The sequence below is a fragment of the Vipera berus genome (assembly GCF_964194415.1).
Source record: "Vipera berus genome assembly, chromosome: 6".
In the NCBI taxonomy this organism is placed as follows: Eukaryota; Metazoa; Chordata; class Lepidosauria; order Squamata; family Viperidae; genus Vipera; species Vipera berus.
Window position 1 is genome coordinate 62,735,893 of NC_138208.1, and position 131,259 is coordinate 62,867,151.

Sequence of the window (131,259 nt, forward strand, 5' to 3'; positions counted from 1 at the left end):
CAACGCTCTGGACTCTAGATGTGTTGGGCTTGAAATAGTCTTTTTAATGTGGCCAGAGGGGGACTGATTACCTATACAGGGAGTAATCGTATTAGCTTCATTTAATGACTGTGCTACTAATTAAGTATAACTCAAATCAAATTTCATTCAGCTAATTTTTTTGGAATGTACCCTTCTTTCAGCCAAAGACTGAGTATGGTCCGTAGTCCAAAAGAGTTTGCAAACATTCAGAGCCAACCAGGCCATGTGACAGGTTTATTTTTTGGATAATATTGTACAATTAATATTGTGAACATATACAAACTGCTTTATCTAACTGAATAGTTTGCATTTCTCTGAAGAAGGTTATATGAAATGTCTACATCCAGACCTTATAATATAGCTACATTGGTGCAGACTCACTGACCCCAGATTTACATCTTAATGATTTAAATTTCAAAATACATTAATAACCCAAATAGATGCATGCATATACTTATAACAGATACAGACGGAAAAACAAACAAATTGGATGCCTGTCATTTACAATACCTGTCATTTACAATTCTCAACTAAAATTCTTCAAAGATACCAACAATGAGCTATAAGTCATCAGGAAAATGGATGTTTCTCTCTCAGACGGTTTGGCTGATAGTTATGTACCTTTTGGCTGGATAAGGTGCATCAAGAGTACCAGATTGTGGAGAGCTGGCAGCAGCATGGTTGCAAAAGCAACTGTAATGAGTTGCTCAAACAGTTCAGTTTAATCTAAAACATTGTTCTGTACCAGCCTGCTACCGGCCCTGCAGAAAAGGCAGGGACAACCCCTCCACAAACGGCAAGAGGCTGGAACTACGCCTGCCAAATTTATAGCTACAAAAACAAACAAGACACGAACCAAGAAACCGGAGCTTTAAGAAGCATGAACCATCCGAGCGGTTGCCTTCAGCAAACCAGCCCTCCCAGACATTCCCCTTATATAGAGTTCAGGGCGTGGCTTCTCTCTGCCTCCTTCCAAGAAGCCCCATTGCCTTCCTCTGTTTACTCCTAATTGACTGCCTCCTGCGTCGGGCGTCCTTGAACAGGGCCAGCTGTGGGTCATCTTCATCCACACTGTCAGGCTCACACAGCTGGGTCTCCGTGGTGACCAGGTGGGAGGGGCCTGGCTGAGGGCTATCATCAGCAAGATCTTCAACCCCCTCAGCAAGGTCTTCAACACCCCCCTCCTCCTCTGAGTCGTCTGACCCAACTGCCGAACCCACAGGCTGACCCTGAATCACAACAAACATAATACTCTGAGCTCCAGGGACTGAAAGGCGTAAGACACACTGCATTAATAAATCATCAGGCTTTCTGTTTTCTTAAATTAAACAAATCCCCAGCATTTTCACATTTCTTCACAGTTTATATGCATCAGCCATACTATTCCTGATTTTCTCTGTATTCAGCAACAGACAACCCTGCTGATGTTCTTGTTCTTTTTTAATATGAAAAGTCTAAAAACCTTGCTAGTTAAGCTCACAGGGGCCAGTATCAAGCTCTTCTGAACTCCAGAAGTGAAAATTTAGACCTGTGATGCCCTATGCAAGATACCAAGAACCAGATGTTAAGTGTACACTTTCTGAATATACCGTATGGTTTTGTTTTGTTTTTTTAAAAAAGCAAGCATAACTCTTAAACTGAACAATGTCAATTGCTCTTCAAAACTGAAAGAGTCTCAATAAACTAACTTTACAGTGTTTGTTTGTGAGTGAGCTTTCTACTAATTAGCTCTGCAATGTAATCCTTTTCAAAGTAGCGTTCTGTATCCATTTTGCTATCCCTTTCAAAGCCTAGATTTAGAGAGCATATGCCAGAATGGGTGTTGAGAGCTGTATTTCCTCTGGGATAATCCCTTGGCAGCAACTTGGCAAACTGGGATGAAAGAAACAAAAAATAAATGGGGATGTCCATTTTCTCTATGGCGCACGATACTTTGTTTTTCTTTATTCTGATATTTTCTTCATTCTCTCCCTGGCAGTAGACCATACGCACGGGACTCATAGCTATTAATCCAATCTTTGAAAACTAAGGAGATGGGGCCTGAAATTAAGCAAGAGGCTATAGATTACCATCCTTGGTGTAAGTGGCTGATGCAATGACTTCCAATAGGCTGACAGACTTGCCAAGATCTTAATAAAGAATGAATATGAAAAATATATCAGCAGAAAGATTACAAAACAAACACGCTTGGATCAAAGGCATTTGACACCTCCCAAATACTTTGCGGTACTGCTCTTGTTATTTCATTTCATTTTCTCTCCTCTCCCAAACAGAACAGTTAAGTATGCAAAAATACATTTCACAGAAAACCAATGTTTTCAGCAATATTTATACAATTCAGGTCTACCAGATCTGGGTTGCAAAAATCTGGACAGCCCTGTTTGTTGCTACTAGAACTCATTAGGATTTTTGTAACCATATGCAAAAGACGTGTGAATAATTAGATGTATACATTTAATTCCTGGAAACTGCAAATCTCTGGAAGAGTCATTGTTTCTTAGCACTGGGAAGCAGAACTCACCCCTTTTTAATAATGCCTTTTAAATGTTTTAGAGTCCTTTTGCGTAGCTCCAAGGTATGAAAACCCTGCTGACTTCTGAGTAAGCATCATATACATTTGTCTGCAGCACAGGATGCAGGAGTGAGATTCATTCTATGCATTCTTCCTTCTCTAAAAGAAAACTATTGTTGTGTATGCTTCATGTTTAAGTTACCTAGAAGACTGCCATTAATAATTATGGGTTCTCTAAATATAAGTCTACTTATTTTGTTCAAAATCCTTTAAACAATATGTTTCCTTATAAAATTGTAGATTTTGGGTTTTCATCTATGTTTACATGTCAGTGATAGCATGCACAGGCATGGATGTGTGTGTGTGTGTGTGTGTGTGTGTGTATTTCTTTTGCCTTGCATCTCCAACCTAGGAGCATTAAGCAGGGCTCACGTCGCTACTGCGATCCATTGTGTAGTTGAATTTCTTTTTGCTGACAAAGAGTTAAGAGTTAAATGGGAGACTAGAATAGCTCGAAATAGCTATTCTACTCTCCCATTTAACTCTTTCTTTGTCAGCAAAAAGAAATTCATACATATTCATACACATACACAAACACACACACACACCATGGCATAAGGGTCTTTTTGGGGGAGAAGGATAGGTAGAAATCTAGGTCCCTTTGATTCTGCCAATACAGTGACATCCTGATCTTAGTCTATAGATATCTCCTCTGTTCACCAATCTTAGTAGACTTCAGCTGCCACTGTGTGACCACTGAAGGGCTAAGCACCACTTAACACTGTCAAACATTGCTTCAAATAAATATTACATCAGAACTTTTGGAGGAAATCATAGGTCCAGGCTACTTGAAGGACTGTCTCATCTCACTGGGTTGGCCCGTCTAACTCATGCCAGCAGAGGAGGCATGCTGTGGGCTCTGTCAGCCTGATGACTCTGACTAGCAGGGTCCAGGAGAAGGGCCTTCTCTACTGTTGCACCATCCCTCTGGAGCATTTTGCCCCTGGATTTTGGGTAGGCCCCAACCCTCCTGAACTTTCATAAGGGCCTAAAGACCTGGCTCTGCCAGTTAGCTTGGGGCTCCGTTCGAGGAGCATCACAGTGAAGGTGATTAATCGATTAACAACAGATCCCACCTCCCTACCTCCCACCCTGCCTCTACCCTCCCCATCTGTAATTGGACATAGCCTTTGCAGGTATTAATTTATTTTGCATATGTAAAATATTTTATGATTGTAAGCCACTCAGATTACTTTGGTGGTAAGATAGGCAACCAATAAATTGTATTTATTTATAAATAAATGATAGATAGATAGATAGATAGATAGATAGATAGATAGATAGATAGATAAGATACAGCAACTATGCAATGTGGCTCAGAGGACTAAGCTTTTGTTTTACAGAAGGTAAATATTTCAATGAATAAAGAAGAAAAATTTAGATGCAGTGAATCTTGAAAACTGCAGAATTTGTATAGCTATCATATGGAGTAACTGGATTAATGACATATTTAGTTCCAGTTCTGTTTTTCCAGTCAAATATCTTTTCCAGACAAACTTCTTCTGCAGCTCTGGGCCCAGCCAAAATGTCTGGCAAAAACGGATGACCTTTTCCAAGGACAATAGCTGCCATTGAAATTGATTGGGAATGCCAAATGTGACTGTCAAGACAAAGGCATTGATCTTGGTCTTGGACATGACAAAACCATGAGGCTCTGCTTTGCTTCAATACAGCTGGAAAGGGAGAGATGCTGTGGAAGAAAAAAAAAAGGAAAGGAAGTTTTTCCTTTCATTGAACCCAATTTCTGCTTCCTTATGCCAATGGGTTTGGGGTCAAACTGATGTCACCGATCTTCATTATGCTATTTTCTCTTCTCCTCTAGCAAATTTGGTTCCAGTGGAAGAAATGAAATTTATCTACATCATAATTGGCGGGGTGGCGGGTAAGTGGACTTGACTTCCTTCTGACTCTCCCGAGACTAGAATTGCTCGGCTATAGTGGGACTATCTTTCATGCTGGAGAAGAACTCAACCTCTGTTGAGGCAGTAAAAATAAGTGGACATGAACCCAGTAAGAGAAATCTGAAGGTTGGAATTTATTCTCTGGCATTTTGTCAGCACATAATCATGACTGAAGGTATTATTACAAAATGATGTATAACAAAGCAACACTTCCATAGTACATCTATTTATTTAATAAAATTATAGCCTATATTTTTAACACTGTCAAAGTGGCCATTCTATTTAAAAAATGTAAGAATACTCAATTAAAATGGGTACAATGGAAAATTAACTATGTCAACACAGGACAACACCATCCAGCAGTACTGGGGTAAGCAAAGGCCTGAGTCGACAGATACATTTAAAAGCTGACATTTCAGTGAAAGCAGAATTTCTTACTTTGCTGAGAACTTCCCTAAAATGGCAAGATAGTATACTTTTGTGAAAATTCTAGAGCTGCCTTCTTCAATTAATCCTTTATAAAGTCTGGAAATGATACGTTCTTGTATGATAGCTACGATTTTAGAAGAGGCATTCCATCTTTCTTATGGGAAATATACGCTTCTTCTAAGATTGCACTATTATGATGTATCATGTTTTCTCCTTATTTTAAAACAAATATTTCTAGTTTTAGCTATATGCAAATATATACATAGTTAATGAATTAACGTAACATTTTTATGCCGGTTAGAATCCTACAAACTTTCCTTTAACCTACATAATTTTATATTTTATCTCTCAATGATGTGTTATGGTTGCTTTCAACAACAATCCATGGTTGAAATTTAATTACTGTATTTTAGCTAGAACAGAGGAGCAAAGTAGAAAACACATTTAATGCCTTTTGTTATGGATTTTATTTTTTGGAAATGGCAAGGGGAAGAGGAATGACAGGGGGGATTTGGAAATTAAAAGTAAGGCAAATGAGGAAAATTCATTGACAGTAGAAAACATGCTACGTGAGACTACCCTCAACCCTTTCTCTTATCTCCTGGCATACTCCTCTGTAAATTGAACAGAAATGTAGTAAGTGTTGCTTCTCCAACTTGAGAAAAGTAGTATCAAACAGATGTGAAGAGGTGTACAAAAGTGTGACAATTATTGAAGCACATAAGTAATGCTAAGGAATGAGAGTTGTTTGGTGCTATGGTTAATGGCAGCAGGCTAGAAGCTGGAAGTTTTAGTCTTAGTCTTAAAGTCTTAGTCTTATATTGCAGGCAAAGAGGTTTCTCCTCCGAGGATAGAAATGTTTCTTCAGAAGCAGACTGGCCACCATGCAGCATACCAATGAACCATGAATTGTAACTATGAGCTGCAAGCATTGGAATGCAGAGAATGCCTTTTACATGTAATAATGTGATTCTTATTGCATATTAACAAAGACAGGGAAGTGACTGGACTTTATTGCCCTCACCAGCATACTGTACACACTCTGCCCCCAAGGGGATGCATAATTTCCTCTTCCCTTTTTATCAGGGAGTGACTGCAAGAAGGTTGCTTAGGCCTGGGAGAGCCTAAGCTATTTTTGCTATTGTCATCCTACCGCTATAGACTATATAGTTCCTAATGGAATTCAAGAAGTCTAACAGTCATTAATTGTCCTCTATACGGGAATTGTTTTCTCGTGAAATGCCCAGGTGGATATTGGTTGAATAGATTTTATTGAACAGAATGCTATGGTTCATGTTATGTGGCAATGGAACTGGGTCTTAACAGCAGTTATGCAGGACAGTCTTTGAAGTAAAAAATTGCTAATTATCTCCTGTGAATAGATGGCAAGGAGGCGGAGGCGGAGGCGGAGGCGGAGGCAGAGGCAGAGGCAGAGGCAGAGGCAGAGGCAGAGGCAGAGGCAGAGGCAGAGGCAGAAGAAGAAGAAGAAGAAGAAGAAGAAGAAGAAGAAGAAGAAGAAGAAGAAGAAGAAGAAGAAGAAGAAGAAGAAGAAGAAGAAGAAGAAGAAGAAGAAGAAGAAGAAAGTTGGAACTATAGACACTACGTAAAACTGCTTCAGGAAGTTATATGAGTTTGATTCAGTTTGATAATACATAATTTACTGCATAACTATTGTACAACAAAAAAGTGAATTTCACTGAAATCCTCATATGGGAAGTGCTGTGTTTTCAAATTAATTCACTAATGAGCAGACCAAGAGATGTACAAATGTGAATATCCTATCTTATTCTAGAATCACATCTCCATGAATCTGCAGCCTCTCAGGCTTCAATTAAATCCTAAGAGAAGATCAGAAAACATTCTTCCCTTAGAACAGGAATAGGACATGCATTTGTTCTGAGAGCGCAAAAATTCATTTATTTGCATGACTTTATTCTCCAGCCTTGCTTCTCTTGTTCCAAGTGGCATTCTTGGGTTGGCTGAGGAATTTTGCTCAGAGGCTTTTTTTAATTTTATTTTAAATCAGGATAACTGAGCAGCCCCCTTCATGGATTACTGCCTTGTCGTGGCGAAGGGGCTTGCGTAATTCAATGAAGCTATGAGCTATGCCGTGCAGGGCCACCCAAGACGGACAGGTCATAGCTGAGAGTTCTGACAAAACGTGATCCACTGGAGAAGGAAATGGCAACCCACTCCAGTATCTTTGCCATGAAAACCGTATGGACAGTACCAAAAGGCAAAACGATATGATGCTGGAAGATGAGCCCCTCAGGTCGGAAGGCGTCCAATATGCTACTGGGGAAGAGCAGAGGGCTAGTACTAGTAGCGCCAGAAAGAATGAAGCGACTGGGCCAAAGCCGAAAGGACGCTCAGCTGTGGATGTGTCTGGTGGTGAAAGGAAAGTCCGATGCTGTAAAGGTTTTTTCTCCATAGGAACCTGGAATGTAAGATCCATGAATCAAGGAAAGCTGGACGTGGTCAAACAAGAGATGACAAGACTGAACATCGACATCTTAGGTATCAGCGAACTAAAATGGACAGGAATGGGTGAATTTAATTCAGATGACCACCAGGTATACTACTGCGGGCAAGAATCCCTCAGAAGAAATGGAGTAGCCTTCATAGTCAATAAAAGAGTAGGAAAATCAATACTGGGATACAATCCTCAAAATGACAGAATGATCTCAGTTCGAATCCAAGGCAAACCATTCAATATCACAGTAGTCCAAGTCTATGCCCCAACCACCAGTGCTGAAGAGGATGAAATTGACCGGTTCTATGAAGCCCTACAGCACCTTATAGAACTAACACCAAAAAATGATGTCCTTATCATCATGGGGGATTGGAATGCTAAAGTAGGAAGCCAAAAGATAACCGGAATAACAGGCAAGTTTGCCCTTGGAGTACAAAATGAAGCAGGACACAGGCTGATAGAATTTTGTCAAGAGAATACGATGGTCATAGCAAACACTCTTTTCCAACAACCCAAGAGACGGCTCTACACATGGACATCACCAGACGGTCATCACAGAAATCAGATTGACTATATGCTCTGCAGCCAAAGATGGAGAAGCTCTATACAGTCAGTAAAAACAAGACCAGGAGCTGACTGTGGCTCAGACCATGAGCTTCTCCTTGCAAAGTTTAAGCTTAAACTGAAGAAAGTAGGGAAAAGCACTAGGCCACTCAGGTATGAATTAAATCATATCCCTGTTGAATATACAGTAGAGGTGACAAATAGATTTAAGGAATTAGATCTGATAGACAGAGTGCCTGAAGAACTATGGACAGAGGTTCGCGACATTGTACAACAGGTAGCAACCAAAACCATCCCAAAGAAAAAGAAATGCAAGAAAGCAAAATGGCTGTCTGAGGAAGCTTTGCAAATAGCTAAGGAAAGGAGGGAAGCGAAAGGCAAGGGAGAAAAACATAGATATGCCCAATTGAATGCAGAATTCCAGAGAATAGCTAGAAGAGATAAGAATGCCTTCTTAAATGAACAGTGCAAAGAAATAGAAGAAAACAATAGAATAGGGAGGACCAGAGATCTTTTCAAGAAAATTGGAGAGATGAAGGGAACGTTTAATGCAAAAATGGGCATGATAAAGGACCAAAATGGCAGGGACCTAACAGAGGCAGAAGAGATTAAGAAGAGGTGGCAAAATTACACAGAAGAACTATACAAGAATGAGCTTAATGTCCCTGATAATCACAATGAGGTGGTCACTGACCTCGAGCCAGACATCCTAGAATGTGAAGTGAAGTGGGCCTTAGAAAAGCTGAGCAACAACAAAGCTAGTGGAGGTGACAGTATTCCAGCTGAGCTATTCAAAATCTTAAAAGACAGTGCAGTAAAAGTGCTACACTCAATTTGCCAGCAAATTTGGAAAACTCAACAGTGGCCACAGGATTGGAAAAGATCAGTTTACATTCCAATTCCAAAGAAAGGCAGTGCCAAAGAATGTTCAAACTATCGCACCATTGCACTCATTTCTCATGCTAGTAAAGTCATGCTTAAAATCCTACAAGCTAGACTTCAGCAGTATGTGGATCGAGAACTACCAGAAGTACAGGCAGGATTTCGAAGAGGCAGAGGAACTAGAGATCAAATTGCCAACATACGCTGGATCATGGAGAAAGCTAGGGAGTTCCAGAAAAACATCTACTTCTGCTTCATTGACTATGCTAAAGCCTTTGATTGTGTGGATCATAACAAACTGTGGCAAGTTCTTAAAGAGATGGGAGTACCAGACCATCTTATTTGTCTCTTGAGAAACCTATATGCAGGCCAAGAAGCAACAGTGAGAACTGGACACGGAACCACTGATTGGTTCAAAATTGGGAAAGGAGTCCGGCAAGGCTGTATACTGTCGCCCTGCCTATTTAACTTATATGCAGAGCACATCATGAGAAAGGCAGGGCTAGATGAATCAAAAGTTGGAATTAAGATTGCCGGAAGAAATATCAACAACCTAAGATACGCAGATGATACCACTCTAATGGCAGAAAGTGAAGAAGAACTAAAGAGCCTCTTGTTGCGGGTGAAGAAGGAGAGTGCAAAACTTGGGTTGAAACTTAACATTAAGAAAACCAAGATCATGGCATCTGGCCCTCTCAATTCCTGGCAAATAGATGGGGAAGAAATGGAGGTAGTGACAGATTTTATTTTCCTGGGCTCCAAGATCACTGCAGATGGGGACTGTAGCCAAGAAATTAAAAGATGCTTGCTCCTGGGGAGGAAAGCCATGACAAATCTAGACAGCACACTAAAAAGCAGAGACATCACCCTGTCAACAAAAGTGCGTATAGTCAAGGCTATGGTCTTCCCAGTTGCAATGTATGGCAGTGAAAGTTGGACCATAAGAAAGGCTGAGCACCAAAGAATTGAGGCCTTTGAACTATGGTGCTGGAGAAGACTCCTGCGAGTCCCTTGGACTGCAAGGCGATCAAACCGGTCAGTCCTAGAGGAGATCAATCCTGACTGCTCTTTAGAAGGCCAGATCCTGAAGCTAAAACTCAAATACTTTGGCCACCTAATGAGAAGGAAGGACTCACTGGAGAAAAGCCTAATGCTGGGAAAGATCGAGGGCAATAGAAGAAGGGGACGACAGAGAATGAGGTGGCTGGATGGAGTCACTGAAGCAGTAGGCGTGAGCTTAAATGGACTCCAGAAGATGGTAGAGGACAGAAAGGCCTGGAGGAATGTTGTCCATAGGGTCGCGATGGGTCGGACACGACTTCGCAGCTAACAACAACAACAACTGAGCAGCAGGTGCCAGACTCCGAGAGGGGTATTGGGACTGTTTCCACCCAAGGACCTCTTTTTTCCCACTTGTTTCACTGGCATTGCTCACCAGCTAGGTGGTGTGACAAAGGATTTCTTATGATGAAGCCCAAGCAAGAAAGGAGGCAAAAGGGCACAAATGTATTTGTAAGGAAGGCTGGAGAAGGTGACAAGCACAGGGACTTAGTTGGTTTAGTTGTTGTGTTTGGCTACCACTATGTTTTCTTGTGATAAGAGTGACCTATTCAGACTCCTTCTATAGTTGTGGCAGGAGCCAATATTTTGCGTCTAAACTGACCTTCAATTGTGACTTGGAGACATCAACTGATGAAAAATAAAGTTATATTTTTTAATGTGGCAGGAGTAGAAAATTGTGGAACACGCTGAGGGTAAATCATCCCAACTTTATTTTTCCTGAATAGTAAATTAAATGTTAAATTTAATTGTTGATCTTACCTCACCCACAGTTTTTTCCTGGCCCCATCTATTTTGTTTAGCACATTGCCCACCATGGCACTCAATGTCAAGTGTGGTCCCCAGCTGAGAAAAATAGCACATCCATGACTCAGAGTCTGTCTCTCTGGGGAGAATGCCAGGTGAATGGAAGATGCTATTTCAGTTCCTTGCTCTACTTGCATACCTAGAGAAGACAGGGAAGTTGCAATATTAAGAGCAATAGCAAGGCAGAGCAAAGGTGTGGATCTGATCAAATGTCTGGCCAAGTTTAGGAAAGAATAAAATCATCAGCAATTAGAGGAAGCTATAAACTTAGCCAGTGTCCTGGATTTCAGTAACACTGCCATTGTCTAACATGATTACGAATCAGCATTCACATGGAGCTACTGCACTTAAAAGGGCTGACTTGAGATGAACTATCAAATGTCCCTCCATTCTGACTCAAAAACATGATACGGGGAAATACAAAAATTTGTTTTTCTGGGGAGTGGGTGGGCACTTTCACAAGAATCTAGAACAGGGTTTCAACAATACAGATTAATCCATACAACTGATGTTTTATATACCTCCCATTTTTTGTATCTTGCTTAATGTATTTTGTGGATCTTTTCAGCTACAAGAGAATACTCATTCAGGATATTGATTCAGAAAATCAGTTTAGCCATTCATGCTACAGAAACTACAGAGAAAGTTGTCAAAAGTTCTCACAGGGCAGTCTTGTTAGTGGGTGTGACCATGCATGGGGTAGCATTAATGTAGTTTGGTATGATGCATATGTTCATAATATAAAAGATGTTGGAAGATCAGCACAAGGCGGCGGCAATACTGTCCAATTACAGCAGTGTTAGCCTACTGCACATTCTGCCTGCAAATTTAATTTAATTTGCTCTCTGGAATGATGCCCCCCCGAGATTTGGATGACTCCCACTCTGATGGTGTTCTGGAAAGTTCTGAAGTCCTGTCAGTTCTCCCAGCCACTGAGGTAATAGTGGATGGAAGCTTTTCTTGGACATATTTGGCATTTTCTGCATTTTGATGTTGGTTGTTTAGATTTCCATCTTGTTTATTTTGTTGCATTTTTCTGTACGTTAAGGCAGGGCTTTTCAACCAGTGGTACAGGTACCACCTGTGGTACATTGGCACCTGGCAGGTGGTACGTGACCATCCTAGAAAAGTGGTAGCTGGGGAGGGGAATGAGCTGAACCGGTGGCAGCACCGCACAAGCCTGAGCGAGAGACGGCTGGAGCTGCAGGGCTGTCAGGGCTGAGCGGAAGCAGCAGGATCAGTGCCAGGCTCCAGCTGGAGCTCAGTGCTGATCCTGGCACTTCTGAGCCCAGAAGAAGCTCCAATCAGCTGGAATGTTGCAGCATCTCCAGGTCTTGTGATTTACATTCAGATGCTTGGCAACTGATTCATATTTATGACGGTCACAGTGTCCCAGGGTCATGTGAAGTGACCAAAACCTGCTGCAACCACCCAGCAGAGGCGGGGGGAATAAAAACCAAACACCCCCTACCCCACCCCTGCTGCCAATCCTCAACAGAAATGCTCACAACAATGAAAACCTCGGACAGGAGGAAGAGCGCCACCGGGCGGGCAGGCATATGTCTTGCTTGGCTGTGGCTTGGGGGGCACTTTTTTCAGTGCCATTGTAACTTTGAACAGTCACTAAGCGAATTGTTGTAAGTCGAGGACTACCTGTACTTTCTCACTTTTTTCCTTTTTTTTTTTTTGGTCATCAAGTTTTGGACACCTTATTAGGCAAATGGTGGTACTCGGATGTTACCATATCCTAAAAGTGGTACAATGGGTGAAAAAGGTTGAAAAGCCCTGCCTTAAGGTAATCAAAGTGGCTTTTAACTCTTTCTTTTTTTAGTGTGAAGTGCCCAAGTTAATTTGGAGTCAGCTAGTCAGTCATCCAATCAAATAAATAAATATAAAAATGTGAATTCAGAAAGCTGAGATACTCTGTTGGAGCTGTTTGTGATAATAGATTTAAGCACCCATCATACCATAAATAAATGCCAGGTGTTCCAGGAAATAAAGTTATTCCACTGATAGATAAGGTGTTAGAGGTCATTTTGGCACTTGTCCCTGCTAATGAATGATGCGAAGGGAAATTGACTCAAAGGAGCTGATTAAAATGTATATATAATTTTCCTCCAGGATCTTGAGAACAGCTACTCATTTATTGTTTGCAATTTTAAAAATAAAGGCTTCTTAACCTGGAGTTTGGCAAGGGCAGCCCAGCATCTTGCAAAAGGCAGGGAAATATGACTCAAAAATAATTAATTCAAATGCATCTTACTAGCTGTGTTTTTTCTTTGTTCTGACTGCTGAACAAGTGAACATGGCGTTTACACAAAACATTTGACTGACAAGCAACAAACAACATGCAAAAGGAGGCAGAGAAAGGTGGCTTCTGTTTTGTAGACACACAAGGAGAATGCAAATTCTACAATCAATATAAATGATGAAAATGTCTTCAGTTTACTTATTTAACTTTAAACTGGGCTGTTTAGTGTGCAGCTGCAATGAGTTTGCAGCTTTTCTTTTTTGGCATATTTGCAGAATAATTCATGTCTTTGAATAAAAACAATGCTTGAATTTGTAGCTTTATGGATGTGGCAGCCTTTGTATGACAGCCTTTGTGTGGCAGCCTTTGTATGTAAGGAAGGTGAAGCCTCACTTCTTATTGCTTAAAGGTAAAGGTAAAGGTTCCCCCGCACATGCGTGCTAGTCGTTTCCAACTCTAGGGGCCGGTGCTCATCTCCGTTTCAAAGCCGAAGAGCCAGCGTTTGTCCGAGGACGTCTCCGTGGTCATGTGGCCGGCATGACTAGACGCCAAAGGCGCATGGAACGCTGTTACCTTCCCACCGTAGTGGTCCCTATTTTTGTACTTGCATTTTTACGTGCTTTCGAACTGCTAGGTTGGCAGAAGTCTTATTGCTTACCCCTTAGGAAAACATGCATCACATGAACTCCTTTCTTTCTAAATTACATTGGAATAAAGGTTCAGTCATTGTCCACAAATCTCAAATCAGCAGACACCTAATTGACTTGGATCTTATCTTGGGAGGGAAACAAGTCTGTTTATTGGTGCTCTAAGGGCATCTTCCAGGTGCATCAAATCTCCTCCAGGACTCCATCCAAATTTGAAAGAATTTCTAAGCGGTGCTTTTCATTCTTCACCACTGATCCCTCATTATATCATTATTCTCCATCATAGCTTGCCTGGTCCTCTGTCTGGGATAGAATTAGAAACTGTGATTCATGGATCATTGGTTGCATAGCCCACAGGTGGATTGTCTTTCATCTCTTACCTGAAGCTTCCCCATAACTTAAAGGAAATTATATTTCTCCCCTTTTCTGCTCCTCAGTTTTGTTATTTATTTTCCATCTGTGATTCAGATTGTAGCTGCTGTTTCTTCTTCCCCCGCTTCTTGGATAGTACAGATCTGGTGCTTCCCCCACCTCCATGCTTCTGCTGAATTGGATAGTCAACTACCATGGGAAATAGAAGCCACATTCCAAAGGAATGTCCCCTCCCTTTTCCATTCTTGGCAAAAAAAGAGGAAAATGTTAAACTTTTACAAGTAAAAAAAAAGACTCTGAGAATGCATAGCATGTTTCACCTGTTCCTTGCATGAACACAGAATGAGGAATGAGGAGAGAGGCAAAATAGGTTGGTCGTGGCTACAGTTTCCAAAACAAGGGGGTTTGTTTAAGTGGTAATCAGTCTTTTGTATTTATTTAACAGAACTCACTCACTCCTCTTTACAAAGTCCTTAATTAAAAGTTCTGAAAAATTCCAAATGTTAGAATCTGTAAAAGAAAGCACATTACATATTAGCATTTGGAGCTGAGTGGATGATGCATATGTAAAATACTGCGACTTGTTTGATTTCTTTAACCTGTGGTTTTGTTTTCTTGTAAGTAAAGAGTCAGTGTAATTAGAAGCTTGTTTTCCCCAGTGAGAAGTAGACTATTAAGAAAAGAGTGGAGAGCAACTGGGGTGTCAAGGACCACGTTTTGCATTAATGAAGAGTAGGGGCTATCACACATAAGGGTAAGAGTTAAACTGGGAAAACAATTATGTAAGAATGCGTGTGGAAAGGGAGTATTGTTTCTTATTTGTGTTAGGGCCATACATCACAGTTTTTATCTGTTCCTACGTATGGCAAAAAAACAGAATAGCAATTCAGGTGACTCAAAAGCCTAATGCAGTCAGTTATTTTAATAAATGGTTGCCTTACAGGGTCATCCTCAATTTGTGACCACAATTGGGATCAGAATTTACAACAAAGCAAACTTCTTTGAGTTATGCCCAATTTTACAACCATTTTTTTGCCATGGTTGTTATGCAAATCAATGCAGTTATTAAATGAATCATGCAGTCATTAAGCAAACTTGGCTTTCCCCACTTGATTTTGTGTATCAGAAAATGGCTGGGAAGATTGCCAATTGTGATCACATGACCCTGGGATGCTGCAACTGAGGTAAATACATGTGAGTTGTCAAGCGCCTGAATTTTGATCACATGACCATGGGGATGTTACAATGATATCATGAGGAAAGCATCCCCCCTTCAATTACATTAAAGCAGCCTTATCTTCTGGAAAACGTGAAGCTACTGTTTCAAAGATTTCCTCTATTTATTTGCACATATAGGCACTTTGGTTCATTAGTGGTCCCAGAGGTATTGTCTATGCATGCATACATGTATGCTTCAAGAAGGAGTGCTTCACTCACATGCTTTCCAAAGCATCCCTTTTAAAGTAATACCCTTCAGCCATACAATTTCTCTCTCCATTTTTGCTCAAGAGAAAAACTGTCATGATAAAGAACAAGGGGGAGGCCTACAGACTAAATAAACTCTCTAGAGACTGGCTTCCCCACCTCCCGTCAAAGTCTTCTCCTCTGTTACTGCAAAATATTTGTGGAATATTTGTCAACAAAGTATAGATTTAACACTTCTATAAGCAATAATGCTTTGAAACACTTACATTTACTTTGCAGGGATGGCTTGGGTGATTATTATAGATGTATAAAGAATCACCTTTCAGTGATCTGTAAATGAATACCGTAAGCAATATGGATAAAATTGTAAAAAGCTCTACTGTGTTCTAGCAGTTGATTTGCATACTGATACCTTAATTCCAGCATTCTCATGCATTATTATTTTTGATTCATAGAAAGTGATTTGAACCACAGATGCATGCATGCTCAAAGGTACGTACAATGCTCTGAATAATTCACTGAGTTGAAAATATAATTACAGCCCTCAAGAACACAGTTATCTGTATATATGCGCAAGTCTACATCCCATTGCATACACAGAACCTATGAGATTTAGGTATGTACACACACACATACAGTATATATATATATATATATATATATATATATATATATATATATATATATATATATATATATATATATATATATATATATATATATATATATATATATATATATATATATATATATATATATATATATATATATATATATATATATATATATATATATATATAAGATATATATAGATAGAGATATAGAGATATCACTAAAGTCCCTCTCTTCTATTAAACCAGCATTCTCTCAACCATCTCTATTAAATTTACACAGACGCAGCAGCCTCTGTGGCAAGAGAAGAGACAAGGAGGCCAGCCTGATATCAGAAGCATTGCAGCATCACTACATGCAAGCTCTGCCCTTTTTCTACCTGCACTGCAATGATGCATGCATACCCCAAAAGAGTGAATCTTGTATTCTTATGCCATAATGCTGTTTTCTTTATTCTGAAGAGAGCAGCAACTACTGTAAATTCAATAACCACCTTTAAACCTTAGCAAAACTCGCTTCAGCCCTGAAATGCAGTATCTAACAATCTTGGATCAATCCTATACCAATTCTGTACACATGCAGCCTTGCATATGGGAAATATTGTAATGAGAATTTTCTTCAGAAACCAGCAAGGAAAGGCGATGATAGGGAACAGACACAGCTTCATTACAGAGAGGGTAATTAGAAAGGTATCATTTGAGCTTCCTGTTGGATATTTGTAGGCAGGCCCACTGCCCTTTTAAGTAATTATCCTCAGTTTTACAAAAGGGGTATGATTTAAATGAATGCCAGCCTCTTTGGGAAACTGAATTCCCAATGAAGTAGAAGTCCCAATGAAGTCCTGAGAAATGACAAAAACTGAATTCCTTCTATTTGGATTTTTCAGCATATGATGAATTTTTCAGACTCTTTGGGACTATGTTCTATTATTCCAAACTAGATGTTTATCACCGATTAGTAGAATATCTACTAATCTCTCTACAGAGATGTCTTGGGGCACTCTCAGCCTATTGCCAAATAAATAAGAAATTATACTCATATATTGAGTTTTCACTTTTTCAAAATAACAATTTGTTGAACAAATGACAGCACATGCTGAGCATCAACTCAATGGCTGAATTCATGTACACTACCTCAAAACTAAACAAAATGAGCCTTGGTGGAGCAGTGGGCTAATGCCTCCTTAAGTAACACCAGCTGCCTGCAATTAGTGCAGGTTCGCATCCCACCAGGCTCAAGGTTGACTCAGCCTTCCATCCTTCCGAGGTAGGTAAAATGAGGACCCAGATTGTTGGGGGCAATTAAGCTGACTTTGTAATAATGCCGCTTGGGGGTGTGTGAAAGCCCTAATAAGCAGGCATATACATAGAATGAAGGCTACTGCTAAGCTTGTAAGCCGCCCTGAGTCTTCAGAGAAGGGTGGGATATAAATGGAATTTTAAAAAAAATGTAATCCAGATACAGGGACTTAGTTTTGCCTGTATGTAGTGGCCTTAGAGATTAGAACTATGGGTGAAATTATTATCCCTGTTCAAATTTGTATGACTGATTTGTAAATGTTAACTTGAGTATAATAACCAGAAGGAAAAAAAAAGCAAACGTGGCTTGACAGAATGGAGCAGAGATCCAGCATGGAACTTAAAGGCCACTTACAGTGGCAGGACTATGTAGGTGGTCCAGAATTAAACGTGGGTGCAAAGGAAGAGGGGTGAAAGGCTCCCTGTTTGAGAGCGAGCTTGCCTTTCATGCAGTACTTGTGCCTGGTGACATTTATTTCCACTCCAATTCTGGCTTAAAAGCAAGGACAAAACTTTGGAAATCCCCTATGTCTCTAAGGTGGAGAGGAGGTGGTCTTGGTGATCTCACTCCCTTTGTGTTAGTTTGAGTGTGTAAGATTAGTGACAGTGTAGCCATCAGCAAGGGGGGAGATGGACGCCCGACAGGCAGGAAACCAAGAATACATCAGAGGTTCTATATTTAGGGCTTTTTACTCAGCTGTGGACAATATTCTGTAACTTTGCATTGTTTGGGAGAGGGCAGAGGGCAGGAGAGCTATTGAAAGTCTTTGTTTGCAGAGATGCCACTTTGTCTGGGCCCAGGGAGCCAGGGAGGGAGAGGTAAGACATGCTAGCCCACTCCAATGGGATGGATGTGCGTTGGGGGCATTTTGGTTGAGTAGATGATCTGGTTGGAAGTGTTGAATGTGTTGGGCTATTGTTCTTCTCAAAATGGTTAAAAAGGACTTGGGTGGAGCAGAAGGTAGAAAAGTTGTCTCTTTACCAGTTTACATTTTAGCTGCAATATCAGAAGAACAAATTGGATCCTATTTCTTCAGCTACAAAAATAGTGTCAGACTGTACAAAGACTCACCAAAGAAGAAATGTAAAGTGATAATTAGATTACTTGGAAGATACAAAGGATCAACAGAATGTACACAAACATATAGGGATAGATGGAATCCTCACTAGATTTATAGACAAAATTCACTATTGTTACTCTTAGCAGAGAAGTATTTCATTTGTATAATTGAGGATGATGTGAAAATAACTTTGGAATGATGAACTTACTGAAAGAGCACTATATCTCCAAAAGGCTACTTTGCTTCTCACAAGGAAGATTAAGGACTGAACGTATGGTAGACAGGATTTCTGACAACCACCATGTAGAAAAAGCAGAATTATCTCTATTAGTCATACAGGGGAAAAAAATCCAAGATCCTAATTAAGGCAATACCATTATTAAGTCAAGCTGAGATAGATTTATGAAAGAGGTTGCAAATCTTCAAGTTTCTAAAAGTGTTTCAAAAAATAAGGTGGATTTTTGAAGTCAAGAAAGAAAAGAAAATGCAAAAACTAGAAACGTGACAATTGTGTTTTCCCTATTTGCAGGGGTTGCAAACTTATACGGGCTGGGAAATTTTGTAGTACAAGATCTCTGGAAGACAGTGCATGCAGAGGGAAAACATCAGAAAAGGACAAAAATATAACCACCATATATATACTGTATATATTATATATAGTAGTTAGGTTCACCTAGCCATCTGAGATAAAGTATTTTGGTATATGATGAAGATGCAGTTTGTAAACCAGGAATTGTGACTTAGTCTCTTCTACAAATTCTTTAATCCAATACATTATCATTAGACAAGTTATGGCTTAGTTTATAAAATAATCAAAAGGTTCAGATCTTTAATCAGTACATATAAAAAAAACAATTCAGGGAAGGGAAAAAGGAGGAGACCCCCACACATCAGGTTACCTGTTATAGGAATTGCATTCAATTCACAGAGGGCACCACATTAGGAAGGTTACATTAATAATATGAAGTTCTCCAGGTACGTATGGCTTTGAGATGGTAAAATATGCCCTGCAAGTTTGCAAACGTATTTTCATGTTAGTTATTAAAATAGTTGCATATTTTTAAGAGGTACAGTAATTGTGATCCAGAGTGCAGCAGTTTTGTGTGTGAATATAAAAGGATGTTCTTACTTGATGTACTACTTCAGTCCTCTGAAACATACAACGAAACAGTATAAAACAGTATTTTCCAAATTTGCATGTTGGCAGGAGAATTCTAGGAATCCACCCATCTTAAAGTTGCCAAGTTTGAAAACAAAGACATAAAACCTCCATGGATTGGAGGTGAGGCATATCATCTTCTACATTTCCAAGACAAAGTATGCAGGGGCAGTTAAGTCCCCATCCTCAACCACCAGTGGTTTAAATATAAAGGACCCTGTAAGAAAGCTAAATGAAGCCCCCCATCCATGGTTTCCTCCAAGACAATACAAAATTTGTAGGAAAGCGGAATATAGAAATATAGATGGATTTTAGGGGTTTCCAACCTAGTTGCTTTTATCTGGAACTTTAACAATTTATTTCCCTTTGGTTTTCTTTAGGCTTGAGGTGCCACAAACTTCTTCAGGTAGGAGGGAAAGTGAGGGGGGTATGTGTGTAATGCTTGGGGGGGGGATGCAACAGCTTTTGATTTTCACATCTCTTTATTTTACCTCATGAGTCATACCATCATGTTCTCAGGAGCTGAGTAACTGCCGGATCTATTTTTACTCTTATACAGCAGGCTTCCTTTCTTCAGCTGCTGCCACAGAAGAATACAAATACGAAGAACTGGGGTTAGAAGGAGTAGGACTGGAGAGTGATGCAGACTGGAAAAAGGGAAGTTAAATGCTCTTCCCCCGCCCACCCCAAATCAGGAAGATTAATATGCTAAGATCCCAAAGGAGCAGCATATGATGTACATCAGAAATTAACATACACACAAATAACAAATGATTGTTGTATTCGGATTAATAGGGAAAGGAGAGCAGGTGGGCGATATTCTTTTCCAGTGTTATTTGGCTCTTTGGAAAAATAAAGAAGGAAAATTGGGTATTTTTTTCATTCCATCAAAACAGGAAAGAACTAGCAGTGACAGAAAATTGTTTGAGCAAATGCTCTTCATGGCTGAAGAGTTCCATTCCATCCTGAAGCTCAAAAGAGAAAAATGAAAGTAGAATCATGCGTAACTTTCTAGGGGGAAAGTTGTTAGTTCTTTGTGGATGAAAGCAGGGAGACATGAGAGCAGAAGACACATTTGAGGAAAGCTATCTTCCTCTCCTCTCCTCTCCTCTCCTCTCCTCCCTTGATATCAGTGGCGTAGCGTGGGTTGTCAGCACCCGGGGCAAGGCAAGTAATTTGCGCCCCCTAACCCGTGGATTTTAGCACTCGAGTCTCTTCCACTAGATTAGTTAAAGAAACCCTTCTTCTTGCTGCTGCCTGGGCTGGTCTGGTGTGGTTCTCTCCCGCGCTCAGCGCTGCGCTGGGCGGCCGCTGCACTGTCCCTCCCCCAGATAGTCCCTCGCTCTCTCTCCGCACCACACCGCACGCCTGGCACCCCCCCCCTCCACAGTGGGCAGCGACCCGGCGGCTCGGATTGGATTCGCACAGCCAGCACTGCAGTGAGAGAGAGAGAGTGAGCCAGGCAGGGGCAGAAAGCTGCGAGTGCGAGCGCGCCCCCCAGATGTTGTGCCCGGTGCGGCCGGCCCCCCCTGCACCCCCCATGCTACGCCACTGCTTGATATGCATTGTGTTTTCCTTCTATATCTACAAAACTATATGCAATCTCATCCTTCAGTAACTTTGGAAAGGAGGGATGGTGGTGGAGAGATGTGACCACTAGGTGATGGAACAGCCACTATATCCTCTACATTCTCAAGAGGAGAAAACTTAAGAATTCCAAAAGTATAGCTGATATAAAATGGCAAATATATTCCACTGGCCCTCAGAACACCTCCAAAATGTACCTAAGAAAAGATGTGCTACCCACATACAGTAGTTACGTAAGGGACATCCGTCTTTCTCATGGATAAAACTTCATCCCCAAATTCTGGTAAGGTTCACAGCAGTACGGTTCACCACTTAGCCTACATTAACTAATTTCACCTTGGAAACTTGCCATTTTTCCATAGGGGCAGTGGAAAATGTTGGATTGGTGTTCCTCTGTTTACCTCTCAGTTCCTAACTAATATGCCTGCTCCTTGTTTTCCATCATTCTCTCCAGTTCCAAACTTTGAAATTGTTCCTCATACTTCAATTCTCTTCTCCTCTCTCTCCACTTCCATTTTAAAATATTGTTCCCCTTCTGGAATTCCAAATCCATTCTGAGAAATTTGAACTGGTTTTCCAATTGCTTTAGTTCACATGGATCACTGGTGGGCTTGAGACAGTTTTGGTCTCTGACCCTGGTGATGTTTTCTGTCACACTGCCCCAAATGCCACAATCACAATGTCACCTGGAAAGATTTTGGATCCCAAAGCCTTCCTTCATTTTTCCAGGTTCAGGATAAGAACAGATTACTCATCGCCAAGATACTTTAATGTCTTAATCCAATATGTCAATATTCCACACCTCTTTAAAACTAAAATGCAGTTTTCTAAGCAGGAGCTCATCCCCCCCCCCCGGGTCTCTATAACTCTTCAGCTCCAGCTATAGGTTGTGCTAAATGAAGATTATGAAAGTTATAGTCCATGGTAACTGGAAGATACCAGGTTGGAATAGGTTGCTCAGGAGTATTGATGTGATCAGTATCTTAATTACCATCACATATCTTATCTAGAAGCACTGGGAGGGGGGAGATTATTAGTTGTAGCAATCAGAACAACCACAGTATTGGATTTAAAAAGCACAGTTTTCATTTATGTGGACTTCAATTGCAGGAGACTTTATCATCTGCTTTCACTATGACTATGATACTCTAGAAGAGGTTTTACAACCTGATGTGTCAGCATGGATACCTGCAGTGGGGGAACAAGTAAGAGCCAACTGACAACATGTACGTTGTGTCAGAAATTGTGCCTTCACATATTTGCATGCAGATTCACAAGTATGAAAGGGCAGAGCTTATATTGTGATATCCTGACACACATTTCATCATCTTGGCATCACTGTGGCTGGCTACAAACGCCTGTGTCTCAAAAACACATGTGATGTCAGATTCTCTAGCTTAAACTTGGCAGAAGCTATCCAAATTGTTGTCATATCAGACAACATAAGAATTTATATTGTATATAGGATGAAATAAGCTTAATCTTTAAGTTATATCACTCTCTGTCAACATAAAGTGGAGCCCTTCTTATACCTGTTCATTTCCCTGCCTGTTCCACAGATTAATAGACATTCTATCTTGAGTTTCTCAGTCTTAGAGGTTAGTGACTGATGGCTGTTGACATAGTAATAGCAATAGCACTTAAATACTACTCCACAGTGCTTTACAGCACTCTCTGAGCAATTTACAAATGTCAGCATTTTGTAAAATCTGTGTCCTCATTTTACTGACCTCAGAACGATGGAAGGCTGAGTCAACCTTGAACCGGTCAGAATCGTACTCCTGGTTGTGGACAGAGTTAGCCTGCAACACTGTATTCTAACCACTGTGCCACCAGTTCCAGCAAATAATCAACTTATCTGTCCTAAGAAACTCTGTGTCTTAATATAACTTCTACAAATGGTCTTCGGAGAAGGGCGGGATATAAATGGAATTAAAAAAAAAAAAAGCTGTGTAGTTTTACGTGCAGTTCTTAAGAGCTCCCCAGATTGGCATTAAATTCTATTTTCATATGAGGTAAGAAGAAATAAAGTATATAGAAGTAATCAAAATTATAAACTTGTTTTACAATCAAATTATATCAACATTATTTTTTAAAATTTTTTATTTACTTATTGTTATTTTTAAATTTATTTTTCTCCTGACTCTGTCCATATCTTGTCTTTGGCCTAACCTCCTGGCCATGTGAGGACTTTAGGCCAAAAGACGTTGACACATTTGCTCTAAAATTTCACTCCCCCAAAATCTAGAACAGACATGTCAAACACAAGGCCCGGGGCCCAGATCTGGCCCGTGAAGTGGTTTCATGTGGCCCACAAAGCCATCCTGGAAACAGTGAGGGAACAGCCCCCACTGCCTTGGCCCTGGCCCAGAGACCCTCCTTCTGCCAGAGACCCTCAGATCTGTCCCACTCCTGCCCAGGCCCCCATAGGCACCCTTGATGCAAACGATGTAGAGTTGGCCATGCCCACCCAGTAGGCCATACGCGCTCCAGCCACGCCCACCCAGTAGGCCATGCCCACCCAGGCCACACCCACCCGGCCCCCTGAGGGCAACCGCAATGCTGATGTGGCCCTCAATGAAATTGAGTTTGACACCCCTGATCTAGAACCTGCCAGATTTGAGAAGTGTGCTTTGGAGAAGCTACAATATAGTCTTCAAGAACAACTGATTTTTAGCATCTATCTTCCTACAGGTAAAAATGATGTATTTTATTCTCATGTTCAATAAATATCCTTTTTTATATTCTGTACACATTTACCAAATAATACATAAATAAATAAATAGTCACGGAAAGCTTAAGCTCTTTGAATTGTATTTACCTCAAGACCCATCCAGAACTATAGGTCTTTTTCTAAACATCCTCTTCCTCACTGTCTGAATTGCTAAGATTTAGCTTGTCTTTAAAGCTATGATTCTAAAAATTCTGCCACACATCATCCATGTGTAAATAAATAACCTTTTCCCCTATATTAGATCTCACGTAATTTAGCCGGATATGGAAAAGACAGTACGCCAAAGACTTAAAAAACAAAACTTGGGATTTTCATACCACAAATATCACTCTTCCTACTATATTGACCCTAGACTTTGCACATTCTCACTTTGATGTACTTAAAAGGGATTATGAAGTTCACACCATGAAAAAATAAAGTTCTTCATCTGATTTTGGTGGCAAACACTTATGAAGATTAGAGAAAAGTGTCTGGATGCTTAACAAAGTGCTCCTATAAAGTTGTATTTAGAAGTACCGTAATTTAGTTCGACTATGTTCTGAGGGTCACAGAAATGCAATATAAGGAAACACTTTAAAAAAGGGGTTTTGTTTTGTTTTTAGAATTAGGTTTTGGGGAATTCTGGAAGTTGCAGTGCTAGCATTGCTGGTCAGAAGATGCCCGCAATGTAGGAAAAGAACATGAAAATACATTAATAATTCAGGCTAAGCAAGGTCAAGGAAACTTTTTTTTTTCCTGTGAAGGGCTATGTTCTCTGCGGTACTGTGAAATGTCCAATATTTGTGGGCTATAAACCAGCTGCTCTTTCTTTCTGGAGGAGGTGGGTGGGAGGGAATCCCTCCCACTGTAACCTCTAGGGGATATTCCAAGGCTTGGAAAGCTCTTCATCTCTTCATCCTAAATGCAAAGTACATAAAATTTAACCGCTGCTGCTGGAGCAAAGTGGTGAGAAATTAAAATGCCCCAAGGTTCTCTTCTACAACCCACAACAAAACTGCATGGAACTAAAGGTGCCAATTGTATCATTTACATACTTTAAATAGCAATCATTGTGATGGCCAGCTGGAGCTTTATCACTGTACTGAAATGCAAATTGAAGGCAACAGAATTTTCTCAAGGTCGCAAAGCTAGAAATGTTTCCCAAACATAGTAAGATTACAACTTTTAGCATTCCCAACAAGCATTGTTAATGGGAAATTCTGGGAGTGAAGCTACTTTGCAGCTGAAAAGTGGTAGTGGTGGGGAAACTGAGCTCAGCTCAGCTCATTTTGGTTTATTTATCAAACTATAATTAAGCAAGCCATGAATGTGTTCATTACCAACCTCTATTACTGCAGTTTTCTCCTTCTGAGCTCCGTTCCACAATCAGAGATTCTATGAAGCAGTTACGCACCCGGTTATGACATGTACAATCATGTAAATCTCTGAATCCTGGGCAACTCTAGATCTTATGTGAAGTCACAATAGAGCCTACTAAAGAATGAATGGCTCAGATAAATAGCATTTAGAAAAACCTTAATAGACCAACAAAATGTTCTGAGGTTTTACATAGATAACAGGACAACCCCAAAGCCCTAACAAAATGGGCAACTGATGTTGACAACTGAACTCTTGCCACAGCTGCAGGTCCTTTGTTGAATTGGCTTTGTTTTCTGCCATACTAGTTTCTGCCTTGTAAAGAATGTCTAAATCCCAAGATATAAATTGACATTAGAGCATATTCTATAATCTAACAAGAGTCAATGTGTTGATGGAGAAGGAGAATGGAGATTTGTGCCACTTAGTATGTCTGAGCTGTCCAGATTGGATAAATACGAATTGGTTTATTGAGCTATTATGAATCTACTCAATCCTTATAGTTCTATTTAAGGCACAACTGAAGAGGAACATATAAACTAAATACTGCCCCCCTCCTCAAATAAGCACTGTGTAATCCATTTGCTTCCAAGTTGCACTATGCTGTTTCACCCTTGACCCTTTTCTGCAAATCGTTGGAAACATCCATAGTACAGGATCATAATCCTGAAAGCCATTGATTAATAGATGGATTCTTAGGGCTACTGTCAAAATCATTCTGCCTTCTCTATGTTGCTCTTATACAGTTTGTCTTTATCACACAATAAGTAAAACTCTTTCAGTGATTCTTCTGGCTGCCATAGTACTACATCTCTAAACTGATCATCCTCAGGATGGCTCACTGCTAATGGATGGCCATTTTACCATCCAATGGAAGGAGATGTAGGTAGCTACATCATTTCACAGGAGAGAGAAGGCAGAACTACTAGAATGTGCTTGCTTGCACTCAGATCCAGACATATTGATAAGAAAACATTTAGGATGACATCTGCTGAAAAAGGAATGACAGGGTAAAAATGGTTCCATTTAAAGAGCAACAAAGTGGTTGGCAGTAATGCTGCCTGGTTTCTGCATCTAATCAATCTTTTACAGCAGAGACTTCGTGCCTCGTTCCAATACTGAGAAGCCATATAATATAAAATTTATGTGCATATGTCTGGTCTTAAAAATACCAGGGGGGGGGGGCTGCTCTGAAATCACTTGCCTTGAAACATCATGAAACTGCCAGAAAAATAATAAGCAGCACCTTGGATTTCACATGCAGAATGTTTAGAGCTCAACAATGCAGCTTATATTTTGTATATGGAATCCCCCACCCTGGACACACTGAGTTTAAAGAGTCTGAACAGATGCACTTAGAAAGAGTTCTGCATGAGCAGCAGCTGTTGCAGCAGACAATACTAAGTTAGATCAAGTAATGCCTCGAGTTTGCAAAAAGACACAGAATTTATTTATTCAATGTATTTACTTGCAGAGTAACAAATTATAAAGTATATATATTATATAACTAGACATAGAGAAAAGGATCTTAGCAATCTACCAGATGAAATTGATGCACAGATATGACCAGCATTACGTTTTAAGAGTGGAGTCTACAATAGCTTATGAACAAGTTTGCATATAGTGGTTTAATTTGTGGTTTAAGTAAACCACCATTGGCTCATTTCCCATAACATAACAAATCACTCTGGTTTGCAAATGGATAGCTACTGGCTGGATTTTCATAATATAGTATCATAAGCCAAAATAAACCCATATTAGGGCTTAACATGTGTAAACTGAATTAATCCTCTTGAGCAGGGATTTGGAATGTGAGAAAAGAAATAACATCAAATGTAGTTTCCATACCCTGATGAGCTATGCTTTTATTTTAATAGAAAATGTTGACTCTTGTTTTATTTTCATTTAACAATTAATTACCCCAACTTCCCTCAGTAAATGTCTTCTGTTCAATTTTCCAAAGCTTGGATGTTTATTACATTCTGGAAATTATTACTATAACAACAAATTGCCTTCCAGCACTGAAGGCAATGACACATGCCAACTTCGGTGGATTATTTTATTAATATCATGTATATCTTTTTGGCTTTCCTTTAGCTTCTTCTGCAGGTAGATCAAAGATATTCAAGCTCTTCCTTTTTAGATTCACTGAAGTAGCAGAGCTGAAAGAACATATATTAATCGCCAAGTACCTATGCTTCAACAGTGAATATTAGGAGCCAAAACTACAACACAGCAATGCTAGCCTGAGAACTATCCTCTCCCTTTGCCCTGAAGGAACAGAATCTCCCAGGTCCTCCCTTTGGAAAGCAGAGGTGTTTCTCCATTCGCACTGTGTTTGTTAGCTAAAGATTTTGAAAAATTCTACTGAGACTAAATTCTTTTTTCCCCCTCTTTGATTCCTAGCCAAGAGAGGAGTTCCTGGCAGCCCTGTCTCCTCCCCCTCTCCTCTCCCTCCCCCTCATCTCCTTTAAAAGAAGGAACTGTAATACTAGCACCTTATTTTCTTGCAGACTAAAATTGAGACCCAAACTTGCTCTCTCCTTGGTGCTGTGTCTGCTTCCACCAGAGAGCGCGGACCTTTTGCTTCCTTGCTGCAACTGAGTGCAAGGATCAGCGAGAACAACTGCAGCAATTCTAGGAGGTTTTGCAAGACTTTATTTCCACACACACACACACACACACACACACACACACACACACATATTTGCTGCAGCAGGAACCATTTGCTCACCTGTCTGCAAACATAACAACTGAAGCCTCAACAACTCTTCCTCAATCAAGGCTACCACTGCTCTTTGGAAAACGGCTGGGGAGTGGGGGGGGAGCTTATCCAAATGATTTCGAGCAAAGGGCTGGTTTAAGAAGTCAAATCAGAAAAAATGAGGCACTTGAAGATCTTCATTCTCCCTGCAGGGTTTTCAGTGGTTGAAGTTGAATGCTTTGAAGAAACAGTCTAAATAATTTTGCTTTTGCCAGCAGACTTTTTTTATCTTTAAGAGGACCTGATTTCACCTGAACTGCCAAATCTAGGGAAACAGACCTTACACTGCACTACTAGGGGCACACAGATGGAACAGACCGACTTTGGATGGCTAAGATTTTGATGGGGACATGACTAAATTTTTATTTTTACAAATACCTTTTTCTTTTCTACAGAGAAGGCAGATTAGTAATCAAGTCTCTCCACTCTGGAGCTGTTAATTTTTTCAGCTAAGAATATATATTATTTTTTGGAGAAAGTTTACTGGGACTGAAATGAGGCAGTGAAGAACTCTACACTTGATATACAGCCAATTACAGTAAGGGCAGATTCTCACTCTCAGTCTGCCTGAACTGGGGAAATCTTAATTCTTTGGGTTTGTTGTGTTTTTTTTTTTAAAAAGACTCTCCTTCAATGTGTCTTGAACTTTTGGGGATTGGAGTCGGCATGAATTTTGGACTGCTTTTCGTGTCTCTCTGTTACCTGCCACTCATCAGCAGTGAGGTAAGTTCTTGCCTTTTTAAAAAAATAGAAACAAACTAATCATAACATAAAACTAATCATAAAAGTATATGCAAAGGTAGGAAACACTTCAAGTAGGTGATTACCACCAGCAAGGGGTAAGTGCAAAAGGGTTTCCACAGGACATACCCACTTTTTCTTTATATAGAGTGCAGAAATTAATTTTGATCCATTAAATCAAACTGACATCTTGGTCACTTTTTTTGAAAAAAAAATCCTGAAAGAATTATTCTCTGGGGGGAAGTTACTGATTCCAATATTAAGAAAGACAATACAATCTTATGCATGTTTACTTGGAATTCCCAAGAAATTAAATGTGATTTGCTCCCCAGAAAGTGGTAATACAATTGGACTTTAATCATAATAATTGTCAAACAGCTGCTCCTGGAGGTGCCTTGTTTATGATTGGTGGTACTGTCCAGTCTCGGTAAATACAGTCCATGTGGCCTTTTCATTTTCTCCTAACATGGGAAAAATGCTCCTACGCCTGCTTGTCAGAACTAGAAACCTTTTTTTTTGCAAGCTAAGATTTTAAGTTAAGCTATCAATATCATATTACATGAGAACATAATGTTGATGCTGTGATACCCATTTGTCCATCGTGACTGATACACTTGTAATCTGTGATTTTTATTTCTCAAATACTGAAGGAAAAAAAAGTTGTATTGGCATTCTCATTTCCAGTATATTCCAGCCAAGCTGCTAGGTAACGCTTATGGTCTGTTACGCTTTTGAAAGGTAAGGAGCATCTTGTACAAAGCAGCATATACCATATGATCTTGTAAGATCCCCAACATAGGGCATTGATTGAATTGGACAATGCTACTTGGGGAGTCAGCCCAGGTACCTGGGAGAGGAAGAGTCTCTGCTAGTTAATATGGGGGGGGGAGAGAGAGCCTGGCATATTTCTTATGCTGCCCAAGGGAGCTGGTCTGAATGAAACGATTTCTCTCTCACCCACTTCTACAGTGGGAGGGTCAAACTAAAAGGAGAAGCCAGAATATTGGCTGGCAGCTGAATTCCAACAGGGGAATACTTAGCTGGGGTTGTAGTCTTCCAGCTGTTCCAAGTTGGAGCTGCCACGGGAGAGATCCTGTATCAGTTCCAAAGAAATGCCCAAGAGGAAAGACAGGGAATGTGAAGATTGGCTAGGGAGGAGTTCTTAAAGGGCCAGAGCGGCTGGATTTCCCTTTGATCTCGAGAAAACAGTCCCTGCAATTTCCACATGCATTACTTTTGGCCCTGTTCAGCTCTGATTCATTGGTACTTGAGTAAATCAAATTGTTTTATGTGGGGGTTGGAGATTTTTTTGGTACTCTTCGGATTTCTTCTTGAAGAAAAAGGGTACAGCCAACTAACTGCCTTGAACCAAACACACCAATTTAAGAGGCATGCTCCAGTTTCTTAATGCCTAGTAGGTGTGCTGCCTTCACCACTCTAAAGATGGCAAGAAGATTACCATTACCCTGTGAAGGGTAATAGAATCTAGGCACACATGTATGGGCAGAGTAATAACCAAAAGGGGGTCGTGAGCACACAGGCAAGAGAGGCGCAGCAGATTTGGAAATGTCTAGTTTTAGGGAGAGACTGCACAAGAGGATTGTTTAAAGAATGGAAACTGCCTCCATTTTCAGAGAAAGAGGCAATCTTGCAATACCATTTACAGAGAGTAACAGAGGCTCCAATAAACCTGTATAAGGTCACACCCCTTTTTCGCCAAATAAAGCAGGTGGAGGGAAGCCAACAAAAAAGCTTCGCGTTTGACCTTAATTTGTACCTATCACTAAGACTGGCCCAGAAATTGATGAAATGCTGTATAAGCGAACCCATGCAGGGTGGAATTCTCCTCCGGGGGTCGCTGCGGCTTGCCTTCCCCCCCCCCTTCCTAGAGCGACAGAGGCTTCCCTTACCAGACGATTTGTTTTATAGACTTAAAAAAAAATAATCGGTATGCAGTTTCCTGAGCAAGAGAGTATCTGGGAGGCTGCCAAACCTCAGGTTACTTGTGTGCCCACAAACCTGTGCAAAGAATTCTTCTTTTGTTCTCCGGGAGAAGAGAGCGGAGGGGCGGAGGGGGTGCGTCACGCACTCCTCGACGGGCTGCTCTGAATCCCGCTGGAGGTGGTCGTAGCAACGAAAACCACCGGACCCGCCCGGGGTTTATCCAGCCGGAGGGGAAGAAAGGAGGACGGCGCACCTCGGGTCCTCCTCTCGCTGCTCGAGGGCGGTGCCAGGCCCCGATTCGCTTCTTCTCCTGGGCTAAACCGAAACACCCTGGGTGGGGGGGGGAGAGCGTGGGGGAAAGGCAGGGGAAAGATTTCCTCAGAGCTGGCAGCCCTCTCGGCCTCCAGTGGCAAAAAGCCTGGGTCGGTAGCACCTCTCCGATGCTGTTGTCCTTGCCGCAGTCCTCCTGATCGCCTGAGAAGTTCCCTGCTAATTATTGGTAATAAATGTTTGCTGCGGTGGTTCTTGAGGTTTTAAGTATCCAGCAAAACAGTAGTAGCGGCTGCGCCTCTCTTGGCAGGGAGTGGCAAGTTGAATGGTGACCTATTAAAAAATGTAAACTACAGTAGTGCGTTGCTAGCAGTAGGTAAAGGCCAATTAGTGAAGGGGCTTGAGGCCCCAGTAAAAATTCCTAGACCCTTTCTGTGCGGTAAATGACCTTCCCGCCCTGTCTCAACATTGGTGGAGTCTGTGTCATCAAGCTGGTGTGGAGACTCGTGGAACATATATAGATAGACCTTCTCTAAGGCATCTCTCTCTTACCTGGCCTTCCAGGTTTTCCAAGGTTACATCAACTGCCACTGAACATCCACCTTTATTATTAGCAAAAATAAAATTGGTTTGTGTGCAGGATTGGTAAGAAAAAGGATAGCATATTGATAAGTTCTCTTGGCAGACTTATAATACGCTTCAGAACTATCAGTACATAGGTTTAGTGTTGTGTCTCTTCTAAATACATGCATTCTAGGTTGCAATGCAATGATATAGCATCTGCCTGTGTAGCCACCATAAATTTTATTAGGAGTTGTGCTGTTTTTTTTAAAAAAAAATACAGGTTGTGACCTTTTTAAAATTCCATGTGGAATCCTTCCTAGAGATAGAAGATAATTGATTTGTGAATAGATGTGTTGTAATTTACCTTGTTTTCTCTTTTGGAAAACTGGTGTCTTCTCAAATGAAGTTGCCATAGTTAAGAGTAGTTACCACTCTCTTTAAAGGAGTGAATAAGGTGCAAATCCACATACATTTATAAAAAGTACATAAGAGTTATATTTTAATTGTATGTACTCTGAAAAATCAAAACTACATTTGGTATTTGAACAGTATAAAAGGGCCTCTGTTTGCTGATAAATTATCTCAGCTCTTGGGACAGGTAAGTATTCTGCTGCTATTACTGTTCCAGTAGGAAAATTAACTTTCCAGATAAAGCTGTTTGTTTTTAATAATGCTAAAATACAACCAACAGAGCCAATATGATAGTTAAGGTGCCAGCTATGGAAAAAGTATGGAAATTTTGGATTAATCATATCCCACCCTACCTCACACAGTAGTTGTTTGGATAAAATAAAATCTCCTTATAAGCCACCTTGATCTCTTGAAGACAGAGCTGGATATCACTCTAACATATACATGTGAGTTGCTTAAGGCTAAATCAGCCATCTATTTTGTCTATAGTTAGGCGAATGATATTTCAGCAAACACCTGCATTCAGATACCATGTGCATCTTGCTTTTAAGTATCCCAGAATATGCAAGAGACAAGTAAAGGCAGATTCCCTGACCTTAGGAACATACAATTGTCATTAAAAAAAGTTTCCAAAAAAAGCTTTGCCTATTTCAAGAAATAAAATGGTGGGGGATCTTGAGCAGTGGAGGAAAGAAAGAGAAAAAAAAACCCTGTACAATAGGGCAGCTGCTCACCTAAATCAGACCTGGACATTTTATGGCACCTGGGCCACATCCAGTCCTTTGACAATCTCTGTCCAGCCTGCGTGAGCTAAATCCAAAATTAGAAATCAAATGTATGCCAAGCACTCAATACAACTGCATTGCTTTTTTTTAAGGCAGCTGCTATTTTTTCCCCAATTTACATATGTGCATATGTGAGTGCCTACACACTTTCATAGCCATATTGGTTCAGCCCTCCACAACAGTTCCGGTTTCACATGTGACCTTTTGGGAAAATTAATTGCCCACCCTTAAACTAAACCTAACCTAACCTAACCTAACCTAACCTAACCTAAACTAAACTAAACTAAACTAAACTAAACTAAACTAAACTAAACTAAACTAAACTAAACTAAACTAAGGAACAGCTTTTCAAGCAGGTACACATCATCTTTAGGGGGAAACGTATGTTTACACACATGAATCAGTGATGCAAAGTCTACAAGTCTATTGCAATGCTTTTCAGAATAAGGATAGAGTTCTTACTATTTACATTTGTTCTGAGGTTGGTATAGACATGAGATCGATTTGGTCACTCCCTGTTTGGTCCTGATTGAAACACTCCTTTTGAGCTGGCTTTTCTTGACTTGTGACTACACCTTTGCAAATCTGTGGGGTAGATCTACCAGCTCCTTGAACTTGTGGCTCACTAAGGAGGAGATGGATCTTGCTTGAGGTTTCTTGGATTAGATGGGGCAGCAAGTGGGTAGGCTGGGTTCCCACCCACCCCCTTCATTTTTGAGGATTTCTGGCTTCTCCTAATTAAAAATGGGCTAAGCCTATCCAAAGGCTTGATATGTCAATTGATATATTTCTTTGACTTCTAGATAGAACTTGCCAACAAATTATGGCATTGTCCAAGAGTTTGTACTGTTATTCTTTTATACACAAAAGCCGGTTCGGCGCAATGGTTAGAATGCAGTATTGCAAGGTAACTCTGTCCACAGCCAGGAGTTTGATCCTGATTGGCTCAAGGTTGACTCAGCCTTTTATCCTCCCAAGCCCGGTAAAATGAGATCCTAGATTGTTGGGGACAACATGCTGATTCTGTAAACTGCTTAGAGAGTGCTGTAAAGCACTATGAAGTGGTATATAAGTCTAAATGCTATAGTGCTAGTGCTATATACAGTGTGTACGTTACTCATATGTAGGAGTATGCAAAAATATACAGTCAAATTAGGGGCCACAAAAAATAATAAAAGGTTTGTGGGATATATGGTCCCAGGCTGCAAGTTGCATAGCCCTCTTCTTTTAAAAATCTTCCTGGGTGCTCTTGTCCTGGGTCTTGAAAATCCTAACTGCATTTCAGCTGTTTATATTTGTACTACATTTAACAGTCTAAAGCAGGCATGTCAAACTCGCGACGTCACGTGGCGTGTGACATATCGCCACTTTTTCCCCATTGCCAGCAATGGGGAGGGTGCGGTTTCGTCGTGATGCATCCGGCCCGCGGGTCGGCAGTTTGACATGCCTGGTCTAAAAGGCTATGAAGACATAGTAAAATAGAGTGGGAACAAGTGGATCGTGGATATAGGATTTTCCTTCCTTAAAAATTCTATAGAATTACGTCAGTTCTTCCTTTTAGACAAATCCTTTATGGCCGCTAGAAAGTGGTCATTTTCATTGTTACACAAGCCATAAAGGGTATGTGGTTAAAGATTTGGGCTTACTGGTTTGTACATATGTGATCAACTATATTTCCTTCCTTTGTTTTTGTAGTCTAAGTCTCAAAAACATGCTTCTCCATAGCATTTGGCTAATCGTACATATCAGCCTTAAGCTTGTACCTTCAGATGCTTGCTCATGAGCTTTTGATTTGTGTGCAGGGTAGGGTTGCAGGAATTCTAGCCCTTGGCAGTATATGTTATCCCAGTGCATGATATCACTTTGCTCCAAATGTCACCTGCCCACTAGGCTATCCCTACTTTCATTCAGTATGCCAGGGAAGGCCATCTAGAGTTCTGTGTTCACTGCAATGAAGGTCTTTCCATTGCCATTTGTTATTTTAACTGCACATAGTTCTCACAGGAATAGGTCTGTGATAAAACTGTCCTATGTCAAAATGCATAGATGAGAATTAAGAAATGTTTCTGTCTGAATGTTTTATTTTGCCAGAGTCTGAATTTAATTTGGTAGTGTCTGAATGTTTTTATTTTGGTAATTTATAGAACAAGGCTTGTTTATTGCTCCAGTCATACTAAATTTTACAGTTTTTGCATTTTGAATGAAATTTCAGACTGTGTGTGTGCTTATATGTATACTTATCAAACATTTTGGATTCCAGTCTTAAATATGAACAAGAGCAGAGATTGTGTCAAAGTGTGAGAGAAATGCTTTAAAGTAGGCTAACAGACAATTTATATGTCTATTTGGGTGTCTGTGTTGAATGTTCCTTGTGGCCACCACATTAGTGTGCCTGCTCACTCATCCTTGAGTCAGCAAAAAACTATTTCATCATAATTTGCATGGCTGTGACAGACAGATTACTGCCTCTATCGTAAAACTGTCCTTTGATGCTGCCCTTACAGTATTAATGTGGAATAAGCTATTCTCCAAAGCACCTGAAGACAGGACAAGAAGCCACGGATGGCAACTAACCAAAGAGAGAAGCAACCTAGAACTAAGGAAAAAAATACCTGACAGTTAGAACAATTAATCAGTGGAACAACCTGCCTCCAGAAGTTGTGAATGCTCCAACACTGGAAGTGTTTAAGAAGAGATTGGGCAACCATTTGTCTGAAATGGTATAGGGTTTCCTGCCTGAGCAGGGGGTTGGACTAGAAGGCCTCCAAGGTCTCTTCCAATTCAGTCATTCTGTTCTTTTCTGTTCTGAAGATGAGGGCAGCAATCAATGGATTTCTCTGCCTGTGTTTCTCCTTTGATACAACATCAATTGTCAGCAAGAAATAAACCAATAACGTCCAGTCACTGTCCTGATAATGTGATTGGCCACACTTGGGTAACTGGGACTTAGTGTCTGAGACAGAAACTTTAACCATTTTTCAAGCTGTCCAAACTAGCAGGTCATTGGTGATGTCCTGGTGACTTGTCACTTGGATGTCTATGGAGATTCTCAGTCATGCAGGACATGGTTGTCTGAAAGGTGCTTTTTCAAAAGGCAACTGGACTATGTTTTCCTGTTTGTTGAAGAAGACGAGAAGCGAAACATCTTCCTCAAGGAAGAAACAATCCAGTTGCCTTTTGAAAAAGCACCTTTGTCACTTGGATGATTTTTGAACACAAGTATATGACCTGGAGGACTCTTAGTGGTGGATTTTTAATGGTGGAGTAGAGAAGGAGGGTTGTGCCCTCCTCTGCTCTATTAACCTGTCAGTGGCTATTTGGACACTTTAGGGGAGGGTTGCGTTGATCTCCTTCCTGTTTGATCCTATGCCACTCTGGAAAGGGGTAGAATTGTCCTCAATTCCACCCCAGCCCTAATTGGTAAGTACTTATGAGGAGTGCTGGAAGTGAAGGGTTACAGCTGGCTGCACCTGGAATTAGCTTCTGGGGTACAAAATGGTGTCCCCCATCAAAATAGCAGTAAAAAATAAGGCTGTACTAGCCACTTGTTGGCAAAAGCAGGGGAAAGCACTTATTACTGATAGAACCATCACCACATTTGGCAGAACCTGGACTCTTTTGTGGTTTAAATGGGCTAGGTTGCTACATCTTTTTAAAGACAAAGCTAATGTTATTTCAAAAGATGAATAACTGTATTCAGAAATAAGTCTAGCACTTTTCTAGGGAAGTACATAATTGGCATATATAAGGAGCCCATTGTAATTCCATTAGATGGATAGATGCATCTGCCTGATGTTTGGTAACCTAAGTAAAATGGCCATGGAGGGCAGTGCCCAGTGATTGGAAAAGAGTGGGCCTGCAGCATCCTAAAGCAGATAGCAGATTGCAAAACAAATTAATGTTGCACTTGGAATGTGATGAGCCCTCATGAATGACATTCTTACCAGGTTTCATATATATATATATGCATCCAGCTTTTGGGAAAGACCCTCCATTTTGCTTTTATTTGGAATGTGCCATTCCTTGAAAGATGCAGGCTGGAACTGTTTTCTTGATAATCTTAGAAGGGGAGTAAAAATTAGAAGGCTGAATTTCCATAACCTAGCTTAACCACGTATTTCTGTATTCACATGACACGTGAAACATAATGTAATCACATGAGCTAGATTCATACAATAAAAGATGATTGCCTAGTTTGTGGTTTGGTATATTGGTTCAGCATATAAAGCCATAGAAGAATTTGATTTAAATATTCTTATTTTATAAAATAGCATTTCAAATGGTGTTTGATTTCATACTCATGGAAGCCAACTTGAAAAACACAAAGGCTTGTCCACCAACATGTGAGAGTGGAAATACTTTAAATTTCAGGGGTTACCATTTCTTGGTTATGGCAACAGAAGAGTTAAAGACATACTTTGAGCCATGGAAACTGGGGCTTTTGGGGTTAAGACAGGTAAGTATCTCTTGTCAGGTTCTGCTGGGACTTGTTGATGTTACTCTGTGCTGAGGAATGTCATGGTATTTTCCCACTACCACCTCAAGCACAATTTTCAGAGTGAAGAACATCTGTGTCTAGGTATATGCATGCTTATATCTATTTGGTATATTATTGCTTTCTTTTTCTCTTTATTCAGGTGCATAATACCCATTGCACCCTGATCTAGCACAAAGCCATAACTTTTAATTATTGTAAGAAACACTAGTCTACATACGTTTAGTGGGGACCTGATAGATAAGCTAGTGGACTGCATATATTGAAGCCTGGATAATATTTCATGCTTCATTTTTGTGTTCTGTCCCTTCTTACAGCCCCCATCTTTCTTCAGTCTATTTTTTATTTTCCTTTGAAGAAAGGAAATGTGTTGGCTTAACAAGAATCCACCCTTTTTCAAAATATTACAAAGTGTTTGAATAGCACAAGAGAATGAGTGAATGTCAAAGTGGATTTCAAGGTTGGGTTTGGACTATTCAGCATTAAAGATGAGCTGTTTTGTTGGGAAAAAAAGAAATTATTATAGGGCAGCCTTTAATACCTTATAGGGACGCGGTGGCTCAGTGGGTTAGGACACTGAGCTTGTCGATCAAAAGGTCGGCAGTTTGATGGGTCGAATACTGAGTGCTGCGTAGCAAAGAGCGCCTGTTACTCATCCCAGCTTCTGCCAACCTAGCAGTTCGAAAGTACGTAAAAATGCAAGTAGAAAAATAGGGACCACTACGGTGGGAAGGTAACAGCGTTCTGTGCGCCTTTGGCGTCTAGTCACGCCGGCCACATGACCACGGAGACGTCCTCGGACAAGCGCTGGCTTTGAAATGGAGATGAGCACCGGCCCCTAGAGTCGGAAACGACTAGCACGCATGTGCGGGGGAACCTTTACCTTTTACCTTAATACCTTGGTATTATCAAAATATGTGGAAATTCATCTGCTTTAATTTTCAATCAGTTTTGCTCTGCTTCTGTTTCTATCTCTTTTTCCCTTTACTTTAATAATGAGATAATAAAATAATTGATTTTGGGAGGCAGAAAAGGGGCTGGAGTGGAAGAACTTACAAACTTAAAGTTCTTTTCTTCCTTGTTATCTTTCATGCCCTGATTTGGCATTACGGATATTCAGAATCAGCATCCAAATAAAACAGTTTAAAATACAGTTGTGTTCTCTTCAAAACCAGTCCTAACAATATCAAAAAACCAACCTTTGAGGAAGCATCTTTAAAAATATCTCCAACCTATTTGAGTTTCATATGTTTCCTTGGAGTCATGTAGAAATGGAATATATTTCCATTGGCAAGTTTAGAATAACTATAATGAATAGCTGAACTTTTAGTAATCTAGAAGAATCTTGTAACACTATTGCTTATGCTTTTGATTAGTGGGAGTACCCAGTGCTTTATAATGTTCCACCTTTCACATAAATCCTGTGCAAAGGCAATTCCTAGCCTTTCCCATACTATTGCCTTTATTTCACACCTGCAGAGTGCTTTTTCTCTCCTGTTTACATAGCAGATATTCTGGATTTTCCGGGATATCTGATATACAAAGACTGATAGAGAATGAAAATACAGGGTTGGCCCCACTACAAGAAAGAAGGAAGTAGTTACTTTAAGCAGCTGAATTGGAGTTGTTATGAAACAATAACAAGTTATTGTTGTTATATTTGTTACTAGTGGGAGGAGAGGAAATGTGGTTGTAGGGCTTTTTATTTTCACCTTGACTATTAGATTCCACATGCAGCCTGTCTCAAGGCTAAAACTTTTGATCACGTTATTGCATCTTAGAGTTGATTTAAATAAACCAGGAAGCAAACTTTCATTTAGCTAGGCAAATATCTGCCTATGAAAAAAAAATAGCCTAAGCTAAAATTGCAATAACTGTGGAAGGAGAGAACTTGATTAATTTGAAAAGAATTATGTATCATTCCTAGAACGGTGACATCAAAAAGAATGATTATAATATAAAGGGAATCAAATTGTACAGACTATTTGCAACTAAGGAGGGAAGGCAAGTCAAACGTGAGGTTCTGTTGATTTGATTTTCAACAGATCTACCTTATTCTCCATTTCTGTCATTTATATCTTTAGGAACTTAATTGTTGTGCAGCATTTGTATCATAATTTTGCATACAATACAAAGTACAGAGAATGTTTTCTCTGCGGGGAAAATGTAGACGCATTACTGCTTTACACAGAAGCTGTTCATAAATATGAGCCTGTTTCTGTTATCATTAGATCAGAAATAGTCTCTGATGATGGTTGGTTCTACCATATCAAAGCATTCTGCTTCAGTGGCACCCTTATCAAGGGAGGTGGTACAGCACTCTTGCACTGCCAGCTCCTCCATCAGCTGTAGCAGCCAAAAGATGGAAAAATAAAGTGATATGTATGTGAAAAAAGAGAAATGGAGACATATAACCCTGTACAAATTACTCAAAAGTGAATACCGTATATACTTGAGTATAAGCCGACTCGAGTATAAGCCGAGACCCCCAATTTCACCCCCAAAAACTGGAAAAAGTTGTTGACTCGAGTATAAGCCGATCCGCCGTTCTGCAAGCCTCCGCCACCGGCGGAGGCTGGATCCGCGCTCTGCAAGCCTCTGCTGCCAGCAGAGGCTCGATCCGCCATTTTGCAAGCCTGAATACACAGGAATACCCTGTGTGGCCGCGGCTCTCGGGGAAGCCCTGGCTGTCCGCTTCCTCGCTCCACGCTGCCATTCGGGGCCCGCGCGTTCCCCGGGCAAATCGCGGCGCCCAGCAGGCGAGGAAACACGCCCGCTCCAGTCGCCCCCCTTTCCCTCAGGAGACGCGAAGCAAGTGACCGCCCGGAGCTTACCGAGGACTTGCTTCGGTGCTTCCAGGATCGCGCGCACCTCTCCCAAGCCGCCGCCGTCCGGAGACCTGCCGAAGTTTGGGGAGGTTTGGGGAGGTGCGCGTGCACCTCCCCAAACCTCCCCAAACGTCGGCAGGTCTCCGGACCTCCGTGCCCTGCCTGCCTGCTTCTTTCCGCTGCGGAAAGAAGCAGACCTCCGTGCCCTGCCTGCCTGCTTCTTTCCGCTGCGGAAAGAAGCAGACCTCCGCGCCCTGCTTGCCTGCTTCTTTCCGCTGCGGAAAGAAGCAGACCTCCGCGCCCTGCCTGCCTGCTTCTTTCCGCTGCGGAAAGAAGCAGACCTCCGCGCCCTGCCTGCCTGCTTCTTTCCGCTGCGGAAAGAAGCAGACCTCCGCGCCCTGCCTGCCTGCTTCTTTCCGCTGCGGAAAGAAGCAGACCTCCGCGCCCTGCCTGCCTGCTTCTTTCCGCTGCGGAAAGAAGCAGACCTCCGCGCCCTGCCTGCCTGCTTCTTTCCGCTGCGGAAAGAAGCAGACCTCCGCGCCCTGCCTGCCTGCTTCTTTCCGCTGCGGAAAGAAGCAGACCTCCGCGCCCTGCCAGCCTGCTTCTTTCCGCTGCGGAAAGAAGCAGACCTCCGCGCCCTGCCTGCCTGCTTCTTTCCGCAGCGGAAAGAAGCAGGCAGGCAGGGCACGGAGGTCCGGAGACCTGCCGACGTTTGGGGAGGTTTGGGGAGGTGCGCGCAAACCTCCCCAAACTTCGGCAGGTCTGCGGACGGCGGTGGCTTGGGAGAGGTGCGCGCGATCCCGGAAGCACCAAAGCCTCGGCCGCGCACAAGTCCTCGGTAAGTTTTTTTGTTGACTGGAGTATAAGCCGAAGTGGAATTTTTCAGCCCAAAAAGTGGGCTGAAAAATTCGGCTTATACTCAAGTATATATGGTAATCCACTTATTTGGATTTCTTTTGGATAGCTGTGTAGACCTACTTGACTTTAGTTAACAAATCATATTATAATTTAATGTATAAACTAGGCCTTTATGTGTCCCATATGCCTTTTGTAGGCTTCACTCAAGCTGGACTACAGTAAGACTGTTGTCAATAAATGAGAATTTACCCTTTTAATTCCCTTGCAATTCCAGTGAAATATCTCTGTATCCAGTGCTTTTTTTGTAAAAGAAAAAGGTGCCGGAACTCACACATGTCATACAACCCGCCTTGCATACCCTACAAGGTTCCATCCAAAAAAAGGTGCTGGAACTCCGTTCTGAGCGTTCTGTGACAAAAAAAGCCCTGCCTGTATCATACAATCATGCTTTTAGCATAGAACAAGTGTAATAGTTATGGAAAAGTGGTTGATATTTATCCAGATCTTTATGGGAGAGAGGGGGGGGAGATCACATTAATGAGTTAAATGTATGTGAATGGGGGGGGGGGAAGTCAGCCTGTGGGATACACATATTGCCCTAATAGGTATGCTTTAAAGATAAAAACCTGTATGCTTGTGATAAGGTGGCATTTCCAGACAGAATTTCATTGACTGGATTTGTACAATGCCCTAAGCAAAAGGAAGTAAGTCATATTTTGGCTTACTTTATTTGTGAATCCAAAATAGATATAAGTGGAGAAAGCAAATAATAACTTGGCTCAATCTCTCCCCTCCTCCCCACTTAAGAATGGCAAAGTTGCTGACTCGTTGAAAAATGTGACACTGAAATTGATTTCTACCTGACAGCTTGTCCTTGCTGCCTGCTGAAATGGAAGGAATATTATTTACCTTGAGTCAAGCACGAACACTAAGCAATTTACTGGAGATGGCATTGACTTTTATAATAGTAAAGTCCATCAGCCATTTTTGGTGTACACACATGCTCTTGAATGTGTGTGGTTGCTAGCTTGTGGGCATGTCAGTAGATCCTCTTCACGGGAACACCGCAAGAAAGTTTTGAAGGAAAGGCAAAGAAATAAAAGAAGTTACCAAGCCCTCTGGGTTAGGCATTCTTACCCCTGCAGTGATGCAAGGCCAGCTCCAAGGCACTCAGTAACTAACCAGACAAGACCCCTTTTCAAACAACAGTTAAAAGGAGATTATTGACCTACTCTGTATACGCAACCTTACCTTCATAGCACCTGAGCAAAAAATATCTTTTACTACTCTGACTGGTTCATGGATCAACCTCCTCATTTCCATTATACCTTTCTTCCCATGGTAATTTGCAGATCATATGTTTCCTTATTAGGTTTGAGTACCTCCTTGCCTGGAGCTTATGTATATCATCTCCTGCACACAGACCCTTTTCTGAAGTGGATTATGTCCCTTCCCAGAAGCACTTTAAAGTGGACCAGTTTCCTGCTAAGTACAGAGAACCATAAAAAGGTATACAAGTTAATCTCCATAGTTGAACACTATCTAATGTACTGTTTACTGAAAAGAATATCTGTATTCAGTGGTACATACATGCGTGCAGAGGACTTCAACCCTCAGATCTGCTCCAAAAAGTGAATAAAGAGACATTGTACTCCAGGGCTGCACACCCTTCTCTGAGGCAGAGGATAAAGAACTTTACAAGCTGGGTGTGTTGTCATGCTTTGGTCCAACTGATAACATCTCTGACAAGAAAAAGTTGGCACCTAAACATACCTCTCTGAACAGGGAGTGGAGCTTTTTCCTATAATCTATTCTTCAGAAGGCTGCCCTCTAACAATCTGTTTGTTTGTAGTTGAGCATTGGTCTATAAATGCTTGTCAAGTTCCCTTTTTCTGATTATTACAATGCATTTTGTCACCTGACTTCTAGCATTTTGCACTCAACACTTGCCCGGCAATTGTGAGTATCTTGACTTTAATGTTCTGTCTTCTCTATTAAGTATCAGGATGGTTTGGTATCTTTTATGTGGCCACACAATTTACTTGCAGGTTTCAGAACTATTCCGTTTATTTCAAGTGGCAAAAACAATTATTATAGTGACATTCACCAGTAACAGCATAATCCCAAGCCTTAATTGATAACACTTCCCTTTTCAAAACAGTACTGTATGTTTCAGATCTCTGCAAACTTTTTAAAATTTGTTTCTATTGATGCTTAAGTTGCTTGGCTTATTCTTATTCTTTCCCTATGTTAATTATCATTCTTACATCCCAGGGAATTTTACAATAGGGAAAAATAATGTTGCCAAGAGGGAAAGGTTATGTATGGATACCAATATAGGTGGCCTGGCACAGCTACCTTCATGGCCTCTGCCAAGCATCTTAGTCCACTTTTATCACTTGTCATATCTCCTTTGCCCAACACAACCACCATGTTGCCTGGTTTATCCTGCCATCCTTTCCATGGACTAATTTTTTCCTCCCCCAGGCTTCACTATCTGGCTGGTCTGGCTACTGATATTCTCTAAGCTTCTTCCGCATGGCATTCAGCAGCTCTTGGTCCCAAATAGGCCAGGCTCCTCCTCCTATAGCTGCCCATTGGTGACTGCCACCATGTGCTTTGAAGAGAAGTATATGCCTGCCTGCCAGCCAGCGTTTTTTTTTAAACAAAATTACAATCAAACAATCAAAATTAAGTTGACCTAGACAACAGGATTTAACAGACTGAGGACAATAGCTTATTTTCTAGTAAAATTGTGCATTATGATTGACTGTACAGTCAGTTTGTAAATAGACAAGTCATCCCTGGCATCCATTTTGTGAGAGCGTGCATTAGGACAGCGCAGGGCTTTGCATCTGAAGGGAAAATGGTATTTCAGATTGGGGGTGGGGACAATTCCTTCAAACAGCTGGGTCTTTTCCTGGGAGCCTATCTCTAGCATAATCCTGGGGAAAAGACATTTAGTTTAAGGAGTTGTCAACAGGTGCAACTTGTGCACCCATGTACACTCTGAAATAGTTTTTCTCCTTCAAATCCAAAGCATTGCTAGCCCTAATACATACCATATGTTCTTAAAATTCCAGATGTGTCTGTTTCTAAAGCCCTAACATGATATTTGCTGGGTGGCTTTGGTCCAGTCATACTGTTTCCAGCTTACTTTAGGGGTTTGTTGTAGGTATAAAATAGAGACACCTGTCTATGCCAGAGAAAAAGGCAGGATAAAAATGCAATAATATTGATGAGGGTTTTTTTTTTTAAAAGGAGATGCCCATAGAAGCTGCTTTAAGCTATTACAGAAAAGAGAAGATATATATCTAAATTACCCCTAATTTGATTGACCATTTAGTTATATTTTGTGCTTCATCCATTGAACTCAAGATAGCATTCATCACTGGTAGATGAATCTGTGGTTCTGTAGATATTAATAAACTATGACTCTGAAAATCCTTTTACCCAAGGCTTCTTCAACAATTCGAAAGCAACTCTCAATTATTCTTCTCCCACAATAATGACATATTTGAGAATTGAGCCAGCTGGGTTGCATTTGAAGCTACAGTAAAACTAATCCTTTGAAATCCTGCAGCTCTGCGAAACTGCTCGTATTTATTTGTCATGCTGACTGTAATTCAATAATATATGGAGGATCACTCCAGCCATGTCATACATGCTTTTATCCCCCCATTTCATCCCATTTTATCCTCCTAATAAAGTAAGAGGCTGGTATGTTAGTAACTGGTTCAAAATTACTCAGGAAACTTCATATCCAAGTAAAGATTAGAACTAGATATGCCTAGTCCTATTTTATATTTAAAATAAAAAAAGTTCCTGTTTCTGAATAATCTAGTAACAATCTTGCTGAAAAGACCAAAAGATGCCTAATCTTGTTGAAGAGAGGGAAATGCCTCCTGAATAATTTAGCAGTCCCAAACACACTCTTGTTTCATCTCCAAATCAAGGCCAAAACAATGCAATCTATAATTCCGGCATGTAAAGTATATCCAGAAACAAATATTTTACATACATATGCTCAAAAGCTAGTATTGTTGGAAGGCTGTGAACAACTTATACATGCAAAACTAGAACTGTTGATCCAGTTTGTTATTTTGGGATTAATACCTTAAATTTGGGTATCTGGAATGAAGGAAACATGATGAATTGATGACATTCTGTACATTTCCACACCTAAGGTTGTAATTCTGATGATAATCTATCCAAATGTTGAGGAAATGGGAAAGATTCATAAAGATAATACTCAAATGTAGGCAATGTCCTTTTTGCATGGAGCCTATTTTGCCCTACAAAGTACTTTAGTTTAACCCACATGCTACATCCTGAATTGTAGCAGCAAAATCTTTAGCATTCACATCCCAGTACAGCACTTAAAACATTGTTTTTTCAGTTAAGGAAAACAATAGGGAATACAGTGATCATAAATAAACATTTATGCAGAATTTTTTTCCTTATTGTTTTCTGCAGTTAGTCTTTAACGACAGTTAATACATCAGGGTTGGGCCTCTAATTGTGAGGACTGTATCATAAAAATAGATCTCCCGCAATTTATTGTAAAAACAAAGGTTAAAGCTAATGCAGTGCATTCTTAAAAGAAAAAAAAAGCATTGGTGACTTATTCATTAGGAAAGATGCCATAGTTTAGTAGTGGAGCACATGCTTTGCATGCAAAAAGTCCCAGGCTCAGTTCCTGGAAAGATTCTTGTCTGAAAATTTAAATACTGTTGGGTTATTAATGATCTGATTCAGCCCAAGAGACGTTCCTATGGATACTGGGTTTTATGCTATTGACCATGATTGCAAAATAAGAGGAGGCTCTCCGGAGCAAAATCGAATGCAGAGCTGGTCAGCTGTTCCAGAGGATGCATTTCTATTTCCAAAGTTATTTTTGGGCTGAGGGCTACAAGGAGCTTTTTTTTTTTTTTTTAGTGATGTGAAGGTATCACTCAAGAGCACAGAATTAACATTTTAACACAAAAGCAGATACATGAAATCTTCTGGAAATGTAACAGATTTATGTTACAGCATACCAACTGTTTTTTACAGACCAAAAAATAAAGGTAAAGGTAAAGGTTCCCCCGCACATGCGTGCTAGTCGTCTCCGACTCTAGGGGCCGGTGCTCATCTCCGTTTCAAAGCCGAAGAGCCAGCGCTTGTCCGAGGACGTCTCCGTGGTCATGTGGCCGGCATGACTAGATGCCAAAGGCACACGGAACGCTGTTACCTTCCCACCGTAGTGGTCCCTATTTTTCTACTTGCATTTTTACGTGCTTTCGAACTGCTAGGTTGGCAGAAGCTGGGACGAGTAACAGGCGCTCACTCTGTTACGCGGCACTCGGGATTCGACCCGCCAAACTGCCGACCTTCTGATCGACAAGCTCAGCGTCCTAACCCACTGAGCCACCGCGTCCCTTTTTGACCAAAAAATAGCACCATTCAAACATCACCATTTGTCATTGTATTTTGGCAGTGTGATTATGAAGCTCTGTAGCCTGCAAAAATCGGAGCGAGGTTAGCAAGTTGATTTCTCCTTCCACCCATAACCTGTTAGAGCTTCATAGTATTGACCAGAAGCATTATCTTCTTTTAAGTGGCTTCCATAGATTTCAATTTTGAGGTGAGCAGAACTTCTTAGCAAGTCAAGCCCAATATGTTATACATACAAGTCTTTAAAGTAGGCATCTGAACTGCTTCCATTTGATCCTAGCTTCTCATGTCTCACAGCTATATTTCTTTTTCAAATCACTATCAGAAAAAGATGATGATGATGATGATTTTTGAAAGAAGACTAGGTTACTTTTTTAAAAAACAAAATTGTATTTGATATCACATACTAGGGATTTCTACTCCCCTCTTTATCAAGGTGAGGATTAATTTCGTGCATCCAAAACACCATCTAGAATAGTTTGGGCTGTATAAAGTATTAGGATGTTAACAACTGAAGAAAACAAAATTATGCTGTGTGTCAATTTTTACAACATTTCACGTTCTAAAAGTGTACAGTTGTCCTATGATGCAAAACTGCAAAGCTCTTCAGGTTGTTGTTGCATTACAGTTTAATTTTTGGCCACACATAAATATAGCACCTCTCTGCTGCTTATTAAGGGACCTGGTCTTTTTGCAAAATCAACTCATTAAAGTAATTACCTTTACACTGATTTTTAGAGCAGCTGCATCTTTTCTTAGCCTCACACAGAAGCCTAAAAGAAGGCATGTATTATCAATTCTGAATCAAAGAGAGATGCTGTGCTTGCACTTGTTCAAGAGTTGTAGCATGCTCAGCCATACCATCTGCAGTACTGAAAATGGAATTAACTAGTGAAAATTTTGCATGTATTGCATGAACAAAGCTGTATGAATAAAATGTTGTTGTAGCTAATACCCTAGAAGTACGGTAATGGGAGGGAAGGGTATGCATTTGACAATAGTCTAACAAATGCAGAACAGGTTTTGTAACTGCTAACTGTGGTAAATAAAAAAGAACATTGAAATACTAACCCTTTCCCATGTTCCATATTTTCCTTTCAAATAATTTATCCCAGTAGTCCCCACATGAATGTGCATTTAATTTGGAAGAACCTCTTGGGGATAGCAGAACTACCAACTATTATTTAGAATGAAAAAACCCCTCAAACAATAAACAAAACCTGGAACTTTGTTCTTATATATGACAATAGCAGCAAGGCTTCTCTATGTCCAGAAATGGAAGGACTAATTTCATTCAAGATTAGATAGTGAAATTAATGGAGTTGGATGAGATGGCAAAATTGACTGGTTGGATTAAAGCTTTATCTAGATTAGTTTCTATTTGGAAACCACTCTTGGAATTTTTTGTTAGTTTGTTTGAAACTGAAAGAAAGGAAAATTTAACTGAGTTTTGATTGTTAGGCTTGTTTATAATGATAGAACTGCTATTTTTCATGGTTTATTACAGTTTAAAGGGTCATTGATTTTTAGGTTTTTATCTGTATCAAACAAAGTCAAAAAAGCCCTAGCTTTTTTCACCTTTTTGCCCACATTCCCCAATTTTACTTTTTCACTCCTCCTCCCACTTTATTTCTAATTCTTTTTTCTTTGCTTTTTTGTATTTTGCACTTGAAATTTAATAAGATTTTGGTAAAAACATTAGTGAAGAAATTTTCTGGGAGAAAATGTAGCACCCCAGCAGTTTATCCTGTACTCTCAGTTGCTCTGTCTTAAAACTGCTTTTCTTTTAAACAAATCACACTGAGTTTCCCATATGTAATTCACTTCTTAATTAAAGGAGTATCCAGCTTTGTTGACATTACAGTCCAGTGTTTGATAAAATGTATATGATAGCATTTTAGATAGAAGCAACATAGTTTAATGTAATAGGTACCGCTTTTGTTTGGGCTTTTCCTTCCAAATGCAAAAAAAGACTCTTAATTTTAATAGTGCATGATCTCAATATAATGGCTCAACAGTTTAATGCAAACATCAAGTTGCACTGTGGATTGAGAACCATTTATTGGCTTTAATATCAGAGATGTAATAAGGTGGCAGTATTAAGCAGGGGAGTAAACTCCAATAAATGCTGGTTGTTGTTGTTAGCTGCGAAGTCGTGTCCGACCCATCGCGACCCTACGTTCCTCCAGGCCTTCCTGTCATCTACCATCTTCTGGAGTCCATTTAAGCTCACACCTACTGCTTCAGTGACTCCATCCAGCTAGCCACCTCATTCTCTGTCGTCCCCTTCTTCTCTTGCCCTCAAACCTTTCCCAGCATTAGGCTCTTCTCCAGTGAGTCCTTCCTTCTCATTAGGTGGCCAAAGTATTTGAGTTTTAGCTTCAGGATCTGGCCTTCTAAAGAGCAGTCAGGGTTGATCTCTAGGACTGACCGGTTTGATCACCTTGCAGTCCAAGGGACTCGCAGGAGTCTTCTCCAGCACCATAGTTCAAAGGCCTCAATTCTTTGGTGCTCGGCCTTTCTTATGGTCCAACTTTCACTGCCATACATTGCAACTGGGAAGACCATATGCTGGTAGACCTATATAAATATGCATAAGATAATAACCATTTCCAGATAGAGGGTATTTGGAACTGTACCAAGACCATCTGATTAATGGAATATTCAGAATCCTTGGATGTATGACTGTAAAGGTCTCCAAAGTTATACTTCTTTTTCATAAAGAGAAAATGTGAAAGATTATTTCATGGATGGTGAACACACTGACATTCCTGACGTTTGCACTTTAAAATACACTTGTGTACATTTCTCCTTATTATTTTCTCTTTTTCTGCTAATCTAGCCTTTCTTAATCAGATATTTTTCAAGGTGCAATGAAACTGAAGTTTTCTGCTTTTGGAATCTTGTAACTGCAATTCTAACATATTTGGAGAGTACCAAGTTGGAAAAGGGTATATAAGAATTTATTCTGTGAGAAATGTATAAAATTGGTACAGAACTAACATAGGAGAGCTCTTTAACATAACTTTTTTTCTTTTTGGTTTGGCAGGGAGACCCCATTCCTGAAGAAATATATGAATTGCTGCGTGACAGCTCAGTGCATTCCATCAAAGACCTCCAGCAGGTGCTGCAGATAGAATCCGTAGGTAAATTTCCACACCAAATGTTCCTGTTTAATAAATCTCAACAGATATAACGGCAAAGCTGCATTTGTATACCACCTGAGAAATGCCATTGTGAATTATGTGTTTTCTAGATTCAGATTACACAAAGTAAAACCATAGGTTATATCTGAGTTGAAAAGCTCCTCTCCCAAGATAGTATGTGGCAGTTTACCCATAGAATAATTCTATAGCCTATTTTGGTGTTTGGCTTGAACTAGGTGTCTAACATGTCATTTGTAATGTAACAGGGGCAGAAATATTACATGCAAATAGGCTTTAATGTAATGTTTATTATTTTTAAACCAGTCTGTAATGATTCCTGATGTTTGAAGAAAAAAAAATAGACCGTGATGTTATAATCTTCTGTGCTTGAAATCAGATATCAGTTATCCATTATTCATTTCCCTGGCTTTTGATTTTTGGTCTATATAAAAGGAAAAATGAATGAAATCAGGTAATGAGAGGAGAGTTAATGTTTTGTTTTACTGTGGTGACTGGACCAGGCTGCAGAGAGAGTTGGGGATACCTGTCTCAGGACTGAGGTCACAGACCAGATTGAATAGGCTTTGGCACGTGCAGGAATGTGAGCACGCGTCATGGCCACTGGGTTGGCCCTGGAATGTATTTATAAACATTTTCTTCACAGATTCCATTCTGATCCAACCTCTCCTCCTGCCTGTCCCCTCCCCACCCCCTGCCTTCTCTCTTGTGTTTGTCTATTGGTAGCTTTGTAATCTTTGCCGAGACACTATCTACGGGGGAACAGAATTTCCTGTCTTTGTTTCCGATGCCAGTTGAACCACTGGCACGTTCTCAAAAGCATTCCCGCTCCCTTTCAAAATGCCTGTAAGGGGAGGAGGGAAAAAAAAGAGGGAGGGCACCAGCTGTGTTCTGCTATTGTTCCTCTTAAAGTTGCTTGGCTTCTCCACCCGCCTGTCCAGGACTACACAAGGCATACAATGGTGTGCCTTCCAAAATTAGCAGCACTGGCTTTTTCATAGCTGGGCCTGTTGCCCTGGTCAGCAGTAGCTTTGCTGCCCTATCTGGAAAGACTCTTGGGGGAAGGGCGAGGTTAACTGGAGACCTCTGTTTTTCAATAGAAGATTTGTTTCAAGTCAACAGCATTGCTATTTTTTCCCTTGTCTGTTTAACCTTTGCACAAATACAGCCCCCGCCCTGCCCTGATAAAATTCCAGAAAATGGGGGATGGATGGAAGAAGATGGGAAGATCCAATTAAGTTCAATGGTATGAATAAGCGATAAAGCTTTGATGTCATGGTTCATCTTTCTCTTTCTCTTGGGAGTTGGGAGATTTTAGGGACAATGAATCTGGGAATAATAGACTTTTAGAATATTGTAGAATCAAAATTTATATAGCTGGGCACTGAATCTCCAATATATCTTTGAGTCTTGATTTCTGCAGAACCTGATGTAGAAAACCTGAGGCTTTACTGTATTTCCTTTAGCCTTAAACACAGAGCTCAGTCTGTAGAAACTTTGCCTTCATTCTCTTTTTTTCGTATAGGCTTTCCATTCCTTGTTTCTTATGTTCAGAATTATTTCCCAGAAATAAAACCTGCCCTGCTTTACTTTAAGTAGCCTGCAACTGTGTAGGAACTGTCTTCAAATACTGCCATTGACTTTGGAATCTGGAGGGGTTTGTTGACTCCAAGGAAGCTCTGGCTGATGTGATGAGAATTGCTTTGTTCAGCATTTCCTATGGGAAAATGTTAGAGAATGTTTATAAAGAAAGCTGGCAGACTTATCTTTTACCCATCCCCCCAGAAGACCCAATTGGCTAAAACTGAATACATCCTCAGTAGGAGGGACAGAACTATTATACTTATCTACATCTTCACTTTGGAAAGATAAAATTACAAAGCCTGAAATCTTGAAGTATCTCTATTAGTTTGACAAAGTACAGACCTGAATAGATGAATAAATAGCCAGATTTGTTCAAAGGCATCTGAAATCAGTCATTTATTTTACCATTTGGGTATTATTCATATTTACAATTTTGGGTTTTTTTAAGAAACAACCTAAAATATGCCCAGGGCATATAACACTTTGTTACAGGCAAATATTAGTAATCTAAAGAATAAATGTTATTATTAAAATGATTTATTGGGTATAAAACAAATAGAAGATATACTGTAATGTAAGCTGAGGATATCTGAAAATATACACAGAATGTGGAGAAATATATTGTAAAATTTATATCAGGTTAATTTGCTGTGCTATTTATTACCAAATTCCACTGAAATGATCTTGTGATGTTAAGTACCACATTATCCGAACTTGAAATAAATTGTCAAATAGTTTCCACTGCAGCTATTAAGGGGTATGATAAGAACTGCAGATTTTTGAGATCATTGCCACAATTTCAGATTGCTAGAATTTGGTTTCTACTACAGAATGATAGTCTCATCTTGTAGCTGAAAAATGAAAATCTAAAACATACGTTCTTATTTTTCTCCTTGCTTAGAAATACATTTTAAGTCATGATGAAAAAAATAATTTCATTTTTAAGGTGGGAAGAATCCTTATCTTTGCATCACTGCATTTTCCCTGCAGTCTTCAGGTATATCATTGCTTATCACTTATGATTCCTTCTTACAGGGGAAAATACCTGCACAATTTCATCTCCTAATTTCAAAATACTTATGCAGAATAATTATATATTTTATTTTATATAATACATCTTGAGCAGAATTAAGAAAGTTGGTAGGGCTACAGGTTATAGAATTTTATTGAGTTTATTATTCTAGTATCACATTGCCTGTAATTCTTGGCCTTCTGAATATGGATAATTATAGTATTTTGCTAAACTGGAACCAGTCATTTCTCTCTTTATGATTTTGTGAACCTTCGGGTATTTGCTGTAGTGATGCAACTTATATATTAATTTACTTAATTACTTTGTTTTTATTTTCTCTTTTTGCAGATGAAGATACCTCTAGTTCATACATGAATTTTACCCAAATGCATGCTGGTGGAAATCTTGTTCCTTTGTCCCGTGGAAGACGAAGTTTAGGTAGGCTGTAGACTGGCTACTGTATTTCAACAAGTAAAGTACAGGATTATGTTTAGTCCAGAAATACTTGAGTTTTTGCAGATATAAACCAGCACTATCTTCTACCAAACCAAATAAAGTCTTCTTTACAGTTTCAATCTTTGGAATCTGCTTTGTTGCCAGTTCAGAGATGAGAATATTGGTTAATTACATGCATTTAAAAGAGATTCTGCAAATGGAAGATCATAATCCTTTAACTGAATCAATTAATTAAAATAGTTTGTTTTTAAGAGAGCAGAATAATATGTTTGCTTATAATGGGGGGATATGTAAGATAATTGCTAAATAACTAAGATATATATTTGTTGACATATTTTCATCTCTTGCCCAATAGAAAACTTACAAAGACTCCTAACAACTTCAAAATACATAGCAGAAATGCTCCCAAACACTTCTGAATAAAATGAGACACAGTAAAACATGCAATAAGGAAAACAGTCATGAGTTTCAAGGTTGATTTCACTGGGAAATTTTCTTTTGGATTTTTCTAGCTGGAGCAGAACCTATTGAACCAGCAGTAATTGCTGAGTGCAAGACACGGTCTGAAGTCTTTGAAATCTCCCGGAGCATGGTGGATTCAACAAATGCCAATTTTCTTGTGTGGCCACCCTGTGTGGAAGTGCAACGGTGCACAGGCTGTTGCAATACCCGAGCAATGCAATGTCGTCCCACGCAGGTTCGGGTGCGACATATCCAGGTATACAGATATCTCTGCTCTTCTCCCCCAGGTTTTCAATCCTCTTTGAAAAATTACATTAAAGTTGATAGAGTGCAATAAACATATCTGATATCTTTTGAAAACAAGGTTAGTATCTAGGCTCCTGAACCCTGCCTAAATTATCTCCTGGTGCTGGAATAAATTTGGCTTTAATGGTTATGAATGTTCCTTGAGTAAGTTACAGGCAGTCCTCGACTTACAACCAGAATTGGTGTTGGCATCTCAGTTGTTGACCTAACCCTAGACCTATATATCTTTATTGTACAGTTATCTTTATAAACAGTGTCTTGAATTGCTTAATTTGCATCTACACTATTTCTAGTTTTGATATATTTGCTTTATCAAATGGGGAACCATGTTGTTCTGCTTTGATTGTATCTGATTTTAGAGCAGATTATTTTATTTTGTTTGTAGCAGATGCATTACTATTTCAGGAGTTACTGCTTTGAGATGGTGAGATGGCTGAGTAGCTCTAATAATTCCAAGAACAGTACTGGCAGGAGCATGAATTCTGATAGAGTTACTTTTGTTGTAAGGTCAAAAGAGGAAGGGAAATCTAAATGCAATCCCCTAACAAGGTTGAGGGCCACGGAACTCTGCAGATATGAGGGAAACAAATTCATTCAGCAAAAGGATCTTTAAAAACATCCCTAGAACACAATGGCAAATCATGTAGTGTGAAAAAATAGACAAATTTTATATGTTTGTAGAATGTTAACTGAACATGGGGAAATGAATGGACAATTTGTAAGATTTGCAGTGCTGATAGAGAAGTAAACGGTAGCACAGGTACCTCGACTTATGACCATATGTTTAAAGATGGCCCAGAATTACAATAGCATTGGAAAGGGTCTTTATGGACCATAAAGCACTTTAGGCCATTTCTAAACATTGCACCCCACCTCTACAGTCACGTGACCATGATTTGAGTGTTTGGCAATCTGTTCACACTTATGTCTGATTGCCTAGTACCCTGTAGTCATGTGATCACTATTTGCAATCTTCTCTGCTGGCCTCCCCAGAAAATCAATGGGGAAGTAGGCAGGGACAGTTGCAAGCTAAATGTCTTTGGAGATTCTCAGACATCCAGGTCATGATTGTCCCAAAGGTGCTTTTTCAAAAAGCAACTGGACTTTGTTTTTCCTTGAAGATGTTTCACTTCTCATCCAAGAAGCTTCTTCAGTTCTGACTGAATGGTGGAAGATGGAAAGATTTATATACCTTGCAGTCATCTAGTCATTAGCACTTTTTTGGGAGTCATTGAGGCCACTTGTTTGTTTATCTGTTAAGGGATGCTGAACTCCTTTGGCTGGGTATGAAAACATGTTCCATTCTTCCATCCCACACCAGGAATTCCCTTCTCTGTGCAAATGTGGATTTTGGCAGGGAGGATTTTCATTTCCTGACTGGAGTCCCAGAGTCTCCCTCTCTCCTCCCTCAGGCACCCCATGCACCTTACCTGGGACTCTGTCTGCTTAATGACCCATGAGATTGCTTAATGACTGCAAGCAGGAGCATGCTTCCTCCAACTTTGTTATATGGAGATGAGAATATTGATTATATCTGGAGGAGTGATTGAATACCCACTGAATACAAAAGTGAGTGGCCACTACAAGCAAAATATATTGAAGTGATTTAGTAAAGAAATAAAACGCTAATTCATGTATACAAGATACGAAAGACGACTCAAAGCACTGAGAGGAAGGGGAAGACCAAGAAAGTCATGTTTGGATGGATTTGATGAGACCTTCAAAAGAATTAAGATAAAATTTAAAGAACAAAAAGACAGCATGATGCAATGTATAGTCAAAATTATGCAGAAAGTAGGTTAATATTGTTGTGCAAAGATAACTCTTTGTTCACTTGCCAACACCTGTTTAAAACAATAGAACTGAAACAGCACACCTGGGCAGCAACAGAAATATATCACTGCAATCAAATTGGCTACGTATAGGAAACAGAAGATGGGAAAGTACAATCCAGTCAGCCAGAACCTCCAGGTGCATGTTGAGGAACTAATAATGAATTATTGTGTCAAATATATGAGTTAAACCTTGGAAATTAAAGAGAGTATTTATGCCAACATGACCTGGTACAATTAGAGTTTAAGATCAATGTAATGATTAACTTATAGCAAAAAAGAACTGAGAAGAAATGAGAAATAAGAGTCACAAAAATTTATGTAGAAAAAAGATTCTCAAATTGTCAAGAATTCAAATGGCTTCCCGAACAAGTTATCTTGACAGGCAGACATTATAAAGCCTTGGGCAACAAAAAGGAAGTACAGCAACTAATCGCAAACTTCCAGCATCAAGTAAGGAAAAAGGAAAGATATGTCAATCAAGAATTTCAACCCAAAGAGGAAAATAACAAGAAAAGAGAGATGAGAGGTACTTTTAAGAAAATCAGAGAGCTCGTAAAAAAATTAAAGGTTATAGGAATATTCAAGAGTAATTATGCAAGGGATCTAATTGAAATAAATGAGACTAAAATTGCTTGAGCAATTAATTAAACTCTTTACAAATGGGATTATGAGATGATAGAGATATTTGAAGGGAGGTAATATATTTAGGAAACAACTTGGTGAGAAAGTAAGATGCAAAGCAATAGAACACTGTCAAACATAAAAGCGCTAGATATAGATGAAATGCCCATTGAACTGCTTACAGGCTTAGGGAAAAGAAAGTTGAATTTATAGCCAACAAATAATGGACATGTTTGTGAGGCATAAAGATTGGAAATGTGAATGTACATATCTATATTGAAGAAAGCCAATGTCAGAGAATATCCAAAGTTTAAGAAAGGTATTTACCTTTATTCCTTGACTACAGTAAGGTTTTTTGTTTTGTAGATTATATCAGTGGGACATTTTAAGGCTAATGGGCATGCAAGAATGCCATTCTTTTGAATAAATTTCACAATGAAGTTATTATAAATACTGAATTTGGAAAAATAGAGTAGTTCAGAAAGGTAGAGGAAATGGATGTATATTGACTCCTTATTTGTTAACTTATGTGATAAATATGTTATAAGAATAGAGGGATTGGAAGAAATGACAGTAGACATTGTAAAGTAAAAATTGGAAACTGAACTAAGAATTTGAGATGTACAAACAACAGCAAAGAGCTCACTAGGAAAATGAAAATAGAAAATGAAAAACCTGGACTAAAGTTAAACATAAGAAAGCATTAAATATGCTTAGTGGTTTTACAGGTAAGGTCGATAGTTCTGGATTTGGGGGTGAATAATAGATAAAGATGGCTAGTATACAAGAGAAAAATAGATTATCTTAAGAAGGAAGGCAAAGACAAACTCAGGCAAGATCATAAAGGTTTAGGGGATTTTTTTTATGTCAGGAACAATTTCCCCCCCATTGCTATGAAAGTCAAATATTGTACCACTGTGAAAGGTGGACACTGAGAAAATCACGCAGAAAAAAATTAGTTGTATTTGAATTATGCGCACTCAGGCAGTCATTAAGGGTGCCATAGGTTGCAGAAAGGTCTTGAAAAGAAAACTTGTTTGCTACAGATGATGATTAGCAAGCAGAAACTCGCCTACTATGGACAAATAATGCAAGTGGACCATAAAAATTAATATGCTTGTCATGTTTGAGGGAAAAAGAAAAATGGTGTTACAATTGATAAGATAGATTAATGGGTTCAGGGATATTGTTGTAATGTCCCTGAAAACATTTTGGTTTGGGAGTTTAGACAAGTTGAAATGGAAGTCATGTATACACCAGGAATTGATTCAATGGCATATAAATACTTTCACAGTTTAAGTTTAATAAGGATTTAGTTGTTTATGATAATATTCCTGCATTGTGCTTGGATCAGATATTGCCAATTATATTTCATATATAATACAGTCCTATAAATACATGTTTTAAAAAAGCCATGTTAAGTTCTGTATTGGCTTCTACTATGTTCATAAAGGAGGAGTACTCTCTAACACATTATCCTTTAGTATGCAATAAAATAATTAAATCCAGTAGTACAATGGTAGAACTGGCAGAAATGAACCTACTGACAAACATACTAACAAACAGCTCGATTCTTTATTGTGCTGGTGCACCTTAACAAATATCATATCCCCAGCTGCTCTTCAAAGTTATCTTCTCTGGATGTATTGAAAGTGGGTATCTTGCAAATGACCTCTTCTGATGCTGTTCGGTTTCCAATCAATATGAACCTCTATGCTTCTTCCTGGACAAATCATTTAAAAATACAAATCCCTTGCTTGACATCTGTATGAGATCAAATTCCTTGGATTTTTCATATAACAATGCACAAAGGAAAGAAAATGTTACACCATTTCTAAGTGGGAAATTCCTTTCTCCATAAAACTTTATGAAGCAGAAGAGAATGAATGGATGGAATGAAGGAGATGTGATAGTTTTTTGGGGGGGAAAGACCCAAAGAGTTCATAGGATAGTCCATGAACGTGATCCTGAAATACTTTCTTTGAAAATAAAAAAGCCTGTATTTTTTATTCAGAAACAATGCCTACTAAGCAATTTGTGTGCTATAGTAAAATGTGTTTTTTAAAGAAAATTAAACTGAGGGGACATTCGGTCATTGCTAGGTTCCTGGGAAGATCATACTTATGGTTTATGTCTGTATTTGCGTAACGTGTTTAACCAGACAGGCACAATTGTAGTTCCTTATTCTTAGGTGGGCACCAATCAGTCACGCAACCTGGTTCAAGGATTGTCATACGGAGGAACAGGGATCCCATCCATTTCTTCTGTCCCATTATGCCAGGAAAATATTGGCAAAACTTTATTACATTCATGGCTGCTTCCCTATTAGCCACACAAGCAGTTTGGATGTTGCAGACATTCACTGTTTTAAAAGTATGTTTTGTGACTGTCAGACCTTGCCAGTGAATGTTGTAATGCAGCATGTTGTTTTTTTCAGACTTGTGTGGTTTGGTCTCATTTCATTGGAGGACTGACTGACTGACTGACTGGTATAGGTGTTTCTGGGCTTCTGAATTTGTGTGACATACTTTATCCAAAAACATACTTTGAGTAACAACTGACTCCAAATTCGAGGATTAAAATGGTCCTTCTGCTGACCTTGAATTGATTAGGTACTGGGTTTCCATGTCATATAGGACTAGAAATGCCTCTGTTAAGAGTGCTGTGCAGACTATAGCTTCACATCACATTTAAAACAGACTTCAGTAGAATTACATCCCTCTCTTCCCTAAAGTATTTATTTAGCCTGCAGTCACTCTATAGATTTAACCCTCTTACTCTTAGGTGAGGCAGTTCAGAGATCCCATGTTGTGTGGTACTTAAGATATGGACTAGGAATGGGGAGATCCAGGTGCTAAATGAGGCTTGGGCCAATTACTCCCTCTCAGCCCTAATCAATATGACAGGCTTGGTGATAAAGAAAAACTTGTTATATCATGCACTGAATGTTTTGCTGTAAGAACTAAATACAGGCAGACCCTGCAATGCTATGGAACAAATGCTAAGAAAATCGGAAGCCTTTAGCTAGAGTAGTCTGCTGTAGAGTTTTTCCTTTGTCTTCTGATAAGAAATCTGCTGTTACACTTGTGACAGCGACTTACAGTTTGATCCAGGGGGATAGGAGGTGACAGGCAAGTAAACAAATGATAATTTCTTGCAAGGAGAATGAGTTCAATAACTTCTTGGTCTTCTTCAGCTCCATAAAGGTATTACAGGATCAGCTAAGAGGAATTATCTTGAGCAACGAATAGGAGCCAGCACTGTCTTTCATGATGCATTTTTACAATTTGTTTTAGTGAATTAATTTGATATTCTAAGCAGGAGAATTTGATAGTTTGAGTGAAATGTTCCAGTTTCCCCAGTTTGGACTTTAGCTTCAGTCCTTCATTAGGATATGCTAATGGATTATTCTAAGATGCTATTTTGACTGAGATTAATTAGGCTACATCTGGGCTTGATCAAAAGGCAATAACAAGTTTTAAAATGTGCAAACAAAATCTTTAATAGTAATAATGCTGCCTGAATTGAGATAGTGTCATAGTGTTATGTATCACAGAGTTTGTTCTTACTCTCTTTTTGATAGGTAAACAAGATTGAAGTTGCTGAAAAGAAGCCAGTCTTTAATAAAGCAATTGTAGCCTTAGAAGACCACCTGGCTTGTCGATGTGAGCCAGTATCACCCAGACTTCCCAGGTGGGAAAATTCACGTGAGCACAGAGGTAAGTAATGTAGAATTTATGCTTATTTATTTATTTATGGGACTTATATGCTGCCCTATCTCCCGAAGGACTCAGGGTGGCTCACAACAATAAAACAGCTATTAAAAACAGTAATATGAGAACTGGGTACACATGAAGAAACGTGTGAAATAATAAGTAGAAAGATTTCTTTAAAAATACGTTTGTCAGTGTCAATAAACTCTTATATACTGATGTTTATTGTGCACCCTCTTTTTTTTGGCAGGTGAGCCCCCAGTAAATGCTGTAACTTCTCTTCCAGCAAGGGCAAGAGCACACAGGTTCCCACCACAAAAGAGGAAGCATCGAAAGTTCAAACATGTACATGATAAAAAAACACTGAAAGAAATTTTCCCAGCATAAAAATGCTGGCAGGCAGAAGTACAAATGTCAGGTAAATGTACCAGATATAATCATTCATTTGAATTGAATTGAATTGAATTGAATTGAACTTTATTTGGCCAAGTGTAATTAGACACACAAAGAATTTGTCTCTAGTACAGAAGCACTTAGTGCACATGCAAAGCAATAGAATAATAATAATAATAATAATAATAATAATAATAATAATAATAATAATAATAATAATAATAATAATAATAATAATAATAATAATAATAATACCAATAAGAGGGGAAGTAAAGAAGATAATAAGAAGGATAAATAATAATATTACAGCCACGCTGCATGGGTAAATATTAATAAACGTTAGATAGCACTGTGAGAATTAGGTGTTCAGCAGAGTGATGGTCTAGTTGTTTTGCCATGCATTGGCCTATAATGGTGTCCTGAGAGGAAGAGTTGAAACAGTTTATATCGCAGCCCTTCTTCTGACCCACACAATATACAAGTCTTCTATGCAAGGTAGGCTGGTTGTAGTTATTCTTTCTACAGTCGTAACTATCCATTGGAGTCTGTACCTGTCTTATTTGGTTGCTGTATTTTGGGAACCTCTTCAGCCAAGGTTGTTTTCACACTAAATCTATTTGAATTACTGAAGTATTGTTTTTCCACAGTTGGCTGGAGAAGGAATTCAGATGACCGAATTCCTTATTTCATTTGGGAAGTGCAAAAATGTGTGTGTTTGTTATGAGTTTGAGACAAAACAGCCCAATTTGAAACATTCTGTTGAAACAGTTGGCTGTGTTCCAGCTGAACTAAAATTAAAACAATTCAAATATTCTGATTATAGGAATATAAGAAACACTGTGAATTTGGAAGAAGCCCCATTAAATAGTGTTTCTCATCCCAGATCCAAAAGACTATGAAAGATGACTGACTATGGTGTCGCCTTCTGTCTAGCTAAATTTTAGGGAAATTAACCAAAAAGATGAGTTTAAAATGTTTTTGAAATTATTAAAGCAAGCAATGGGAATTTAACTTTGCAATCATCCACTGCAAATTCAGTTTAGATTATAATCTTTATACCAGCTATTTTGTAAGATCAATCAGTAGATTTGGCATGTGTTTTTTCTTTTGTACCTCATTGCCAAATATAACCTCAGCAAATTGAACTCCTTGATTTTTTTGTTTTTTGTTTGCAAATGACGATGGAAGCTGCTGCAAAAATGTTTATTGCAAAAATTCTGTTAACACTACTGCAATAATAAGCAAACATGTTAAGCTCAAGAAACCAACACAAAAATATACAGCATGCATATAAAGCATGCATGCACATGAAAGCTTAACAGCCCAACCAAGCCAAGTTTTTATTAGTACTCTTTGCATGTACAAAACTTTAAATATATTACCAACACTTGTATCTAAAGTTCAGTAGCATGTGCTTGCAAAGAAACCTTTGCATAGCCTCTCTGCAAAATACAGTAGAGGCCAACACAGTTTAATCCAACCGCCCACAGATACTCTATATTCCCTGTACAGTAACATTTTTAAATTTGTAACTTACCAGTCCAGCTGGCAGCAGGCAGCTGCAAGCTATCTTCTGCCTGTCCACATTTTCAATTATTGCTTTCTCCTCACCCTGTCAAGCATCCGCCTATTGCAGTGGAAACAGGAGTGTTTCCTATGCTTGTACAAGGAAAAAGAAATGGATAAAGTAAGCTAATCACAATCTGAGAAACAACAGTAAATCACAGCACCCAAGACACTGAAAATGATGTACTTTTGTTCCATATGTGTTTTAAGCTCAGGAGACTTGAAACAGCCAATCAGTTGCCCAGCAATCCCTTGACATGATCAAATGTTCTGCAGTATTCAGTTACTGCCGTTCGACAAACTTGCTGTGCAATGTTATTTGTAATATTGTCAGCACAGTAAAATTATAATGATAAATCTTCCATTACTATCTCAAGCTTTATTTGTGGGATATGAAATGAAGCCAGTTATTAAAGCCCACCCAGCCCAAATCAAGAAATTCATATATAATTCATGAGAAAGTTGCAAAGATCAAACCAAAATAAGCCTTTAGCCTTTAGCTTTAAAAAAAAGTGCTTTTTTTAAAGATTCAATATTATCCTGTCATAAATCATCACTGAAAAAAATAACAAGACAGTTTAGGAAAATGAGAATGCTACAAATCGACATAAAAATTGTTAGGATATTCTTGAACGATTTTTATTAGCAGATTTTATGAAACTCAGTATGAATTTCTGTAGAGTGTTCCCACAATCATGTCCTGATAGACATCTGATCGGTTTATTACAGATTTTTTTTCCTGTTTGCCACCCTGTAGTCCCTTAATTCGGGGTAGAGTTGGGTTGACTGGATGGAGTTGAGCGTTTACTGGCCAGTTGCCATTCCTGATACCTATGCAGAGTTTGCAGCAGATATTTTTTCTTTGCACCTTGTGAGAGAAACATCTGTCGCTACCTAGGATTGAACTTTCAACCTTCCAAGTGGGAATCGAGTGTCTTTACCACTAGGTCACCACACCATTCTATTGTTATGACAAAATGTTGGACACAAAATGTTGTGGTCTGATCCAGCACAGTTATACTGATTTTTCTGGATACTTTCAAAAAAAATTGTAATAAAAAAAATCCCAGACTTCTGGAAAAGCAATGAAGATTTGTTTCATTTTTTTATGAATTTATTACATTTTATATGCTACCCATCTGGTGACTGTGTTTTATATGGAAGCAATCCTTGAATTTAGCTGTCAGGACAGAAATCTTCTAGATATGAAAATGTGAAGTGGTATAAGAAAACCAGAATCAGCATCATACCTGGCTCATTTAGGCACCATGAGCAGATGACTTGTTCCCTGGAAAGAAATGCTAACCCTCCTTTTGTTCTTTCCTTATGTTTCAGGTTTATTTAATATATTTGCTGTATAGCCCCTGTGGGGTTATCAAAAGTTACTCTCCGTCCATCTGCCTCAATGCCCTTTTGGACGGCCAACGGTGCTTCCCAATTCTTCATTCGCTGAATGTTTTCTCACCAAAGTTTGCCATTTAAGTTCATAATGGCATTACATCCACCTCTTGAAGAAGAAAAAGGAGAGAGGAAATAAAGAGCAAAACAACAGCAATGGGGATGGACAAGATGCTTTTTGCTGCAACAAACACTATCAAAATGTTGCAAGACTTGTGGTTCTAACGCATTTTGGAAGTGGTGGGTTTGGGGAAAACGGGAATATAACAAGGTTATTTTTCCTCCTTTTTTCTTCCCCATCTTGGACTTAACTGGCCTCAGGTTGTTTACTGTGGTAGTGGGCATGTCAAGAGAGTCAGTATGGCAAACGGTGACAGCAGATGCACTAAGGACTTTTACTGTCACGTTTCCATTGATATGTTTAATGTCTTCGTGTATATTTCATTTTTCCTAGCATTGCTTTGGGGAATTGAAACAATCAATGCTAAATTCCCATTCCTAACACTTTCTGGAAACAGGCAGGGAGCAGTTATGTTGGGAGTCCATCTTACTCACTCCCATGCAAAGCTTCCTCATGGGTCAAAGAAGTAATTTCTGAAACTGACGTTAAGAAAGACCTGGCTTCTGTCAATTGAGTTTAGAGATGTTTCTGTTAATAAATTTACATTGGGAAAAGTAACAGTTGTGACTCATGGACAAATTGGGGCTTCTAGCATCCCTGATGTGCTGTTTTTGCAACTGCTGTTTGTGTAGTTGCTAGAATAAAGCATTGTGTTTTAGTAAGCAGGGCCACAGTAATGTTTCAGCATGTTGTTTTAAGATTAGGCAGTATACAGGCAATCAGCAGCAGCATCTCTCTAAATGATCTCAGATGCCAGTTGAGGCAAAGAGGTCTCTACTTAGGATCACAGAGACCTCTTGCTACTCTAGGTAAATAGCAGCAGTTTCGACCAGTCATTGATAAGATATAGTTATACAGCATCAGCCTTCATTTGTATGTCATTTCCCCCCCCACCTAGCATAGTCATTTATGCCCAGATGCAGTCTTACACAGGGGCATCGGTGGAGTTGGGTAAGGGGTCAGAAGTAAAAAGAAGTAAAGATGGCAGTTGCCTTTGCCATCTTGATCCCACCCCACTCCTGGATTCCCCAAGTCTTACAGTACTAATCTCAGGTTAATATCTTCCAATCTTATGAAAACCAAGCTGTGTAAAAGAAAAGCCATACCATGCTGCACAATGTATTGAGTATGTATAAAAGTCAAGTGGTGCTGAATATCATTGCACAAAGTGCTGCTGGCCCCATCCCAGTCCAATTAGTAACATCTGATGGATTTGGCAGATTTCTCTGTCCTTGGGTCTCCAGCTTGGGATTTGCTGTCTTTAAAAAGATGATAAATAAGCTGTTCCCTGTCACTAAATGCAAAATTCACTGGAAGTCTGTCGAGACAGTAGCCTTTGAAAAAAGTTTAATTGCCTATGGACCTTTACTGAGAGAATACCGAACAAAAAAAGAAAGGGATATGTGAATGTGTAACGTCCCCTTTCCAGTTACATTTTAGCTCTGTTTATTTACTGCGTTGTTATAAAAGAGGAGAGACAAAACAAAAATTGCTGAGGTTATAGATGGGTCGAGTTTGACTGAGGTTTGGGGCAATTAAGGTCTAATTCTATAATTTCTCTACTATTGCCTCATGATGGGAAATTGTGCTTAAATCTTAACTGAAAACATTCTAGTTTTATCCTCAGTGACTGAACACATGATAGAATCCAAATACCTTTGTTAAAAGAATCTTGTCTAAATAACTGAAACTATTAAAAACTCTTGGTAAGGGGGCATCAAGACAAGAAATACAGTCTTTTGCAATCTTTAAAACATGTTAAATGAGCTATGCAGTTCTGTGCCACAAAATCCCAGCTGATCATTAGATGGCAGAACAGAGTTTCTGTAATGACTATACTATTGTCTAGCCCAGATTTTTGCATCTCAGGTGATAATTCTAAATTCTTTGGGTAAGCCACATTTGGGTTTGTTCCTAGCTCTGAACTATTAGCCATGGTTTACAGATTACAGTGGCTGTGCAACATGTTAAAGCCAAATGCAACAACCCACCCAATAATGTAGGGACGCGGTGGCTCAGTGGGTTAGGACGCTGAGCTTGTCGATCAGAAGGTCGGCAGTTTGGCGGGTCGAATCCCGAGTGCCGCGTAACAGAGTGAGCGCCTGTTACTCGTCCCAGCTTCTGCCAACCTAGCAGTTCGAAAGCACGTAAAAAATGCAAGTAGAAAAATAGGGACCACTACGGTGGGAAGGTAACAGTGTTCCGTGCGCCTTTGGCGTCTAGTCATGCCGGCCACATGACCACGGAGACGTCCTCGGACAAACGCTGGCTCTTCGGCTTTGAAACGGAGATGAGCACCGGCCCCTAGAGTCGGAAATGACTAGCACACATGTGCGGGGGAACCTTTACCTTTACCCAATAATGTATGATGTGCAAATTGAACAACAGTCTATTTTACTCCAGTTGAGACAAAAGGAAAGATGCTACAGTTGGGCAAACTAAGTAGTAGTTACTACAGAAACATGGAGCAACTAGGGTTCTAACAGGAGAAAATTGTTTTCTGTCATGTTCCCTTGCCTGATGAAGGATTCTCAAAATGCACCTTTTCCTCATTCCATTTTCAGTCCAACTACCTATGGAAACAAAATGGAAAATTAGTTGGGATACTTATTTTATCTCCTCTTTCAGTTTTTGTTGTCCAAAGATAATGGGGGTCAATAATCTCCTCCTTTACTTTCATTTGAGTAATGCTACTGATGTTCAGATGCCCTAGATCAGGGATGTCAAACTGCTGGCCCGTGGGCCGGTTGCATCATATGGAGGCAGCACCCACCCCAGCTCCAGCAATGCAAAAAAGTCACGATACGTCGTGGCACGTCACGTGACGCAGCAAGTTTGACACCCATGCCTAGATCAACTTTTATGACACATCTTGCTTCAGCCCACTTTTTCTCATATGAAAACATGGTTCTCTAACACCTGACACGACAGATTTGTGATCATTAATAAACTACTTGCATTTAGCCAGATTGTACTGGTTTAAAAAAAAGCATTAATACTATAGCTGTGGTCTCTCAATATAATTCCACGGCACCAAGATGTATGAAAAGTCTGCTCAAAACAGTTTGGAAATGTGCATCTCCTGTCTACTCATTTTATACTCAATGGTTTATTTCTGACATTAAAATACTTGCTATTCAGTCCTATTTCACTTTGTTTTCAAAGTCCATTTGTTTTTGGTTTTTTGCATACTTTTATTTGTAAAGTGGGAGAAGTCTTTCATCATCCCCCATTTTATGTACAATTAATTTATACTCTGTACTGTATTTAAAATTGTTTTTAAAAAATCTTAAAACCCAAAGTCTTAATGGTTTTATGTTTCATTGGGATTCAATTCCACTATGCAGGTTGAAGAGAAAGTGAAAAGTTTTAGAAGCCAAACTATATTTTATATTTAGATGTTGTTTTTCATTATTGTTTATTGCTAGTCATTCTTTTCCCTAAGTGTTCTGCATTCAAAATTCAGGGGTGTCCCTGGGGGATGGGGGTTAAAAATCAAGATAAAAGCTGTGATGGTACAACTGAAGCTCTATCTGCTCTTTATACATGTCACAATTTTCTTGAAATAGACTGAGCTTGAATCATACCATTGTGGCCATTTTGAGGTTTTTTTTATCATGCCCTGCAGGTACCCCTGCAGGGTACTGCTAACAGCAATCTGATAGCTGAAATTAAGAGAATTCCACCATCTAACTTCTGTCATCTCTGGTGAAAACACTTCCTCTATAATCCAATATCGCTAGCACCACTCTATCATCTACCCACCCCAGAAGTGAAGTTTTACCACCAACAGCAGAAGGTAGTTGATGGAATTTTTTCAGCATCACTGATAAATGCTAAAGGAATGGGGAAATGCAGGTCTTAGTACCTTTGGTTTCAAATTCTTACACACCATGAAGTGCAGTACTGTATTTCATATTTGCTTCATTCCCAAATTGAACTTACTGAAAGGAAACAAAATCTATAAAAAGCACCCCTCTGTCTTTTCCAGGAGGACTGAGCACACAACTGTTATATTACCATCACACCAATGGCATTTGGAAATTGGTGCTGGTGAAGCCAACATAGGAAAAATGTGCTGTACTAAGTGAATTAGGCATGATTTGGCCACATGATGAACTGTAATGTTGCAGAGCTCACAGTGTATTCCTTTAACCTATGGTAATAGCGATCTCATATAAAAATGTTTCAATATGCACAAGCCATTGGTACAACAGAATAAATTAACCATTGGATGACTGATGCATCTATCCATGCAGAAGATTAGATAGTTTTGAACAATTGTATCACATAAGGTTAATTTCCAAAGTGACTTGCTGGTCAAATTTCAGAAAGGTAGGCATGTTAGGCATGTTTACATATATGTTCATCATTTAGTACTTGATGCATCAATAATACTGGTTTCTACTTGAAAATATTAGGCTGGATCCAGACCAGGTTAGTTGCTCTTTAAAGGAGAATATTTGTATCTCAGGGTTGAAATGAGTGGTCCTTGGCACTCTCTGAGCTTTGTTGTTTTCTTATAAATGGTTCATTACCCAAATTAGGTAACATCATCGGTGCTAGTCTAGTCTATCACTGTCTAGACTAGCACTGATGGTGTTACCTAGTTTGGGCAATGCAATGTCTGCAAGAAAACAACCAAGCTCAAAGTTGCTCTTTATTTTGTAGAAATCTGTAAAACAAATTAGCCATGGACAAATCCACTGAGTTTGTAAGACAAAATTCTGAAATACATAGCTAGAGAATAATTATATATTGCACATGTTTAAGTTTAAAGGTGATGAGGCCAAACCTGTTTCAGTACACTATTCTTAAATTGCAATTCCTACCTCACACTCAGTGCCACAGAACAAATTGCAACTATAAGCTCCAGCTTTAGAAGTCCTCATTCTAAGCCTAGAAGATAGTTTGAAAAACACATCTAAATTGAAATGACAATCTAGTATATCTTCACTATTGTATAATCTTTTTCATCTTAGCTCTCAGAATAATGACCACTTTTTTCATTCTAGTCCTTGCCGTAATGTATTTGAAAGTCCTGAGAACCTGTCTCCTTTTACTTTTTAAACTATTCAAAGCCTTGCAAACAAGCAAATGCATTTGCCTTAGTGTCTAGACAATCAGCTCATCCGAGTTCAAAAGTCCATGTTGTGTCACTTCCTCTTATGTAAAGAATGTAGTTCCATATATTGGTATCTGTATGCCAGCCAATGCCAGAATGCAAATAGTATTGGCCTATTTAAGACCCTGCTCCGTTAATGCAACTGGAATCTTTTTTTCTAAAAAAAAAAACTTCACTACTTCCCTTGCCCAACATTGGGTTTTCAGTATTGGTCTGAGATTGAAAAATAAATCTGAAATTTTAATAGGATCTTTTGAAATGGACTTTTGGTTTTGTGCATGACAGTGGAAATAATTTGCTAACTTCTACCATGTTTGTTTCTAGGCTTGGGGTTTGTTTGTTTTTTTGGTCTATTGTACTTCAAGCAACCTGACCTCCCAATACATGTATTGCCTAAAATGACTCATATTAAATGAAATAGGGAAAGTTTGCAATGATTTTCTAGAGTAGAAGTATCAGCTGCATCCTTTCTTCTTTTACTGCAAAAATGAACTCAAGTTATATGTCATAATATGAAGCTGCTTTATGAATATGAAGCCAGTCATTAGTTTATCTGACTCATCAGATTCTGTCTAGATCAGGGGTAGGCAACCTCGGCTCTTTTATGACTCATGGACTTCAACTCACAGAATTCTTAAGTCAGCATAGGGCAGGGGTAGGCAACCTTGGCTCTTTTATGTCTCGTGGACTTCAACTCCCAGAATTCCTGAGCCAGCCATGTTGGCTCAGGAATTCTGGGAGTTGAAGTCCACAAGTCATAAAAGAGCCGAGGTTGCCTACCCCTGGCATAGGGAGTTGAAGTCCATGAGTCATAAAAGAGCCGAGGTTGCCTACCCCTGGTCTAGATGTTTGAGACAACATACACATTTCATCTGATCAACTATGAGATCTTAAACATCTGAAAACACCTCATAGTCTCAATACTGGCTTGGCCAGATGTTCCATGAAGCACCAAACGGGTGTTTCTGATCTAGGCAACAAACAGTTCCAACAACTGGTTCCAGGTCCTTTTCTTATCCCGCCCGCCTCTTGTTTGCAAATGAAATGCAACATTTTGTTGAAGAGGGCACATACATCTCTTTAAACAAACCAATCCAGACCCATTTTCTCTTCTCCTTATTTGCAAGCACAGTTACTTTTCGTCATTCACACTTCAATGTAAGGGAATTGGATACACTTTTGCAATTTTACGAAAGTGTTACTCTAAGCTGCACCTTGTCCTGGCCTCTCATCATGAGGCACTCCCCTGCAAGAAAATAATACAGGAGGCACAACCAACAGCCTGCTCAGAGTGAATGCACAGTCCCAGTCCCCAGGATACCATGACAAGCTTCAGAAAGAAGTCCAGAATAAGCAGAAAAATGTAGATCCATTTTCAATAAACTGGTTAGACAACACTCCAGAACTAAGGATGGAAACTCAGACCTCCAAAATACATGCTGTGAGACTAAGTCCATTGCTTTAATATGAGTCCAATATCAGGTGATGCATGATTTATGAGGAATGGGATTACATATTAAATGTTTTCATAAACCTAAAACACAATTGGTAGAGTCCTGATTAAGTTATCATTGAACTATATCCTTATAAGCTCAGTGCGATTTAGCCATGGCTAATTTGTTTTATGGATGTCAATGAAACAAAGAGCAACTAACTTGGTCTGGATCCAACCTAAATTTTTAAAGTGCGAAACAGTTAGCATGGACTCATCAAGTACTAAATGATGAATATATAGATCAGGGGGAGGCAAACTTGGCTCTTTTATGACTCGTGGACTCTTGGACTTCAACTCCCAGAATTCCTGAGCCAGCTGGCTCAGGAATTCTGGGAGTTGAAGTCCACGAGTCATAAAAGACCAAGGTTGCCTACCCCGATATAGGTGATCTCCCTAACATGGCTATCTTTCTGGAATTTGTCCAGAAAGTCATTTTGGAAATTAACTTTATGAAATACATTTGTTCAAAATTATCTGAAATTTGTTGGCAAGTTTTTTCAGAAATGGTTTGCCAAGGCTTCGTTCCTAAGTTTGAATGAAAGTAAGGTTGAGTGATTGATAATCAAGGATAGCAGATTTAGTACTACACACTAAGGCTAGACTCCTGTTCTGTACCAGCCTGCTACCGGCCCTGCAGAAAAGGCAGGGACAACCCCTTTTACAAGAAGGCAAGAGGCTGGAACTAAGCCTGCCAAATTTATGGATACAAAAGCAAACAGAACAAGACACGAACCATGAAACAGGAGCTATTCAAGCGGTTGCCTTCAGCAAACCAGCCCTCCCACGCATTCCCCTTTTATACAGTTCAGGGCGTGGCTTCTCTCTGCCTCCTTCCGAGGTGCCCCATTGCCTTCCTCTGTTTACTCCTGATTGACTGCCTCCTGCGTCGGGCGTCCTTGAACAGGGCCAGCTGTGGGTCATCTTCATCCACGCTGTCAGGCTCACACAGCTGGGTCTGCGTCGTGACCAGGTGGGAGGGGCCTGGCTGAGGGCTCTCATCAGCAAGCTCTCCAACCCCCTCAGCAAGCTCTTCAACACCCCCTCCTCCTCTGAGTCGTCCGACCCAACTGCCGAACCCACAGGCTGACCCTGAATCACAACAACTCCCTGCATTGGTTTTCAATCTGTTCCAGATCCAGTTCAAAATGCTGGTGATTATCTTTAAAGCTCTACATGGCTCAGCTCCCAGTAAACCATCATTCCTGGCAGAGATTCAGCATGTGCTATTTTCCAAGGCAAGAAGGTGCTTACCTTATGTGAAATGGAAAGAGGAATCTGTCAATGTTCCTTCTCAGAGGTTTCACTCACAATCTGGAATGCCTAATCTGTGAAAAGCAATAACATACAACAAGGCTGTATATTGTCATTCTGCTTATTCAACTTATATTTAGAGAACATCATGTGAAATGCCAGACTGGATGAATCACATACTGGAATTAAGATTGCCAGGAGAAATATCAACAACCTCAGATAGGCAGATGATACAACTCTAATTGCAGAAAGTGAAGAACTAAAGAGTTTCTTAATGAAGAGAGTGCAAAAGTTGGCTTGATTACTAAAAAGTATTAAACATTAAAAAAAACCTAAAATCATGGCATCCAATCCTATCACTTCCTGGCAAATAGAAGGGGAAGAAATGGAAGCAATCAAATATTTTATTTTCTTTGGCTCCAAGACCACTGAAGCCATGCAATTAAAAAATGCTTGCTCCTTGGGAGGAAAGCTATTGCAAACCTAGACAACATATTAAAAAGCAGAGACATCACCTTGCAACAAAGGCGTGTACAATCAAAGCTATGGTCTTCCCAGTAATAATGTATAGCTGTGAGAGCTGGACCATAAGGAAGGCTGTGCACCAAAGAATTGATGCTTTCAAATTCTGATGTTGGAGAAGACTCTTGAGAGTCCCTTAGACTACAAGGAGATCAAATCAGTCAATCCTAAAGAACATCAACCATGACTGTTCCTTGAAAGGACAGATATTGAAGCTGAAGCTCAAATACTTTGGCCATGAAATGAGAAGAGAGAACTCATTGCAAAAGACCCTGATGTTGAGAAAAACTGAAGGCAAAAGAGGAAGGGGATGGCAGAGGATAATGAGATTTAACTAGAGATGGTTTGGTAGTGTCATCGATGCAATAGGCATGAGTTTGGGCAGACTCAGGGAGACAGAGAAGGACATGTGGGCTTGTGTGCTATGGTCCATGGGGTTGTGAAGAATTGGACATGACTTAACAACTGAATAACAACATATTTCAGAAGGATGTGGGAAAATTCACTACTGAGGTACATCAAGGGACCTATACCATCTCAGACAAGTGACTGTCTAGCCTCTTCTTGAAAATCTCCAGTGATGGAGCGCCCATGATTTCTGGAGGCAAGCTGTTCCACTGGTTAATTGTCCTCACTGTCAGGAAGTTTATCTTTAATTCCATGTTGTTTCTCTCTTTGATCAGTTTCCAACCATTGTTTTTTGTCCTGCCCTCTGGTGCTTTGGTGAATAGCATGACCCCCTCTTCTTTGTAGCAGCCCCTCAAATACTGCTGTCATGCCTCCCCTATTTCTTCTTTTCTTTAGACTAGCCAAACCCAAGTCCTGCAGCCATTCTTTGTATGTTTTAGTCTCCAGGCTTTGATCATCTTAGTTGAATTGTTTCCAGACTCTCAACATCTTTTTTGTGATATGGTGACCAAAATTGGCTGCAGTATTCCAGGTGTGGTCTTACTAGGGTTTTATAAAGCGGTACTGATACCATGCTTGATCTTGATTCTATGCCTCTGTTTATTCAACCCAGGATTGTATTAGCTTTTTTTGGCTACTGGTTCACACTGCTGGCTCATAGTCAAGTGATTGTCCAGTAGGACTCCAAGGTCCCTCTCACAGTTACTGTTTTTAAGCCAGGTCTCGCCTAATCTGTACTTGTACCTTTGATTTTTCCTGCCTAATTGTAAGACTTTGCTTTTCTCCACATTGAAATTCATTTTGTTGGATAGGGCCCGTTGTTCAAGTTTGTCAAGATCTTTTTGGATCCTGAGTTTGTCTTCTGGGGTATTGTCTATTCCTGCTAGCTTGGTGTCATCTGCAAATCTGATGAGTTCCCCTTCAATTCCCTCATCTAGTAGACTAGTCATTGATGAAGATATTGAAGAGTACTGGGCCTAAGACGGAACCTTGTGGTACCCCACTGCTTACTTCTCTCTGTGTGGATGTAGTGTCATTGAGGACTACTTGTTGAGTATGGTTTGCCAGCCAGCTACAGATCCATCTGGTGGTGATGTTGTCTATTCCACCTTTTTCTAGATTACCAAGGAGTAGGTTGTGGTCTACTTTATCAAATACCTTACTGAAATCTAAGTATACCAAGTCCACAGCATTTTGTTGGTCTACTAGTTTAGTCACTTTATCAAAGAATGAAATAAGATTGGTTTGGCATGATCTGTTTTTAACAAACCCGTGCTGGCTACAAGTTATAACTTTGTTTGCTTCTAGTTGTTCACAGATCTGTTTTTTGATTATCTTTTCTAGGATCTTCCCAGGTACTGATGTTAAACTGACTGGTCTGTAGTTTCCTGGGTCTGTTTTTCCCCCCTTTCTTGAAGATGGGAACCACATCAGCCCTTTTCCAATCCTCAGGTACTTCTCCAGTGCTCCAGGATTTTTGAAAGATATGGTGCAATGGTTCTGAGATAAAATCTGCCAACTCCTTCAGAACTCTGGGATGTAGCCTGAAGATTTTTTTTATTATTCTTGATTTCTGTTGCAAGTCTTTGTTCATTCTGAGCCTTTGTTTTCCTGATTTCATCTTTGCATGTTCTGGTTGTCTGCTGATAATTGGCCTTAGTTATGTGCCCCTCTTTCCATTTTTTGTATTTGTCCTTTTTGTCTTTTAGTTTGTCAGAGAGATCTTTGTGCAGCCATGCTGGTTTCTTCTTGAATTTCCTGTTTTTTCTTTTTCAGTGATATTGTGCTGGTATGGGCTTTTATGATAACATTTTTCAGAGTTTCCCATGCTTCTTGAGTTGTTTTTCATCAATGGGATCTTTCCTAGGTTCTCTCTGAGTTTGTTAAAGTCAGCTCTTTTGAAGTTTAAGACACTGGCTGGATTGTTTTCTATTGCTAATGTTTGCATTATATTAAATTCCAGTATGGTGTGGTCACTTTCACCCAAGGTTCTGGCAACTTCAACCCCCTCTATCACTTCTTCTCTATTAGTAAGAGTTAAGTCCAGTATAGCTGTGCTTCTAGTTCCCTCCTCCACCTTTTGGATGACAAAGTTGTCAGCTAGGTTGGTTAGGAATCTGTTTGATCTCCAGCTCGCTACAGGAGTGATAAGATGTTGCCTCCACCATTCCATAGCAGTTTAGTTAACTGAGAAGACATTTCGCTAGTTTCTTTCTTAATTAATTTTATAACTCACCAAATCACCTGCAGATACCCAGGGTTTACAATAATAAAAAATACTGTACATAGGAAAGATGTAAAATGCTCAGACAGATATATTTAAAATTAACCAATCCATCAATCCATCAACTGTTCCACCAATTCCCAAAACAATTATTATACACCCAGAATAATCCAAATAAAACTGTGGCAACAGTTCTGCATTGGAAAAACTTTATTTTTAACACTTTTCAGAATGCCTTTTATTAAAGAACAGATATAATTTTCCAGGGGAGACCATTTCACAGTGCCTGGGTGCAATGGAAATATAGCATCTCCTATCCTTTACTCCCTTCCTTTAATGGAGGTGGGGAACAATTAATAGCTTTTCCCAGGAGGAGCTCAGGGTAGGTTGGCTTCTTGCAGGGGGATGCCCCTTCCTGAATTTTTCACTGAGTGTAGGATGTGCCGCTCATCAAGTTTAAGGACTGCAGGAAACGTTTAGAGAGCACAGGGCAGGTCATACCGCATACACAACTGTCTCATCCAATATTTCATTGCCGCCTGTCTCACCTTGCACTATCCATCCTGATAGCTGCTTCAATGCTGCATAATGAATGAAAGCTCTACCAAGATATGGTATATTGCATCTACCGAGTTCACTCATCAACATGGTATGTGGCATTGTCTAGTCTTCTGCTATAAGAAGTATTCACACAAATGATTTCTATGTCTGCAGTCTACATCTTGGATAAATCTACAACTTTGTCAGCTCTTAGAGGTAATCCAGGCAAAAGCACCAATCATAAATAGTAACACTACCTTTATTGTAGTGGTGAGATTCAAATATGTGAACAACCCTTTCTCTGTGTGGATGCCGCTTCCAGAAGTCCATTTGGGACTTGGGCAACAAAAAATCAGCTACCGGTTCTGCCGAAGTGGTGTAAACTGGCTGAATCCCACCACTGCTTTATTGTAAGATTACAATAACAGGATCTTGCAAGTCTGAAAGTATATCTCCCCCCACCATTTACAATCCAAGAAATCAGGGTGGGTCCCTTTTGAGATATTTGCCATGCCTTCACTACTTCTGCAGACTAAACTGCTTATTTGACCTTGCCTAGTCTGCCACTGCTGGTGCTAGTGATGCATAAGGATATTCTCCAAGACTATTACAATCTTGGGTGCATGATTACCTACAGCATATGACAGTGAAGGGCAACAGAATAGATAATATTCATTGCATTCACATATTTCAAAATGAGATTAATTTTTAGAGACAGTAAGTTTAAAAAATGCAGTGCACAAAGGTTTCTCAAAAATGGGAATAAACTTGATTGTTCTGTTTCATATACATGTGGATTGTTTTGCATCTGAAAACATGTACACTCAAATACCTCATAAATGTATGAGCTGTACAGATATTAAATTTCTCTGAAAGGAGGAACTGAAGCTAAAATAACAATGATTCTGTGTCCTGATGATCCCATTAGTTCAAAAGCTTACTATTAGATTTTATCAGTGATTTCTCCATTACAGAGATTGTTGATAAAACTCATTAGGAAAACAGAATATTAGCAGAGTTGGCAAAACAGAAAACCCAACCTTAACCATTAGCTTGCTATTTAGCTGCAATTTGAATGCAATATTGTTACTACATCAATCTAGTGGCTTTCTGCATCTGAGGAAGAGAGCTGCAGCTCACCAAAGCGTATGCCTTTTAATAAAATGTGTTAATTGGAAATGGTATTATCAAGCTCCTTCTGATCTTTAGCTGCCATAGATTAATATGGTTCTCCTACAGTGAACCACCCCCACCTCCTACCCCATCGGATGGATAGACAGGAAAGTTGTAGTGGATTACTAGAGTCATCACACTCAAGACGCTTTTGAATGACCAATCCAGAGCTCTAGTGAGAAAAATAACACAATTGAGAAACCTTGCCATAAAGTTCACAGCAGAGTCACAATGACTTCTTTTGTCTACATCAGACTGACTGTTGGCAGACAGTTACATTATAAGCAGCCAGATAGTTCTGAGTCACAATACTTCTATTCTTTTGTTTGTCCAGATTCATCCTGAATATAGTCCAGTGTTAAGTCTTTTGAAGTCTTTGGACAAAGACTTTGGACAAAGACTTTGTCCAAAGGCTTGACACATGGAGATGAATTATATTTCTTTTTCTGGTCAGCTTTGTGTAAGCTTTCCTTATTGCTTTGTTGCTACCCATTTTTTTCCTCTGCCTGAACTCTCAGCATATGGCCACGATTCACACATACTAAGATATAATGCAACTTCATTGTTTTTGGTGTGGTATATGGAATATAAAACTATTCCAATAAAGAAATAATAGTTTATATTTGTAAACACTGTACATCTCACGGACAAATAAGATGATATGGTGGCAAGCTACTATATTAGAAGCTGTACTTCGTCTGCCATCTCTAAGTAAATAAAGGGTAGCAGTAACTTTAGTTCAGCAGATCTTGGGATTCATTCCTCAGGTAGCAAGCTCTCTTTTGGACCCCTAATTGAACAGAAGCTTACAGTACATACTGTACGATGATGCCCTCTTCAGATAAGATAATAATAATAATAATAATAATAATAATAACAACAACAACAACAACAATAATAATAATAGGAAGGGACCTTGGAGATCATCTAGACCAACCCTCTCCTCAGGCAGGAAACCCTATACCATTTCAGACAAATGGCTGTCCAGTCTCTTCTTAAAAATCTCCAGTGATGGAGCACCCACAATTTCTGAAGGCAAGCTGTTCCACTGGTTAATTGTCCTCACTGCTAGGAAGTTTCTCCTTAATTCCAGGTTGCTTCTCTCTTTGGTCAGTTTCCAACCATTGTTTCTTGTCTTGTCTTCAGGTGCTTTGGAGAATAGCTTGACTCCCTCTTCTTTGTGGCAACCCCTGAGATATTGGAACATTGCTATCATGTCACCCCTCCTCTTTCTCTTCATTAAACTAGACATACCCAATTTATATGTTTTAGCTTCCAGTCCCCTAATCATCTTTGTTGCTCTTCTCTGTGAGTCCCAACATCTTTTTTACATCGTGGTGACCAAAACTGTTTGCAGTATTCCAAATGTGGCCTTACCAAGGCATTGTAAACTGGTATTAACACTTCATGTGATCTTGATTCTATCCCTCTGTTAATGCAGCCTAGCACTGTGTTGGCTTTTTTGGCAGCTGCAGCACATTGCTGGCTCCTATTTAAGTGTTTGTCAACTAGGACTCCAAGATCCCTCTCACAGTTACTACTATTGAGCAACTATACTATACCTGTGCATTTGGTTTTTCTTGCCTAAGTGTAGAACCTTACATTTTTCACCATTGAATTTCATTTTGTTAGATGGCGCCCAATGTTCAAGTCTGTCAAGATCCTCCTGTATCTTAAGCCTATCTTCTGGAATGTTGGCTATTCCTGCCAGCTTGGTGTTGTCTGCAAATTTGATGAGTTCCCCTTCTATCCCCTCATTCAAATCATTGATGAAGATGTTGAAGAGCACTGGGCCAAGAACAGAGCCCTGGGGCACCTCACTACATACTTCCCTCCATGTAGATGCAGTTCTATTGAGGACCACATGCCTGTCAGCCAGCTACGAATCCATCTGGTGGTGATACTGTCTAACCCATATTTTTCTATCTTATCAAGTAGTAGGTTGTGGTCTACTTTATCAAAAGCCTTACTAAAGTCTTACTTATATTCACAGCATCCCTCTGGTCCACTAATTTTGTCACCTGGTCAAAGAATGCAATAAAATTTGTCTGGTGTGATCTGTTTTTGACAAGACCATGTTGGCTTTTGGTAATGACTTTGTTTGCCTCTAGGTGTTCGCTGATTTGTTGCTTGATTATCTTTTCCAGAATCTTCCCAGATATTGAGATCAGGCTGATAGGGCTGTAGTTTCCTGGATCCATTTTTTTCCTTTTTTGAAGATGGGAATTACATCAGCTTCTTTCCAGTTCTCTGGTAGTTCCCCAGTGCTCCAGGATCTTTGAATTTGGAAGTGATTAAGCATGGATATCTGGTAGCCCAAATGTTACTAGAACACCGATAGTAAATTCTTATTTAATTTCAAATGTTTCTTGAGTTTTGAGGAAATTTGTCTGAAATCATAGAGAAATAGGACACATTTCAAGCTGAAATGCTAATTCTGCATTTCCATTTTGAATCTGAATAGCAGCAATGTCTCCACTGTTGAAATCTGGATTGTGCCAAAGCAGTTGAATCATTTCAATATGGGCAGGACATCCTGCTTGTGGTGTTTCCATAGATCTCCAGATCACTAATAAAGGAGCAGAACATAGAAGAACACGGGGCAGCTTTTAAGAATATCCACTGAGGGATGGGTGAGTAAACAAAAACAAGATGGCTGCCACAATCATAAGATCAAAGCTGCCATTTTAACATTTTTCATCATCCTTGCAGATAACCCTGGTATTTTCTTTCTTATAGTTTACTTTGAAAGGGATCAATCAGGTTTCATTTAATTAAAAAAACATAAAATGTTTACAATCCATTGGTAATAATGTGGAAATAATTTGTTATGTTACAAATCCATGATTTTTTCCATAGTATAATATTCTAAATTGGTCAGCCAATATTCTGTCCAATTTATTCAACGCGTGACATTGAAATAACCTTTGCCAGTTTAGTTAACCTATTCAATCTCTACCTGGAAACTGTTATCCAAAAAAGCATTTCAATTCCTGAGAACCTCAGAGATGTTTTTACTATGCCAATGTGAAGTTACAATATGTACATGTGGGGTGGGATGTACTGATACATTTCCTGATTTGTTGGGGAAATACCAAAGATAATGCTCAATTCCAAAGAAAAAAATATGCATTGTTTATTATTGAACTTTTCCCATTTCCACAAGAATCAAAACGTTTTCTTTCACATTCATGGCCTTTTGTTTTCTAAAGAAGAAATGCACTCTAGAGGATTGTGGAATATATAAATGGCTAAACAGACAGACATAGAAAAATTTCTTGTATCATGCTAAGCCAGGACTGCTTAACTCTTTTCAGGCAGAATTTAGTCAAGGCAAAATGAAAAGATTTACTTTCATTGACATTTATATTTACTTAAAACTTAACATAGATAATGTGATTATTAATACGACTATTCTCCAATCAAACATTATTTTCCTCTTCACCATAAAAATTATGGTGTTCAGAGTTGGTGATCTCTGCAGCTATTCGACTCAAGGCTTTTGAAGGCTGCATGGCTTTAAAGCTTCTGCTACACACCTTTATGCTAAACTGTTCATTTAACCCCATTTGATTCAAGAAACCACTGGTCTGATAAACAAATATAAGAAGTGCTCCATGGATCAGTGTAAAAGTCCTTTTAGTTCAGCTTTCTGTGTCTCTGAGTGGTCAACTAAATGCATTCAAACTGCTCTCAATCCTAGACTGGATTCTTTTTCCATTTTTATTTCCCAACAAACTGTACTTAAATGGATGCTTTAATGATTTGGAGAGTAGCAAACAGCCACCAAATCTTATTAGGTGCTGATGGCCTGATCTGCAAATCTCTTCCTTTTAAAAACATCCATATTGGCCTATGAAAGGTATGGTGAGGAAAGGTAAAATAGCAGCTTCAGATATCTGAAGGGTTATCACATACAAGAGGGAGTGGATGTAAACCAAATCCATGGAATAATTACAGGGAAGTAGGTTCAGGCCAGGCATCAGGAGGAACTTCCTGGCTGTATGAATTGGCAGCCCATGATGACCTTCACAAGTTGTAAAGCAAAGGAAAGCTGAAGCAACTTCATGACTGAGTTGTTGGTCCCAACTGTAGTTGCTAAATAAGGACTACCTGTATTGGTCATTCTATTTTCATTTTCCTTCCTAATGACTCCAAGCATGAATTTGCCACCATCTCTCTTTTTTTTAACATTAGTATTACATTTTCATCAAGCTGCTCACCATGACTCCTACGGGCTCCTTGTCAGTTCCCATTAATGTATTTTTATTTCAATTCTATATTTGTTTACTCAGAATGCCATTTCCCATTTTGAAACTGACTCTCATAATTTGGCCAGATCCTTTTGGAACTCCTCATAATCCTTTCTGACTTTAAACAATTTAGTATTAGTATCTTCATTGCTCAATCCTAATTCCAGGTTATTTATATACAACCCCAGCATAATCCCTGTAGGATCTTACAATGCATATCTTGTCAATATAAAATGGCCTGTTTATTTCTACTTCCTGTTTTAAACCTGTCACCAGTCTACAAGAGTACCTACTTTCTTATCACACGGCAGATGAATTTTCTTTGGTGAAGACCTATATTCTCAAAAGTTTTTTTGAAAATCCAAGTATACAATTATCGATATGACTTGGTCGATATACCTGCTGACACTCTCAAAACATTCTAGAAAGTTAATGAGATAAAGTTTACCATTGCAAAGTCCCCTTTTAAAATTATAGGTCAAACTGGCTATTTTCCAGCACTTGGAAACATAGGGCAAGGTTAGAAACTGCATATTTTTATCGGTGATTTCATGCTAAAGTTTTTTAAGAAGTCATGTCCAGAATATGCATTATCCCAGGCTATCTGAGGGCAATGAATTTGCCCATTACAGTTATTATTGTTTTTAGGTCACTTTCTAATTTGATTTTCTAATTTGTAACCTAACTTTAGCTACTTGGTGATAGCATGCTAACTTGCTTTAAGGGACTAATGTGGATGTCTGCAGTGATTCAATGAAATAGTTTATCCATTTCTAGGTTCTGGTTTATGAGACTCGGTGCCCCTAGCACGCTCTTTCTTGTCTCTTCAGAGTATTTATATCCAGAGCAAACTATAACCCATTGTTTATATCCACTTCACCAGGTTTCTCTCATGCTTGTATCTATATTTCCGTCTAACATCTAGTGTTTCTACATTCCCACCTTGGCTTGGAACAATTTGCATATACAGTGCATTCAGAAAGTATTCTGACACCCTTCACTTTTGTCAATTTTGTTATGCTGCAGCCTGATTCTACAGTTGTTGAAATTCATTTTTTCTCTAATCTACACTCAGTACCCCATAATGACGTAGTGAAAACAGAAGTTTAGAAATGTCTGTAAATTTATTAAAAAGAAAAACTGAAATTATCACATTGGTATAAGTATTCAGACCCTTCACTCAGTACTTTGTTAAAGCACCTTTGGCAGTAATTACAGCCTCAAGTCTTTTGGGGTATGACACAAGAAGCTTTGCACATCTGGACTGGGGGATTTTCTGCCCTTCTTCCTTGCAAATCTTCTCAAGCTCAGTCAGGTTGAATGGCAACTGTCACTAGACAGCCATTTTCAGGTCCCTCCAGAGATGTTCAATAGGGTTCGAATCAGGGCTCTGGCTGGGCCACTCTAGGACACTCACAGAGTTGACCCTAAGCCACTCCTGTGTTGTCTTGGCTGTATACCTAGGATTGTTGTCATGTTGGAAAGAGAACCTTCGGCCCAGTCTGAGGTCCTGAGTGCTGTGGAACAGATTTTCATTGAGGATATCCCTCTACTTTGCTCCATTCAGGTTTCCCTCAACCCTGACCAGTCTCCCTGTCCCTGCTACTGAAAAACAGCATGATGCTGACAGCACAATTTTTTCACTGTTGGGAAGATATTGGGCAGGTGATGAGAGGTGCCTGGTTTCCTCCAGATGTAATGTTTAGAATTGAGGCCAAACAGTTCAGTCTTGGTTTCATCAGACCAGAGAATCTTGTTCCTCACAGTCTGAGAGTCCTTCAGGTGCTTTTTTGCTAACTCCAAGTGAGCTTCCATGTGTTTTGCAATGAGGAGAGGCTTCCATTTAGCCACTCTGTCATAATGCCCAGATCAGTGGAGACTGCACTGATGGTTGTCCTTTTGAAACTCTGTCCCATCTCCACACAGGATCTCTGGAGCTCAGTCTGAGTGACTGTTGGGTTCTTGGTCACTTCTTTTACTAAATACTCCCCGAATTGCTCAGTTTGACCCGGGCAACCAGCTCCTGGAAGAGTTGTGGTTGTGCCAAACCTCTTCCATTTGAGAACTATGGAAGCCGTCGTGCTCTTAGAAACCTTCATTGCAGCAAAAAAAATATTGTAGCCTTCCCCAGATCTGTGCCTTGCAATAAGCCTGTCTCTGAGCTCTGCAGGCAGTTCCTTTGACATGGCTTTTGCTATGCTACAGTATGCATTGTCATCTGTGAGGCCTTCCATAAAGAGGTGTCAGCCTTTCCAAATCATGTCCAATCAATTTAATTTACCTTAGGTTGACTCCAAATCAAGGTGTAAAAAGATGTCAGGAACAATCAAGAGAAACAGGAGGCGCCTGAGCTAAATTTCAAGTATTGTTGCAAAGGGTCTGAATACTTATGCCAATGTGATATTTCAGTTTTTTTCATTTTAATAGATTTACAGAGATTTCTACAATTCTGTATTCACTTTGTCATTATGGGGTACTGAGAGTAGATTAATGAGAAAAAAATGAATTTCAACAACTGTAGAATCAGGCTGCAGCATAACAAAATTGACAAATGTGAAGGGTGTCAGAATAATTTCTGAATGCTCTGTAAGTACCTATGCAAACTTACCGTGTGTGTGTGTGTGTGTGTGTGTGTGTGTGTGTGTGTGTGTGTGTTGTCTACGTGCCTGTATGGCTTTCTGAGTGTGTATATCATTTCCTAGATTGACACTGTCCCTTTTACCTTCATCCTTCAGGAGTGATTTTTCCAAAATCATTTTCAGTCTGTTGGCTTTATTCATTGTAATCAGTTAAAAGTTGTTTGCTCTAATGCACCTTCCAGGTTAAAGTGCAGCCAATCCATTTTATTGTTTGGCTAGAAATGTATCCAATGCTTCACAAATCTAAGTAATCCTCCAGGCATCATCAACTCATTCATGAATTAAGACTGTTCACTCTTCCTAATTAGCTCTGCACAAGGAGCATTTCTGAGGAAGTCCACTTGATAGTCCTGTATCTTAATATTCTATCCATCAACCTAAATTTGACTTTTAAGATTGGCTGATTAATTTCTTTCATGCCATTAGTACTAATGCGCAACACAACCACTGGCTTATTACCAACACAACCTACCATCTTAATAGCATGTAATATCTTCAATCTTTGCAAAAGGCAAGCATGTCACTCTGGGTTGGCAAACCCATCACATATGCAAAAGAGCATATTGGAGCCCTGGCTAATGAAACATCATAACCCCACAGCAGTTGGTCAGTACGTTATAAACTGCAGTGAAGCAGACTCATAAGTTAGATATAGAGATATGAACTTCTGCCCATTTTAGTAAGATTTATTTCTTTATTTATTGGCTATTCATCTTACCACAGGATAACTCTGGGCAACTTACAATATTAAAAGGATAAAATTATACAAAAGCTACACACAATATGAACACAATACTATTAAAATATAAGTACTCAGCCCTAACTAACTAAAAAACAGAGAAGGAGGGAGTAGGATGAGTGGGATGGGAGGTGGGATCTGTTATTAATCTGTTAACCACCTCCAATGTGCATCCGCCCTATTGGAGTCCCAAGCCAACTGGTAGAGGCAGGGGTTTAAGCTCTTGTGGAAGGTCAAGAGCATTGGAGCTGACCTCACTCCAGGGGCCAAGATGTTCCATAATCCAGCCTTCTCTAGCCTGGTTCCCTCCAGATGTTTTGGATACACAATTCTAGTACTTTATTCTCACACCAACTGCAACTGATGGCACTTTTATTTCAAAATATCCTAGAACAGGACTTTTAACTGAATTGTTGTAAGTCGAGGACTACCTGTACTTTATCACTTTTTTCCTTTTTTTTTTGGTCTTCAAGTTTTTGACACCTTGCTAGGTGGTACTCAAATATTGCCATATCCTAAAAGTTGAAAAGCCCTGTCCTAGAAGACGCCAGATTGGTGAAAGCTGCTATAGCCTCTTAGCCACAAACATTGGAGAATAAAATGAAGGTAAGAAAAACTAACCCAAAAAATGCTTAGCAAGAAAAGGCACAGAAAATGCATCATGGGAATTGTGTTTTACTGGCTGCTGTACTGGCTGCTTTAAAATAACACCTTTGAAATTGCTAGAGGACTTCTCTCTATGCTTATCTCAGAAGTACGGTAAAATGCAATATTTAGATTGAAACTATCTGGGAATGCACATGGAATGTTCAAATACATCGAGGGTGGCTAGATTCAGGCCATGAACAACTGACCCTGCAAAAAAGATGCCCAATGAACTGCATCATTACAACTGTCAGATAATTTCTAAGAGGAAGTAGAATGGAGTTGTGCAAAAGTGTGAGCTGTTTCTTTAAAGCTGGATGGAGAACGTTTTACATGGAAAGAGTGTGTTTCCTTGTTATAATGGAAAGTGTTTGTTTTACTAATGATTGAGAAGAGAAAGAAAGAATACCTCCCTTCCACGTTACATGTACAGATTTTTCCATTAATCAAGAAAATAAAGAATAAAACAACAAAAACCCTCTGTCTGGTGAGCAGGAGGAACGGAAGGGAAGGGATCCCTGATGTCCCATAAACTTGATAGCCACAGGCAAAACATTTTAACCTAAATAAACTCTGTACTGGAAAGCCTAAAGCAATGTTTGTAACAATGGTGAATTACAATGTATGAGCATGCCTTCCAGATTAATGAATGTTTTGGCATAGTTCTCATTGCTACTCCCAGGTTAAGATTTATTGATTTCAAATGTACAGGATATATCATAGACAAAATGGATGTATCAAAGAAGAGTTATGGATGCCAGAATTCAAATTAGCCGAAATTACCACTTAGATATCCTAATTTGTAATTTGGGAGTCCCAGAACATTATATTGTCCTTATGAAAAACTTATAGGTCAGGAAGCCACAATATTTATTTATTTTATTTTATTTTAATCCCATTTATATCCCGCCCTTCTCCGAAGACTCAGGGCGGCTTACAATTTAAGCACAAACCAATGTGCTTAGCCGAACATAGTGAAACAGACTACTTCCAGATTGGCAAAGGAATGAGACAAGGCTGCATACTCTCTTCTTATTTATTCACCCTATATGCTCAATATATATTAGGAGAAGCTAGATTGGGAAAAGTTGAATGTGGTTTTAAAACTGAAGGCAGAAACATAAATAACCTGCTCTATGCTAGTGACGCTACATTGATAGCCAAAATGCAGGAATCTGGAAGCTCAAGTAGTAAAGGTCAAGGAGCACAGTGAAAAGAATGGGACTTAAATTAAATATCAAGAAGACCAAATTAATGACAACAATAGAACAACCAACCTTAGAACTGACAGTGAAGGTACTGATGGACAGAATCTACTTTTTAAGTTCAACCATCAACAGTAAAAGAACAAGCAATCAAGAAATATTCTTCAGATTCGTACTTGGTAGAGCAGCCATGGAAAAGATGTTCAAATGTCATGATGTGTCTGTATCTATAAAAATCAGAACTGTGCAAACTATGTTATTCTTATGGCACTCTATGGAAGTGAAAGTTGGACTTTGAAAAAGCAGAACACTGATGGTATTGGCACTGGTTGGGAACTCTGGGAGTTGAAGTCCATCCTCTTAAACTTGTCTAAGATGAAAAATACTGATTTAATTATATGGTCAAATTAATAATGCATACATTTGAATAATTAATTCTGTATATGACAGAGCGATGATATTCAAGAACTGTACCTTGAAATATCTTGTGACAGAAATTTCACCAAAACATCCTGATGTCACAGATAAATAATAAAGTCAGTCTTTTTCAGAGGTTGAAATTGGCCATCTTCAATTCTGGCACAGAAAACCTTTCCTTGGCTCAGCTATGAAGGGTAAGAACAGTACAATAGTTCAATTATGTACTTTTCACTGTACTCCAAGAAAGAGAAAGGAGCAATAAAAGGGGTTAGGTTTTTTTTCATTGACAAGGCTTCTCTCTTATTTTTCTCCCTTCCCGCTGTTAATTCCATAGGGGATTGCAGTACATTTTGTGTGTAACTTCATTTTTCACCCAAAAAAAGTGATGAATACATCACAAAAATTTCTCCTTTAAAACCTGAAAGGCAGGAACTTTTATTTCCACACATTCATTGTGCAAAGTCAGCCTAGATCCAAGGCTGGGAAAAGGACTCCATTGTCAGATAATATAACATTAACATTAAATCTATACTGTGTGGCACTCTCTCCTATTCACCATAGTTTTTATTTTCCATGTAGCCCCAAAATTGTTGAAATCATGAGTTTAAAAGTTGAGAACATGTTTAGTAATGATTGAGGTTTGGATGGGATTTTAAATTTAATATATTTTGTAGATGGAAGAAACAAAAATTACCTGTCATTTTATCTCTCAGCTGGTTTTAGCTCTTAATTCACTCTGAATTTTATCAGATTGACTTTGCATTATAACAGTACAAGCAATTGGTTTTGTTTTGCATTTGCGTCTATATTTTTCTTCTGGCAGACTTATATTGTGCTTTTAGGCATTTGTTTGTGTTTTATCATTTGAAAACATTTGTATAATGCCTAGAAGCCATTGCTAGAAATTATCACACACAATTTTGAGTCGACAGAAGGTAGCAGCCTTCTTTTTCTTTTGTCTAACAGAAGGATGCAGCCATCAAGGAGCTCAGGGAGAAATAGAAAGTGGACGTTGGCTATGAAGCAAAGTGTCACAACTGGACTAGAGGCATTCCACAGCTGGAACAGGTCTCTGAACACCAGGCAGTGTAACTCTAGCTTGAGCTGGAGAGAAAGCCAGCCAGCCAGCCAGTATAAATGATAACTGTCTAAACGGCCTCCAGTCACTGAAAACTACCTTTTTAGTAATCACAGTAATTCATGTATATATCTGTTCTGGAATATCCTCAGGTTTTTTTTCCAGTTCAACTGCATAAGTTAAATTGAGAGGAATAGTAATGGCCCAAAATTTTTATTACTGCTCTTGATAAAAAATGAAGAATCAGCCGAAATGAGATCATCCAAAATTCTACCAATTTCTCTATCCTGTGTGTAATTAAGAGTCATGGGTTTTCAGGGAGGATTGCAATAGGCCATGGGGAATGTCATTTCAACAGCACTGAAGCTTTTGCTCAGGTTATAGAGTAATATTTAATTAACTTTGGCTACTCTCAACAAAGCCATATTGGGTTAGTTGTTTGCTATTTACATGGGAAACCAGAAAAAAAACCCAAACTGCAGAACATGGGCATCCAGAATGGAGGCAAGCAAGTGACATCATCATACAATTGCTATGACTTATGCCCTTGTATCAGACCTTAGGACAAAATGCATAATTGCAGCATTTGGATAATGATGTCAGAATACCCATAGTGCCATTTTGATACTATTGTGGTTTGTTACATAGATAACTGCGATAGGCTAGGACATTGAAATAACGTTGCAGAAGAATGACAAGTGACCTCTGTAAAGGAAAGTGCCAAGAAAACAGCATAAAGGTATCCATGTAATTGTCAGAAATCAGTTTTGATTTGTGAAAGATTGCTTTTGTCTTTATACTTGTTCTTGTTATGGCGAATCTTTATCATGGATAGTTTCCCCCCTAACAAGTTCCCAAACTTAATTGCCTTACACCTTCCCAGAGGGAAGAAAAAGGAATAAATATGAATGCCATCAGACACTGTCAAAAGGGCAAAAGGTCTACAAAGAAAATTCCCTGGTTGTTAACCTGATGGGGTTCCTTTGCTGTTTCTCTTTTACATTCAGAATAGTTTCTTCCTACGAAACTCCATAGTCTCACCTCCTCATTATGGATTGTTCCTATTTGTTTAGGCCTGAATCACTGGGAGAAGTAATTGCAGAATTGAAAGAGGAAATTTCAACCCAAGCAGTTTCTGTGTGCTGTTGTCTTTATATATTGCAGAAGAGCAAATAATTAAATCAGTGAAGATTGCAACATTGTCATTGCATAAGTGTGCTAGCTAATATTTAATTTTAGCACCATGAAAACCATTAGTGACACAGAAAAAGGAAAAAAATAGTTCAGAAGAAAAGAGGAAACTCACAGAAATCAGACACACCATAAAAGGAAACAGCCAGTCTAAGGTGTCTATAGGAATTATGATTGAAGCTCCATGACTGACTCTAGATTAGTCACTATCTCACAACCTAATTTACCTCACAGAATTCTACAGGATAAAATGTGAGGATTCCTTGTTTTCCAGACAGGTAATACATGCAAAAAAGAGGTAGATCCTTGTGCAGTTGCAGCTGTCATCTTGATGTTTTCTGATCCCCGTGGATGTCCTTGTTCATAGCAGAAAACTGTAATAAATATATAACAATATTTTCTATTTTTGTTCTTATCATCAGTATCTTATCAGTACTATACAGTCTACAGCAGGTTTCCCCAAAGTGCTCAATTTCAACCCCAAAGTGTTGAAGGGACTATTCATGGGGTCAATAATGACCTTGAATTTTCATTATTATTATTAGTAGTAGTAGTGATAGTAATGGTTAAAATAGTATTTATTAAATTATTTTCATATAATAAATAAACGTTTGAGGATTGATGAACAATCTGAAACTTTATGAAGGGGTCAATGAGCTGAAATGTTTGGAAACCCTGGTCTATGATTTCATACAATATCATAGCCATCTATTGATCATGGCATCAGTAGTCAAGAGGATTTCTCCCACTTTATGTCCTCAGTAAGATGTATCTTTCAACTTACAGAAATTGTCTTTTCCAGCGTCACCTAAATTAATCTTGCCCTTTTGAGGAAAAAAGTAGCTAAAAACTTGCAAAACTTCAATTATTTGATTACAAAAATGTTTTTATTAGGGAGATCCTCTACCTTTTTCCTCTTTGGTGTTTTTATGTAAACATTTCCTGAAAAAGGGGGGGGGGAATCAACCAACCCCAGGGTCTGGGGTTTGTGGGTTGTTGTTGTTTTTTGTTCTTTTTTCAGGAAATGTTTACATAAAAAACACAGAAGAGGAAAAAGGAGGATGTCCCTAATAAAAGGCTGATTATACCATTAAGCAGAGTGATGCAGTTACCTTAAATGGCAGCTGCTGGAGCACCTTATTACAAACCAGAAGGGGGGATAATTTAAAATATCCCTGGCAGGCCTCTTCTTCAGAGGGTTCACTGGAAAACAAGGGAAGGCAATAAAAATGCACAGAATTCAAAGTAGAGTCAGTACAGGCGACCTAGCTAAGTTAGTTGTAATTTCCATGAATATATTTCAGCACATTTTCATACCTGGGTTGCAAATGTCTGGTGAGCCATTAATTGGCAGAGTTGGAGTTTTCAGTATCTAATATAATGGATGTTCAAGGTTTTTGTAGCCCAGCTATCAGATCCCTATTTAAAGCAGTGATAGACTGATTGAGAAAGATCATATGGACCTCCTGTTAGCTTTTCATAAGTAAAACATTGCTGGTGGTTCCTTCTTTCCTTTTGCTTCTTCTCTCAGCATTTACTCCCAGTTTTATAAAATGGGGATGTGATTGGGGGACATAATGAAAATAAGCCTGTTTGGAGAGACCACCCATAGAAAAACAATGTCCCATATATGAAATCCTGATGTGGCCAACAAATCAGAATGTTTATACTAGTATAAACCCAGTAAATGAGCTTTGATGGAATTATAAAGGGACATTTTAATTTTCTAAATTCTGTGTTGCCCTCGTTATAAATGGGATTTCATTGAATAGGTTTTTGAGGAAACAAAAACTAAGTCCCGTTTATTCTGACTTTTCAGCTTGGGTTGAGTTAGTATACAGGGAAAAAAGGACCGTCAGCTGTTTTTCTTGACTTCTATCATGTGCCTGTTTAAAAATCAGGCTTTGTAGGTAATTCAACTAGAGCTAGGCTCAATTAATCAGTGGAATGACTTGCCTCCAGAGGTTGTGAGTGCTCCAACACTGGAGGTTTTTAAGAAGAAATTGAACAACCTGTTAAGTATTGGTGTACAATACTTGGAAACCGTTATTGTTAATTAACTGCTATGTCTGTTTAAACTCCAGACTGCTTGTCTCCAGAGTTGTTACTTGTGTTTTGAGAGGGAAATACTGCTTTAATTCCATTGGCCGCCGCCTAGTGTTGGTCCGTATAAATAGAGGTTAAGTGGCAGTTCGGGCTGCTTTTGTGTTAACTTAATAAACCTGTTGTTGCCTTTCACCACCGTCTCGTCAATGCCTCACCGATCCAAATACTCAACAGTGGCGACCAGGATTGGATGTGCTGCTGAGGAAGAGAGAGCCAAAAGTCACTAGGGGTAAGACCAGGCATCTGCGCCCTGGTAGGAACCACGTTCCCCCCCTGCCTGCCAGCAAGCCACACTGGAGGCAACCCCATCCTAAGTGACCCATCCCTAGAATCAACACAGAAGCCCTTAGCAGCACAAGTCATTGAGAGGTCGGTAACAGCTAACCATGGCCAAGGTTGGCAAGCTGTCAAAGTTCGACGTGTCACATCCCGAGAGGTGGAGCTTGTATGTTTCACGAGTCGAGAACTATCTGCGGGTTAACCAGGTTAGTGAAAGATGGCTTAAAGGCTGCAACACTACTGTGCATGTGTGGCCAGGCGACATTCGATATAGCCAAAAACCTAGTCACTCCAGCTACAATAGAGTCAGTCGCCTACTCCGAGCTCAAGAAAAAGCTCAAGGAACATTTTGAGCTGAAGCTCTCTGTCATTGCATGGAGACACGCATTCGAGCAAAGGAAGCAGCAACCAGGAGAGTCTGCTGCCGAATTTATAGCCGTACTACGACAGGTATCCTGCTCTGCAATTTCACAGACCTCGAAGAGAGACTCAGAGACCATTTGGTATGCGGGTTGAGGAACAGGGACCTTCAGCAAAAGCTGTTTCTGAAGGAAACCTTGATATTCCAAGACACGCTCAAAGAGATAATGGCTGAAGAAGCTGCCAGGGGAGCCGTCAAAGCCTTACAGCCCTCCAAGAACACTCCCAGCCCAGAAACCATCCACCATGAGGACGCCAAAAGAGCCGATGACCCTGACATGGACAATGAGTTTGTACGGCTGTGGAAGCTACCAGATAGAGGGCAGCGGCCACCTGAGAAGGCAGTTCCCTTCACTCGATGTGCAGGCTGTGGAGGCAGACACAGGCGTTCAGAGTACAGGTTCCATACAGCAATGTGCCGGGCATGTGGCGAACAAGGCCACATTGCTGCCATCTACAAAGGTTACCAGAGGGATGTTCAACAAGAAGAATTCCCCAGGAAAGGTACAGGGGCCCCAAGGCAGAACAGAGTTGGCTATTGCTCCAGCAGGAGGAACGTTTTTAGAACAGGCACCCATCGCCCCCTTAAAGAAAAGTTTAGAATTAAAGTCAAGCTTCAAGGAATTCCCTCTCACATGGAACTGGACACAGGGTCAGCCCTGTTCATAATTTCTCAAAGAACTTTTAACAACATTTGCAACTGCAGTGGCAAAAGAGTTAAACTCAAGCCATCAAATCTGCTGTTAACAGATTTCCAAAATTGCCGCATAGTGGTTAAGGGAGAAGCTACGCTCAAGGTTCAATTCAAGGAGTTTGAGGGTCCCCTCGACATTGTGGTAGTCGAAGGGTTTTATTCTGACTTTTCAGCTTGGGTTGAGTTAGTATACAGGGAAAAAAGTTTAGGTTTAGACTTGTTCGATGCCCTGGGCATCCATGTGATTGGCATTAACAGAACACAAGCAGCGAACCTGTCGGCAGTTTGCAAGGAATTTGCTGATGTTTTCAGCCCTAGCTTAGGCAAGTACAAGGGACCTCCAATTGCCCTCCACCTTGATCCAACCGTAACCCCAATCAAGATCAAGCCTCACAGAATGCCTTTTCCCCTCAAACCAAAAATAGATGCAGAGCTGGACAAGCTGGTGCAACAAGGTGGGTTGCAGCCAGTAGGTAGCAGTGTGTGGGAGACACCCATAGTTACACCACTTAAAGTCAACAGTGAGGTGTGCATATGTGTGGATTACAAGTGCACTATAAACAGAGCACTTCAACAACATGCATATCCGGTGCCTGTAGTCAGCCATATTCTGGCGTCTCTACAGGGAGGTCACTTATTTGCCAAATTGGATTTGGCCCAAGCCTACTAGCAACTGGCTGTGGATGATGCCACAGTGGAAGCTCAGACCATAGTCACTCACAGGGGAGCTTTCAGGGTAAGACACCTACAATTTGGGGTCAGTGTAGCCCCAGGGCTTTTTCAGAGTGTGATGGAGTGCACGCTAAAAAACATTCCAGGTGTGTGCCCTTATTTTGATGACATCCTCATAGCTGGGGAGTCAGTATAAATCTTGGCAGAATGGCTCAAAGCCGTCCTTCAGTGTTTCCACGAAGCGGGGCTGAAACTGAAGAGGGAAAAATGCAAAATAGGTGTAGATTCAACCGAGTTCCTTGGTTTCCACATAGATGCTGCAGGCATTCATCCAGCTGAATCCAAGCTTAAAGCAATTCAGCAGGCTCCCATTCCTAAGTCAAAGGGGGAGCTTCAGGCATTCTTAGGGCTACTCAACTTGTATTATGCCTTTCTTCCACACAAGGCTGCAGTGGCAAAGCCCTTACACAGGCTCTTGGAGAAAAAAGTACAGTGGCAGTGGATGAGCGTCCACGAGAAAAGTTTCTTGGCAGTCAAATCACTGCTGTCATCACACTCAGTTCTGACACATTTTAAGGAACAGCTGCCTATCAGCATTGCATGTGATGCATCCCCGTACAGAATAGGGGCTGTGTTGAGCCATTTAATGGCTGTCAGGAAACAAGCTCCCATAGCTTATTATTCAAGGACTCTGTCTTTGGCAGAATGCAACTATGCCCAAATAGATAAGGAGGCACTGGCCATAGTGGCTGGTATCAAAAAATTTCATGACTACTTGTATGGTCGCCCATTCACGGTCTTCACAGACCACAAGCCACTTCTGGACCTGTTCACTACGAACAAACAAACACCTCAAATCCTTTCCCCACAGATGCTGAGGTGGTCCAACTTCTTTTCAGCCTATAGTTACAGGCTAATTCACAAACCGGGCAGGGAAATGGGTCACACGGACGGTCTTAGCAGGCTGCCCCTGCTGCATTCAGAGCCACACCTGGCTCCAACTGCTTGCATCCTGGCTATCCAGGATTTGCCGGAGCCTCCCCTCTACACTGGGGATGTGGCTGCTGAGACAGCTTCTGACAAGACGCTGAGTCATGTGTTGAACTGGGTGCTCACAGGATGGCCGGACATTACTCCGGGGCCTAATTTCCAGAGCTTCAGTAGGAGGAAGGATGAGCTGTCAGCTCACAAAGGCTGCATTCTTTGGGGTAGTAGGGTCATAGTTCCCAACACTTTGAAGACCAGGGTCTTAGAATCTCTGCACAAGGGACATCCTGGAATTGTCAGGATGAAGGCACTCATGAGAAGCTACCTATGGTGGCCATGGTTGGATAAAGACATTGAGGCCCAAGTACACAGTTGCTACATTTGCCAGCAATCCAGGCCCAAAATGCCCCAAGCCCCAGTCCACCGCTGGGAAACCATGCAAGACCCATGGTCAAGAATCCACATTGATTTTGCAGGACCCTTTCAGGGACATGTAGGGAAAAGAATTCAGACCCGGGTCGACAGAGATGCTCTGAACAAGCAAGGCAGCCTCGTCTCTCTAAAAAAACCTTGAGCAACTGCCCGCTGAACTTTTATTCACCTCCTTTTTCTGAATACCAAATACAACATTACATAAACCCCATCAATCTCAAAAAATAGGATACATAGTGATAATTGGATACATAGTGAGAACTACTCAGGTGCCTATGAGATCATTACAAAAATAAGATACTAAAAGATATATGTGAAAGCTCTATCATAGCGTTTCCCAAACCTCCCACATGCCATCCTGTGTGAACCAGGAGAGTGTGCTCATCACTGTAATTCACGTACAGGCCGATAAGAAACGTTTGGGAAAGCTGAAGGTTAGGAGGCCAAAAACTGGTCATTCCCACAGGACAACTGTTCCTTATTGTGGTGGACAGTAACTCAAAGTGGTTAAGTCGCAACTATGACTACTGGCAGGACTGATATGCAAGTTCTGAGGTTTTGCTGGTAAAAAATACAGAAAACCAGAAGTTGCCTTCAAGCTTTACATTTTTATTCAGCTGAACAAAAAGACGGGTTCCTCTAAATGAGAGCAGCCCCGAAAGACAAGAAATCCTTGTATTTATTCTTTTTGGTTACATAAGCAAGCCATCCAGCAAAGCTGACATGCATATGATAAAGATTTCACTCAGTAAGTCTGGCATACTGTAGATAAGAAAGCAGAAGTAACAAACATGTTCCCTTTGGGGTGTTTCCCTAAAGATATTGTATGTTCTTGGGTGGGTTAGGACATTGAGTATTTTCCTTGCTGGCCTTTCATGACCCTGCATCCAGGACTTTGCAAGAGCCAAAGACAGTAGGGCCATCTGCACATTCACATTTGATATTTCCTATACTGTCCCCTCCCCTTCATGGATTACTGCCTTGTCGTGGCGAAGGGGCTTGCGTAATTCAATGAAGCTATGAGCTATGCCATGCAGGGCCACCCAAGATGGAAAGGTCATAGCAGAGAGTTCTGACAAAACATGATCCACTGGAGAAGGAAATGGCAACCCACTCCAGTATCTTTGCCATGAAAACCACATGGACAGTACCAAAAGGCAAAATGATTTGACGGTGGAAAATGAGCCCCTCAGGTTGGAAGGCATCCAATATGCTACTGGGGAAGAGCAAAGGGCTAGTACTAGTAGTGCCAGAAAGAATGAAGCAACTGGGCCAAAGCCGAAAGAATGCTCAGCTGTGGATGTGTCTGGTGGTGAAAGGAAAGTCCGAAGCTGTAAAGATTTTTTCTCCATAGGAACCTGGAATGTAAGATCCATGAATCAAGGAAAGCTGGACGTGGTCAAACAAGAGATGACAAGACTGAACATCGACATCTTAGGTATCAGCGAACTAAAATGGACAGGAATGAGTGAATTTAATTCAGATGACCATCAGGTATACTACTGCGGGCAAGAATCCCTCAGAAGAAATGGAGTAGCATTCATAGTCAATAAAAGAGTAGGAAAAGCAATACTGGGATACAATCCTCAAAATGACAGAATGATCTCAGTTTGCATCCAAGGCAAACCATTCAATATCACAGTAGTCCAAGTCTATGCCACAACCACTGGTGCTGAAGAGGATGAAATTGACCAGTTCTATGAAGCCCTACAGCACCTTATAGAAGTAACACCAAAAAATGATGTCCTTATCATCATGGGGGATTGGAATGCTAAAGTAAGAAGCCAAAAGATAACTGGAATAACAGGCAAATTTGGCCTTGGAGTACAAAATGAAGCAGGGCACAGGCTGATAGAATTTTGTCAAGAGAATACGATGGTCATAGCAAACACTCTTTTCCAACAACCCAAGAGATGGCTCTACACATGGACATCACCGGATGGTCAACACAGAAATCAGATTAACTATGTGCTCTGCAGCAAAAGATGGAGAAGCTCTATACAGTCAGTAAAAATAAGAACAGGAGCTGACTGTGGCTCAGACCATGAGCTTCTCCTTGCAAAGTTTAGGCTTAAACTGAAGAAAGTATGGAAAAGCACTAAGCCACTCAGGTATGAATTAAATCATATCCCTGTTGAATATACAGTAGAGGTGAAAAATAGATTTAAGGAATTAAATCTCATTGTTTTTAACTTTTGTATTTTGGTTTTTTAATCACCCTGTAAACCGCCCTGAGTCCTTCGGGAAAGGGCGGTATATAAATGTAATAAAATAAATAAAATAAAATAAATAGACAGAGTGCCTGAAGAACTATGCACAGAGGTTCGCAACATTGTACAAGAGGCAGCAACTAAAACCATCCCAAAGAAAAAGAAATGCAAGAAAGCAAAATGGCTTTCTGAGGAAGCTTTGCAACTAGCTGAGGAAAGGAGGGAAGCAAAAGGCAAGGGAGAAAAAGAAAGATACGCCCAATTGAATGCAGAATTCCAGAGAATAGCTAGAAGAGAAAAGAATGCCTTCTTAAATGAACAGTGCAAAGAAATAGAAGAAAACAATAGAATAGGGAGGACCAGAGATCTTTTCAAGAAAATTGAAGAGATGAAGGAAACATTTCATGCAAAAATGGGCATGATAAAGGACCAAAATGGCAGGGACCTAACAGAGGCAAAAGAGATTAAGAAGAGGTGGCAAAATTACACAGAAGAACTATACAAGAATGAGCTTAACATCCCTGATAATCACAATGAGGTGGTCACTGACCTCGAGCCAGACATCCTAGAATGTGAAGTGAAGTGGGCCTGAGAAAAGCTGAGCAACAACAAAGCTAGTGGAGGTGACAGTATGCCAGCTGAGCTATTCAAAATCTTAAAAGACAATGTAGTAAAAGTGCTACACTCAATTTGCCAGCAAATTTGGAAAACTCAACAGTGGCCACAGGATTGGAAAAGATCAGTTTACATTCCAATTCCAAAGAAAGGCAGTGCCAAAGAATGTTCAAACTATCGCACCATTGCACTCATTTCTCATCCTAGTAAAGTTATGCTTAAAATCCTACAAGCTAGACTCCAGCAGTATGTGGATTGAGAACTACCAGAAGTACAGGCAGGATTTCGAAGGCGCAGAGGAACTAGAGATCAAATTGCCAACATACGCTGGATCATGGAGAAAGCTAGAGATTTCCAGAAAAACATCTACTTCTGCTTCATTGACTATGCTAAAGCCTTTGATTGTGTGGATCATAACAAACTGTGGCAAGTTCTTAAAGAGATGGGTGTACCAGACCATCTTATTTGTCTCTTGAGAAACCTATATGTGGGCCAAGAAGCAACAGTGAGAACTGGACACGGAACCACTGATTGGTTCAAAATTGGGAAAGGAGTCTGGCAAGGCTGTATACTGTCGCCCTGCCTATTTAATTTATATGCAGAGCACATCACGAGAAAGGCAGGGCTATATGAATCAAAAGTTGGAATTAAGATTGCCGGAAGAAACATCAACAACCTAAGATATGCAGATGATACCACTCTAATGGCAGAAAGTGAAGAGGAACTAAAGAGCCTCTTGTTGCGAGTAAAGAAGGAGAGTACAAAACTTGGGTTGAAACTAAACATTAAGAAAACCAAGATCATGGCATCTGGCCCTCTCAATTCCTGGCAAATAGATGGGGAACAAATGGAGGTAGTGACAGATTTTATTTTCCTGGGCTCCAAGATCACTGCAGATGGGGACTGTAGCCAAGAAATTAAAAGACGCTTGCTCCTTGGGAGGAAAGCCATGGCAAATCTAGACAGCACACTAAAAAGCAGAGACATCACCCTGTCAACAAAAGTGCGTATAGTCAAGGCTATGGTCTTCCCAGTTGCAATGTATGGCAGTGAAAGCTGGACCATAAGAAAGGCTGAGCGCCAAAGAATTGAAGCCTTTGAACTATGGTGCTGGAGAAGACTCCTGCGAGTCCCTTGGACTGCAAGGCGATCAAACCGTTCAGTCCTAGAGGAGATCAACCCTGACTGCTCTTTAGAAGGCCAGATCCTGAAGCTAAAACTCAAATACTTTGGCCACCTAATGAGAAGGAAGGACCCACTGGAGAAGAGCCTAATGCTGGGAAAGATTGAGGGCAAGAGAAGAAGGGGACGACAGGGAATGAGGTGGCTGGATGGAGTCACTGAAGCAGTAGGCATGAGCTTAAATGGACTCCAGAAGATGGTAGAGGACAGGAAGGCCTGGAGGAATGTTGTCCATAGGGTTGCGATAGGTTGGACATGACTTCGCAGCTAACAACAACAACATAAAGGTAAAAGGTAAAGGTTCCCCCGCACATGCGTGCTAGTCGTTTCCGACTCTAGGGGCTCATCTCATCTCCGTTTCAAAGCCGAAGAGCCAGCGCTTGTCCGAGGACGTCTCCGTGGTCATGTGGCTGGCATGACTAGACGCCAAAGGCGCACGGAACGCTGTTACCTTCCCACCGGAGTGGTCCCTATTTTTCTACTTGCATTTTTACGTGCTTTCGAACTGCTAGGTTGGCAGAAGCTGGGACGAGTAACAGGCGCTCACTCTGTTACGCGGCACTCGGGATTCGACCCGCCAAACTGCCGACCTTCTGATCGACAAGCTCAGTGTCCTAACCCACTGAGCCACCGCGTCCCTAACAACAACATACTGTCCCCTAATTCCGGGTCAACATGACCATCCAGGAACTGTGCAGGATCTTTGCCATGCACAGGTTACCTGACGTGCTAGTTTCAGACAACGAGGCTCAATTTACCGCTGCAGAATTCCAGTCATTTTTGAGGGCTAACATGATCAGGCATGCCACTTCATTCCACTTTCACCCATCTACAAATGGCCAAGTGGAATGCATGGTCCGGACGACAAAAGAGTTGTTAAAGAGAATCGTAACCGGCGTTTGGCAGCACCGGTTAGCAGACTTTTTACTTTGCCAACGCATGACTCCCTGCACTTCCACGGGCAGAAGCCCAGCAGAACTAAGATGGGGATGGTGCTTAATCACTAAGCTGGATCGTTTGCATCCAGACCGAGTTGCCTCGGACTCAGCACAGCCAAAATCACCACAAAGCTTGCAAGTTGGTGACTGGGTTTGGGCACAAAACTATGGTCCAGGGGCACTGTGGGTGGTAGCTGTGGTTGGTAAGGTGTCAGGGACACTTTCTTATGAAGTGGTCCTGGAAGACGGTTGAGTGCACAAAGGCACATTGACCAATTGCGCAGGACACTAGCGAACCAATCACTGGCTCAGGACTTACATGAAAGTCAAACCCAGGGCTGGCACAACAGCAGCCGGGCATCGGGGTCTTCAAGCAGTGGCGAGACTCCCAGAAGAGGAGACGGGGCACTAGTGGACAGCGAGTCGCTCCTGAATGCAGAGTCAGCATCCCCTGAGCAAAACAGGCAGATGGTCCCAACTTCCAGTTTTGCAGACTCTGTCCCAGGTCTACCCGGACAGACCAGCCAAAGAGACTCAAGTCTACCCATAGCAAACGGGTCCCACAGTTCCAGTCTATCCAATCTGGCAGGCGAACTGGTAGACTGGGAACCTTCAATGGTTCCGAGACATTCGGAACTGTCAAGAAGACCACCAAAGTATTTGCAAGACTATGTTCAATACTTGACCTTGTGAACTATTTAAGGGGAAGGGATGTTATGTATTGGTGTAAAATACTTGGAAACCGTTATTGTTAGTTAACTGCTGTGTGTGTTTAAACTCCAGACTGCTTATCTCCAGAATTGTTATTTGTGTTTTGAGTGGGAAAGACTGCTTTAATTCCATTGGCCACCGCCTAGCCGTGGTCCGCATAAATAGAAGTTAAGCGGCAGTTCAGGCTGCTTTTGTGTTAACTTAATAAACCTGTTGTTGCTTTTCACCACCGCCTCGTCAATGCCTCACCGATCCTGATACTTAACACAACCATTTGTCTGAAATGATATAGGGTTTCTTGCTTGAGCAGGGGTTGGACTAGAAGACCTCCAAGGCCCCTTTCAACTCTGTTATTCTGTTATATAGGTCTGAAGATGCTAAACTAAAATTCAGCCATGAGTCTCATCCATTTCTCTATGTGGAATCTTTTTTGCTTTCCTTCCTCAAGCCATCAAAATGCCATGGACTATTCTAGTAGCATGATAAAATCAGCTAAGGTATGTAGCTGAGTACCTTCTGACATTTTCTTTTGTAATTATGGTTGGATAAAGTGATCAGAAAAATTGTAAAAGATTACACAAAGGGAAAAATAGCTTATTTCAACATTATTCCCCCTGTCCCCCCCCCAAAACCAAACTGATAACCAAGGAAAAACATATTCTTAAATCTCATAGAAGAAAAGGAAAGCGTTGACAAAAAATTAAACAGAGATAGGATAATTATTTACATTCAAGAAAAACAGTTTCATAGAACCCATATCAAGCATTGCAAACATTCATTGAGACACAAAATGTCTGCAGTGATCCTGAGCATTATTCATTTAATCTGGAGTTGGAAAAGTATTTTTGTTTTTCAGATATAGAAGGTTAAAAAAAACTTATGAAAGTACAGCAAACAATGAAGACTTATAATTCAATTATAAAATGCAAAAGAAAAAAATGAAAATGGGATAAGGCACAGGAGTGCACTTCCTGGGATATTGAACAAAAGATCCAACTCCAATTTCCATACCTGCACAAAAAAATAAATAAATGGGTAACTGTTGGAATGATCTCCTTCATTTTCCTGAGAGGCAACCAGTCTGGAACCCTCACCTATGCCACCCTATACAGACCAGTGCTTCTCAACCATAGCAATTTCAAGATGAATAAATTTCAATTTCCATAATTCAATACTGTACAAAACAAGCTGGCTGGAGAATTCTGGGAGTTGGAGTTCACATATCTTAAAGTTGCCAGGATAAAAAACACTACTACAAAATTTCTTCTTTCCAAAATAGCTAATAAAGAAAAAGAGGAATTAGGAAAAAATCTAGCATAACCACCCTGCAAACCTTTTAGAATCAATGGGACCCACTGCAGTTCAGGACATTTGATTTTTATATATTTTCAGCAACATCTTAGATTGCATTTTGAAGAATTTGTCTTTTGTAGGGAAGAAAAGAGAACTAGCAATTTTATCAGCATCAAAGCTGTATGCCATTAAAAGGTGCTCCTAAAACATCATGAACGTTTTCTGAGTGGAGATTTATAAAATCATATTTACAGTTCATTATAAATCATGTTCCCTGCATAACTATTTAAAATCCTTCTTTTTCTTTTTGTTACATTTCCTCCTCTCTGAAAATACATAGACCTGCAACTGGTGAACACACAGTTTAGTTCTTTTTCATTTTCTAGTTCTCTACATATTTTAAAAATAGTGAGTTCAGGAATCTGTCTTTCATTCAAAAAGTTACTAAAATCAAAGATGGGATCAAGAAAGCAACACTTGTCTAAAAGAGGAAAATCCAAAATGAGTCACAGAAAATATCACTTCTGTTTTAAAATGATATAATTTGTCCATTCCAAAAGAATTTTCCAGGAGGGGTTATTATTGTTTGCTTTTGGTTTATGGTGAAAAGCAGCTACATAACACCTTTACATCCACACTTTTAACAGGGCTGAAACTGTTCTTATTAATGTGGCGCAGCAGAATTGTGAGGAGACAAATATAAATTTTGGTTGTCAATCTTCCTGACCTGTTCAAGCTGTAATTCAGAATGGGACAAGGCATTTTTGGTCACATGTGTGTGTGTGTGTGTGGGGACAAACCATGTTGCTTATTCCATTTCTCAATATTGGCAACTTGAATATGTGTGGGCTTCAATTTTCAGAAATTTCAGTCAGCCTTCTCAAGGTTGAGGAATACCAACCTATTTAAGAGAAATGCTCTCTAAAGCAAAGTACTGATATTTGAAATTATTTGTTTACAAACAAGGTTCTAACTGCTAATAAATGATCACCTATTCCATCAAACACATTCTTAGCCCTGCAACATTATCACTAAGGAAATTGATCAATTCATCTGCCTGTGAACAGAATGTTGTTGCCTAGCAACTACCAGCAGCTTTAAACTATCCAAGTCCCTTGACACCAGTTTATTTTATGTCGCAATGCAGTATTACAAAAATGTTATCCCCCAAAATTGCAGGTTTCTTTAATCATTATCTAAGGGTATTAGGTGCATTATAATCTAGGCATTAAAATGCCACTTTGGATCAAAACTGGAAAAGAGAGAGTAGGAATTTTGTTGTGGTTTTGGCATGCTAAATAGGAACGCAATAACAGTAAATACATAGTCATGCATCTGCATTGCTATAAATACATTTCTTCACTATAGCCTTTTTTGGAGTGGAAAATATCAGCATTATGTATTTATTGGTAATAATATTGTTTTAAAAAAACCCTCATAGGTAATGATACAGGCATCAGTGAAATTTTTAAATAGATCAAAAAACCAAATCCATGAAATCATTAATATTTAATTAATATTTGACTGAAATAATTGCTTCTGAATTCTCCAAATTGAAAGGAATCAATATACACTTTACTTGTATCCTCAGTGTCAAATTATTGAGACAATTGCTTTTCTTTCAATATCTAAAGAGAGCTTTAAGAAAGTATACAATGGAATGCATGCAAATTAGAATCCCACAGAGAATTACTTTTAGAATTCCCATACCAAATTTGTTATGCTAGCCAGTTAACACTGTTAGACAATCCCTGATGGATGTTCCTATACAGAATATTCCTAAAATCCATCCATGCAGGCTCTTAGTTCCCCTCTTTCACCAGAAATATGGAGCTTCATAACTAAGTATTTCTTCTCTGGTACTGGGGGGGAGGGGGGGTTTCCTCAGTATGCTGTAACCTTCCCCCTAGAAATGAGCACAAGTTATTAAGATTGATGGAGGGTTTGCACTGTGAATCGTATAGGGGTAGACTTTTGATTTTCACATTTCACTGTCTTTGCAATTTTGAAAAGTGGCTATGCCATCTGGCATTTAATATCTGAAGGTTCAGAAGCTCTCCATTCCTGTTTTAAGGAAATTATGCTAACTTTCCAAATTTTGCTCTGTTTTTATATTTTCCATCATTCCTCGTATGGCTAAAAATCTTTTATTGCATCAAGCTATTAATAAAAGAAATTATAATCAAGTATTCTACTTGTCCTCACAGTAAGCATCTAAACTGTGCCTTTACACACATCATGCTTTGCCTCTCACTACGAACATAATGTTGATTTTTATTGTGTATTTCTATGTTGTGTTAAGTCATAGTTTGTTTAAGCCTAGTTTATTGAATATATCACAGCTGGCTAGGTTCAAAAAGCCTATAAGCAAATCAAATACCTTAGAATTTACTGTAAATTCACCGTTTAATTCTCAAAATTCAAGCTTTTTGGTTTTCTTCCATGACTGAAATGGAGAATTGACTCTCCTCAAGTTAATAGGCATTTTTTTGCCACTTTTTACATTGTAAAATGTTATCAGTGTTGATGTCATTGGTGCCAGGGATCAGAATTCAGTATTACAGAAGCCCCTTATGATCTATCAGTTATTGGATCAGATAATCTCATTTTCATACTGCTAGTAGGAAATCAAATAATTGAATCTCTCTCACTTAAGTCCAGGTAGATCCAGCTTCTTAGTATAAGGTCTAGTTTATAAACCTGTTCTCAAAAATTGATAAAATGGTTCTGTAACTGTTGAATCTATATAAATGAATAAATACAGATGTTAAACATCTGAAGTTACAGTATTTTTTTTTAGCATTATGCAGAATCAGGCAGTGCAAAAAGCAGAGACTCTTGCTGGGTTTGAACATCAAAATCTCACTAAAACTAGGCATATTTAATTATTAGTCTTCGGCACTTAATTTCTTATTTTGAAATGAAAATAACATATTTCCTCAACTGAAGAGGCAAAAATCAGTTACACACTCTGGACTGTTGGCATATGAAAAGTATTCTCTTGAAAAATTTACATAGCTTGTTTGCAGCATTGACAACTCTATAGCCTTCCAGCTGGATTCCCATTTTGAGGGGGACAATAATGGCTCATACAGTTGTGACTGGTTACTCAAGGGCAAGTTGTTTTTCCAGGTACATCCAGTTAGTGCTATGGTGTGCCACGCTTTCTCCTGCAAAGCCACTTAGCTATAGTTAGGTCCTTGACTGTCTGCCAAAAATTCCAGGAATGTGAAGTCACTCTACAATTTCCCGCACCAGCTAGAGCTGAGGACAAGGACAGGATATACACCAACAAGGGGGTGGGGGGGCAGAGCCATAGAAGAGGCAAGTCTTGTTATCAGGAAAAAACACCCAGTCAGCGTCTGGATTAGATGTTGATGAATCATGTGGCAATCAGTTTGATCATTAAAACTCTGGACATATTATCTTGGTAAAAGTATTTGGCAAGGGCTCAGCAACTGTTAGCTGCCATAAAAGTGGAATATAAGGTGGGCTACCATATATGGACTGTAAAAACTTAAGACAACCATGAGGTGGTAGCCAAGAGTTGTCTCTTTCTCTTTGCTGCCATCTAATGTTTATCCAGATTATCCATAACTCATATATAATATCTATGTATAAATTCAAAGAGAACAAAGCATGTTGCTACCCAACAAAAATATCAGTCGTATTGTAATAAGAAGGCATTGTAGCCTGTTTGATGAATAACACTAATTTATATAAACTGTTCTTTTGAGTTTTGGCTTAGGCTAATATATAAATTATTCCATAAAAGGAGGTGAGAGTTATTTTTGATGATAAATTATAATTTGAACCTTTGGTTTGCTGACCTTTTAGAAGAATAGACAGAGAGACCATCATTTGGAAGAGCACAATGGCTTGTTCAATTATAGTTTAATAAATCCTCATTAAGTTTTATGTGAGAATATATCCAACATATTTGAATGCAGGTATTGTGCAAAGGAATGTTTCAGTAAAGCAATTTTACCCAATCTTATGTCCTACCAATGTAATTAATTACAGTTTCAGAATTTCTTATCAGTATATAAAGGAGAACAACAATTTGGGAAAAATGCTTTACTGAAGCATTCCACATTATAAGGCATCTGTGAAATCATTTAATTTATGGGCATTTAAAAGGAAAAATCTTCAGTTATTTTGTGTAGCAGCTAAATTCTCATGTAATTCCCAATAAATCCTGTCTTATTAGTATGTCAAGATGCCCATTTTTCATTTGCAAAACTTTTTTATACTTTTATTGCAAAACGTATCATCAGTGTCAAGTGGAATATGAGAGAGGAGAGTATCATGTAATATTTTACTCCCTGTTGTTCATTACTAACTTCAGGCAGATGTAGGAGAACAGTAGTAGTAAGGCTGTCCTCATATAAAATTGTGTGTGAGACAGTTTTTTATTTTGTATTTTAAAAAGCAGGAGAAACATAATTCCAACTATCTTGTTATGGCAAGTTAGGCCCCAAGAATAGCTTTAAATTGCATATGCAAAACTCAGATCATGTTTCAATATAAGACTTAAATTACTACAGATAAACTATATTTATTCCTTTTCCTTGTTCACACAAGTAGAGAATAAGATGAGAGGTATGTGTAATGCAAACAAAAAACACCAACTTGTGGTCCATATTCTATTTATGTTCACAGTACTTTCTGAATTTGGCTGAAACAAGTGTCATTGGCTCTTTATAAAACATATCTGACAAAGAATTAAACTTTCGGTTCCCCAGGTAAAATACAACACCTCTACTTTACTGACTCATACCAGGTTTTATGAGTATTCTTATCGCTATGAAAAACATGTCCATTTTCAGGTAAACAGGATCTTGCTAACTGTGATGACCTTGTTTACCTTTCTGGGGGAAAATGTGATTGGAATTTTTTCCTAAGAGCTAATGAGTCAGCTCTCAAAAATGTGTTGCTTTTTGGTATTGAGTCACTCCAATTCTACCGCTCCTGACACATTTTCTCTTTCTTCCCACTCTTCTCCTGAAGACAATCAAGACCAAACAAGAGCCTCCTGCCATTGTGATGATGTAACCTATTCTCTCCTCCTAACACAGACAGCCATCTTCTTCTGTTGTTCCAGAAAGTGTCTCTGCAACGGGAAGTGAGGCCTAACGACCAGGCTTTCTACATGCCAGAACACAGGAAGTGTGTTGAGAAATTGCTATGGGCATTGTCAGGTCTTTCAAGCACAAACATACAGACTTACAAGAACAATTAGAGAAAACAAAGGGGGGGAAGCCAAATAACGGGAGAAAGGCCAAGGACCTTCTGTTTTGTTTCTCAGAACAATGCATATTAAAGATTTCCTGCCAACCAGAAAGCAGGGGGTTATTGTGTAAGCCCTCTGCCCTCCGTTGCCAGAAAGAATCCTTCTGTCTGCACCAACCTGTTCTTCATTTCTCAGTGTTATTATCAGAAAATGTTTACTGGCTTTTGCTTATATTAAAGGTACTGAAGGGTTGGATTATTGCTCTTGTTATCACTGTTATATTAGCAGTGAACTCTTCCCTTTAGCACAATCCAAACCCTCTACTTTCTTCTCCTGCCTAGAAGCCCTGATGCATACCTACACTTAAGGCCTTAATAGCACTATTTAGCACTCAGTAACTGTATTGTCTGCAGCGGGTTCCCGGTAAAATAAGAGGACAGCAGGCTTGAACTTGATCAGCTGTTTATTGCCTCACAGGAACGAACAAGCAAGTTTGAATCCCCCTTATATAGAGGCGCCGGCGAGCCTCTAGCCAATCCCAGACCTTGGATTCTCCCGCCGTTTCGGTTTCCTCCAATCAGCGCGGACTGCATGCGCAGCTGTCAGATTCAGCTGTCATCTGTAGCCGCGTGTGGAGCTGTCATCGGAAACCGTGTGTAGAGCTGTCAGCTGTCAAAAGAGCTGTCACTTGCTTTTCTAATGTTTAATAGTGTTTAAACTCACATATATTACATCCCTTCCCCCCAACAATTAAACAGTTAACTATTTACAAGGTGTTGTGTTCTGACGTTCATTTGGCCTGACCCTTGGGTTTCAGCCAAATGTAGTCCTGCAGGTATGCCGGTGGTCTTCTTGTTCTGCTGGAGCGACGTAGGGGTTGGTCCCTAGTCCTTTCCCCGGGTGGGGGTAGGGGAATGGTCGTTGCGGGCTCTGGGTTGTCTGGGTGCCCAGGAGCAGTGGTGGGGCTTGTCTGTGGGATAGGGATTTCTTCTGGATCTGGGAGGTTCCTGTTTTCCTCACGTTGAGGCGATTCCACTGTGCTAGGAGTAATGTGAACAGGTTCCCTTGCAACTGGGAGTGCCTCTGGGCCCGAGGGGTGGTTACTCGGTCCTCTCTTTCTTAACTGGTCAAGGTGACGTCTTATCTGCCAGCCCCCTTCCCCCTCAACCAGATATGAAACTGGCCCTGTGCATAGAATAATTGCCCCGGGCAGCCATTTGTCTCCCAGTCCGAAATTCCTGGCCCATACAAGATCCCCAATGTTAAATTGACGCAGTGGGGCTGGTAGTTCAGGTCCAGTAGTTACCCTGTCCGGGTGCAGTCGGTCCAGTCTGGTGGTTAGGCGACGGCCCCAACGTAATTCCGCAGGGCTTTTGCCAGTAGCTATGCAGGGGGTTGAGTGTTGTGCTAACAGGAACTGTGCCAGACGCTGGTGCCAGTTGCCGGAGATGATACGGCGTAATGAGTCTTTGGTAGCTCTCACCATAACTTCTGCCAGGCCGTTAGTGGAAGGCCAGAAGGGAGCCGAGGTGACATGTTTAATTAAGTTGGCCTTGATGAAAATCTGGAAATCAGCAGAAGTGAATTGTGGTCCATTGTCAGACACTATAATATCTGGGAGACCATGTGTGGCGAAGAGCCCCCTAAGCACTTGTACAGTGCTGGCTGTGGTCAGACTTCTAACTGGGATGACCTCTAGCCACCTGGAATAGCTGTCCACTACAATAAGGAACAGCTGTCCTTGGAAGGGTCCAGCGAAATCTATATGTATCCTTGACCAGGGTCTGTACGTAGGCTCCCACTTGTGTAGTGGTGCATGAGGGGGCCCAGGTCTGGACTGTTGACATGGGTAGCATCCAGCTACGTGCTTTTCTATGTCTTGGTCTATGCCTGGCCACCACAGGTAGCTCCTAGCTAAATCTTTCATTTTTACTATGCCAGGATGATCCTTGTGCAGTGTTAGGAGGGTCTTGGTTCTGTGTTTTTCAGGGATGACTACCCTGCTCCCCCATAAAACACATCCCTGGTGTGTTAATAATTCATTCTTTCTATTGTAATAGGCCTGGAACAGCCCCCGGGCAATGGCCCTGCCATCCAGAGGTTACCCATGCTAGTATTCTACTTAGAAGTTTGTCTGAGGCCGTAGCTGAGGCTATGTCCTTAACCTGCAGGGGGCAATCTGGAAGTTCGTCGATGGCCAGGATTTGTCCCCCGGGTGCAGGGTCTGGCTCAAAATCAGCTAAGGGGAGCCTGCTTACTCCATCAGCATGACACATTTCCCTACCAGGTTTGTGGAGTAATTTAAATGAATAAGCTGACAGGAATGTGGACCAATGCAGGACTCTTGGGGACAGAATTTGGGGGGTTTGTTTGGTAACAGTGAAGAGTCCCAATAAGGGTTTGTGGTCGGTGAAGATCGTAAATTCCCAACCGTATAAATAATCGTGAAATTTTTTAACCCCAGCGACAATGGACAATGCCTTTTTATTGATCTGGGCATAATTCCTTTCTGCCTTTGATAAAGTTCTAGAATAGTATGCTATTGGTTTCTGGGCCCCTCCCTCCTCCAAATGGCTAAGTACGGCGCCAACCCCATATGGAGAGGCATCGCAAGCTATGCAGATGGGTTTGTGCTCATTATAATGGGTAATAGTCGAATTATTGGACAATAGCTCCTTCAGTACTCTGAAGCAAGCTTCATGGATGGTGGTCCATTCCCATGGGGTGTTTTTATCTAGAAGCCTGTGTAAAGGCTCTGCCCTAGCTGCTTTGTGAGGGAGGAAGGTATGGTAGAAGTTTAAGAGCCCCAAAAAGGCTTGCAGCTCTGCTTTGTTTTTTGGTGCCGGTGCTTTTTTTTATTGCTCTAACCTTGGATTCTGTGGGGTGAATCCCCTGAGCATCTATTCTGAATCCCAGAAATTCTGTGGATTGTACTCCTATCGAACATTTCTCCTTTTTCAGTTTTAACCCTGTGGCTCGAAATCTGCTTAGCACTGTTTCTAACCTCTCTGCTAGCTTCTCTTCATTTCCCCCAGCTATCAGGATGTCATCAAAATACAGATACACCCCTGGGATGCCTTTCAAGGTTCGCTCCATGATTTCTTGGAAAATCCCCGGTGCAGCTGAAATGCCAAACTGGAGTCTGTGAACTTTGAAAGCCCTGCGGTGTGTAACTATCATCTGCACATCTGCCGTCTCCCTGGTGACAGGGAGCTGCAAGTAAGCATGCGCGAGATCTAGTTTATAGAAGATGGCGCCGGACTGAATAGCCAAGAGGACATGCTTCACTGCAGGAACAGGGTAAGCATGGGGGTTCAGGGCCTGGTTGAGGGTGGCCTTATAGTCTGCGCAGATACGCACCTCCCCGTTAGGTTTCAGGGGGGTGACAATAGGGGTCTCCCAGGTTCCTCCCTCCACGGGTTCAAGCACCCCTAGTTTTATCAGGCGTTCCAGTTCGTCCTCAATTTTTTTTCTTGAGGGCGAATGGAACCCTTCTGGCCTTAATTCTAACAGGGAGGACTTCGGGTTTGAGTTTTAGGAAGATTGGGGCTCCTGTGTATTTCCCCAGGGAGCCATTCGAGGCTTTTGGCCTGGGTGTAGTGAACTCCTCCTACCCAAAAGCCCAGAGCCTGGAACCAGTTAAGTCCTATCAGGCTAGCCCCCTTTCCCTGGGTTACAAGGACTTCAAGGGGCCCCTGGAATCTTTTATAGTTAATGTGTAGCGCAGCAATTCCCTTAACTCTAATTGGGGCTTGTTGAAAATCAGCCAGTTTCATGGGGGTGGGCTTAAGGGAAATCCTCCTTTTGCTGAGGCCGCAAATGTTTTTAAAAGTGTCCATTGAGATTATTGAGACGGAGGACCCAGAGTCCACCTCCATTTCACAAGGAACTCCTTGTAATTGGACCCTGATTCTAATCTTGGGCCTCAGCAGTTGATGGACGTTTAAACGGCTGTCAGGTTTACCTAGCCAATTTGTAGTTTGTACCAAGGGCTTTGGGGGCTCTGTGTCTGGGGGAAGGGGGTTGGTCGTACCTGGCAGGGAAGAATCCAGGTCATTAACGGTTCCACGGTTCTTGCTGCGGCAGACGGTACAGATGTGGCCGGTCTTGCCGCACTCGTGGCATCTGGCGTTCCTGAATTTGCAGCATGCCCATGGGTGAGGCGCTCTGCAGCTTGCACATCTTTGCCCTGAGTTTGTTGTGCGGGGAATCTGTGGTCTGTTAGGGCCTCTTCTGTCATTCCGTTGTGTTTGAGACTTCGTATATTGCTGTTGGAGTGCGTTGATTTCATTGTCTGGCTCCGTGGTTTCCTCCTCGCTCTCGGCTTGAAGGCATTGATGGACTGACCTGTTGGCCCCATTGGTGGGGGGTCTTGATGTTCATCGTGCGTGGCTTCGTATGCCCGGATTTCGCTTACTACCTCAGTGAGGCTCATGGTCGGTTTGGCGACTATTTTCCTTTGGAGCCGCTTGTCCAGCAGTCTGAGGACAATTTGGTCCCGGATCCTATCTTCTAGGTCCGGGAAATGGCACCAGCGTGCGGCGTGTCGAACGGCCGCAACGAAGTCGGTTGCAGCTTCCCTGGACCGCTGGGTTCGCTGGGCGAATCGGAGCCGCCAGTAGAGCTCCGATCAGGCAGGTACAAAATGCTTTGTCAGCATATTTTTTTTTATTTTTATTTATTTATTTGCATTTATATACCGCCCTATTCCCTGAGGACTCAGGGCGGTTTACAGGGAATTAAAAATCCACCATACAAAAGTTAAAAAACCAATTAAAAGATATTAAATTACCCTGTATACATTAAAACCCGAATTAAAAATTTCTCCTCAGCCTGGGCCTGAGAGCTCAAAGAGCCAGGTCTTCAGGCCCCGGCGGAATGATCGGAGGTCGGGGGCAGTCCTCAGCTCCACCGGCAGCTGGTTCCAGAGGGCAGGCGCTCCCACAGAGAAGGCCCTATCCCTGGGTGTCACCCGCCGGCAATCTCTCACCGGCGGCACCCTGAGCAGACCCTCCCTGTGGGAGCGCACTGGGCGAAGGGCGTTTGATGCCGGCAGCAGGTGTTCCCTCAAATAGCCCGGACCCAGGCCATGTAGGGCTTTATAGGTAATAACCAGCACCTTGAATTTCACCCGGAGGGCAACCGGAAGCCAATGCAGCTCGCGGAGTAGAGGTGTTACATGGGAGTATCGGGAAACCCCCATTACAACTCGCGCGGCCGCATTCTGCACCAGTTGAAGCCTCCGAGTGGTCTTCAAGGGCAGCCCCATGTAGAGAGCGTTACAGTAGTCCAAACGGGAGGTCACAAGCGCATGAGTAACTGTGCGTAGGGCGTCTCGGTCCAGATAGGGACGCAACTGGCGCACCAGGCGAACCTGTGCAAAAGCCCCCCTGGTCACGGCTCCTATGTGGTCTTCAAAATTGAGCCGTGAATCCAGGAGGACGCCCAAGTTGCGAGCCCTATCAACGGGGGGTAACACCTCACCCCCCATCGTTAGAGGTGGAATAACTTGGTTAACCCGAGATGCCGATATGCACAGCCACTCAGTCTTGGCGGGATTGAGACGAAGCCTGTTTCTCCCCATCCAGACCTGAACCGCCTCCAGGCACCGGGACATCACGGAGAGGGCATCGCTGGGTTGGTTCGGGGTGGAAAGAAAAAGTTGGGTATCATCAGCGTACTGGTGATACCCCACCCCGAAACCACGAATGATCTCGCCCAGCGGCTTCATATAGATGTTGAACAGGAGAGGTGAGAGGACCGACCCCTGAGGAACTCCACAAATGAGAGACCTCGGGGTGGATCTCTGCCCTCCTGTCAACACCGACTGCGAGCGGCCCTGGAGGTAGGAGGAGAACCACCGTAAAACGGTGCCTCCCACTCCCAACCCCCTGAGACGCCGCAGCAGGATACCATGGTCGATGGTATCGAAAGCCGCTGAGAGATCTAATAGGACCAGGACAGAGGAACAACCCCTGTCCCTAGCCCTCCAGAGATCATTCACCAGCGCGACCAATGCCGTCTCCGTGCTGTATCCGGGCCTGAAGCCCGATTGGTACGGGTCCAGATAATCAGTTTCCTCCAGGAACAGAGGGAGCTGATGCGCCACCACACTCTCAACAACCTTCGCCAGAAAGCGAAGGTTGGAGACTGGACGATAGTTGTTTAAAACAGCCGGGTCCAAAGCAGGCTTCTTGAGAAGGGGCCTCACCACCGCCTCCTTCAAGGCGGCAGGGAAGACACCCTCCTTCAAAGAAGCAGTTATTACTGCATGGAACCAGCCTCGTGTTCCCTCCCGAGCCGCATAAGCTAGCCAGGAGGGGCACGGATCCAACAAACAGGTGGTGGTGCTCAGTCTCCCCATGATCCTGTCCACATCATCAGGGGAAACAGGGTCGAACTCAGTCCAGATAACATGCTCAAGACCGCCTGATTCCTCCACGTCAGACTCTGCCCAGTCAGAGTCCAAGCCGGTCCGGATCAGAGCGATTTTGTCCGCCAGATGATGACTAAACTCCTCGGCTCGTCCCTGCAAGGGATCCTCTCTCACCTCCTGGTTAAGGAGGGAGCGAGTCACCCTAAACAGGGCGGCCGGGCGATTATCTGCGGACGCGATAAGGGAGGCAAAGTAGTTAGACTTTGCCGTCCTTATCGCCGCAAGATAAGACCTTATAAAGGTTCTTAACTGCAATCGGTCGGATTCGGATCGGCTGGATCTCCAACCGCTCTCTAGACCTCGTCTCCGACGCTTCATCTCCCGGAGCTCCACAGAGAACCATGGGGCCCAACGGGATCTGCGCCGAGTCAGAGGTCGCGAGGGTACAACGCAGTCGAGTGCCCTGGTGGCAGCCGTTTCCCAGGCCTCCACCAGAGCATCGACTGGGCTGTGGGTAAGGGTGATAGGTATAGGCCCAAGCGCCCTCTGGAACCGCATATGTCAGCTCCGCATATGGAACAGCATGACTGGGTCCGGATTGCAGAGGCCGGCCACATCATATACGGCTGAGCCGCTGAGGCAAAGTAGAGCCACTGCCTTCATGCGGTCTTCAGTTATTCTGTTGAACAGGAGGTAGCCTTCGACTTGTCCTAGGTGCGATTCCCATCGCTCTGGGTATTTGAGGTCAAACTCCTTGATCTGTCCAACTGCTGCCATGCTGTCTCGGCAATTACTGCTTCATGGTTATTTCGGGAATTAGTTTCCCCAGTGACTTTGCTCAGTGACTAGTCAGCTTGTGACTTCGCCCTTATATAGCTCCGTGAAGCAGTACCACCCTCGTCACCAGATGTATTGTCTGCAGCGGGTTCCCGGTAAAATAAGAGGACAGCAGGCTTGAACTTGATCAGCTGTTTATTGCCTCACAGGAACGAACAAGCAAGTTTGAACCCCCCTTATATAGAGGCGCCGGCGAGCCTCTAGCCCACGGGTCGGCAACCCGCGGCTCCGGAGCCGCATGCGGCTCTTTGAGCCGTCTCCTGCGGCTCCCAGTCGCCTGGTGCACGCGCACCTCTCCGAATGGGTGGAGGTGCGCGCGCAGCTCTCCAAACCTTCAAGGCGGCGCTCTGCCCAGAGAAGAGGGAACTGCCCAGAGAAGCCACGATTTCCCCTCCAGAGGAAGAAGGCGCCGGATGCGGTTGGCCCCGCGGGGAAGGGGGAGTGGCGGCGGGGGCGACGGAAAAGCCGCAGAAATGGCAGGAGAGATGCTGACTGGCGGCGGCCTCGTAGGAGGCAGAGGGGGGGAGGGAGGGAAGGGTGACCGGGCGGGGGAGGGGGGTGAGCCAGAAGGAAAAGGGAAACTCATCCCACAGAGCGGTTGCGAAAAGAGGGAGGAGATAAGCCAGCCCGGTACCTGGATCAGCTTCCTGTGTCTCCTCCGCTCCGCCATGATGTCCCCGTTTGGTCTCCTGGTGACGTGGGACTGAGCCGCAAAAGGGGGATGGGGAGACCGAGGGACGGAGGGAGGGAGGGAGGAAGAGAGAGACGGAGCCAGCGGGGAGGCGGGGTGGGAGCGCGGTCCAGCCGCCGGGCTTCCTTTCCCACTTGGCCGCATCGCTCCAAGGAACTGCGTTGTTTGGGGATGGCGACGCTGGTCGTTTGCTGCGGGGCTCCCGCTTGGAAGGGAAGGGAAGATTTGTGAGGGCAAGATGCCCTATGGGGGTGGACATATGTGTGCTCTGCAATATGTAGAGTTTAGTAACGGGTCGCGGCAACTTCCCATTCGGAGGCAGCTCTCCAAACCTGATGTTGATGACAAGCTTACATTTCCTTTAAAATAAAATAAAATGGATTCCCCTTCCCCTCCTTCCACCCCCCGCACCTCGCTGCCTGAAAGGAACAAAGTACAAGGCGTTTTATATGAGGGGAAACATCTCTCGTCTTCGCCCATCTTTGCCGCTGATGCTGTTTCCCGAGGTGCTCGGCTAAGGAGGAACTTTTTTTTTGAGCGTGGCTGGGACGGAGGACTTGTCCTGCGCGTCCACAGGCAACGAGGGCAAAACCCCTTGCGACCTGGTTGTGAGAAATGGGGAAAATGAACACACACACACACACACACACACACGGCCTCCCCGTCGCCTGGATTCTCACTTTCCCTTCAGGCGTGCTCTGAGACTCAGGTGCGCGGCGCTTTTTGTTTGCGGAGCCGGGGGGGAAAAAGTTGCCTTTCCCCAAAGTGCTGCGACTCCCTTGAAGCGACTCGTAGTGGGCCCCGTTTTCCCCCCCCCTCCGCACAACTTCTGGCTATCCCCCATTTGCCAGGTCTGCAACTAGAGGCGAGCGCCTCGCCTTCAGCCAAAGGGCAAAAGCCCGATCTCGTCCCACTCCCGTTCCCTCAGAGCGCTGCTTGATGGGCTCTCCGCGCGGGTTGAATGGTCGTCTCTGTCCGTTCCCACCCCCCGCCCAACCCCGCCATCGATTCTGTAAGTACCACACACAACACACACACTTTAGCGGCGGTTTGGAGAGTGCGCGCGCACCTCTCCCAAGGACGGCGGCGGCTTTCTGACGCCTCCGGCTGGAATTGCACCCATTAGCAGCAGCGCCAGGAGCGTCCGCCGGGGCAAACGAGGGGAAAGGCGGCTCCCCCAGCCTCGCAGATCCTCGGGAGCGGCAAGGACCGGGTTTCTGCTCGGAGGGAGGGGGCAGCGCAGCTCGCACGGTCCGGCTTCATCCTCTGGCCCGGACCAAAGACCGCCTCTCTCGCCCCCTGCGCCGGGGCCAGGGGCCAGGCTGGGCACGCGAGGCATTGTTCCCCTCCTGCAGGGCAGCCGCGGAGCAGACAAAGAAGGGAGGGACGTGCTCCCTCCTTCTGCCCCCCTCCGGAAAAGCGGGCGGGGGGTGGGCTTCCTGGCCGGGCTTCTTTGGGATGCCGGCGCCTGAACAAAGGGTGGGAGCCGGCCAAGGTGGGCTGCAGCAACTCGCTTCTCTGCCCCCCCTCCAGGCAAGCGGGGCTTCGTCCCCCGCCTCTCCGGACCTGCCCACGGAGCTCCGACCCTCCCACTTTTAAAAGCCGCTGTTCTTAGGAGAAAAGCCTCCGTCGCCCCCTCCCCCCTGCGCGCGCCGGCCTGGCCCCATTTGACGAACGCGGCAGGTCTCCGGACGGGACGGCGCGCACCTCTCCAAAGGGGAGACCCGTCGCCGTGCAGGTGCCTCCCATTTTGCGCATGCGCAAAATGTTTTTTGCGCATGCGCGTGAGTGGACGCACGCACGCGCACTTTTCTAATGTTTAACAGTGTTTAAACTCACATATATTACAATAACTATTTCAAATTACCAGTCCCTGAACTGAACTGAAGAGCAAAATAGGCAGGGGCATAAAGGAGAAGCAGTCAAAAGAATCAAGATGGCAGCCTCAAGTACATAATCACAGCCACTACACTTGACTCTTTTGACCTCACCCTGCAGACACTCTTGTTAATGGAAAACTATTAGTATTATTAAGAAGTGCCCTACTACGACAAGAGAGCCAGTGTGCTGTATTGTACTGATTTAGGTGCCAGGACAGAAACCAGGAGATTGAATCACATCTTAAGCACAAAGCCAGTTTGGTTACTTTGGGCCAGTCTTTCTGTTTCAGCCCTAGGAAGGAGGCAATGGCAAACCACTTCTGAAAAACCTTGCCTCAAAAACTGCAGGGACTAGTCAAGGCAGTCATCAGAAGTCAACATTACGTCAAAGGCATGCATACACCCTCACATTCTCACACACATACATACAAAAGATAAGACAGGTACTTATTGCTATGCACAAAGCATATATGACAACATTAAAACTACAATGCAAATATAGAGAAAAATACTGATGAGCATAATATATTGTTTCCTCTCCTGCTTCTAAGTGCAGTACTTCATAGAATTATAGGATTGGAAAGTACTTTAGAAGTCCTGTAAGCCAATTCCCTGCTTAGACCAAGTTCTATTGAAGAATGGATTCTTTTTATTATTTGTATTCTATTTGTATTCTTTTTAGATTTCTGACTCAAAAGGAAAAAGAAAACTCAGAGCAAGGACAAAACATGGTAAGATGTAGATAGACCATGGAGACTGTGGGCAGAATCAAAATCTGAATTCTACTATCATTATTTTATTTAAAATATTTATATTCTGCTATTCTGCTGAAAAAGCTCTAAAACTGGCTTATAGATAGAAAGAGTTTCCTGCTTTTAAGTTCACAATCTATGCAACTTCTGCAGGAAATCACTAGGGAAAGTCACCTATCAGTTTGGCATCATCTCTACGTGGATGACTTTCTCCATCCCAGATTAAGTCTGAGATGTAGAAGTTCTATACTAGTTCTTGAGGGCTATTAGAAATTGTATGGGAGAAACAAGGTCAGATTAAATCCTATCAAGACAAAGCTGCTGTATACCCATAAACCTTTTAATAATCTACTAACATTGGTCTTGATAATTAACCAGTTTAAAGTTTTGATGCAAACCTTTGAGCCATTTGTACAGGAACACCCAGTTATTTAAGTAAGTTGATTACTATTAATGTTTGTTTGAGTTTGTCTCACTCATAAAATCAAGTTTGGTTAGTTTTTCCTTCCAACAGAATGGCCACTTTACATATTAGATCTTTCTCTCATCTAGCTCCTGTCCTTCAAAATCAGCTCCTCCTTGAACTGTGTCGCATTCTGATCCTCTGAGATTAAAAGGGGTCCTAAAAGATTCCTTCTACAGGATTTTTGTGAAGCGATAATAGCCTTTCTTTGCAGTGGCAGTATGTATCAATGGTTCTAAATTAAATGTACAAGGACTTGGAAATGCTATAAATTATGATATTGTTGATTTTGGTCTGTTACATTTTTATTTTGCTTCTACTGAGTTCAGATGAAAATGCTTTGTTAATAAAAAATACTATACAAAAATATTATGATGTGTAGAAGGTTGTAAGTCCCTTAATGAGACTTGGGGAACAACCCCCCCCCCAGCCAGGAAGTGGAAAATATGACCTGTTACTTCAACCAGTGTGTCCTACCCAGTGCTTTTTTTGTAAAAGAAAAAGGTGCCGGAACTCACACATGTCATACAACCCACCTTGCCTACCTTACAAGGTTCCATCCAAAAAAGGTGCCGGAACTCCGTTCTGAGCGTTCTATGAGAAAAAAAGCCCTGGTCCTACCTAGGCTAGGATTCCTTTGCAGTAGTAATTTATGCCTGATTACGTGTAGCTAAACGACTGCCACAGATTGTTGTGTAGGACTCCTTTTGAAGGTGCAGCTGGTACAGAATGGACAGTCAGACTGCTTTAGAGTTCTCTTCCTAAAAGGTACATTTGGCCTTGACCCGCCTAACATATTTTTGTAAACACTTGAAAACTGAACTGTTCAAGCATGCCTTTAGTTTTAGGTGGTTGGGGGTGACTGCCTCTGTTATTATTTCATCACACTCTGTTTTGTAGTAGACATTCTCAAGAGTAAGTATAACTGGGGAAGTTTACGAATACTGTCTGTAAAGTAAATAACCAAATAAGGTGGCTAGGTAGGTAGAGAAAGAGAGATAGACAGCCATTGCACAAGCCAAAATAGGGTATATTTGAGTTTCCCTTCATATGGTATGTGAACCCCAGCAATTAATTTGTTCCCATTGAAGAAATCCTATTGAATAAATGGGATCTCAGATACGGAGTGAAGAAACACATGCATCTCAAATCTCAGACACCACACAGAAAAACATACATAAAATTCAAGAGAGAGAGAGAGAGAGAGAGAGAGAGAGAGAGAGAGAGAGAGAGAGAGAGAGAGAGAGAGAGAGAGAGAGAGAGAGAAGGCTATGGGAGGTGGTTATGTTTATGTAACTGAGGAGTGAAATCAAAGGCTGTTATTTTTACAACTGCGTATTACTCCATCGCAGATGTTCTTTGATATCAAAGGGAGAGATTGTTTGCAAACAGTTCAGGGGTTTTCTGATAATGATAAGACTTTAATGGTAAATTCTTATTCTCTTGCATTCTGCCTAAATAGAAAGCCAAGAAAATCCCAGTGGCTAACTTTATTGTTTGTTTGTTTATTGCTATTGTTTGGTTATTACTTAGGCCTGTTGCTTATTACTTAGTTTATTATTTAAGCCTGTGGACCACATCAGTTATAGCTGCTAAATGGCAGTATAAAAAGACATCTGCCTCTTGATGCACTATGAAAATGCTGCCCTAACAAAACAAATGCCACATGTATGAGGCCATCTATATTTCATCCTCCAAGGCATTCTGAACAATCAAGCCCAAGTTGCTTTCTTGAGGTATAGTGTAATGGACTACAGTGAAGTGGCAGTTTCCCAGGAAGACGGGGGATAAGACAAGAGACTATTTCAAAAGTCTGACAAAGGGCTCGAAATGGAAACAGCAGACTGAAGGACAACTGTGGGGTATGATATTACAGTACTGAAAGCTCCTGAGCAGGAAAGTGGGGGGGGGGGAAGTAATGCATATCCACCTTATCCTACCTTCCTCATAAAATCACTATAAGACTCTTGTAGGTTTTATTATGGTCAAAATCCCAAACATAAAAATGTTCCAGGTTTTGTTCTTGGTAAAGCATATATAATTCAAAAGATTTTGGCAGAATGTCTGGAACAAAACACACTTTCCATTTTATTCTAGGAGTCTTGTTTGGATGTTCATCCATAGACTGCTGCCCCCTCTTCCTCTTTTCTCCTTGAATACTTATATTCAGTTTTACAGAAGGAAAGGAAGGAATAAGTGAAAATATATGATATCCTGGATCTAAACAGTGAACCAGAAAGCTGGTTTCTACCAGTTCTGTCTTTATTTATATGAGATTATATGGAAGAGATTATTTTGAGAAACAAAGGCTAAACTCTATATATTCAGGTCTCTCAGTATAATGTCAATTTAACAGGTATTTGGGGGAGCTCTGTGATGCCATACTGAAACTAAGGAGTCATATACATTAGAATAGTCTATACCAGTCTAGTTGGGAAACCTGTTCTATAATGTTGCATCCATGCCAAAGTCAAAGCTTTACACATGTTCCCTGTTGTCTGCTGTCTATGATCAGTCATATTTTTCTCAGGATGAGCAACATGTGGTATTTCAAAAGTTCAACTCACTTTCCATATCCCTTATTGTTGGCCATGGCAGCTAAAAATAGTGAGTTTTAGAGTTGAACAGTTTCTGGAGACCCACACATTGACCAATGTCTTGCTCAAATGCTGGATGGCAGTAGGTGTGAAATTAGACCTAATCAGCAAGCTGTAGTAAGGCTAGTTTATCATCAGTGGAAATATTCTAATACATAGCCTTAGTGAACTACTACACAATGCATCTGTGCATGGAGCCATAGCATTCTAACTTGAGTCATGAAAGTGACTATTTGGCTGGATACGACAGAGAAGACTTTTAAGATATGAACACTAGTTATAAAATCTGTGACCCTTTAGATATTGTCACATCTTACAACAGCCGTCCCACCCATCCTGGTTAATAGCAAGGAATGTTAGGAGTGGAGATTTAACAGTTTTATTGCAATCAACAGCATTCCTAACCTTGAGAAACTGTTGGAGAAATTCTAAGAAATCATCCACCCAAATTCTTTGAAAGTTTGGTGGAGAATTTTGGAAGGCCATTTTGTGCCTTGCTCTATTTATAAGGATCTGAGTTAATTGCTTAGTCTAAGCAGCAAATTATCTGAAGATGCCACTGAACAGCTTTGCTGTAAGTCTTTGGAATATGACTTATAATCTGTTTTAAATCGGATTCTGTCTGGAATTTGGAGTGTCCGTATTTGATTCTTAACCTATGGCTTGGCTAGGTAAAGAACCTGACATACTAACTGAAAGAGGGAGAGAGAAAGATGAGTATCAATTGCAGAACTAGACTGGGTAGCTTTAATACAAATTTGGAGGTCATTTAGACTTGCAAGATCCAGACAGCTAGCCAAAAGCTGTTTAACAGAAATGGTCTGTTCCAAAAAATCTATTGTAACAGCTATTTTAATACAATAGGTAGATGGGGAAAAAGAAGCATTAAATCTATTATTTAAAAATTGTGGCAAAGAAATAAGGGAAAAAGTTAGGTCTTAAAATAAAAGGCTGTGTTAACATTGACAGAAATTTTATACTAAGGCTAATTACATGCAGGAGCAATTAGGAGAGTGTATGTCAGGGGTCTTCAAACTTGGCCCTTTTATGACTTGTGGACTTCAACTCCCAGAATTCCTCAGCCAGGCAAGTTTGAAGACCCCTGGTGTATGTCATCCCAAGCAGAAATGATTTGTAAATGTCAGGATTTTACTTGAGCAATTCTAGAATATAACATGTTCACCTATTTCTAATGGACCAGACTACATTAAATCCAAGTTCTGTTCTACTGGAATCTAGCAAGGCTTACTGAAAATCTGCAATAACTCTACAGCCAACCACGACTGTTTCACCTGTACTGTATTCCTTTATTAATTAGGTTTACATTTTATCTTTTCTCCAGGTGTTCGAAGCGGCTTAGAGGATATCTTCTCCCCCCACTAAAAAAAAAAATCCTGGAAGGCTGTACCTGAAACACCCCAATCAAAGATAAACAGCTTAACCAGTACACTAAATTGGGAAAGTGATTAAAGATACAAAGTAGAAGAACGTACTCCAGTACAACAGTGGGCTTCCTCAGTTATATTAATGAACTAGAGCCTGTTAGAACCTTGAAAGTCTACTTTTGATTAATGCAGTTTTACTGTTCTTTACTATATTTGATTCTCCTTTCTGGATCCTTCAAATTGTTTTCTCAGGATTGTGATTGAAAACTTATAGGCTGTAATCTATCTGTTATAACATTAGGAGTTCTTAAAACACTATTTTTATTTCATTTCTTTGTTGTTTCTTCCTAGATTTTTTTTTTATCACAATCTAATACCACTTGGTTAAGACTCAGAATGAAAGCTCGCTGGGCAGACATACCTTTAAATTCATAGATTTATTTTCTTTCGCCTCTTTTTTGTGCATGTGGGGAATTCTTGAACCTCAAAAGCTTGCACATTTTTTTGTATTTTTTTTTATTTAAAAAGTTTTACAATACATTTTATTAGGTCCAACAAAAATACAAAATTTTTTAAAAAAAATAATTGTATTTTTGTTGGACCTAATAAAATGCTAATTCCATATTTTGTTTTGGGGGTTTTTCCCACTAAGGACCCATCCCCTTAATTGCTGTAATGCTATAACATTACCCCATTTATAAAGAATCATGTAGATAGCCATGATTTCCCATTCAGAAAACATAACAATTTCTATTCTCCTGGCTAACAATGTTTATAAATAAATCCATTTGGCACCCAACTCCACTTTTCTCATTATGAAAACTTGATTTCCTTTTCTTTCCACTTCTGTCTTTCACAAATGACTGAATTTTTACTTAAAAATTAAAGGGTACAATCAAATATCCTCCCTGAGACATGTCAGCACATGGAGGGAAAAAACAAGAACAGTTGATTCTAATAAAATATCATAAAAAGTCTGGCTTTACACTTATACTTTATATTTATACAGACACGCAGAGAGAAAGACACACATGGCTCAGAATATGGTAACGTTTTTAGTCCTAATTGCTTCCTAAACCAAACAAAAAGCTTTCCCACACTGCAGATGAAATATTTTCATGTCCCAACCTATTACAATACACCATTCAAATCTTCCTTTTCCTTACCCTGGCAGCTACACATGCATTTGTTGGACTAGAGGTCAAGAGACTCAAGATGGGGCTAACTGAAGAATGAATCAGAATCGAAAACAATAAGCAGATACGACTGCCCCAAAGCAGGAAATGGATATACAGGTAGTCCTTGATTTACCACCATTCATTTAGTGACTATTCAGTCACGATGGCAGTGCAAAAAGTGACTTATGACCAGTTTTCACACTTATGACTGTTGTTGCAGCATCCCCATGGTCACATGATCAAAATTCAGGCACTTGGCATGTATTTATGATAATTGCACTGTCCCTGTGATCACCATTTGTAACCTTCCCAGCTGGCTTCCTACCAGCAAAGTCTATGGAAGAAGTTAGATTTGCTTAACAACTGCACGATTTACTTAACAACTGCAGTGATTCGCTGAGCCGCTGTAACAAAAAAAATCATAAAATGGGGTGCAACTCATTTAACTGTCTTGCTTAGCAATGGAAAATTTGGGATCAATTGTGGTTGTAAGTCAAGGACTACCTGCACTGTCTGAAGAGTCATATGTATATCAGACATGTCTAAACTCCAGCTCTGAGACTGTAGATCAGGGACAGATGAAAGGACTACATGGGAAAGCTTCTTCTCAGGCTTTCTGTCCATCCATTTAGACCAAAGGCATCAGAGGGGCAAAGGAAATATCAAAAAATTAAAGATGGCAAATGCACAGTTGAAGCCCTGCCCATTTCATGTGTCTTCTACAACAGTCATGGAGAACTAACTGGTACCTGTGGGTCTAGTTCATTGGGGCACTTATATTCTGGAATATAAATTCCCTCTGAAATGGTGAGTGAGTGGTTCTTTATTACTTAGGCACCTACTAAATACCTGTCTCTTCATTGGGATTTTCCCCACATGAATGGGATGCCAACACGAATGTGTCTTTTGATTCTCTTTCCTTTTTGTTAGATACATTTACTGGATATATTCCTTCAATCGATTGTTTTTTATGGTTGGATTGTATAGTCGGTAAACCACTTTGAGATGTATTTGCATAGGAAGCAATATAAACATGCATTAAATAAAGAATATGCTCAATGTGGCTAAAAGTCTTTATCCAGCATAACACAGAAAATGGAATGGAAGGAAGGTGTAGATGTCCTGGCTGATAAAAAAAGGTGGATATTGGATCACGAGTACCTGGTAGAAGCCACAATAATGCCACTTGAGTCCTGTTATTACCACTGAGAATCTCTGGATTTGAGGGAGATACAAATTGAATAATTAAATATGCAATGTTTAATAATTATGTAAATAACTAGATATCCTATACCTCCCCCCTAAGACATATCTATGTGTTAGAAATTCAAAGAAAACAATGATTCTATTCAAGTTCAAGCCATGTTCTCTGAGCATGTGGACTGGAGATCACTTGGAGAATGCTCTGGGGTTGCTTGAAGAAGAGTGATTAAATAGTGTGGTAAATAAATAGCAACAAACAAACCACCAAAGGGGAAGTAAGACTTGCAAAATTGTGTTGTAAGCAGAGACTGGTTGCAAAGTTCTGTCTCATGATAAGAGATGGGAATTTCCTTTGCAGAATAAATTATTTTTTAACCACATAATTGTTATAACAAACAAACCTTGTTATAGGTATTCCTCTACCTATGATGGTAATGTTATGTCTGTTATGGTCACATGTCGAGATGGTCATTAAGAGAGTGAATCAATTAATCACCCCATTCCTTGCTCTCCCTAATGCAGTCTATCCCAGGCCTCCAAGCCTGTCCCACCCTCTAAGAGCCCCCGTGCTCTCCTTCTTGCTCCTTGGGATCCCCACAGCCCTTGAGCCTGCTTTCCTATCCCTATCAGGTCCCCACAGGCTTCCACCCCCCACTGGGTCCCTGCCAAGCTTGGGCCTTCTCCCTCCCCCATTACCCATCACACAATTACCTAAGGTCTCTGTCAGACACAAACAACCTGTCCACACATGGAGAAATCAATTAGCTGATTTACTGCTGAAGCCTATTGGAATCTTCTCAGACTGATGGGTTTGTACCTGGATGAGACTAGATGCGGTTCAACAACATTTGGTGGTGGTGGGGGGTTGTCGGACTTTGCCCTCTTGTGCCCACATAGGGATTCTAGACTAAGTCCCTGTTTGACTCCTTTCTGTGGACCAACTATTTACAATTTCCATGTCACAGCTGTGTAACCCAGGGACGCTGAAGGATAGAGTGGCCTGCCCTTCTTCCCCAACATGAGGACCAGAGCTCTGGAGATCTTCAAAAGATAAGTACATGTTAGGTGATGGTGGATAGGGAAGGGGCCCAAGCCCTGCAAGGACCGTTAGAGGAAAGCAAGTCCAAGGGCTGTAGGACCTGGTGGAGGGGGATGAGGAGGAGATAGGTGGGAGGGCCACACTGTAGTATCTCTGTGGTGAATGATTGTGGGGGGGTGCTGCCGCAGCTGTAACTTTGAAACTGGATGATTAGCTTGTGGGGGGGGGGATCTTTTGTAATTGGACAGTTGCTAAACAATTGGTCATAAGTCGAGGACTACCAAACATTTTCATATATAATGGAGTTCTGAGTTTAGCAGTGTTGCCTTTTCTCAAAATTGTATACTGGACTCATATATCGCACTAATTTTTGTTTTAGACCTCTTTTGCAAGCTACAGAGACTGAATTCACACACATGGTAACATTAAATGACCAGGTTCACACAATAAGCTAAACCAAACCAAATTACACCCAATTGGTGTGTGTGTGTGTGTGTGTGTGTGTGTGTGTGTGTGTGTGTGTGTGTGTGTAATTAATGTGACTATTTTTGTATTCATTTTTATTTTATTATATTCAATTTGACATTCTGCAGATTAGATTTTTAATCCCAGTTCATGCTTTCATGAAAGGGTGTGCTTCAAATGTCCTCAAAGGAGTTATAGTCCTTGTAGAAATAGAGCGTATTTAGACTCGAGCAGGTCCAGGGACAGGGAAAGCAAAAGAATTCCTGCTATGTTCCCAGGAATCTATTCATTCAACTTTGGATATAGCTCACTGTGAGGAATGTGTTTGTGTAACTGTCATAAGCCTCAGCTTGTTAGCACCTTAATTGTACCAATAAAGGAGAATGTTTGTAGCTCAGGGTTGAAATGAGGAGTCCTTGGTGCTTGGTTATGTTTTGCAGATGCTTGGTTGCTTTCTTGTCAGCACTGATGATGTTACCAAGTTTAGGTAATGAAGCGTCTGCAAGAAAGCAACCAAACTCAGAGAGCACCAAGGACCTCTTACCTTCATTTGTATTTTTCTAATACATATGATCCGGGCCTGGTCATCCTGCTCCTTGCTTTAAACCCAGCTGAAGTCTGAACATAGACTCCATAGAACATAGAACATAGAAATCTCAAACCATTTTACGAATGTATTTGCACTCTTTTTTCTTTCATACTTTGAAAGCTGCACTACTCATCTTCTCAATGCCTGTTTTTGCTATTCTCTAAAAAGTGCTAGCACCCATGTGATCACATCTGGGCTTGGCGGTTAAGATAGAACTGGGTGACTTCCAAGATCGGCAAGACACACTTGAAAAACATTCCCAAACAGGGCACAGGCAAACTATCTCCCTTTTGTTGCTAAAAATACTTCGTGCATTCATGAAATTGCCAGGCGTCAATCTTGACTTGAAGGAATCATTATTTATTTTAAGAATTCAAAACAATATTTAGCCTAGATAAGGCTACAGAATGTCCTGTTGGTATTCTGTAATCTTTGTAATGGAACTGCAGAAACAGTCATGCAAAAAGTAGCCTGGAATTGCAGGATAAATTCACAGTGTCTTTGTATAAGCCTGTATAAGCCTGAAGTGCTTTCTGCTGGGAACACCTAGTTCTTCTCTTTGGAACCCTGGCTGTATTCTGTTTACAGAGTTTTCTGCACCTACTATGAAAAGTGAAAATGACTATCACTTTCCCTTCTTCTCCTCTCCCTCCTGACGATGTGCAGTATTATGCACGGATGGCATTTGGATGTGAGCAAATGGTGCCATCGCTGGAAGCTTCTGCACAAACCAAAGCAGCCACTACTAGAACAAACATAAGGAAGAGATCTACTGCCTCCCTGCCACACTAAGGGACAAAGTACCATCTAGTGGGCAAGGGAATACATTACTCAATCATGATTTTTCAGGAACTTTATCTTGCAAATCACCAAGAGTCCATAGGGATTGAACAGTCAATAAAAACAATGAATGAGTGGATAAATAATCTTGTGACTTGATTAATCATACTAAGTCATAGGTTGCTTAACCCTGACTTATTCAAAAAACATAACTGGGTGGATTCACATACCATGTCAAGCCGTAATTATGACTTAGAAATCTTATTTAGTTATAAATTTTATTACTATCAACCTAAGAACAGCATGATAAAACTTATAGTTATGCAGGGTTTCAAAATGATTTGGAAAAAATACTTCAGACCTCACATGCATACAAGGCAACCCTTCTCTGCTGTTCCTTAAAGTAGCCCATTTTTTTTAGCTTCTGCAGGAGCCTAAGAAATAAGCTACTGCTTTAGTGAATTGAGTTATTAAGACAGACTATCTATCATGAAACACTGAAAGAAGTAGTATTTTATTTCAGGCTTGTGCAAAAAAAAGAGGTGACTGTTGTAAGGAATAAGTAAAAAGTACTATACTTGAAGATCAAGATCTCCCAAGCCAGTTTCAAAGCTTGCACAGCCCTAATAAACAAGATTTAAACTTTCAGCTGGCTGAATATTAAACCAAACAATCATTTATTATTCAACCTATCCCTCTTCCAGCAGGTAAAAATCATTGCATAGAAATAAAAGCCTAAACGATGTAGGACAAGAAGCTAGAGAGCTCCTTCTGTATCTGCTGGGGACCTCCTTCATAAAGATTGTCTTATTAGCAAACTTGAAAAAGTTGCATGTTCTATAATGCTAATTTAAATAAATAGTCACCCTAACATCGCAAGTTACTGATGATTTCAGTAATTATGTGTGTGTGTATACACACACACACACACAGAGAGCTGTCAAAGAGTAAGCTAACATTAGAGAGACATTGTTTTTATAGCACTTTAACTGTCAATAGTTTAGCCATCGAGCATGTGATAGGTCCATCAGTTCGCCACCTGCATGTAACTGGATGTGTCACCTCCGGCTCAGCTGTGTTGGTTAATGTATGCATAGCCCTCATCGCGCGTGCCCCCCCCACCGCTTGCTTCCTAGGCTGTGTGCGCCTATCCCATGATATCAAATTATCAGGCATTATCCCACAATCGCTCTCCCTATCGTGGTCCAGTGTGCTGCTGCCACCTCGTGCAGCTGGTCTGGCTGGTAGCCTCACGGTCACGTTCACAGTGTCAGTCATGCTGGTTCGCTTTGATCTTGTAACCAGTCCAATCGGTCCCTCTGTATCACTAATTGTCATAGCCCCCAGTTGTTCAGCTCTGTCAGTAAATCCATGACAAGGATCCACTGTCATCTCTCTGTGGTTTATCAGCCTGTCCTGAGTATCCATAAGGGGGGGGAGGGAGGGTCGTTGTTAATTCTCACCTTCTGGCCTCTTATGCAATTTTCCATGATGTCGTAGTGCCTGATATGTGGGCAGCAGATCAATATGTCAGTTAATAGAGGCTTCCGGTTTGCTTGTGTGGCGCTGGTGGACGTGCGAGGAGAAGCTCTCCCCCCGCTGTCCAGTCTTTCTTCCTTGGAGAGCCCTGAAAAGGGTTAAAAGTCGCCCAGGAGGGGCAACCACCATGAGGAGGCTATCTCTCTGCAATCGTGGAAGGGCGGCAGCCCTCCATTTGATCCAGAGTTACTCCTCTGGCCCGAAGAAGAGATCGGCCATTAACATTGTCAATCACTAAGTCGTTCCCTGCCGAAAGCCAAAATTACTATCAAGCACAACGAAGCAATCTGGAGGATTTTGGTGAGACCTTACCTTTCTTACTTCCCTAATTACTTTCCTGTGGGATTTTCCTGAAAATCTTTTTCCCCCTTCTTGAAAGATCGGCGACTGCTTACTTGGGGATTTACAACCTTAAAGCCTCAAAGGAAATCAAATGACTAAGCTAAATAACCAAGCAACCCTATTTGTACCTCTGGAGTTTTTGGGCCACTAAAAAGTTTTTATTGCTTATTTTTACGGGGACCTACTACCCTATTTACTGCTAAAATGAATTAATTGGATAAAAGACTTATATTATATTAGTCTGCAAAAGGATTGTACATGCTATTGAGGACATCTTGTGGCCAAACCTGGTATAGCAAGTAAACCTTTTTTTTTTACTCTGAGATCTGGCTCTAACAGATTTGTCCTTGACATTATCTTTAAAGATAAAAATTGAGAACACCCGGCACCAAAAACAACCTTTAGGAATAGTGGTGGTGGACATTTATTGACTTTTATTAAAATAGCCTCCACTAAAGGCCTATCTGTAAAATACTAAAGAAATGGAAGAATATATTCCACCACTTGACTATAAACCCATACTTGATACAATTTTGGCAATGACTGCAGAAATAAAAGCCAGACTTAAAGACAAATCTGACAGCACAAACTCACCTAATGAGACTCTTACTTCAATTGATGAACTGACAACCCAAAAACGAACAGAGGATGAGGAAATCAACAACAAAACAGGGGACTTTATAGTACAACAAGTACAATCTACTGAGAGCCTTGATGCCCAAACTTTGATTTCAACTATAAAACCTACAATCCAACAAACAACAGAAGTTGAAGAAAGCAATACTAAGATGGAGGATGCCAAAGGCCTTCAAATACACTACACTAAGACTTTAACCAACCAAATAATAACTACAACACCAGACATGACCTCTTACCTAAGCCAGATGGATTTGAAAGGAGAAGAAGACCAGATTTAATTAATGACAACTGCACTATGCCAAACATAGAGATTGGATTTACTGGAATGAAAATTTAATGACTACAAAGGGGTCACTCTCTATGAAAAATTGATAACTGGATGGTCTCACTGGATTCAAACAACGTGCGTAGGAAGAAAGGGAGACACATTTGAGAAGTTAAAGGCAATGACATGGAAGCCTGCCTGGAACAAGAAGAAAGCTAGAATTAGATTTTTTTAAAAAATGAATTTTTCTACTTTTTCTGTTGTAAGTGTTGGGACTTGTAATAATAAAGCTTAATTTTTTCTTTCAACAGGCTAAGGGGAACTGTTAAAAAATATAGACTGATTCTATATTTAGGACCTAGATTTTTAAGGGAATGAAAATTAGCCAAAACCAATAAAACATACTTTGTTAATCATAGATGAATTGTAAGGATGAAAAATAGAATACATATGTATTTCAGATATGATAATTTCTATATAATGAAATAGATTAGCTATCAGAACATAACTTTGAATTATATTATAGAATTTGCAAAATTTAGGAACTATTAAGATGATAAATAGAATGTATTTGTTGTAATGATCGAGCTAAAAAAATTTCTTGATGGGCTAAGGGGAATCTTTAAAAGATACGTAATGATTTTATACTTAGCTTTTAGACCTTTAAAGGAAAGGAAAGTTAGCTATTAGAATTGACTTATATTACAGAATTTGGAAGGATACAAATACAACAAAAGATACTTTTTCAATAATTGGTGAACTATTAAGATGTTAAACAGAATAAACTTGTATAAAATAAGAATGCACTGAAATGAACAATATATGTATTTTAGACAGGATAATTACTATATAATGAAATGGGGGAAATGTGGGCTACCTGAAAATTAAGTTTTCTTTTATATATTATAGACTAGTTCGGAATATCCTATTCCAATTAGGTAAAACTCAAAAACAGGACACGGATATGTATATGTCAAAATATATTGAAAATTGTTCTAATTGATTGTGTTATAATTAGAAATGTATTAATTTGATTAATTTGACTATGTTATCATAACTAAGGGAATCGGAAAGGGAATTCTTGTTGATATAACTTGAGCTATCTACAAATGACTTTGTTATTTACTACGCTGAGCTTGTCGATCAGATGGTTGGCAGTTTGGCGGGTCGAATCCTGAGTGCCGCATAACAGAGTGAGTGCCTGTTACTCGTCCCAGCTTCTGCCAACCTAGCAGTTCTAAAGCATGTAAAAATGCAAGTAGAAAAATAGGGACCACTACAGTGGGAAGGTAACAGCATTCCGTGCGCCTTTGGCGTCTAGTCATGCCGGCCACATGACCACGGAGACATCCTCGGACAAGTGCTGGCTCTTCAACTTTTAAACGGAGATGAGCACCGGCCCCTAGAGTTGGAAACGACTAGCACGCATCTGCGGGGGGAACCTTTACCTTTACTGTGCTGTTACATCAGCTATAAAAGTATTATGTAGTGCATAGTTGGTTAATTTTCCTCTAGGGATTATCATATTGTGCTGCCATCAGGTGGTCATTTGGGAACTACAATATGACTAACCTCTTCGAACAAGCTGGCCTGGCCTGATGGGATGGGGTTGGGTTTTATTAATGTGTTTTAACTTATTTTAATGTGTTTTAACTTATTGTAAGAATTGTGGGCACTTTTGTTTAATCTCTTTTAATTTTTGTATTTTGTCTTTTAACATATACTGCCCTGTTCACCACCCTGAGTCCTTCGGGAGAAGGGCGGTATACAAATAAAAATAATAATAATAATAATAATAATCTGTTCAGTCAATCCCTCCCATTTTGTGATGTATTTCCTCCTTCTTGTTAATCTTCAATATTATCACTTCCTGGACACCATTACATGTGGTCTGCTCTCATGGTAGGACCATTACTGTCTTTGACCTTGAAATACCATCCATTTCATCATCTGCCACATCCTGTTGTCTGCTGTAAACCTCCTGCATGCAATAAAGATCTTCGTGGATGTGAAAAGGTATTTTGTGAGTTCAGCTATCTGATAAAGACTGTCAGCGGTGATTATATCTACTTATACAGGCCAGGCACAGGGGTCTTAGCAAGGGGATATATCACTATACAACAGTTGGAGTCAGAATAGTCAAAAACAGTAGAATTTCTACAGCCTGCAATCCATATGTGTGTGTCATATCTGCAAACAAGCTCGGTGCCATCCGCCATCTTGTGAAAGCTCATGGTCGCATAAGCTTAGGGCACATCTCCTGTGTATGATGAAAAGTGTTTCTCTACATTGGACTATGTTATAAACTCTGTCTAAGCTACAATTCGTCTTCTTAAAGAGACAGTACCCATTTTTTACAAAATGTGAAAAATGTCTAGACAAGGCTATGAACACTCTTTTATCGCTGAATCAATGCAAATACATCATGCTTCTGACCACACAGATGTACAGGGAGCTGATTCTGCTGAGCAGAGTGTAAAACCCAAACACACAATAAGACCAACACAGAAACTCAGAGAAAACTATGAGACAACTAGAAATGAATTCTCCAGTAATCTGTCAGACCTATGGGACAGAACTACACACAGCATGTCAGTTTTGCCGCTCTTTAATGATAATCCT

At 40.6% G+C, this 131,259-nt stretch overlaps 1 protein-coding gene and 3 long non-coding RNA genes across 7 annotated transcripts; 1 reads left to right on the forward strand and 3 right to left on the reverse strand.

Moving 5' to 3' along the window:
• Positions 1–11,852: 11,852 nt before the first annotated feature.
• Positions 11,853–30,973, reverse strand: LOC308669484. 2 transcript variants are annotated; one of them, XR_014026771.1, is made up of 4 exons: positions 20,025–20,162; positions 19,274–19,381; positions 15,670–15,733; positions 11,853–14,488 (listed from the first exon to the last, which is right to left on the reverse strand). It is a non-coding gene; the product is annotated as an uncharacterized lncRNA (long non-coding RNA). The 2 variants fall into 2 exon arrangements; XR_014026770.1 differs by lacking the exons at positions 19,274–19,381; positions 20,025–20,162 and adding an exon at positions 30,735–30,973.
• On the forward strand, positions 27,739–62,970 carry PDGFB (platelet derived growth factor subunit B). Its single transcript, XM_081330210.1, has 7 exons — positions 27,739–28,697; positions 49,356–49,452; positions 52,415–52,504; positions 53,035–53,240; positions 59,330–59,465; positions 59,710–59,877; positions 62,754–62,970. Exons 1-6 carry the CDS (start codon positions 28,608–28,610, stop codon positions 59,844–59,846), a joined length of 756 nt encoding a protein of 251 aa, XP_081186336.1. The 5' UTR covers positions 27,739–28,607; the 3' UTR covers positions 59,847–59,877; positions 62,754–62,970.
• On the reverse strand, positions 57,300–62,809 carry LOC308669483. 3 transcript variants are annotated; one of them, XR_014026767.1, is made up of 3 exons: positions 62,669–62,809; positions 61,390–61,511; positions 57,300–57,469 (listed from the first exon to the last, which is right to left on the reverse strand). It is a non-coding gene; the product is annotated as an uncharacterized lncRNA (long non-coding RNA). The 3 variants fall into 3 exon arrangements; XR_014026768.1 differs by having other exon boundaries at positions 61,390–61,506; positions 62,669–62,770; XR_014026769.1 differs by lacking the exon at positions 62,669–62,809 and having other exon boundaries at positions 61,390–62,643.
• A 2,045-nt stretch (positions 62,971–65,015) lies between the features above and the next one.
• Positions 65,016–89,012, reverse strand: LOC308669486. The gene is made up of 4 exons (XR_014026772.1): positions 88,958–89,012; positions 88,073–88,219; positions 70,809–70,882; positions 65,016–65,510 (listed from the first exon to the last, which is right to left on the reverse strand). It is a non-coding gene; the product is annotated as an uncharacterized lncRNA (long non-coding RNA).
• Between the last annotated feature and the right edge of the window lie 42,247 nt (positions 89,013–131,259).

Bases quoted from the DNA above. Each gene is read 5' to 3' on its own strand.
- PDGFB (XM_081330210.1), top strand. From the start codon at position 28,608: ATGTGTCTTGAACTTTTGGGGATTGGAGTCGGCATGAATTTTGGACTG. The intron at 49,453-52,414 runs GTAAATTTCCAC...CTCTTTTTGCAG, and splicing joins GCTGCAGATAGAATCCGTAG to ATGAAGATACCTCTAGTTCA. The intron at 53,241-59,329 runs GTATACAGATAT...TCTTTTTGATAG, and splicing joins TTCGGGTGCGACATATCCAG to GTAAACAAGATTGAAGTTGC.